Source organism: Triticum aestivum, chromosome 7A (genome assembly GCF_018294505.1).
Source record: "Triticum aestivum cultivar Chinese Spring chromosome 7A, IWGSC CS RefSeq v2.1, whole genome shotgun sequence".
Classification (NCBI taxonomy): domain Eukaryota; kingdom Viridiplantae; phylum Streptophyta; class Magnoliopsida; order Poales; family Poaceae; genus Triticum; species Triticum aestivum.
The window spans coordinates 546,320,642-546,464,820 of NC_057812.1; positions in this window are offsets into that span (position 1 = coordinate 546,320,642).

Consider the following 144,179-nt stretch of genomic DNA (forward strand, 5'->3'; position numbering starts at 1 on the left):
AAGTCTCCATCAACGTGGATGTAGGATAGCACCACCTATCCGAACCACGGGAAAAACATCCGTGTCTCCAATTGCGTTTGAATTCTCCAAACCCTTCCCTTTACATTCGTGCAAGTTGCATGCTTTACTTTCCGCTGCCTATATACTCTTTGCATGCTTGCTTGATATGTATTGTGTGTGTTGAAATTGTGCCTAAACTCCACTTAAACCTAAAAAGCTTAAAAATTGCAACTTTAGCATGAAGTGTCTAATCACCCCCCTCTAGACACATCTACTTCTAGATCCTACACACGTACGTACAACGGCCAGGGTGCAAGAAAGAAAATATGGCCACGTATGTGTACATACGGGCGGGGTCTCGAACGCCTACTCGCGCATACGTACGGCCAGGGCTCGTGTACATGGTTGGGTCGGAACGGAGCAACAACATCGTCGTCATGTTCATGGGGAGGCAACGAAATGCGTCATGTTCATGGGGAGGCAACAGAATGTGTCGTGTTCATCGGGAGGGCTTGGACGGAACATGCGATGGAAACGAGGCCTGGCGTACCGCAGAACGGAGGAAACGGCCTTGTGTTCGACCGGCCATGTTCGAAACGGGATCCTGTTCATCGGGAGGGGTCTGGTGTACCGCAAAATGGAGGAAACGGACCTCCTACGGTCGAAACGGGGGTCCTGTTGATCGGGAGGGGTGTGGCGTACCGCAAAACTGACAAAACGGACTTGTGTTGGAGTGCTACGGTCAAAAGGGGGGTCCTGTTCATCGGGAGGGGTGTGGTGTACCGCAAAACAGGACTCCACGAGATACTGTTCATCTCCACCGTCGATCCCCTCCAGCCTCCACGAGCTACTGTTCATCCACCATCGACCTCCTCCAGCCTCCACCTGCGATTGTTCATCCACCATCGACCTCCTCCAGCCTCCACCTGCGATTGTTCATCCACGGGCTCCTGTTCATCCAGCCTCCACCGCGCGCTACTCCACCGGCTACTCTTCAACCACCCCTCTCCACGGGCTCCTGTTCAACCACCCCTCCACGGGCTACTGTTCATCCTGCCCTCCACCGTCTACTGTTCATCCTACCCTCCACGGGGTGGTCATGTTCATCCAGCCCTCCACGGGGTCCTGTTCATCCAGCCCCAACCGACTCGATCGATCGGGGTCCTGTTCATCCAGAGGCAACACCACGGAGTCCTGTTCATCCACCCCCACCGGGAACTATTCATCCAAACCCCCCGCAATGCTCACCGTTCATCCAGAGGCAGCATCGATCGGCTTTAGTTAGCAGTAGTAGTGAAGGAATTGCTCGATCGGGTTCAGTTAACAGCCATTGATCAATCGCTCGGGTTCAGTAATGCGTAGCCTGCAGTGCAATCGCTCGGGTTCAGTTAGAGCCCAACGCTTCGCTCGGGTTCAATTAGAGCCAACACCTTGCACACACGCGCGTACGTGTATGAGAGAAACGCGCATTGCTCGGCCCCCGACCTCCCACCGTAACTGGGAACTCCCCAAAATTTTCCTCCCCCTCGCTTCTACCACGGTTTTTTCTGTCATGGACGGCCCAAAGAATGTCATGCGGCTGCGTCTCCGGCCCGCCCAGGATGAAAAGCCCATTTTCTGTCATGATTTTTGTCATAGAAGTGGGAGCCCACCACATCTATGATGATACCGGGTTTTGTCACAATTATCGTCATAGAAGTGTCATATGTATGACAGAAAAAAAATTCGTTCGGCCCAAAATGTCACGGATGTGTCTTTTTTTGTAGTGCAAGGTGTTGCGCCAGTGATGATGGTGATCATGACGGTGCTTCGGAGATGGAGATTACAAGCACAAGATGAAGATGTTTATCCTTTATGCATCTTATTCTGCTTTGTTTGACGGTAGCATTATAAGATGATCTCTCACTAAATTTCAAGGTAAAAGTGTTCTCCCTGAGTATGCACCGTTGCCAAAGCTTGTCGTGCTGAGACACCATGTGATGATCGGGTGTGATAAGCTCTACGTTCATCTACAACGGGTGCAAGCCAGTTTTGCACACGCAAAATACTCAGGTTAAACTTGACGAGCCTAGCATATGCAGATATGGCCTCGGAACACTGAGACCGAAAGGTCGACCATGAATCATATAGTAGATATGATCAACATAGTGATGTTCACCATTGAAAACTACTCCATCTCACCTGATGATCGGACATGGTTTAGTTGATTTGGATCACGTGATCACTTAGATGATCAGAGGGATGTCTATCTAAGTGGGAGTTCTTAAGTAATATGATTAATTGAACTTAAATTTATCATGAACTTAGTACCTGATAGTATTTTGCTTGTCTATGTTGATTGTAGATAGATGGCCCGTGCTATTGTTCCGTTGAATTTTAACGTGTTGAGGATTATCCTCATTGCTGCATAGAAGAATTACGTCCTGGAAGCACCAATGGGTGCCAGGCCTGCTGCAGATGCTGCTGATGACGTTAAGAACATCTGGCAGAGTAAAGTTGATGACTACTCGATAGTTCAGTGTACCATGCTTTACGGCTTAGAACCGGGACTTCAACGACGTTTTGAACGTCATGGAGCATATGAGATGTTCCAGGAGTTGAAGTTAATATTTCAAGCAAATGCCCGGATTGAGAGATATGAAGTCTCCAGTAAGTTCTATAGCTGCAAGATGGAGGAGAATAGTTCTGTCAGTGAACATATACTCAAAATGTCTGGGTATCATAATCACTTGACTCAACTGGGAGTTAATCTTCCTGTTGATAGTGTCATTGATAGAGTTCTTCAATCACTGCCACCAAGCTACAAAAGCTTCGTGATGAACTATAATATGCAAGGGATGAATAAGATAATTCCCGAGCTCTTCGCAATGCTTAAGGCAGTGGAGGTAGAAATTAAGAAGGAGCATCAAGTGTTGATGGTCAACAAGACCACCAGTTTCAAGAAAGTAAAGGGAAGAAGAAGGGGAACTTTAAGAAGAACAGCAAAAAAGTTGCTGCTCAGGAGAAGAAACCCAAGTCTGGACCTAAGCCTGAGACTGAGTGCTTCTACTGCAAACAGACTGGTCACTGGAAGCGGAACTGCCCCAAGTATTTGGCGGATAAGAAGGATGGCAAGGTGAACAAAGGTATATGTGATATACATGTTATTGATGTGTACCTTACCAGAGCTCGCAGTAGCACCTGGGTATTTGATAGTGGTTTTGTTGCTAATATTTGCAACTCGAAACAGGTACTATGGATTAAGCGAAGACTGGCTAAGGACGAGGTGACAATGCGCGTGGGAAATGGTTCCAAAGTTGATGTGATCGCCGTCAGCATGCTACCTCTACATCTACCTTTGGGATTAGTTTTAGACCTAAATAATTGTTATTTGGTGCCATCGTTAAGCATGAACATCATATCTGGATCTTGTTTGATGCGAGACGGTTATTCATTTAAATCTGAGAATAATGGTTGTTCTATTTATACGAGTAATATCTTTTATGGTCATGCACCCTTGAAGAGCGGTCTATTTTTGTTGAATCTCGATAGTAGTGATACACATATTCATAATGTTGAAGCCAAAAGATGCATAGTTGATAATGATAGTGCAACTTATTTGGGGCACTGCTGTTTGGGTCATATTGGTATAAAGCGCATGAAGAAACTCCATACTGATGGACTTTTGGAATCACTTGATTAGGAATCACTTGGTACTTGCGAACCATGCCTTATGGGCAAGATGACTAAAACACCGTTCTCCGGAACTATGGAGCAAGCAACAGATTTGTTGGAAATCATACATACTGATGTATGTGGTCCGATGAATATTGAGGCTCGCGGTGGGTATCATTATTTTCTCACCTTCACAGATGATTTGAGTAGATATGGGTATATCTACTTAATGAAACATAAGTCTGAAACATTTGAAAAGTTCAAAGAATTTCAGATTGAAGTGGAAAATCATCGTAACAAGAAAATAAAGTTTCTACGATCTGATCGTGGAGGCGAATATTTGAGTTACGAGTTTGGTCTACATTTGAAACAATGCGGAATAGTTTCGCAACTCACGCCACCCGGAACACCACATCGTAATGGTGTGTCTGAACGTCGTAATCGTACTTTACTAGATATGGTACGATCTATGATGTCTTTTACTGATTTACCGCTATCGTTTTGGGGTTATGCTTTAGAGACGGCTGCATTCACGTTAAATAGGGCACCATCAAAATCCGTTGAGACGATGCCTTATGAACTATGGTTTGGCAAGAAACCAAAGTTGTCGTTTCTTAAAGTTTGGGGCTGCGATGCTTATGTGAAAAAGCTTCAACCTGATAAGCTCGAACCCAAATCGGAGAAATGTTTCTTCATAGGATACCCAAAGGAAACTTTTGGGTACACCTTCTATCACAGATCAGAAGGCAAGACATTCGTTGCTAAGAATGGATCCTTTCTAGAGAAGGAGTTTCTCTCGAAAGAAGTGAGTGGGAGAAAAGTAGAACTTGATGAGGTAACTGTACCTGCTCCCTTATTGGAAAGTAGTTCATCACAGAAACCAGTTCCTGTGACACCTGCACCAATTAGTGAGGAAACCAATGATGATGATCATGAAACTTCAGATCAAGTTACTACCGAACCTCGTAGGTCAACCAGAGAAAGATCCGCACCAGAGTGGTACGGTAATCCTGTTCTGGAGGTCATGTTACTTGACCATGAGGAACCTACGAACTATGAGGAAGCGATGATGAGCCCAGATTCCGCAAAATGACTTGAGGCATGAAATCTGAGATGGGATCCATGTATGAGAACAAATCGTGTACTTTGGTTGACTTGCCCGATGATCGGCAAGCCATCAAAAATAAATGGATCTTCAAGAACAAGACAAACGCTGATGGTAATGTTACTGTCTACAAAGCTCGACTTATTGCGAAAGGTTTTTGACAAGTTCAAGGAGTTGACTACGATGAGACCTTCTCACCGGTAGCGATGCTTAAGCCCATCCGAATCATGTTAGCTATTGCCGCATTTTATGATTATGAAATTTGGCAATGGATGTAAAAACTGCATTCCTGAATGGATTTCTGGAAGAAGAGTTGTATATGATGCAAGCTGAAGGTTTTATCGATCCAAAAGGTGCTAATAAAGTGTGCAAGCTCCAGCGACCCATTTATGGACTGGTGCAAGCCTCTCGGAGTTGGAATAAACATTTTGATAGTGTGATCAAAGGATATGGTTTTATACAGACTTTTGGAGAAGCCTGTATTTACAAGAAAGTGAGTGGGAGCTCTGTAGCATTTCTAATATTATATGTGGATGACATATTGTTGATTGGAAATGACATAGAATTTCTAGATAGCATAAAAGGTTACTTGAATAAGAGTTTTTCGATGAAAGACCTCGGTGGAGCTGCTTACATATTGGGCATCAAGATCTATAGAGATAGATCAAGACGCTTAATTGGACTTTCACAAAGCACATACCTTGACAAAGTTTTGAAAAGTTTAAAATGGATCAGGTAAAGAAAGGGTTCTTGCCTGTGTTACAAGGTGTGAAGTTGAGTAAGACTCAATGCCCGACCACTGTAGAAGATAGAGAGAAAATGAAAGATGTTCCCTATACTTCAGCCATAGGAGGCTCTATCATGTATGCAATGCTGTGTACCAGACCTGATGTGTGCCTTGCTATTAGTTTAGCAGGGAGGTACCAAAGTAATCCAAGAGTGGATCACTGGACAATGGTCAAGAACATCCTGAAATACCTGAAAAGGACTAAGGATATGTTTCTCGTTTATGGAGGTGACAAAGAGCTCATCGTAAATGGTTACGTTGATGCAAGCTTTGACACTGATCTGGACGATTCTAAATCGCAAACCGGATACGTGTTTTTATTGAACGGTGGAGCTGTCAGTTGGAGCAGTTCTAAACAGAGCGTCATGGCGGGATCTACATGTGAAGCAGAGTACATTGCTGCTTCGAAAGAAGCAAATGAAGGAGTCTGGATGAAGGAGTTCATATCCGATCTAGGTGTCATACCTAGTGCATCGGGTCCAATGAAAATCTTTTGTGACAATACTGGTGCAATTGCCATGGCAAAGGAATCCAGATTTCACAAGAGAACCAAGCACATCAAGAGACGCTTCAACTCCATCCGGGATCAAGTCCAGGTGGGAGACATAAAGATTTGCAAGATACATACGGATCTGAATGTTGCAGACCCGTTGACTAAGCCTCTTCCATGAGCAAAACATGATCAGCACCAAGGCTCCATAGGTGTTAGAATCATTACTGTGTAATCTAGATTATTGACTCTAGTGCAAGTGGGAGACTGAAGGAAATATGCCCTAGAGGCAATAATAAAGTTATTATTTATTTCCTTATATCATGATAAATGTTTATTATTCATGCTAGAATTGTATTAACCGAAAACATGATACATGTGTGAATACATAGACAAACAGAGTATCACTAGTATGCCTCTACTTGACTAGCTCGTTTATCAAAGATGGTTATGTTTCCTAGCCATAGACATGAGTTGTCATTTGACTAACAGGATCATATCATTAGGAGAATGATGTGATTGACTTGACCCATTCCGTTAGCTTAGCACTTGATCGTTTAGTATGCTGCTATTGCTTTCTTCATGACTTATACATGTTCCTATGACTATGAGATTATGCAACTCCCGTTTACCGAAGGAACACTTTGTGTGCTACCAAACGTCACAACGTAACCGGGTGATTATAAAGGTGCTCTACAGGTGTCTCCATAGGTACTTGTTGAGTTGGCGTATTTCGAGATTATGATTTGTCACTCCGACTGTCGGAGAGGTATCTCTGGGCCCACTCGGTAATGCACATCACTATAAGCCTTGCAAGCATTGTAACTAATGAGTTAGTTGCGGGATGATGTATTACGAGACGAGTAAAGAGACTTGCCGATAACGAGATTGAACTAGGTATTGAGATACCGACGATCGAATCTCGGGCAAGTAACATACCGATGACAAAGGGAACAACGTATGTTGTTATGCGGTTTGACCGATAAAGATCTTCGTAGAATATGTGGGATCCAATATGAGCATCCAGGTTCCGCTATTGGTTATTGACCGGAGACGTGTCTCGGTCATGTCTACATAGTTCTTGAACCCGTAGGGTCCACACGCTTAAAGTTCGGTGATGATCGGTATTATGAGTTTTGTATTTTGATGTACCGAAGGTAGTTCGGAGTCCCGGATGTGATCATGGACATGACGAGGAATCTTGAAATGGTCGAGACATAAAGATCAATATATTGGACGACTATGTTCGGACACCGTAAAGGTTCCAGAAGGTTTCGGACATATATCGGAGTACCGTGGGTTACCGGAACCCCCTGGGGGCTTAATGGGCCTACATGGGCCTTAGTGGAAATAGAGGGTAGCAAGGGGAGTGTGGGGCGCGCCCCCAAGGCCCAAACCGAATTGGTTTAGGGCAAGGGGGCCGGCCCCCTCTTTCCTTCTCCTCCTCTCCCTTCCCCCCCTTTCCTACTCCTACTAGGAATAGGAGGAGTCCTACTCCTAGTGGGAGTAGGACTCCCCCTTGGCGCGCCTCTCCTTGGCCGGCCGCCTCCTCCCCCTTGCTCCTTTATATACGGGGGCAGGGGGCACCCCATAGACACAACAATTGATCATTGATCTCTTAGCCGTGTGCGGTGCCCCCCTCCACCATAATCCACCTCGATCATATCGTATCCGTGCTTAGGCGAAGCCCTGCGTCGGTAGCATCATCATCACCGTCACCACGCCGTCGTGCTGACGAAACTCTCTTGTGAAGCTTTGCTGGATCGGAGCTCGCGGGACGTCATTGAGTTGAATGTGTGCAGAACTCAGAGGTGCCGTGCGTTCGGTACTTGGATCGTTCGGATCGTGAAGACGTACGACTACATCAACCGCGTTGTGCTAACGCTTCCGCTTTCGGTCTACGAGGGTATGTGGACACACTCTCCCCTCTCATTGCTATACATCACCATGATCCTGTGTGTGATTAGGATTTTTTTGAAATTACTATGTTCCCCAACATATATCTCACGAGTTTAATTTTGCTAAATTTCATAGACAACCCCATGATAAAGAACTGCCTAGTAAAGATGAAATTATTGGTCTTGATTCTATTGCCATACCTCCTAATGATCCTTTAGAACAATATTTGCTAGACCATGAAAATGATATGTTTATGAATTAAAGAAGGGAAATAGATGAATTATTCTTTAAACAAGGACCTATTTTGAAACACAACTTGCCTGTTAAAATTCTAGGGGATCCTCCTCCACCCAAGGGTGATCCCGTGTTTGAGCTTAAACCTTTGGCTGATACTCTTAAATATGCATTTCTTGATGAGAAAGATATATCCTATTATTATTAGTGCTAACCTTTCAGAGCATGAAGAAAAGAAATTATTGAAAACTCTGAAGAAGCACCGTGCTGCCATTGGATATACTCTTGATGATCTTAAGGTCATTAGCCCCACTCTATGCCAACACAAAATAAAATTGGACAAAGACGCGAAACCGGTTGTTGATCACCAACGACGGTTAAATCCTAAGATGAAAGAAGTAGTAAGAAAAGAAATACTAAAGCTTCTGGAGGCAGGTACAATTTATCCCGTTGCTGATAGTCGGTGGGTAAGTCCTGTCCATTGTGTCCCTAAGAAGGGAGGTATTACTGTTGTTCCTAATGATAAAGATGAATTTATCCCACAAAGAATTGTTACAGGTTATAGAATGGTAATTGATTTCCGCTAATTAAATAAAGCTACTAAAAAGGATCATTACCCTTTACCTTTTATTGATCAAATGCTAGAAAGATTATCCAAACATACACATTTTTGCTTTCTAGATGGTTATTCTAGTTTCTCTCAAATACCTGTGTCAAAAGAGGATCAAGAAAAGACAACTTTTACTTGCCCTTTCGGTACCTTTGCTTATAGATGTATGCGTTTTGGTTTATGCAATGCACCTACTACCTTTCAAAGATGTATGACTGCTATATTCTCTGATTTTTGTGAAAAGATTGTTGAGGTATTCATGGATGATTTTTCTGTTTATGGAACTTCTTTTGATGATTGCTTAAGCAACCTTGATCGAGTTTTGTAGAGATGTGAAGAAACTATTCTTGTCTTGAATTGGGAGAAGTGCCACTTTATGGTTAGTGAAGGTATTGTCTTGGGGCATAAAATTTCTGAAAGAGGTATTGAATTTGATAAAGCTAAGGTTGATGCTATTGAAAAGATGCCGTGTCCTTAGGACATTAAAGGAATAAGAAGTTTCCTTGGTCATGCCGGTTTTTATAGGAGGTTCATTAAGGACTTCTCTAAAATTTCCAGGCCTCTGACTAATCTCTTACAAAAATATGTTCCTTTTGTATTTGATGATGATTGTGTAGAAGCATTTGAAATACTTAAGAAAGCTTTGATTTCTACACCCATTGTTTAGCCACCCGATTGGAATTTACCCTTTGAAATTATGTGTGATGCTAGTGATTATGATGTAGGGGCTGTTCTAGCACAAAGAGTTGATAAGAAATTAAATGTTATCCAATATGCTAGTAAAACTCTAGACAGTGCCCAAAGAAATTATGCTACTACTGAAAAAAATTAGCAGTTGTATTTGCTTGTGATAAGTTCAGACCTTATATTGTTGATTCTAAAGTAACTGTTCACACTGATCATGCTGCTATTAAATATCTTATGGAAAAGAAAGATGCTAAACCTAGACTTATTAGATGGGTTCTCTTGCTACAAGAATTTGATTTACATATTATTGATAGAAAGGGAGTTGAGAACCCCGTTGCAGACAACTTGTCTAGGTTAGAGAATGTTCTTGATGAACCACTACCTATTGATGATAGCTTTCTTGATGAACAATTCGCTTTCATAAATGCTTCTCGTACTGCTCCATGGTATGCTGATTATGCTAATTATATTGTTGCTAAGTTTATAGCACCTAGTTTCACATACTAGCAAAAGAAAATTTTCTTCTATGATTTAAGGCATTACTTCTGGGATGACCCACATTTTTATAAAGAAGGAGTAGATGGTGTTATTAGACATTGTGTACATGAGCATGAACAAGAATAGATCCTACGCAAGTGTCACTTCGAGGCTTATGGAGGACACCATGCTGGAGATAGAACTGCACATAAGGTATTGCAATCCGGTTTTTATTGGCCTACTCTCTTCAAGGATGCCCGTAAGTTTGTCTTGTCTTGTGATGAATGTCAAAGAATTGGTAATATTAGTAGGTGCCAAGAAATGCCTATGAATTATTCACTTGTTATTGAATCATTTGTGTCAGGTCCCCGATTACAAATCACATCGATCTAGCCGGTAACACCTCATATCACATTGCGGCCTCACGCACGGTATCCCACGGGTGTCGCCTTACCATGGCCCGGGACCGTTTGCACCTTTTGTCTCACGTATATGATAGTGTCGCTAGCATCCATATGATAGAGAACCCAGGCCGACATGGCTAGTCGTGAACCCAAAGCGGCACAGACCTATGGAGACAGGCATACATGAATCACATCGAGCATGTCGGTCATCAGTGATTGAATCCGGGCTGTAGCACTGGGCTAACAGGACTCCGGGGAACCCGGGCTGTAGCAGGCTAGGCAGAACTCCGGATGTCACCGCGTGACATTTCCCCGAAGGGATAGACATAGGAACGAAGTGAAACACATGCCGTCCAATCAACTGTCCTGAACAGTAGTGCTGGGCTAGCAGGACTCCGGTGAACCGGGCTGTAGCGGACTACTATGGCTCGAGGAGCACTAGACTACATTTCCCCATAAGAAAGACTGCCAAGGATAAACAACTAGATTGTCGGATCCCACTCATACCAAGCATTTCAATCATACACACAATATGCCCGATATGAGTACATACAACATGGCATCACAACAAAACTCTACAACTCAAGTACTTTATTTAAAGGCTCCAGAGAGCCATTCATAACAAGTTCATACAGATAGGGGTCACATGACCCGACACTCAAGTCATACAAGCATACAAGCACAAGCGGAAGTAAGTAGTCTGAGTACAGACACTAGAAAGCAAGAAGGCTTCCGAAGCCTATCTAACTACATAGGGCCCTCCATGGCCAGGATCACCACCTGGGTGGCTAGTCACTCGTCGACATCAAGGTCTATGTAGAACCCATCGGAGGGGGCGGTGTTGTCGTCTGAAAACAGTAATTAAGCAAACATGAGTACAAAGGTACTCAACAAATCTTACAACAGAACCTACTATACATGCTCATTCTCAAGAGGGTGGTGGGGTTATTGCAGCAAGCCAGCTTTGACTCTTGGCTAAGCTATCCTACAGAAATCAACTAGTAAAATAGTTTTCGCACAAGAGTCAACTACTCACCAACACAATACCCCATCGGGGATCCTCCCTCGTCATCCTACGAGAGGGCCATCCTCGGCACTCACATTTATCTTGAGTCTTTTAGTAGTAACCATTAACTTGTCTATGAACTATATAGGCAACCAAGTAGTCCTTTACCGTGGACGCGACTATTCGAATAGTTTAATACCCTGCAGGGGTGTACTTCATCACACATGTTTCCACCACTTAGCATCTGCACACGACATGTGCTTGGCAGACTTCAAGCAAAAACCGACGTGGGTGTAGACCACGACCTGACTAACCCCACAAGTCTCTAGTCCAGGTTTATCGCCTATTCAGGTTCCATCCGCAAGGAAATCCGGCCGGGGTGTCCTCAACGGTCCCAAACGATGTGTACAGGGTCCCGAGACGCCAAACGGGCGCCCGGCATACTCGGCCACAGTGTATCTACCGCATCATAGCCCACCCCTAGGGTCAGCGGTACGCACGGCCGCCAACACATAACCTACAAACACCAGAAACTAGTTGCAACTACTGGACAGAGGGCGAGAGAGGTCAGTAAGTCGAGCGGGGTCATATTTCAGGGCCCAATGTGTGGTAGTAGCTGAATCTTAAATCACGCATACAGATCTGAGTTCTTATGGACGGCCTCAATGAAACAACCCACCATGTACTCCTACATGGCCTCTCATCGATACCTTTACCAAAACATGTTCAACACATCCCTCATATTACCGACATAATCATTTCACTCTAGCCCATCACCCAGATGAACCAGACCTGACACAACTCTAAGCATAGCAGGCATAGCAAGGTAGGAATCACATACATGGCTCAATCAACTCCTACACATGCTAGTGGGTTTCATCTAGTTACTGTGGCAATGACAGGTCATGCAGAGGATAAGGGTTCAACTACCGTAGCACACAGTAGTTTGAATCACGTTATCTTAATGCAGTAAACAAGAGCAGAAGCGAGAACATGGGTTTGTATCGGAATGATCAATGGGTTGCTTGCCTGTTGTAGTGGTAGTAGGGTACTGCCCTTCAGACGGATACTCGGGGTTATCCTCGGAGGCAGAACCTACCACGAAAGACACACCGAACATAAACAACACATGACAATATGCAACAATATGATGCATGCTATGACATGGCAAAATGAATGTGTCTTGGCCTAATGCAAGCTAAAACAGGATGGAATGAACTCATTTGAATCAAAGATTCAAATGTTAGCTCATTTAACATGGCCTTATTAGTGCATTACCTTATTCTTCTTAAACAGCAAGGTTAACTTGTTTTGTCATGCATGAAACCATTACAGATGGATAGATTGAATTTTTCTGATCATTTTTAATATATAAATCTTTGCATTTGGAGCTATGGTTGATTTTCTATGATTTTTAGAAGTTTTGGCTATTTTCTGGAATTTCCTATTAAAGAATAAATCCAGTAATTGAATTAATGCGTCAGCATGACATAGGTGTGACGTCAACGGGTCAACTGGGTCGGCCAGGTCAAACCTGACTGGTGGGCCCTGTCTGTCAGTGACTCAACTAATTAACAGAGTTAAATTAACACTAATTAACTGTTAGTGGGGCCTGGGCCCACATGTCAGTGACTAAACTAATTGAAATTAGTTAAAACTAATCCTAAACTAATTAGCAGACCGACCCCACCTGTCATAGACTCAGGGGGGTCAACCTGGGCCCACACGGGGGTCAACAGGGTCAACTCGCCGGCGAGGCCAGACACGGCGGAGCAGTGCGGGATTTGCACTTTGGCGACCAAAAGGACGACAGAGACTATCTACGTGATGCGGGGAGGAAGCCGCGTCGACTGGTGGCAGTGCATGGAGCTGGGGTGGCCGGAAACGTCGCTGGCGGCCGGAGCTCGGGTGAGGTCGAGCTAGTCGCTAGGGGGCACGGGGAGGCACGTGGATTGGTGCGTTGAGCTCCTGGAGGTGCGGTAGGACTAGGGGACAGGGTGGCGCGGCCATTGCGTGGCCGGAGCCTCGTCGGCGACGAGCTCCGTGGCGGTGCGTGCGGGTGATCTACATGCAGTCACTACGGGGCTCGAGAGAGAGAACAGAGAGGGTGGGGAGGTGGCTGAGCTCATGGGGGTCTCGTCGAGGCAGTCGGAGAGGTCGGGGATGAGCTGATGCGGAGGGGGCGGTGAAAGGGATCTCCGGTGGCCGGAGTTGAGGGCGAGCTCGGTGCAGCGTCTCCGGGGCGAGCGAGCGCTCGGGGCTCGACCCACTCGATGTAATCGACGACGGCGGAGCTCGTGGACACGATGACGCGGCGCGAGGACGACGGAGGGCACGGATACAACGACGGTGCGGAGACAGGGGCGTCGGCCATGGTGGGGAATGGCGAAGGGAGAGAGACAGGGGGGGATGGCGTGTCCAGGGCTTCGGGGTGCGACGTGGAGGCGTCCAGGCGTCCAGGGCGCGGGCGGCAAGCAGGTGACGCCGTGGCGAGCTCGGGCACGCCGGCGTCACCTCCCTGCCTGCCTGGTGGGGAAGAAGCAGCTGGCTGGCGCGGGCCAGCACAGTGCTGGGCCGCCAGGTGGGCCAGCTGGTGAGTTAGCTGGGCTGCGCCAGGTAAGTTTCTCTCTCTCTTTTTTTCTTCTGTTTTCTGATTTATTCTATTATTTCTATAGCTTCAGGGCTTTATTAAAAATGCCAGGGCATTTCCATAAATCATAAAATTAATCATGGCTACTGCTTAGAATATATCCAACAGCAAACATTTTAGTTTATGATTATTTGAGCATTTAAAATATTTTATAGCATTTAAATGCCCAAATGCAAATACCATGAGGATTAATCCAATGACCTTAGATGTCCTAGAAAAATGTGCACCATTTTTGTCAAAGGTTTTAACCCAAAACAAAAAAGGTGGGCTTTTTAGATGGGCATTTCAGGTTCATTGCAAAAGTTTTTAGTAAACCCTAGTTGTTCCAGGGGGGGTGCTGGGGGTTCTGTCTTCCCCATTTCAAGTTTAAGAGGAATTTAAACATGATGCACACTCTAATGCTTGAACTAGCTAGGGTGTGACAACTCACCCCCACTCAAAAGAATCTCGTCCCAAGATTTAGGATCCTCTGGAAAGAAGGTGGGGTACTCGAGTCGAAGGCGATCCTCCCTTTCCCAAGTGGCTTCTTTCTCGGAATGGTGTGACCATTGAACCTTGAGAAACTTGATATTATGACATCGAGTGGTATGCTCGGCTTGATCAAGGATACGAACGGGATATTCCCGATATGAGAGGTTATCTTGTAGATCAAGCGTTTCGTGGTCCACTCCACGGATAGGATCCGTGAAGCAACGCCTGAGTTGAGAAATGTGGAAGACATCGTGAACTCTGGAAAGATGCGAAGGTAGTTCCAATTGGTAGGCAACTTCTCCTCATTTGGCAAGAATGCGAAAGGGTCCGATGTAGCGAGGAGCCAATTTGCCTTTGACACCGAAACGATGGGTTCCCTTTAACGGAGTAACCCGAAGGTAAGCCTTCTCGCCGACTTCAAAAGTCATGAGCTTATGTTTACGATCATATTGGCTCTTTTGACGAGATTGGGCTATTTTCAATTTCTCACGAATAATGCGAACCTGCTCTTCTGCTTCCTGAATCATATCCGGGCCAAAGAGTTGTCTTTCCCCGGTTTCTGACCAGTTAAGAGGCGTTCGACATTTTCGTCCATAGAGGACTTCGAAAGGAGCTTTGCCCAAGCTAGCTTGATAACTATTGTTATAAGCAAACTCCGCGAATGGAAGGCATTTCTCCCAACCCATTCCGAACGAGATGACAGAAGCTCGGAGCATATCTTCCAGAATTTGATTGACTCGCTCTACTTGACCACTTGATTGAGGATGGAAGGCGGTGCTAAAAGAGAGACGAGTTCCCATAGCATTTTGGAAACTTTCCCAAAATCGAGAGGTGAAGAGACTCCCACGGTCTGAGTTAATTTCCAATGGAACACCATGAAGAGACACTATTTAGGAGATGTATAAGTCAGCTAGCTGGCTAGCGGTGATACTCTCACGAACAGGTAGAAAGTGGGCTACTTTGGAAAGGCGGTCGATCACGATGAAGATGGCATTATTCCCTCTCTTGGTCTTGGGAAACCCAGTAATGAAATCCATACTGATTTTATCCCATTTCCACTCAGGAATAGCCAAAGGTTGAAGGGTGCCAGCAGGCCGTTGATGCTCTGCTTTAACACGACGACAAACGTCGCAGTTAGCAATGTATTGAGCGATTTCTCTCTTCATCCTAGTCCACCAAAACCTCTGACGTAGGTGTTGATACATTTTAGTACTACCGGGATGAATGGTGAGAGGGGATTCATGAGCTTCCTTAAGGATCAACTGGCGTAGATGTTGTTTCTTGGGAACCACCAAACGGTTCTCGAAGAAGACAACACCTCGCTCATCCATGGAAAAACATTTAGCAACTCCGCTAGCAATGTTTTCCTTAATCTGGAATATGCCCTTATCACGCTTCTGGGCAGCTATGATTTGAGCCATAAGGGTAGGTTTTGCCACCAGGGTGGATAGAAAACCTCGAGGAACAATGTGAAGGTTAAGCTTACGAAATTCCTCATGGAGAAGTGGTTGACTTTGTTGTAACATCAGGTTGTTACAATAGGACTTACGACTTAGTGCATCATCCATGACATTGGCTTTGCCCGGGGTGTAAGTTATTCCTAAGTCGTAATCCGAGATTAACTCGACCCAACGTCTTTGCCTGAGATTCAAATCCGGTTGGGTGAAGATATATTTCAAACTTTGGTGATCGGTGAAGATCTCACAACGATTACCGAGGAGGTAATGTCGCCAAGTTTTGAGTGCATGGACTACAGCTGCAAGCTCTAGATCATGTGTGGGATAGTTTTCCTCATGCGGGTGTAATTGCCGTGAAGCATAGGCAATTACCTGATGATCTTGCATGAGTATGTAACCTAGTCCTTGTCGCGAGGCGTCGCAATAGATAATAAAGTTCTTGGAGAAATCTGGTGGTACCAGTACGGGAGCAGATGTCAGGTGTCTTTTCAGTTCCTGAAAGCTGAACTTGCACTGTGGGGTCCACTCGAACTTTTTATCTTTCTTGAGGAGTTCAGTTAGAGGTTTAGCAACCTTGGAGAAATTCTCGACGAAGCGACGGCAGTAGCTCGCTAAGCCAAGGAAGCTCCGAACTTGCTTGTCCGTCTTAGGTGGAGTCCAATCAAGGACAGCTTGAACTCGCTCGGGATTGACAGCAATACCCTTACCAGAGATTACATGGCCTAGATAGGTCACTTCTGGCAACCAAAATTCACACTTGGAGAATTTGGCATAAAGGCGATGCTCTCGAAGTTTCATCAATACCAGTCTTAGATGTTCGACATGTTCCTCTTCATTCTTGGAGTAGATGAGTATGTCATCGAGATAAACTACGACGAATTTATCCAAATACTCCATGAAGACCGAGTTCATTAACCGGGAGAAGGTGGCTGGGGCATTGGTTAAACCAAAGGACATAACGGTGTACTCGTATTGGCCATAACGGGTAACAAAGGCCATTTTGGGAATGTCCCCGTTTCTGATTTTGATTTGATGGTAGCCCAAGCTCAAATCCATCTTGGAAAAGACCGAGGATCCAGCGAGCTGATCATACAGATCGTTGATCCTGGGAAGCGGATACTTGTTCTTGATGGTGACCAAGTTGACAGGTCGGTAATCTACAACCATTCGATCCGTTCCATCCTTCTTCTTGACGAAGAGGACGGGGCAAGCCCAAGGAGAGGAACTAGGACGGATGAAACCCTTTTTCAAGGACTCATCGAGTTGGTTCTTAAGCTCGGCTAGCTCTAAGGGTGCCATCTTATAGGGTCTCCTAGAAATTGGAACGGTTCCTGGAACAAGGTCTATCACAAACTCGACATCCCTGTCAGGTGGAACACCTGGCAGTTCTTCTGGAAAGACATCCGGAAAGTCTCGGACTACCGGAACATCTTCAAGGTCTGGAAGGGGGTTGGCATTTAGGGAGTAAAGCTGGCGCTTGGCCACTCGAGTTAAGACATTGACTGTCTTGCCCAATGGGTGAGTAAGTTGAACGGTTCTAGTGGCACAATTAATCTTAGCATAATGAGCTGACATCCAGTCCATACCCAAAATGATGTTTATGTCCGAGGACTTGAGAGCTATTAAGGATGCAAGGAAGACAAGTCTATCGACAAGAATTTCGTTCCCATGGCTTACTCTAGAAGTTTGCCATCCAGAGCCAGGGGTTTGAATTTCCATGGTAGAGGGCATGTCACAGAATGTCGTTTTATGCAATCGAGCATAGTTCTCGGATATGAATGAATGAGATGCTCCAGTATCGAAAAGAACAGATGCCGGATGGCAATTAACAAGGAGCGTACCAAGGACGACGTTAGGATCCTCATGAGCCTCCTCGGCTGAAACATAGTTGACATGGCCATGTGTAGTAGTGACTGGCTTGGCGTAGAATGTCTTTCCCGCTGGCTTACCACGGCCAATGGTCTTTCCAGACTGATTGGGGTTGTTCTGGGGACACTCTCGACTATAGTGACCCGGCTCCCCACACTTAAAGCATGTCACCACATTGGGGCGTGGAGCAGCATTAGCAGCGGGGCCACCATAGGGCTTGGGCGGTGCAAACTGCTGGTTGGGACGAGGCGCCTCAAAGGATGGCCTCGGAATGAACCTGGGTGGCAGTGCCGTGCTTGGGATCCACACCCGGTGCTTCTGAGCTCTAGAGCCGGATGAAGAGCCAAAATCACGTGAGTGTTTGCGTGAAGCATCTGTTGGGGAACGTAGTAATTTCAAAAAATTTCCTACGCACACGCAAGATCATGGTGATGATATAGCAACGAGGGGAGAGTGTCGTCTACGTACCCTCGTAGACCGAAGCGGAAGCGTTGATGCAACGTAGAGGAAGTAGTCGTACGTCATCCGGTTCAACCGATCCAAGTACCGTTACTCCGGCACCTCCGAGTTCTTGACACGCGTACAGCTCGATGACGCACCCTCGATCTCCGATCCAGCAGAGGCGCCGAGGGGGAGTTCCGTCAGCACGACGGTGTGGTGACGATCTTGATGTTCTCCTGTTGCAGGGCTTCGCCTAAGCACCGCTACAATATGACCGAGGTGTAATATCATGGAGGGGGGCACCGCACACGGCTAAGGAATGATCAATGATCAACTTGTGTGTTCTAGGGTGCCCCCTACCCCCGTATATAAAGGAGGAAGGGAGGAGGTGGCCGGCCCTAGGGGGGGCGCGCCATGAGGAGGGGGAAACCTACTCCAAGTAGGTTTCCCTCTCTTTTCCTTATCTTATTTGGAGGCGGAAGGAAAGAGTACTAGTATTAGGAAGTAGTACTAGTAGTAGTAATAGGAAGAGGGGGAAGGAGAAAGGAAAGGGGGGGCCGGCCCCCCTCCCCAATTCGGATTGGGCTTGGGGGGGCGCGCCCCCTTCCCTTGCTCCTTCTCTCTTCCTCCTACATGGGCCCAATAAGGCCCATATACCTCCCGGGGGGTTCCGGTAACCTCCCGGGGCTCCAAACTTCTCCGGAACCTTTCCGGTGTCCAAATATATCCGTCCAATATATCAATCTTTATGTCTCGACCATTTCGAGACTCCTCGTCATGTCCGTAATCATATCCGGGACTCCGAACAACCTTCGGTACATCAAAATACATAAACTCATAATATAACTGTCATCGAAACCTTAAGCGTGCGGACCCTACGGTTTGAGAACGATATAGACATGACTGAGACACATCTCTAGTCAATAACCAATAGCGGGACCTGGATGCCCATATTGGTTCCTACATATTCTACGAAGATCTTTATCGGTCAAACCGCATAACAACATATGTTGTTCCCTTTGTCATCGGTATGTTACTTGTCCGAGATTCAATCGTCGGTATCCAATACCTAGTTCAATCTCGTTATCGACAAGTCTCTTTACTCGTTTTGTAATACTTCATCTTATAACTAACTCATTAGTTACATGCTTGCAAGGCTTAGGTTATGAGCATTGCCGAGAGGGCCCAGAGATACCTCTCCGACAATCGGAGTGACAAAACCTAATCTCGAATTATGCTAACTCAACATGTACCTTCGGAGACACCTGTAGTACTCCTTTATAATCACCCAGTTACGTTGTGACGTTTGGTAGTACCCAAAGTGTTCCTCCGGTAAACGGGAGTTACACAATTCTCATAGTTACAGGAACATGTATAAGTCATGAAGGAAGCAATAGCAGAATACTAAACGATCAAGTGCTAAGCTAACGGGATGGGTCATGTCAATCACCTCATTCTCCTAATGATGTGATCCCATTAATCAAATGACAACACATGTCAATGGTTAGGAAACATAACCATCTTTGATTAATGAGCTAGTCAAGTAGAGGCATACTAGTGACTATATGTTTGTCTATGTATTCACACATGTATCATGTTTCCGGTTAATACAATTCTAGCATGAATAATAAACATTTATCATGATATGAGGAAATAAATAATAACTTTATTATTGCCTCTAGGGCATATTTCCTTTAGTCTCCCACTTGCACTAGATTCAATAATCCAGATTACATAGTAATGATTCTAACACCCATGGAGTCTTGGTGCTGATCATGTTTTGCTCGTGAGAGAGGCTTAGTCAACGGGTCTGCAACATTCAGATCCGTATGTATCTTGCAAATCTCTATGTCTCCCACTTGGACTTGGTCCCGAATGGAATTGAAGCGTCTCTTGATGTGCTTGGTCCTCTTGTGAAATCTGGATTCCATTGCCAAGGCAATTGCACCAGTATTGTCACAGAAGATCTTCATTGGTCCCGATGCACTAGGTATGACACCTAGATCGGAAATGAACTCCTTCATCGAGACTCCTTCATTTGCTGCTTCAGAAGCAGCTATGTACTCCGCTTCACATGTAGATCCCGCCACGACGCTTTGTTTAGAACTGCACCAACTTACAGCTCCACCGTTTAATAAAAACACGTATCCGGTCTGCGATTTAGAATCGTCCGGATCAGTGTCAAAGCTTGCATCGACGTAACCATTTACGACTAGCTCTTTGTCACCTCCATATACGAGAAACATATCCTTAGTCCTTTTCAGGTATTTCAGGATGTTCTTGACCGCTGTCCAGTGATCCACTCCTGGATTACTTTGGTACCTACCTGCCAAGCTTATTGCTAAGCATACGCCAGGTCTGGTACACAGCATTGCATACATGATAGAGCCTATGGCTGAAGCATAGGGAACATCTTTCATTTTCTCTCTATCTTCTGCTGTGGTCGGGCATTGAGTTTGACTCAACTTCACACCTTGTAGCACAGGTAAGAATCCTTTCTTTGCCTGATCCATTTTGAACTTTTTCAAAATTTTGTCAAGGTATGTACTTTGTGAAAGTCCTATTAAGCGTCTTGATCTATCTCTATAGATCTTGATGCCCAATATGTAAGCAGCTTCACCGAGGTCTTTCATAGAAAAACTTTTATTCAAGTATCCCTTTATGCTATCCAGAAATTCTATATCATTTCCAATTAATAATATGTCATCAACATATAAAACTAGAAATGCTACAGAGCTCCCACTCACTTTCTTGTAAATACAGGCTTCTCCAAAAGTCTGTATAAACCCATATGCTTTGATCACACTATCAAAACGTTTATTCCAACTCCGAGATGCTTGCACCAGTCCATAAATGGAACGTTGGAGCTTGCACACTTTGTCAGCACCTTTTGGATCAACAAAACCTTCAGGTTGCATCATATACAACTCTTCTTCTAGAAATCCATTCAAGAATGCAGTCTTGACATCCATTTGCCAAATTTCATAATCATGAAATGCAGCAATAGCCAACATGATTCGGACAGACTTAAGCATCGCTACGGGTGAGAAAGTCTCATCGTAGTCAACCCCTTGAACTTGTCGAAAACCTTTTGCAACAAGTCGAGCTTTGTAGACAGTAACATTACCATCAGCGTCAGTCTTCTTCTTAAAGATCCATTTATTCTCAATGGCTTGCCGATCATCGGGCAAGTCAACCAAAGTCCATACTTTGTTTTCATACATGGATCCTATCTCAGATTTCATGGCCTCTAGCCATTTTGCGGAATCTGGGCTCATCATCGCTTCCTCATAGTTCGTAGGTTCATCATGGTCTAGTAACATGACTTCCAGAATAGGATTTCCGTACCACTCTGGTGCAGATCTTACTCTGGTAGACCTACGAGGTTCAGTAGAAACTTGATCTGAAGTTTCATGATCAATATCATTAGCTTCCTCACTAATTGGTGTAGTTGTCACAAGAACCGGTTCTTGTGATGAACTACTTTCCAATAAGGGAGTAGATACAGTTATCTCATCAAGTTCTACTTTCCTCCCACTCACTTCTTTCGAGAGAAACTCCTTCTCTAGAAAGGATCCGATTTTAGCAACGAAAATCTTGCCTTCAGATCTATGATAGAAGGTGTACCCAATTGTCTCCTTTGGGTATCCTATGAAGACACATTTCTCCGATTTGGGTTCGAGCTTATCTGGTTGAAGTTTCTTCACATAAGCATCGCAGCCCCAAACTTTGAGAAACGACAACTTTGGTTTCTTGCCAAACCACAGTTCATAAGGTGTCGTCTCAACGGATTTTGATGGTGCCCTATTTAACGTGAATGCGGCCGTCTCTAAAGCATAACCCCAAAACGATAGCGGTAAATCGGTAAGAGACATCATAGATCGCACCATATCAAGTAAAGTACGATTACAACGTTCGGACACACCATTTCGCTGTGGTGTTCCAGGTGGCGTGAGTTGCGAAACTATTCCACATTGTTTCAAATGTAAACCAAACTCGTAACTCAAATATTCTCCTCCATGATCAGATCATAGAAACTTTATTTTCTTGTTACGATGATTTTCTACTTCACTCTGAAATTCTTTGAACTTTTCAAATGTTTCAGACTTGTGCTTCATCAAGTAGATATACCCATATCTGCTCAAATCATCTGTGAAGGTGAGGAAATAACGATATCCGCCACGAGCCTCAACATTCATCGGACCACATACATCTGTATGTATGATTTCCAACAAATCTGTTGCTCTCTCCATAGATCCGGAGAACGGTGTTTTGGTCATCTTGCCCATGAGGCACGGTTCGCAAGTACCAAGTGATTCATAATCAAGTGATTCCAGAAGTCCATCAGTATGGAGTTTCTTCATGCGTTTTACACCGATATGACCTAAACGGCAGTGCCACAAATATGTTGCACTATCATTATCAACTTTGCATCTTTTGGCTTCAACATTATGAATATGTGTATCACTACTATCGAGATTTAATAAAAATAGACCACTCTTCAAGGGTGCATGACCATAAAAGATATTACTCATATAAATAGAACAACCATTATTCTCTGATTTAAATGAATAACCGTCTCGCATTAAACAAGATCCAGATATAATGTTCATGCTCAACGCAGGCACCAAATAACAATTATTCAGGTCTAAAACTAATCCTGATGGTAGATGTAGAGGTAGCGTGCCGACCGCGATCACATCGACTTTGGAACCATTTCCCACGCGCATCGTCACCTCGTCCTTAGCTAATCTTCGCTTAATCCGTAGTCCCTGTTTCGAGTTGCAAATGTTAGCAACAGAACCAGTATCAAATACCCAGGTGCTACTGCGAGCATTAGTAAGGTACACATCAATAACATGTATATCACATATACCTTTGTTCACTTTGCCATCCTTCTTATCCGCCAAATACTTGGGGCAGTTCCGCTTCCAGTGTCCAGTCTGCTTGCAGTAGAAGCACTCAGTTTCAGGCTTAGGTCCAGACTTGGGTTTCTTCACTTGAGCAGCAACTTGTTTGCCGTTCCTTTTGAAGTTCCCCTTCTTCTTCCCTTTGCCCCTTTTCTTGAAACCAGTGGTCTTGTTGACCATCAACACTTGATGCTCCTTTTTGATTTCTACCTCCGCGGCTTTCAGCATCACGAAGAGCTCGGGAATAGTCTTGTTCATCCCTTGCATATTATAGTTCATCACAAAGCTCTTGTAGCTTGGTGGCAGTGATTGGAGAATTCTGTCAATGACGCTATCATCCGGAAGATTAACTCCCAGTTGAATCAAGTGATTATTATACCCAGACATTTTGAGTATATGCTCACTGACAGAACTGTTCTCCTCCATTTTGCAGCTGTAGAACTTATTGGAGACTTCATATCTCTCAATCCGGGCATTTGCTTGAAATATTAACTTCAACTCCTGGAACATCTCATATGCCCCATGACGTTCAAAACATCGTTGAAGACCCGGTTCTAAGCCGTAAAGCATGGCACACTGAACTATAGAGTAGTCATCAGCTTTGCTCTGCCAGACGTTCTTAACGTCGTCAGTTGCATCAGCAGCAGGCTTGGCACCCAGCGGTGCTTCCAGGACGTAACTCTTCTGTGCAGCAATGAGGATAATCCTCAGGTTACGGACCCAGTCCGTGTAATTGCTACCATCATCTTTCAACTTTGCTTTCTCAAGGAACGGATTAAAATTCAACGGAACAACAGCACGAGCCATCTATCTACAAACACACATAGACAAGCAAAATACTATCAGGTACTAAGTCCATGATAAATTTAAGTTCAATTAATCATATTACTAAAGAACTCCCACTTAGACAGACATCTCTCTAGTCATCTAAGTGATTACATGATCCAAATCAACTAAACCATGTCCGATCATCACGTGAGATGGAGTAGTTTCAATGGCGAACATCTCTATGTTGATCATATCTACTATATGATTCATGCTCGACCTTTCGGTCCCCGTGTTCCGAGGCCATATCTGTATATGCTAGGCTCATCAAGTATAACCTGAGTATTCCGCGTGTGCAACTGTTTTGCACCCGTTGTATTTGAACGTAGAGCCTATCACACCCGATCATCACGTGGTGTCTCAACACGAAGAACTTTCACAATGGTGCATACTCAGGGAGAACACTTCTTGATAATTAGTGAGAGATCATCTTAAAATGCTACCGTCAATCAAAGCAAGATAAGATGCATAAAGGATAAACATCACATGCAATCAATATAAGTGATATGATATGTCCATCATCATCTTGTGCTTGTGATCTCCATCTTCGAAGCACTGTCGTGATCACCATCGTCACCGGCGCGACACCTTGATCTCCATCGTAGCATCGTTGTCGTTACGCCATCTATTGCTTCTACGACTATCGCTACCGCTTAGTGATAAAGTAAAGTAATTACAGGGCGTTTGCATTTCATACAATAATGCGACAACCATATGGCTCCTGCCAGTTGCCGATAACTTCGGTTACAAAACATGATCATCTCATACAATAAAATATAGCATCATGTCTTGGCCATATCACATCACAACATGCCCTGCAAAAACAAGTTAGACGTCCTCTACTTTGTTGTTGCAAATTTTACGTGGCTGCTACGGGCTTAAGCAAGAACCAATCTCACCTACGCATCAAAACCACAACGATAGTTTGTCAAATAGACTCCATTTTAACCTTCACAAGGACCGAGCGTAGCCACACTCGGTTCAACTAAAATGAGAGAGACAGACACCCGCCAGCCACCTTTAAGCACGAGTGCTCGTAACGGTGAAACTAGTCTCGCGTAAGCGTACGCGTAATGTCGGTCCGGGCCGCTTCATCTCACAATACCGCTGAACCAAAGTATGACATGCTGGTAGGCAGTATGACTTATATCGTCCACAACTCACTTGTGTTCTACTCGTGCATATAACATCAACGCATAAAACCTAGGCTCGGATGCCACTGTTGGGGAACGTAGTAATTTCAAAAAATTTCCTACGCACACGCAAGATCATGGTGATGATATAGCAATGAGGGGAGAGTGTCGTCTACGTACCCTCGTAGACCGAAGCGGAAGCGTTGACGCAACGTAGAGGAAGTAGTCGTACGTCCTCCGGTTCAACCGATCCAAGTACCGTTACTCCGGCACCTCCGAGTTCTTGACACGCGTACAGCTCGATGACGCACCCTCGATCTCTGATCCAGCAGAGGCGCCGAGGGGGAGTTCCGTCAGCACGACGGCGTGGTGACGATCTTGATGTTCTCCTGTTGCAGGGCTTCGCCTAAGCACCGCTACAATATGACCGAGGTGTAATATCGTGGAGGGGGGCACCGCACACGGCTAAGGAACGATCAATGATCAACTTGTGTGTTCTAGGGTGCCCCCTACCCCCGTATATAAAGGAGGGAGGGAGGAGGTGGCCGGCCCTAGGGGGGGCGCGCCATGAGGAAGGGGAAACCTACTCCAAGTAGGTTTCCCTCTCTTTTCCTTATCTTATTTGGAGGGGGAAGGAAAGAGTACTAGTATTAGGAAGTAGTACTAATAGTAGTAATAGGAAGAGGGGGAAGGAGAAAGGAAAGGGGGGGCCGGCCCCCCTCCCCAATTCGGATTGGGCTTGGGGGGGCGCGCCCCCTTCCCTTTCTCCTTCTCTCTTCCTCCTACATGGGCCCAATAAGGCCCATATACCTCCCGGGGGGTTCCGGTAACCTCCCGGGGCTCCAAACTTCTCCGGAACCTTTCCGGTGTCCAAATATATCCGTCCAATATATCAATCTTTATGTCTCGACCATTTCGAGACTCCTCGTCATGTCCGTAATCATATCCGGGACTCCGAACAACCTTCGGTACATCAAAATACATAAACTCATAATATAACTGTCATCGAAACCTTAAGCGTGCGGACCCTACGGTTCGAGAACGATGTAGACATGACTGAGACACATCTCTGGTCAATAACCAATAGCGGGACCTGGATGCCCATATTGGTTCCTACATATTCTACGAAGATCTTTATCGGTCAAACCGCATAACAACATACGTTGTTCCCTTTGTCATCGGTATGTTACTTGTCCGAGATTCGATCGTCGGTATCCAATACCTAGTTCAATCTCGTTATCGACAAGTCTCTTTACTCGTTCTGTAATACTTCATCTTATAACTAACTCATTAGTTACATGCTTGCAAGGCTTAGGTGATGAGCATTGCCGAGAGCCCAGAGATACCTCTCCGACAATCGGAGTGACAAAACCTAATCTCGAATTATGCTAACTCAACATGTACCTTCGGAGACACCTGTAGTACTCCTTTATAATCACCCAGTTACGTTGTGACGTTTGGTAGTACCCAAAGTGTTCCTCCGGTAAACGGGAGTTACACAATTCTCATAGTTACAGGAACATGTATAAGTCATGAAGGAAGCAATAGCAGAATACTAAACGATCAAGTGCTAAGCTAACGGGATGGGTCATGTCAATCACCTCATTCTCCTAATGATGTGATCCCATTAATCAAATGACAACACATGTCAATGGTTAGGAAACATAACCATCTTTGATTAATGAGCTAGTCAAGTAGAGGCATACTAGTGACTATATGTTTGTCTATGTATTCACACATGTATCATGTTTCCGGTTAATACAATTCTAGCATGAATAATAAACATTTATCATGATATGAGGAAATAAATAATAACTTTATTATTGCCTCTAGGGCATATTTCCTTCAGCATCATAGTCAGATTGGCCTGACTCAGCACTGATGGCTTTATTGACCAACTTCTGAAAGGAGGTGCACTCGTGCAGATGAAGATCGCGGCGAAGCTCAGGGCTAAGTCCCTTGCGGAACCTTGCCTGCTTCTTAGCATCGGTAGATACTTCTTCAGGAGCATAACGTGCCAGATTCCCAAATTCACGACTATAAGCATCCACAATCAGTCTTCCTTGGGTGAAATTGCAGAACTCCTCCCTCTTGCGATCTATGAGACCTTCCAGAATGTGATGCTCACGGAAAGCCTCACTGAATTCAGCCCAAGTAGTGATTTGGCCGACTGGGCGCATAGCTTCAAAATTTTCCCACCAAAGGCTAGCAGGACCTTCGAGATGATAGGCAGCATAAGTAACCTTGTCGGCTTCGGCTATGTTGGCAGAACGTAGCTTGTGGGTGATGCTGCGAAGCCAGTCATCCGCGTCGAGGGGCTCGATGGAATGGTTAAACTTTGGTGGGTACATCTTGATAAAGTCATTGATTGACACCAAGTCATTTCGCGGATGGCGTGTAGTGTTCTTCTCAATCCGCTCCAGTAAGCGGTTAGTCTCACGCTTGTTTCTTTCCGCCTCCAGCATCACTTCAGCCAGAGAAGGCGGGTGAGGCAGATTTTCACCCCTAGCTGCACTGGCTTCCCCCTGCTCCGGGGCAGCAGGGTTGCTGCGGGTGTTGACCATCCTAGGAGAAAACAAGACAACAGTTTAGGTAAGGATGGCTCAAACTTAGCAAGGAAGTGCAGAATGTAATGGATAACACGGAATGCAGAGATGTTCATCCGTATGTCATGGTAATATAAAACTGCTATATATATACCAACTGTCATACACACCATACATAGTTTAGTACAAGCCCAGGCTACAGTACAACTATGATGAAAGACGTTACATCTCATCGGAGGCATTCCAAGCTCCTATACATTATTTGTCTACACCTTCGGAGTTGATTACACACAAAGTCATATTCCACAAGTCATGCAGGACAGTGGAGATACAACTATTACAATACTAGTGATACTACTACTAACTCAGACAGCTCCATAGTAGTCCTCATAGAAGTCACCTCCATAGCCTGGAAGTTCAACATGATCATCCGGGAACAGACGGTCCTGAGGAGCTTGTGGACCAAAGGGGCTAGGATGAGGTCTTGGGACCAACAAACGGTGGCCTGCGGGGACCACGGGGAGGGGTGATGCCTCCCACATCACGCCAATCCACCATGTCTGGCAGAGCAGATCTCACAGGATACAGATCCCTTGTATCCATACATCCTGCTTGCACCGCAGGTGCAAACCGAGTCAATGTGGCCCAATGATCAGCATGGGTGTTGAAAAGCTCCAGCCTCAAGGCCCGATTCTCTCGGTCCTTATCCTCGAGCATCTCGGCAGTGGTACGAGTTAATGAGTCCTCCTGAGTGGAGTCAGCATAGATAGCCTGAAGATACCCTTGCGCTCCCGAAAGTGAAGCTGGCATGTAACAAAAGTCGGTGTTCCGAAGCAGGCCAGTCCGGACTCGCATGATGGTCATCATGGAATAGGCAGCATCCTGCACAACCATCTCAACAGTAACCCCGAGTCCATAGGAACAGTGAAGGGGCTCGATAGATCCAGGATAAGAAGGAAATATCCTGACGATGCAGAAATATTGGCTTTGATTAAAGTCTCGGAATTGCTCTTCGACGGTGTATTCGGGATACCAACGGTAACCCGTCTCGATCATTACCCGGACTAACATAGCAGTATGACCGGGCATGTCGAGGCACCGGGTCAGGCGAACCACTTGGTTTTGAGCACGGTTGGCCATCTGAAAGCACAACCACAATGCAAAGACATTAGAATTTCTAGGGAAAATTGGACAGCATTACAGCCGTAAATGCTCAAAAAAAGATTTGAGACATCCACAACAATTTGCAATACCACTCAACAACATCATATCAAGGTTCTGATTCAACTGGCAACATACTAAAAGTAGTAGAAACCATACTGAGGCTTGTGACCACAATCCTATAAGCTACTACGGATTAGTAACACGTGAACCTGATAGAAGAAGAGAGCCTAGTCCTTAACCCATGTTGAATGAGAAGAGAATGACTCAGATAAGAGGGCATAAGGTAAAGGAGTAAAAGATCCTTACGTTCCCTCCCACAATCAATTCCCCTACATATAACTAAAGCATTTCTAGACTCGACATCAACCAGTTTGGCTCAACGAACCTACAGGCAGTCCGGCTCTGATACCAACGCTGTCAGGTCCCCGATTCCAAATCACATCGATCTAGCCGGTAACACCTCATATCACATTGCGGCCTCACGCACGGTATCCCACGGGTGTCGCCTTACCATGGCCCGGGACCGTTTGCGCCTTTTGGCTCACGTATATGATAGTGTCTCTAGCATCCATATGACAGAGAACTCGGGCCGACATGGCTAGTCGTGAACCCAAAGCGGCACAGACCTATGGAGATAGGCATACATGAATCACATCGAGCATGTCGGTCATCAGCGAGTGAATCCGGGCTGTAGCACTGGGCTAACAGGACTCCGGGGAACCCGGGCAGTAGCAGGCCAGGCAGGACTCCGGATGTCACCGCGTGACATTTCCCCGAAGGGACAGACATAGGAACAACATGAAACACATGCCGGCCAGTCAAGTGTCCTGAATAGTAGTGCTGGGCTAGCAGGACTTTGGTGAACCGGGCTGTAGCGGACTACTATGGCTCGAGGAACACTAGACTACATTTCCCCATAAGAAAGATTGCCAAGGATAAACAACTAGATTGTCGGATCCCACTCATACCAAGCATTTCAAGCATACACACAATATGCCCGATATGAGTACATACAACATGGCATCACAACAAAACTCTACAACTCAAGTACTTTATTTAAAGGCTCCAGAGAGCCATTCATAACAAGTTCATACAGATAGGGGTCACGTGACTCGACACTCAAGTCATACAAGCATACAAGCACAAGCGGAAGTAAATAGTCTGAGTACAGACACTAGAAAGCAATAAGGCTTCCGAAGCCTGTCTAACTACATAGGGCCCTCCATGGCCAGGATCACCACCTGGGTGGCTAGTCACTCATCGACATCAAGGTCTACGTAGAACCCATCGGAGGGGGCGGTGTTGTCATCTGAAAACAGTAATTAAGCAAACATGAGTACAAAGGTACTCAACAAGTCTTACAACAGAACCTACTATACATGCTCATTCTCAAGAAGGTGGTGGGGTTATTGCAGCAAGCCAGCTTTGACTCTTGGCTAAGCTATCTTACGGAACTCCACTAGTAAAATAGTTTTCGCACACGAGTCCACTACTCACCAACATAATACCCCACCGGGGATCCTCCCTCGTCATCCTACGAGAGGGCCATCCTCGGTACTCACATTTATCTTGAGTCTTTTAGTAGTAACCATTAACTTGTCTATGAACTGTATAGGCAACCAAGTAGTCCTTTACCGAGGATGCGGCTATTCGAATAGTTTAATACCCTACAGGGGTGTACTTCGTCACACATGTTTCCATCACTTAGCGTCTGCACACGACATGTGCTCGGTAGAGTTCAAGCGAAAACCGACGTGGGTGTAGACCACGACCTGACTAACCCCACAAGTCTCTAGTCCAGGTTTATCGCCTATTCAGGTTCCATCCGCAAGGAAATCCGGCCGGGGTGTCCTCAACGGCCCCAAACGATGTGTACAGGGTCCCGAGACGCCAAACGGGCGCCCGACATACCCGACCACAGTGTATCTACCGCATCATAGCCCACCCCTAGGGTCAGCGCTACGCACGGCCGCCAACACATAACCTACAAACACCAGAAACTAGTTGCAACTCCTGGACAGAGGGCGAGAGAGGTCAGTAAGTCGAGTGGGGTCATATTTCAGGGCCCAATGTGTGGTAGTAGCTGAATCTTAAATCACGCATACAGATCTGAGTTCTTATGGACGGCCTCAATGAAACAACCCACCATGTACTCCTACATGGCCTCTCATCGATACCTTTACCAAAACATGTTCAACACATCCCTCATATTACCGACATAATCATTTCACTCTAGCCCATCACCCAGATGAACCAGACCTGACACAACTCTAAGCATAGCAGGCATAGCAAGGTAGGAATCACATACATGGCTCAATCAACTCCTACACATGCTAGTGGGTTTCATCTAGTTACTGTGGCAATGACAGGTCATGCAGAGGATAAGGGTTCAACTACCGTAGCACACATCAGTTTGAATCGCGTTGTCTTAATGCAGTAAACAAGAGCAGAAGCGAGAACATGGGTTTTTATCGGAATGATCAATGGGTTGCTTGCCTGTTGTAGTGGTAGTAGGGTACTGCCCTTCAGACGGATACTCGGGATCCTCGGAGGCAGAACCTACCACGAAAGACACATCGAACATAAACAACACATGACAATATGCAACAATATGATGCATGCTATGACATGGCAAAATGAATGTGTCTTGGCCTAATGCAAGCTAAAACAGGATGGAATGAACTCATTTGAATCAAAGATTCAAATGTTAGCTCATTTAACATGGCCTTATTAGTGCATTACCTTATTCTTCTTAAACAGCAAGGTTAACTTGTTTTGTCATGCATGAAACCATTACAGATGGATAGATTGATTTTTTCTGATCATTTTTCATATATAAATCTTTGCATTTGGAGCTATGGTTGATTTTCTATGATTTTTAGAAGTTTTGGCTGTTTTCTGGAATTTCCTATTAAAGAATAAATCCAGTAATTATATTAATGCGTCAGCATGATGTAGGTGTGATGTCAACGGGTCAACTGGGTCGGCCAGGTCAAACCTGACTGGTGGGCCCTGTCTGTCAGTGACTCAGCTAATTAATAGAGTTAAATTAACACTAATTAACTGTCAGTGGGGCCTGGGCCCACATGTCAGTGACTAAACTAATTGAAATTAGTAAAACTAATCCTAATCTCTAATTAGCAGACCGGCCCCACCTGTCATAGACTCAGGGGGGTCAACCTGGGCCCACATGGGGGTCAAACAGGGTCAACTCGTCGGCGTCTAGCCGCCGGCGAGGCCAGACGCGGCGGAGCAGTGCGGGATTTGCACTCCGGCGACCAAAAGGACGGCGGAGACTATCTATGTGATGCGGGGAGGAAGCCGCGTCGAGTGGTGGCAGTGCGTGGAGCTGGGGTGGCCGGAAACATCGCCGGCGACGAGTTTGGCGGCGGCCGGAGCTCGGGTGAGGTCGAGCTAGTCGCTAGGGGGCACAGGGAGGCGCGTGGATTGGTGCGTTGAGCTCCTGGAGGTGCGGTAGGACTAGGGGACAGGGTGGCGCGACCATTGGGTGGTCAGAGCCTCGTCCGTGACGAGCTCCGTGGTGGTGCGTGCGGGTGATCTACATGTAGTCGCTACGGGGCTCGAGAGAGAGAACAGAGAGGGTGGGGAGGTGGCTGAGCTCACGGGGGTCTCGTCGAGGCAGTCGGAGAGGTCGGGGATGAGCTGATGCGGAGGGGGCGGCGAAAGGGATCTCCGGTGGCCGGAGTTGAGGGCGAGCTCGGTGCAGCGTCTCCGGGGCGAGCGAGCGCTCGGGGCTCGACCCACTCGATGTAATCGACGATGGCGGAGCTCGTGGACATGATGACGCGGCGCAAGGACGACGGAGGGCACGGCTACGATGACGGTGCAGTGACAGGGGCATTGGCCATGGTGGGGAACGGCGAAGGGAGAGAGACAGGGGGGAATGGCGTGTCTAGGGCTTCGGGGTGCGACGTGGAGGCATCCAGGGCGCAGGCGGCAAGCAGGTGACGCCGTGGCGAGCTCGGGCACGCCGACGTACCTCCCTGCCTACCTGGCGGGGAAGAAGCAGCTGGCTGGCGCGGGCCAGCACAGTGCTGGGCCGCCAGGTGGGCCGGCTGGTGAGTTAGCTGGGCTGCGCCAGGTAAGTTTCTCTCTCTCTCTCTCTCTCTCTCTCTCTTCTGTTTTCTGATTTATTCTATTATTTTTGTAGCTTCAGGGCTTTATTAAAAATGCCAGGGCATTTCCATAAATCATAAAATTAATCATGGCTACTGCTTAGAATATATCCAACAGCAAACATTTTAGTTTATGATTATTTGAGCATTTAAAATATTTTATAGCATTTAAATACCCAAATGCAAATACCATAAGGATTAATCCAATGACCTTAGATGTCCTAGAAAAATGTGCACCATTTTTGTCAAAGGTTTTAACCCAAAACAAAAAAGGTGGGCTTATTAGAAGGGCATTTCAGGTTCATTGAAAAAGGTTTTTAGTAAACCCTAGTTGTTCCAGGGGGGGGGGGTGCTGGGGGTTCTGTCTTCCCCATTTCAAATTTAAGAGGAATTTAAACATGATGCACACTCTAATGCTTGAACTAGCTAGGGTGTGAGAATTTGACGTTTGGGGCTTTCATTATATGGGACCGTTTCCTTCCTCTAATGGGTATACACATATTTTAGTTGCTGTTGATTATGTTACTAAGTGGGTACTATTCCGACTAGTAGTGTTGATCATAACACCTCTATTAAGATGCTTAAAGAAGTTATTTTTCCGAGGTTTGGAGTCCCTAGATACTTAATGACTGATGGTGGTTCACATTTTATTCATGGCGCCTTTCGTAAAATGCTTGCTAAGTATGATGTTAATCATAGAATTGCATCTCCATATCATCCACAGTCTAGTGGTCAAGTAGAATTGAGTAATAGAGAGCTTAAATTAATTTTGCAAAAGACTGTCAATAGATCTAGAAAGAATTCATCCAAGAAACTTGATGATGCATTATGGGCTTACAGAACTGCATATAAAAATCCTACGGGTATATCTCCGTATAAAATGGTTTATGGAAAAGCTTGTCACTTCCCTCTCAGACTAGAACACAAGGCATATTGGGCCATTAAAGAGCTCAATTATGATTTCAAACTTGTCGGTGAGAAGAGGCTTTTTGACATTAGCTCACTTGATGAATGGAGAACCCATGCCTATGAGAATGCCAAACTGTTTAAAGAAAAAGTTCAAAGATGGTGAGGGAGTCCTGGATTAGGGGGTCTCCGGACAGCCGGACTATATCCTTTGGCCGGACTGTTGGACTATGAAGATACAAGATTGAAGACTTCGTCTCGTGTCTGGATGGGACTCTACTTGGCGTGGAAGGCAAGCTAGGCAGTACAGATATGGATATCTCCTCCTTTGTAACCGACCTTGTGTAACCCTAACCCTCTCCGGTGTCTATATAAACCGGAGGGTTTTAGTCCGTAGGACATAACAAAAAATATACAATCATACCATAGGCTAGCTTCTAGGGTTTAGCCTCTCTGATCTCGTGGTAGATCTACTCTTGTACTACCCATATCATCAATATTAATCAAGTAGGACGTAGGGTTTTACCTCCATCAAGAGGGCCCGAACCTGGGTAAAACTTCGTGTCCCCTACCTCCTGTTACCATCCGCCTAGACGCACAGTTTGGGACCCCCTACCCGAGATCCGCCGGTTTTGACACCGACATTGGTGCTTTCATTGAGAGTTCCTCTGTGTCGTTGCCGTTAGGCTTGATGGCTCCTTCTATCATCGTTAGCGATGCAGTCCAGGTTGAGACTTTTCTCCCCGGATAGATTTTTGTATTCGGCGGCTTTGCACTGCGGGCCAATTCGCTTGGCCATCTGGAGCAGATTGAAAGCTACGCCCCTGGCCATCAGGTCAGGTTTGGAAGCTTAAGCTACACGGCCGATATCCGCGGAGACTTGATCTTCGATGGATTCGAGCCTCTGCCTTGTGCGTCACGCGGTCATGATGAGTACGATTTAGCTCTACCATCCGACATTGTTCAGGAGATCGCACCGGCAGCCGCTCCGACCCTCAATTCAGAGCCAGTTGCGCCGTCCATGGACGGGTGGATGGACCCCGCCACGGAGGTCTTACCCTCATCGGCGATCGAGCCGAACATCGACCTTACTCTGCACGAGAGCCGTGTTGACAAACTGCCGGATCTCTCTCCGGCCACGGAATCCGAACCGCCTGCGCCCGTTCCTAGCGAATCCAATTGGGCGCCGATCATGGAGTTTACCTCCGCGGATATTTTTCAGCACTCGCCCTTTGACGACATACTGAACTCGTTAAGGTCTCTCTCCTTATCAGGAGGATCCTGGCCGAACTATGTCCGGCAGGATTGGGATGCGGACGACGAAGAAATTCGCGACCCGCCCACCACCCACTTAGTAGCCACTGTCGATGACTTAACCAACATGCTCGACTTTGACTCCGAAGGCATCGGCGGTATGGACGACGATGCGGGTGACGAAGATTGTAGGCATTCTGGGAACGGGGGTCCCCAGACTTGCCTGCCTGCGGCCTGCGGCGTGGCTCGAGGAGGGGCCCAGCATGGCCCATCTTCATCAACACAGACCCAAGACCCTTGCGAGGGGTCAAGCCTCGTGAGGCGGATGACACGGAGCTTCCTCAGGCATGGCCTCATCAGGCTAGCTCGCGAGAAGGTGGAGAGATCAAGGCGGGGTACCTCACGAGGTGCCCGTGACGCAAGCCATGAAGACCAAGGGTGCCAGGTGGGTGCCAGCCCGCGCAGTGTCCTCCTTTCCTCTTTGGTGCAAAGGGAGCAAGCGCAGGCGAGAGCATCAAGCAAAGGCACCCGTTTCGGCACAATGAGACCAAGACCGGCCCAACGGCAGGAAGGAAGTCATCGTGGAGCCCAAGCCAGCGTCACCGCCAGAGCCTTTGGCAGGCGAGGACCAACTTTAGTCAGGATAAGTGTACCAGATGTTCCCCTTCAAAATGGCCAATTGTTGGCGCCCTTCCCGCTCAATATTTGGGAAGAGGCCCAGGGCCTTTGCCTATAAATAGGACTAGCCACCCACAGGGTAGAGGGGAGATCGGATTGAAATCAGAGAGAGAATCGAGAAGAGAGAGAGAGAAGGGTGACTGAACTCCTCCTAGCAGTTCATCCCCCCAGCCAAGAACAGACCCTCGCGAGGCTGTTCTTCCTTGTATTGCTCATCATCATCAACCCAAGAGGCAATCCACCACACCACACACTGGAGTAGGGTATTACACCACAACGGTGGCCCGAACCAGTATAAACCCTGTGTCTCTTGTGCTATTCTTTCCATAGCTTAGATCTTAGCGAGGCGGAGGGGTGCATGTAGGTAGAAGGCGAAATCTCTGCGTGCACCCCAATGTTCGAACCTCAAGGGTCTGCCGGAACCCGAAATCCGACATTTGGCATGCCAGGTAGGGGTGCGCCGGAATTCGTCTTCCACCACCCCGTTCTCCTCCGACCATTGCGTCCATGTCTGACGCTCGTCGGGCCCGCGCCGAGCGCTGGGCCGCTCTCGCCTCCCGCTTCGCCCAGACGGCTCCTGTCAGCGGGCGTCCTCGTCGTTCCCCGTCACCTGCCATCAATGCCGCCACCAGCCTGGTGCGGGACGAACAGCAAGCGTCGTCTCAGCATCCGTCCGTGCGGCAAGACGGCCGCACCGCTACTCCCTCGCTCACCCAGCTGGTTCTTCGTCCCGCGCGCTCCGCGCACCCATGGAGGCTCGAGCTGTGGTCATCGCGGCAAACGAGCTCCTGCGCTACCGTCCCGTCAACGACGTCTACAAAGAATGGCTCAACCGCGTCGCCGAGCTCGTCCGCGCTGCAGGGGGCTCTCGTGCGCCGTCCGTTCCGCTGTACCGCACCCCGCCCCGCGCGGGCGACGAAGCGCCGGCGGCGCCCCAGCCGCCTCCTCCTCAAGAAGGCGCCATGGCTCCAAGGCGCGTGGCCCCTGGGCGGGACCTGCTCCGTCAGGTGCCAGCGCGGCAAGAGCAGAGGTGCCAAGAAGTCCCTCGCCCGCAAGAAGCTGCCCGGGCGCTCCCTGCTCCAGCACGCCGCAACCATGCTCCTGCTCCCGCACGTCAAGACCCCACGCTGCTCCCAGCTGCATCGCGTAGGGACATGCAAGACCATGCTCTCCGTCACCCAAGGCCTCCCGTGGCCACATCAGGCTGCCGTGCCTTCACCACCGAGCTACGCAGTGTCGCGTGGCCCGACAAGTTCAAGCCAGACCTGCCTCCTCGTTACGATGGCATGGCCGACCCTACGGAGTTCCTCCAGCTCTATGAGCTGGGCATTGAAGCTGCCAACGGAGACGAGAAGGTCATGGCGAACTGGTTTCCCATGGAGCTCAAGGACGGGGCCTGCACCTGGCTCCTGAACCTGGCTCCAGGCACGATCTCCTCCTGGGACGAGATGCGCACCCGCTTCATCGCCAACTTCCAAGGTACTCGCGACCGGCCACCCGCCGTGAGCGACATGCGCCGCATCAAGCAACAACCCAGAGAGACCCTGCAGAAGTACATCCAGCGCTTCAACAACGCACGCCTCAAGATTCCCAAGGTGACCGAGGAGGCCATCATCTCAGCCTTCTCCGATGGCGTGCGCGATGTCAAGATGAAGGAGGAGCTGGCGATGCATGAAGACCTATGCACTTCCTTGGAGTTGTTCAACTTGGCAACCAAGTGCGCCAGGGCTGAAGAAGGGCGTCTCTCCCTCCTCGAGCTGCCTGCCGCAGACCCAGAAGAGAAGAAGCCCTAGGCCAAGGATGTGAAGCGCAAGGGGGCTGCCGTGCTCGCGGCAGAACCAGACACCAAGCGGGGCAGAGATCAGCCCGAATCTTCCAAGGACAGTCGGTACTGTGTGTACCACGACCTCCACACCCACAACACCAACAAATGTCAAGAGCTCCGAGCCGTGCGAGAAGGAAGGATCGGCCGTCGCCCCGACCGCGGTGACCGGGGCTACGGTCGAGGAGGAGGAAGGAATGCAGGACGCTGGGAAGACCGCTGCCCGCGCCAAGGGTGGCGCGATCGACCTCGCGAGGATCGCTGGCAAGACCCGCCTCGCGAGGGAGACTGGAGGGATCAGCCTCGCGAGGATCGCCCGCAAGGCAACGCAGGCCTCCCTCCGCTGCCGCCGCAGCCAAGGAGAAATGAGGACCGCCATCAGGACGAGGGGGCTGGGGGCTTCCAAGAGCCGCGCGCGATCGCCTGCATCCTGGGCGGGGCTCAAGCCCCAACCTCTCAACGCATCTTCAAGCAGTTCGCCCGCGAAGTGAATGCAGTCCTCCCCAAGCTCGAAGCCACGCGCCCTCTCAGGTGGTCGGCGTGCGCCATCACGTTCAGCTCAGCAGATCAGCTCAAGTATGCGGCCACAGCCGGAGTCCTCCCGATGCTTTGTTCCCCAATCATCAGCAATGTGGTGGTCACCAGGACCCTCATCGATGGCAGGGCAGGGCTCAACGTCCTGTCCGTGGAAACATTCAACAATCTCCAAGTGCCCTACAACCAGCTTCAGCCAACCAAGCCTTTCTTCGGAGTCACCGACGGCTCCACGGTCCCGATTGGGCAGGTCCGCCTCCCCGTCACCTTCGGGGCACGTGACAACTACCGCACCGAGCTCATCGACTTCGACGTCGCTCACATTCGCGTGCCGTACAACGCCATCCTTGGGTACCCAGCGCTGGCCAAGTCCATGATCGTAACTCACCACGGCTACAACGTCCTCAAGATGCCAGGAAGTGGCGGAGTCATCACGGTGCCCTGTGAAGAGAAGGATGCGGTGTGTTCCCTGGAACGAGCCTTTCAGGCCGCATCGCTGGAAGACCCGGATCGCGGAAGCAGGAGGCTTCCCGAGACCGCCCCCAAGAAGAAGAAGACATCGTCCAGCCCGGCCCCTCAGGAGGCAGGCCCCTCAGGGCCCGCGCCTGCCCAGGGGGAACCTCCTTCCATCGCATAGGAAAGCGCGCTCGGCGCCCTCCTCAGGCAGGGCTCAGGGGCTCTCCCCCGGAGGGCCACCGACCTGGCTAAGGTCACGAGGGAGACGCTTGGGCACCACATGGAGGCGTGTTTCGAAGCATGTTTCCCTTAAGAAGGAGTAAGGCAAGGAGGGCCAGACCCTCAGGAGTTCGTCAGCAAGGCCATTCAGGAGCTACAAGAGTCAAGAGTCATGAGAGGCGGCCGCCGCCTACCAGCTGTGGCTCCCCATCCAGGCGAGGATGGTGGGCTGCGCGTCTGCACCGACATACCAGGGCTCAATCGAGTCGCCTCTCTGGAGCGCCTCTGGCCCTCGCGAGTGGGGAGCTGCGAAGGTCCACCCCACAGCTACGTTCGCATGCCTTACGGCTTGCCGAACGCGGCTGCCACGTACCAGCGCCTCATGAGGGGCATCATGGAGGCTCAAGAGGCCAGGCGTTCCATAGCCCTGACGGAGATGGAGATGGTTTGCGAGGAGCCACCAGCGCCTCCGGAGCCTCCCGAGGCCCCTGGGCCTGGGGGCTCGTGAGGATCGGCTTCCGCAGCCCACCGAGTCTGCTATGCCAACACTCCTTCATCCTCAACATCATCAGGTGACATCTTTCAAGTTTCATTTCCAGCTGGGAGCGCCCCCCAGGGCTGCATTATTCCCAGGCCGCGTGGGTCCGTCCCTGCGGCATATATCCCTTTTATTTTATGTTGTTAGCTTACCTTGTTGGGGGCGCCCCTCGGGCTGCATCATCCCCAAGTCGCTCGGGCCTGACCCAGTGATGTCCGCCTTCCCAGCATCTATTTGAATGAATCCACTCCTTCACGGCTAATGTGTTTGACCTAGTTGCCCGCTCAACTGACACCAAATGACGGAGCTGCTCCCAAACGGCACGATGCTTGCGCATGGGTCTGTCCCTGCAACGCCGACAAACCTGAATGGCTGAGCTCTGGCCGTGGCAGCCCCGCATGGCGCCACCTCGTCAAGCCTTCAGTGCCTCATCACCCCCGAAGCAACGGCCAGGCCGAGCGAGCCAACGTAGAGGTCCTGAGGGGCCTCAAGACCAGGACATTCAAGAACAAGCTGGAGGCCTACAGCAGAGGTTGGTACGACGAGCTTCAGTCCGTGTTGTGGTCCATCCGCACAACCGCGACCAAGCCGACTGGAGAGACCCCGTTCTTCCTGGTCTACGGAGCCGAAGCGGTCCTCCCTCACGAGGTCAGATGTCGCTCCGCGCGGGTCCTGGCGTTCGACGAGGCGCAGCAGGACGCCATGCGGGGGATGGACCTCGTGCTGGGGGAGGAACATCGCCGAGAAGCCGCGCTGCGAGCGGCGGGTACCAACAAGCGATGCAACGATATCACTGCCGCAACATCCGCCCCAAAACTCTCGAGGTAGGAGACCTCGTGCTCAGGCGGGTTCTCTCTAGGGAGGGACTGCACAAGCTCTCTCCCATGTGGGAGGGCCCGTTCAAGGTTGTTCATGTTTCCAGGCCCGGCTTTGCGTGCTTGGAGACTCAGGAGGGGGTGCCGGTCCAAAACGCATGGAACATCCAGCACCTCCGGAGGTTCTACCCCTAAAAAGGCCCAGAGCCTGTGAAGAAGGTGAATGCCTGTGAAGCTGTCGCGTTTTGGAAAAGGCCCAGAGCCTGTGAAGAAGGCGAATGCCTGTGAAGCTATCGCGTTTTGGAAAAGGCCCAGAGCCTGTGAAGAAGGCGAATGCCTGTGAAGCTGTCGCGTTTTGGAAAAGGCCCAAAGCCTGTGAAGCTGTCGCGTTTTGGAAAAGGCCCAGAGCTTGTGAAGAAGGCGAATGCCTGTGAAGCTGTCGCGTTTTGGAAAAGGCCCAGAGCCTGTGAAGAAGGCGAATGCCTGTGAAGCTGTCGCGTTTTGGAAAAGGCCCGGAGCCTGTGAAGAGGGCAAATGCTCGTGAAGCCTGCTTCCCCCAATAAAGGCCTGGAGCCTGTGAAGAAGGCCAACGCCTGTGAAGCTTGCCGCCCGTGACACTCTCACGTAATAATGAGTTGGGGCTGTACACGCCCTGGAGTCTTAGGAGCGCCGGCCTCAGGCCCTGGGGCTCCCTCCCACGCCGAGTGGCAGCACTTAGCTCCGCGCCGGTGGGAAGACGTCGAAGACTAGATTAGGTGCCGGACACGGCTTTTTCATTTGCTTTCCGCAGTTGGCTTGTTCATTCTCATTCGAAGTTTTATTGAAGCTGTTGCCGTCTTTGGCTTGTGGTTCTTCGACTTTTCACTCTCCTGCCTCGATTTCTCTTATGCAAGGCCTCATGAGGGATGCAGCCGAGTGCCCTCGCGAGTGTTCCTGTCCTAGTCGTTCAAAGGTTTCGCGACCTGGGTCCATTACAGGAGCACCCCTCCAGTCCGTGCCCCACAGGCACCGCGGCACAAACACAGGGCCTGGGTCGGTCGTTCCCCCACGGCTGGGGCCGGGAACTATCCACGCGCGGGCACATAGCCGGAAGGCACGATAACAGAAGCAAAGCGATGATTAACAGTAATAACCCAAACACGCCCCCGCGGGGCTCCACGCTACTGTCTTTTTACGTAGGAAAATGGAAAAGAAAGAGCAAATCAGGTGCAGCTCGCCTCACACTGGCCTGCAGGGAAGACTCAAGCTGCCTCCGGGGCTCAGGCAGACTCCCTCTCGCGTTTCACCAAGGCGCGACGGCGGGCAGACACGCTACCACCTCCCAAGCAGGTATGACGACGTGGAGGCTGACCGCGGCCACCGCTAAAAGAGTCGTCGCCTGAAGAAGAACCGGTGAAGCTTGGGGAACCCTGAGCGCCGCCAATCACGCGAGCGCTGTCCTCTCCATCATCGCCGGGGCTGGGTTCCCGGCCGCGGTCTTCGTCCTCAGGGCAGCACCCTGCGCGGCGACCATCTTCCCCAAACACCCTCACGTAGAGGGTGGCATCTCCATCAAACTTGAAGAGCAGGGTGCACCGACGGCTCAGGCCACGCGCGCAGGCAAACGTCTGCCAACCGCGGGTCAAGGCCAGGCGCCCGGCTGTGGACACCTCCAGTGAAGCCCATGAGGCCCGGCTGTAGCAGTCGTCTGCCTGAAGCCAGAGGCCGCCCGGGGCGCCGGCCGGGAGCTCGCCGAGGAGGAAGCGAGGAAGTTGAAGCCGGGTGCTAGTCGGCTCCGCCGACCACACAACGAACTCCGGCAGCACCTCTGCAGCGCGAAAGCGCGGCCTAGGGGAACGCGCGACCAAAGCGCGCCCCTCGGCCGCAGCAGTCCGCCCGTCACCGTGCTGGAAATTGTCTCCACGGCCGCGGGGAGCTGCCGTGGTGGCCACAGGATGTTTGCAAGGGCGTCCTCGGCCGTGCTTGGGTGGGGGAGAGGCAGGCTCAACCTGGTGATCCTTCCCCTTCTCTGCGGCCGAGAACCTCCTCGACGGGGCCATGAAGAAGAAGGAGAAGCGAGGGGGGATGAACTGGAAGGGTGCGCGCCGATCCGTACTTATAGCCGGCGAGGGCCAACCGTCGGCCCCCACGATCGCAGGTAATCATGACCCGCTTTGCATGCAGGGACTTGTCCAATCCGCGCAGTTGCCGAGGCGCCGTGGGGAAGTGGAGACGCCCACGTCCAATCAACTGCCACGCGGTGCCCAAGGCCGCAGGCTGTTAGGGCCCGCGGCGCTTCGCTCTTGCCCTTTCGCCTCCCTGCACGGCCAAGTCCGGGCGCGCCTTGGGCCCGGGGGCTACTATCGGCGTTCTGGGAACAGGGTCCCCAGACTTGCCTGCCTGCGGCCTACGGCGTGGCTCGAGGAGGGGCCCAGCACGGCCCATCTTCATCAACACAGACCCAAGACCCTCGCGAGGGGTCAAGCCTCGCGGGGCGGACGACACGGAGCTTCCTCAGGCACGACCTCATCAAGCTGGCTCGCGAGAAGGCGGAGAGATCAAGGCGGGGTACCTCACGAGGTGCCCGTGATGCAAGCCATGACGACCAAGGGTGCCAGGTGGGCGCTAGCCCGCACAATGTCCTCCTTTCCTCTATGGTGCAAAGGGAGCAAGCACAGGCGAGAGCATGAAGCAAAGGCACCCGTTTCGATGCAACGAGACCAAGACCGGCCCAACAGCAGGAAGGAAGTCATCGTGGAGCCCAAGCCAGCGTCACCGCCAGAGCCTTTGGCAGGCGAGGACCAACTTTAGTCAGGATAAGTGTACCAAATGTTCCCCTTCAAAATGGCCAATTGTTGGCGCCCTTCCCGCTCAATATTTGGGAAGAGGCCCAGGGCCTTTGCCTATAAATAGGACTAGCCACCCACAGGGTAGAGGGGAGATCGGATCGAAATCAGAGAGAGAATCGAGAAGAGAGAGAGAAGGGTGACTGAACTCCTCCTAGCAGTTCATCCCCCCAGCCAATAACAGACCCTCGCGAGGCTGTTCTTCCTTGTATTGCTCATCATCATCAGCCCAAGAGGCAATCCACCACACCACACACTGGAGTAGGGTATTACACCACAACGGTGGCCCGAACCAGTATAAACCCTGTGTCTCTTGTGTTGTTCTTTCCATAGCTTAGATCTTAGCGAGGCGGAGGGGTGCAGGTAGGTAGAAGGCGAAATCTCCGCGTGCACCCCAGTGTTCGAACCTCAAGGGTCTACCGGAACCCGAAATCCGACAAAGATGAACCACTGCCCACAGGGCACTGGACAGCCACCTCATCATACGATATATACATGGTGGACACACCCAAAGAAGGCAATGGCGACGAGACAGCGGCGGATGATCCCTCCAAGAAGCAACCCAAGCGCCGACGTCAGCGGCGCCGCTCTAAGTCCCGCCAAAGCAAAAGTGGTGATACCGGCACAGGAGATAATAACACTCTGGATAGTGCCGAAGATAACAACAATCCCCTCCAGCAAGATTTAGAGCAGGAGGATGGAGGAGCCAGCCCTCCTGAGAGAGCGGCAGATGGAGAAGCGGAGGATGATAATTACATGCCCCCCTCCAAAGACGAGGCAAGCCTCAGCGATGACGAATTCACCGTGCCAGAGGATCCCGTCGAACAAGAGCGCTTCAAGCGCCGGCTTATAGCCATGGCGAATAGCCTTAAGAAAAAGCAGCAGCAGCTTCAAGCTGATCAAGATCTGCTAGCTGACAGATGGACTGAAGTCCTCGCGGCCGAGGAATATAAACCCGAGCGCCCCTCCAAGAGTTACCCAAAATGCAGGTTGCTACGCCGATTGGAGGAAGAAGCGTATGACGCGGTTGATCGGCCGCCTCGTGGCCGCGATAGAGAGGCATTCCAGCCAAAAACTCAGCCTGCACCCCGACGCCATTCAAATAAAAAGGCATGGGGAAATACGCCAGACCTGCGAGACGTATTGGAGGACAAAGCAAAACATGCAAGATCGATCTACAGATCACGAGGGCGCGCCACTATGCGAGACGATAAACGTCACGCCGGATATAGTAAAAGTCAATCCGGCCGGGCCGAACACAGCGGGCAAGACCCATTTGAGCTGCATCGCGATATAGCCCAATATAGAGGCGCCGCACACCCCCTATGCTTCACAGACGAAGTAATGGATCATCAAATCCCAGAGGGTTTCAAACCCGTAAATATTGAATCATACGACAGCACAACAGATCCCGCGGTATAGATCGAGGATTTCCTCCTCCACATCCACATGGCCCGTGGTGATGACTTACACGCCATCAAATACCTCCCACTAAAGCTCAAAGGACCAGCACGGCATTGGCTTAACAACCTGCCAGCAGAGTCCATTAGTTGTTGGGAAGATCTGGAAGCCGCATTCCTCGACAAATTTCAGGGCACTTATGTGCGACCACCAGATGCCGATGACTTGAGCCACATAATTCAGTAGCCAGAAGAATCGGCCAGGAAATTCTGGACACGGTTCCTAACAAAGAAAAATCAAATCATCGACTGTCCGGATGCAGAGGCCCTAGTAGCCTTCAAGCATAACATCCGCGACGAGTGGCTTGCCCGGCACCTTGGACAGGAAAAGCCGAAATCTATGGCAGCCCTCATGACACTCATGACTCCCTTTTGTGCGGGAGAAGACAGCTGGCTGGCTCGCAGTAACAACATATCAAAAACCATGGTACTTCGGATACCAAGGACGGCAACAGCAGGTCACGTCGCAACAAACATAAGCGCCACATTAACAATGATAATACTGAGGACACGACAGTCAATGCCGGATTCAAAGGCTCTAAACCCGGTCAGCGAAAAAAGCCATTTAAAAGAAGCACTCCAGGCCCGTCCAGTTTGGACCGCATACTCGATCGCTCATGTCAAATACATGGTACCCCTAACAAGCCAGCCAACCACACCAACAGGGAATGCTGGGTGTTCAAGCAGGCCGGCAAGTTAATTGCCGAAGATAAAGATAAGGGGTCACACAACGATGACGAAGAGGAGCCCCGGCAGCCGAACACCGGAGGACAGAAGAGGTTCCCCCCACAAGTGCGGACGGTGAACATGATATACGCAATCCAGATCCCCAAGAGGGAGCGGAAGCGTGCGCTCAGGGACATATATGCATTGGAGCTAGTCGCCCCAAAGTTCAACCCATGGTCCTCCTGCCCGATCACCTTCGATCGCAGGGACCACCCCACTAATATATCGCCGCACTGGTCTTCGACCCAATCATTGACGGATTTCACCTCACTCGAGTCCTTATGGATGGCGGCAGCAGCCTGAACCTGCTTTACCAGGACAGAGTGCGCAAAATGGGTATATACCCCTCAAGGATCAAATCCACAAAAATGACCCTTAAAGGCGTCATTCCAGGTGTAGAGGCCCATTGCACAGGCTCAATTACACTGGAAGTGGTCTTTGGATCCCCGGATAACTTCCGAAGCGAAGAATTAATCTTCGATATAGTCCCGTTCCGCAGTGGCTATCATGCACTGCTTGGGCGAACCGCATTTGCGAGATTCAGTGCGGTGCCGCATTATGCATACCTCAAGCTCAAGATGCCAGGACCCCGGAGGGTCATCACAGTTAACGGAAACATAGAGCGCTCTCTCCGCACGGAGGAGCACACTACGGCCCTCGCATCAGAAGCGTAAAGCAACCTCTCAAGGCAATCCACCAGTTCGGCGTTTCAAGACCCGGACACCTTCAAACGCGCTTGGAGTAATCGGCAACTAGACCGCCCGGCACGGTCTGAGCTCGCGTAGCAATGCGGCCCCCACCCTGGCCCAAGCCAAATGGCGAAATTCATGCTACGCGTACATAATTACGCATTAAAAATACCATGGGCACAGGTGGGGAGGGGGGCACAACTACGGCACGCTCCAAGACGCGGCCTAAACCGCACTAGGGGCTTCCTGCTTTGTTAATTTTCTCTTTCAGGACTTTAATCTCTGGAAACCCTGTCCAGCAGCATGATTGCCGAACACATGATGCAGCAACCAAGGAGGCAGAAAGCTACGTCACACCACGGAACTCCCATGTGGATTACGACAACGAGTGAAATATTTGCTTTAATACTATTCCTCAGCTTGCCCTTGGAAGGGACATAGTCCTACTTTTTGCTTATCGCACTATATGTATCATTCTGCTTTAAGTGCACCTTTTTGAATAAACAATGCATAGCATTAAGACTATTATTGCATTCTCTTTTTTTATATATGTGTGTTCATTAATGACGCCTTGCAACCGTACACTTTGGTACGGCCAATACACCAGGGGCTTAAGTACCCCACAATATGGTGTGAGAAGTCCGAACACTTTCACAAGTGCGGCACCCTGAACTTATAGCATTATACGCATTAGCTCCGAATCATGTCTTTGGTCAAATGTTGGGTTTGCCCGGCTCCTATGTTTTGGTACCTTACGTTCCGCTCTATCGGCTAAGGTAGCACTAGGAGAACTACTGCGATTGTGCCCCGGTTCTGCTGGGCTAAGCACCTCAGTAGAGAAAGCTAAAACTGACTGTCATGATAAGGCGAGAGACTGGTCGCTGTTCGGCGAGGTTTCGAGTCCCTAAAGACTTATGCCGCTTAGAGCATGGAGCTGGTCCTGTCCGGATTAAAGGCGTGTATCGCGCCCCGAATTCGGCCTTCCGAATACCAGGGGCTTCGCCGAAATTTAAAATTATAGAATTCTATAGCTAAGTGAGAGTGATAAAGCATTATTAGTCCGGTTGGCTTGTTCGCCGTGCTGAGCACCTCCCTCGAAGGACCCAAAAATGGGAACAAGAGTGGTCAGGTTTATCCCGAACACCCCAGCACTCGCGGCATGGGGGCATAAGCCGAGGACTAGCCATCTCTCAGATTGGATAAACAGCCAAAGAGAACGTAATATTTTAAATTCAAACAAGCATTGCATAGCGCATATGACACAAGTTTTCATCATACAGAATCACACGAGCAAGTTTACTCAAATATTACATCCTGTGAACATTCGTCCGCTACAAGACGGGCACCCTTCAGGACACCCTCATAATAAATTTCGGGGGTGCGATGCTCCTTGCCCTGCGGTGGTCCCTCCTTGATCAGCTTCACGACGTCTAGCTTGGCCCACTGCACCTTCACACGGGCGAAAGCCCGGCGTGCACCTTCGATGCAAACGGACCGCTTGACGACTTCCAGCCATGGGCAGGCATCTACAAGCCGCCTCACCAGGCCGAAGTAGCTATTCGGAAGGGCGTCGCCAGGCCACAGCCAGACTATAAAGCCCTTCATGGCCTGTTCGGCCGCCTTGTGTAGCTCGACCAGCTGTTTCAGCTGGTCGCTCATACGCACCGGGTGTTCGGTCCCAGTATACTGAGACCAGAACAGCTTCTCCGTTGAGCTTCCCTCCTCGGCCTGGTAAAACTGTGCGGCATCCGACACGCTGCGGGGCAAATCTGCGAATGCTCCTGGAGAGCTCTGGATTCGGGTAAGTAATAGGTAATTTACTTTCACATGCTTGCTTTGCATATAGAATGCCTTACCCGCCGCTATTTTCTTCATCGCATCAATCTCCTGAAGGGCCTTTTGGGCTTCGGCCTTGGCACTCTTTGCGCTCTCGAGGGCCGTGGCAAGCTCAGACTCTCGCGTCTTCGAGTCAAGCTCCAATGCCTCGTGCTTCGTCATAAGAGCCTGGAGCTCTTGCTGCACTTCGCCCACCCGAGCCTCTTGCCTTTCCCGCTCGGTGCGCTCCTTGGCCGCTTTATCTTCGGCCTTGGACAGAGCTTGCTTTAGGGTCGCCACTTCGGTCGTGGCCCCTGGGAAATATACGATGATCCTGTCATTTTGCAATCGCGTCTTCTTTTATATATACATATCTATAGACAGGGTACTACTTACCCTTGTTCTCCTCGAGCTGCCTCTTGGCAAGGCCGATGTCGGTGTCAAAACCGGCGGATCTCGGGTAGGGGGTCCCGAACTGTGCCTCTAGGCCGGATGGTAACAGGAGGCAAGGGACACAAAGTTTTATCCAGGTTCGGGCCCTCTTGATGGAGGTAAAACCCTATGTCCTGCTTGATTAATATTGATGATATGGGTAGTACAAGAGTAGATCTACCACGAGATCGGAGAGGCTAAACCCTAGAAGCTAGCCTATGGTATGATTGTTGTTCTGTATGTTGTCCTATGGACTAAAACCCTCCGGTTTATATAGACACCGGAGAGGGTTAGGGTTACACAAAGTCGGTTACAATGGTAGGAGATCTACATATCCGTATCGCCAAGCTTGCCTTCCACGCCAAGGAAAGTCCCTTCCGGACACGGGACGAAGTCTTCAATCTTGTATCTTCATAGTCCAGGAGTCCGGCTGAAGGTATAGTCCGACCATCCGGACACCCCCTAATCCAGGACTCTCTCAGTAGCCCCTGAACCAGGCTTCAATGACGACGAGTCCGGCGCGTAGATTGTCTTCGACATTGCAAGGCGGGTTCCTCCTCCAAGTACTTCATAGAAGATTTTGAACACAAAGATAGTGTCCGGCTCTACAAAATAAGTTTCCACTTATTGCCATAGAGAGAATAATATTTACACAAATCTAATCTGCTGACGTATTCAGTAGTGTGACATCGCACCACGGCCAAGCCTTTATTCGAATCGTTTTATTGTCCCACCTCAGCGTGTCATGCGAGGCGGTTTCCTTAGCACGTCTCGTCGAAGCAGAGATCGTGTCCCCTTATTCCGGGATTCTCATCAATATGGGCGTGGGTAACCCAACCGCGCCATTGATTACGGCGCTTGGAGATAAGCGAGTTTTACCAGGCTGGTGGGGACACGTAGTTGTGTCCACCCATATAAGGGGATAAGGATCCACCTTTTCACCTACGCCTTCTTCCTCCTTTGCCTATCCATTTTCGTGCACTCGAGCTCCAGCGCCCAAGTCCGCACTCCCCACCTCAACCTTCTCCAGCCATGTCCGAAGCGGGAGGCAAGTGGATGGTCTCCTCCGTCACGGAGGGACACATCAAAAAACTGAGGAAGGCCGGATACTTGTCTAACGACATCGCGTACCGGCTTCCTGAAGAGGGGCAGCTCCTCCCCACCCCAAGGCCCCATGAGAGGGTAGTGTTCCTTCCCCACTTCCTCCACGGACTGGGCTTTCCTATCCACCCATTCTTCCGGGGACTCATGTTCTACTACGGCCTGGATTTCCATGATCTGGCCCCGAACTTCATACTCAACATCTCGACATTTATCATCGTGTGCAAGGCTTTCCTCCGCATCCGCCCCCATTTCGGCCTATGGCTCAAGACTTTTAATGTCAAGCCGAAGGTGGTGCGCGGCAACCAGGCAGAGTGCGGAGGCGCCATGGTGGGCAAGATGCCCAACGTCTTATGGCTCGAGGGATCCTTTGTGGAGACCCTGAAGGGGTGGCAATCGGGGTGGTTTTACATCACCGAGCCGCGCGACCCTGAGTGGGTCGCAGCCCCCGAGTTCCGGTTCGGACCCCCAACGCGGCTCACGTCCTGGAAAGAGACGGGCCTGTCGTGGGGCAGCAAAAGAGAGGTGACTGGACTGCAAACATGCATCCAAATCCTGGTGGACAAGCAGCTCACGCTCGTCAACATAGTCTAGGTTATGCTCATCCGCCGGATCCTCCCGTGTCAACAACGGGCCTTCAATCTGTGGGAGTTCAACCCGGCGCAACACCAAACTCTGAGCAGGCTCTTCGACACGACGTACGAAGATGCCTGGAAGGTGCTTTTCAAGGGCGCCGAGGCTCCCGCATCCGCTACCGAGGATCGTGGATTCAGCGCGCAGCGTCACGCTAGCGCGGTAAGTTTTTTGTACCTTTTACAGGGTATTAGTTTTTCATAGTTTAACTCTATGCGGGATCTAAGCTCCCTTACCTTTGACAGGATTGGCAGGCGAAGTCCAGACAGATCGACTGTCCGGCTCCTTTGCCCGAAGACCCAGCTGATGCCCGCTTGGCGAAGCTGCTGGTTCCGGCACCCTATGTGGTGCCGGAGAAGAAGGCCACAGGGACTCGAAAAAGTGCCCGGCGCCAGGAGGTGTTGGGTTCATCATCCGACGGCTCCAAGGTGCATTCCTCCCGTGAAGACGAGGAGGAGGAAGAAGGGACCTCTCCCCCTCTAGCGGGGGGAGAGAGAAAAAGGAAGGCCGCCCTCACTGGGGAGGCCGAAGGGTCCAAGAAGGGGAAAGCCCTTCCTCCGGACTACTCCCCCAACGCCGACGATGGCGGGGAGGAGTGGCCGCTCAGGGCCAAGCCCCTGGCGAAATCGTAAGTATCCAGATACCAGAGTAATTCATAGTATTCCTTTATTGCACATCTTTCCCTTATGTCGAATATGATTATGCAGCCCACCCAAAGACCGGCTCGACGCGTTGTCGAGCGGTTCACTGGACTCGTCGGATGTAAATTCGCTTCCAACGGCTACCTCCCCCCGCCCTACGGACGACGCCGAAGTGTTGTCCCAACAGGTTCCAAGCCAGGAGGAGGTGGTCCTGGAGGCGCCGCAAGGCGACCTCCCGGACTCCAGGAGTAAAGGGGATAAAACCCCCTAGGGCTCCAAGTCCGGCTCTAGGCCGGACACTACTTCGGAACCTTCAAAGGTTCCAGAGTCTGGTGGGCGACCCCCTTCCAAGAGGAGCAAGCCCCCCGTGCCGGTGACCCCCTCCAACCGGAGGCGCCGGACAATAAGTTGGAGGTGCTCAAAGGCGCCTCCATCGATGAGGAGCACCGCACCATTATGAGTGCGGTGGTCCAGAAGGTTCAGTCCGCCAAGAGCGGACTGACTGAAGCTTGTGCTAGCCTTTTAACAGGCTTTGAGGTAAGTAAAGAATGTGTAAATAATATTACCGCATAGACAGTAGCCCCTGATGCTCTGTTTGGTGTTCGGGAAGAAAAGCCGAATAGAGGATCAAATAAAATTCGCAGGAGTCTAACAAAAAAGAGTCAATATGCGTATGCAGGCTTCTCTGGTGGCGTCCGCCGCACTGACTGCGGAAGTGGACACACTAAAGCAGAACCTCGAGCAGTCCGAGCAAGAGCTTGGGCGTGCCAAGAAGTAGCTCAAGGACAAGGAAGGTAAGAAATACCTTGTTTAAATATATATAAAAAAAGTACAATTGCAAAAAATGATAGGATTATCGTGGCTATTGTAGGGGCCACGTCTGAGGTGGCGATGTAAGTGCATCTAATGCCACCCCTAGTTGGTTTTGGAGCATTGACGACAAACCTAGTTGAGGGACTAATGTGTTTGTGAGAATTGCAGGATAACACAGGTAGAAGTCCCTCATTGATTCGGTTTTCCTACCAGAGATGACCCCTAAAAATGTATGAAGACATTGAAGTCAAAAGTGGTATGTGAAGATATTCACATTGAAGACTATGACAAGAGAAGACATCGCATGAAGACTATGGAGCTTGAAGACTTAGATCTTTCGTAGTTCTTTTTCTTCTTTGTTGAGTCATAGGAACCACCGTACTGTTAAGTGGGGTCCAAGAGAACCAGTTGGAATGACTGAAGTGATGCTTAACCAAAATCCTATGTCTTCGAGTGAAGACTATGAGAGCGAATCTTGTCCAGAGTTGGACAAGTCAGCTTTGCTTGTAGCCCAAGTAAAGTTGCCGTGTGTGTTTGAAATCTGACCGTTGGAACACGTGTCAGTTCCTCAGTGACCCAGGGTCATTTCGGACAAATCAGGTCAGGTTGCCTAGTGGCTATAAATAGCCCACCCCCTACAACCATAAATGGTTGGCTGCTCAGAGTTAAAGTACGGCTGTTGTCGTTTGAGAGCAACCCACCTCGAAGCCTTTGAGAGAGAATTCCTTGCGAGGATAAAGTCCTAACCACCCAGAGCCAAAGAGTGTTAGGCATCACTTAAGTCTTCTTGTCTGTGTGATCTGAAGACTTATTACACTTGAGGACTATGAATCCTCCAGACGGTTAGGCGTCGCATTCTGAGCATCCAAGAGTCATTGTGGATCGCCGGTGAACGAAGTCTGTGAAGGTTTGGGAGTCTACCTTGAAGACTTACCAGAGTGATTGGGCGAGGTCTGCGTGACCTTAGCTCAAGGGGAATACGGTGAGGACTAAGGGTTCTGAGCTGCGTGTTCAGGACTGGGTGTCCGGGACTGTGTGTCCTCAGGTTTAAATACCTAGCCGCCCTAACCAGACGTACAGTTGTCACAGCAACTGGAACTGGTCCAACAAATCATTGTCTTCAACGAGTCACTGGTTTCATTCTTCCCTTCCTTTACTTACTGTTGGTCCTTGTGAAGTCATTGCATGATTGAATTATCTTTTGTCTTCATTGAGTGACTGCTTGTTCTGATTGGCTTCACAATATCTTCCTACCTGATCCTTACTGCCTAGCTACTATAAGTCATTGTGCTTTCACTTTGTTGATTACCTGACTAAGGTTTGCCTAGTGTAGTCTACCTTCTGCTACGTGGTAATAGGTTTACTTCTATCGTTTGTCTTCAAAACTTCCCTATTTAGAAGACTTTCATAAAAATCGCCTATTCACCCCCCCTCTAGTCGATCACTAGCACTTTCAATTGGTATGAGAGCAAGGTACTCCCTTGTTCTGTGTGATTCGGTTTAACCACCTGGAGTTTTAGCTATGTCAACTACAGGGATAATTAAAGTCTCCGCTGCGTGCCCCGTCTTCGATGGAACTAAATATCCCTACTGGAAGAATAAGATGCGCATGCATCTTGAAGCCATTGATGTCGACCTATGGTATGTCGTCAAGAACGGCGTTCCCAAGGCTGGAGAAGGTGTCACTGCTACTGATGTCAAGAAGTTCGTTCAACTAGACTCTACTGCCAAGAATATCATCTGTGGTCATCTGACCAAAGGACAGTATGGCCGTGTGAGTGTGTTGGAGACTTCCAAGACAGTCTGGGACTAGCTCTCCAAGGTCAACGAAGGCGTATCCACCCAGAGAGATCAGAGAATCAGTGTCCTTCGCAACCTCTTCAACCGCTTCAAGAGAAATGACAATGAGAATGTCCAGCTCACGTTTGATCGACTCACTAACATCACAAATGAGCTTCAAGCCCTCGGCGCCACTGAGATCACCAAGCATGAAGTCGTCAAGACACTCCTGAGATCACTTGACAGTTCGTTTGACACCCTAGCCCTGATGATTCAAGAATGCTCTGATTTCAAGACACTCGATCCGTCTGACATACTTGAGAGGCTCAACACACACGAGTTTAAGCTTTCTGAGAAAAGAGACATCTACGGTCCCAGCTATGGGCGAACTCGTGCCTTGAAGGCAAAAGCTGTCTCCTCATCCGAAGAAGATTCTGACAGCAGTTCTGATGATCCTGAAGACATTGGAAAGGAGCTTGCTATGCTTGTGAAGAAGTTCCAAAAATTCACCAAGAAGAAAGGGTTCAGAAAGTCTTCACGATCAAGCTGAAGGAATGATGAAGCTTCTGCTCATGACTACAATAAGAGAACATGTCACAAGTGCAAGAAGCCTGGCCACTACATCTCTGAGTGTCCACAGTGGGATAATGAGAACAAGAAGAAGAAGAAGAAGAGCAAGGAGTATGACTCTGACGACAAGAAGAAGAAGAAATACTCAAAGTCTTCTTCCAAGTCTTCCTCAAAGTCTTCATCACACAAGAAGAGCTCATCTGGCAAGGCACGTGTGTTTGTTGGCAAGGAAATGGATTCTGAGGAGGAGTCTGCTTCTGAGGAGGCGGAGGTGGAGTCTGAGGAGGAGTCCGATTCTGGCATTGCGAGTCTGGCTACAGCATACGTTGCCAAGTCCATCTTCAACACTGAAGACAATGACTTCATCATCGACACCGATGCAAATGACAAGGACTGCTCCGCTCCTTCCTACTGCTTCATGGCACGTGGTGCCAAGGTAAACACATGCACTACTCACTATCAAACATCCAGTGACGATGAATCTAATTGTGATTCCAAACCTAGCTACAAAACACTTGCTAAAATTGCAACTGAACAACAGAAAGCTATGGAACACATTCAAAAACTGTTAGACAAAAGCGACGATCTGTTAGACACTGAAATGACTCGATCTCAGTCCTTAATTGAAGACATAGAAAATCTTCATGTTAAGTATGAGGAACTTGAAAGTTTTCATGAAACGCTCTCAACAACTCATGAAAAGCTGTCCTACGATTATCTTCAAAGGAAGCAAGACCTTGAGAAATTGAGAGCAGCTCATGAAGATCTTCAAAAGGAAAACGAGTCACTTCGCACCAAACAGATCAGTTCAGCTCAGGAAGGATTTGAACCACCATGTCTTAAATGCATTGAGCGTGATAACGCTACTTCTGTTGCTAAATGTTCTACTGCTGCTACTGTTGCAATATCTTCACCTATTGATGTGGTAACTAACCCCTCTGCTGAGGATACCACTGCCATTGCTGATGAGAATGCTAGGTTGAAGACACTGCTTGAAACAGGGATGTACAAAAGTCTCAAAGGGCATCAAACACTATGTGATGTCCTCAAAAGGCAGATCCTGAACCGAAACCCTAGGAAAGAGGGTGTTGGGTTCGAAAGGAAAATGAATGCCGATGGCTCTTACTGGAAACTTGAGCAGTACCCCAAAACCACATGGGTTGTTGCAAAGGAACCTTCAGTGGATCCATCCACTCTATCTGGCTTCACTTGTGCTAATCCCATTGTTATTGATGAATCCTTTGATGCAAACTACAAACTGTTTAAGAATCAGAATGGTGAAGTGTTTGCCAGGTATATTGGTACTAACTGCAGGAATGGACTGCCTATGAAAAAGATCTGGGTGCTGAAAAGGTGTTTGGAGAGTCTTCCTGTGAATGTCATCATGACACCACAGGTGAAGAAGACAAACCCCAGACCACAGGCTTCATATGGTCCAAAGGCTTCATACAGACAGAGGACTCACCGGAGTCGCACTAAGGCAAATGTTTTGCAGGGAAGCCATACTCAGGCCTATGAATATGAGCGCGGTTCATCAAACCGCCATGTTCATAAGACCAAGAACTATTCTGCTTATTCTTATGAGTACTATTGTCCACCTGCAAGACTTTTTGCTAGGGCTCCAAAGCCAAAATTCTCAGATGCTGCACTTAGACTCATTGCTTCAAAGCCACCCTTGAAGATGTGGGTGGCTAAGAAAGCTTAACTCTCTTTTGCAGGGAAAGGTCTCCAGCAGAAAACCAAAATTGTCTGACGCTATTGCTGGAGACCTTAAACATCTTGTAGGGCGCAAGATCAAATGCCCAAATGGTCTTATTATGTACTTTGTTCCTGAATCGCTTGCTACTCGCCCTATCAGTCCAAATCTCGATCTAAGCTTTCATAACCCACTGGTTCGTCAAATGTTTTTGCTTCACAATTCTCTTCGTGAAGCCTATCCCCCTAACTGCACTGTAGGGTACGACACCAGCGGCTTCAGAATGGATTATTGATAGTGGGTGTACCAATCACATGACTGGCAAGAGAAGCCTTCTTATGGACTCAACCTTACGTCCATCCGACAAAAGTCACATCACATTTGCTGACACTGGTAAAAGTAAGGTATTGGGTCTAGGTAGAGTTGCAATCTCAAAGGATCAACACATGGATAAAGTCATGCTTGTTGAATCCCTTGGCTTCAACTTAATGTCTGTCTCAATGCTTTGCGATTTAAACATGATTGTGATGTTTGGAAAATATCGTTGCCTTGTTCCAATGGAATCTGACAAGTCTCTAGTGTTTGAAGGGTATCGGAAAGATGATTTGTACGTGGTAGATTTCTCAGCAGGACCACAGCTTGCCGTATGTCTTCTAGCAAAAGCTTCAGAATGCTGGCTCTGGCATCAGAGGCTAGGGCATGCTGGCATGAGGAACCTGCACACTCTTGCAAAGAAGAAGCATGTCTTAGGCATCGAGGGCGTCAAGTTCAAGAAAGATTACTTATGCGGTGCCTGTGAAGCAGGAAAGATGACGAGGGCCAAGCATCCCTCGAAGACAATCATGACAACGACTCGACCCTTCGAACTGCTCCACATGGATCTTTTCGGTCCCACTCATTACTCAACTCTTACTACTACTGCTTGTCTCTATGGCTTTGTCATTGTTGATGATTATTCTAGATATACTTGGGTGCATATAATCCTCTACAAGACTGAAGTGTAGGATGTCTTCAGACGCTTCGCCAATCGAGCAATGAACTATGGCGCCAAGATAAAGCACATCAAAAGTGACAATGGCACTGAATTCAAGAACACTAGCCTTTATACATATCTTGATACTTTGGGCATCACACATGAATTCTCACCTCCGTACACGCCACAGCATAATGGGGTCGTCGAACGCAAGAACAGAACACTCATTGAGATGGCCCGAATGATGCTTGATGAATACAAGACTCCAAGAAAATTCTGGCCTGAAGCCATTGATACTGCATGCCATACAATCAACCGTGTTTATCTTCACAAGCTTCTGAACAAGACATCTTATGAGCTCCTTACTGGCAAAAAGCCAAATGTCAGTTACTTCAGAGTATTTGGCGCCAGGTGCTGGATCAAGGATCCACATCACACTTCAAAATTTGCACCAAAAGGACATGAGGGTTTTATGCTTGGATATGGAAAGGATTCGCACTCCTACAGTGTCTTCAATCTCTTTCATTATAAAGTGGTTGAAACAGTGGATGTGCGGTTCGATGAGACTAACGGCTCACAAAGAGAGCACTTGCCAAATGTGCTAGATGAAGTTCCATCCAGTGAATCAATCAAACTTATGGGAACTGGAGAAATCATACCTTCTGAAGCTCAACCTGAAGAGGAACTTATCATCTCCGCATCTGATCAACCTAAAGACAATGCTCAGCCTGAAGACAATCCCTCTAACAATGACAATGATCAGCAAGAGCAAAATCTTCGCCCTGTACATCCTCGTGTTGCCAATGAAGTGCAGATTGAGAGAATATTTGATAGCATCAATGCACCCGGTCCACTCACTCGTTCAAGGGCAACACAGCTAGCAAATTTTTGTGAGCACTTCGCATTCGTCTCAATAATAGAACCCAAGAAAGTTGAAGAAGCCTTCATGGAACCTGAATGGATTCAAGCTATGCAAGAAGAGCTTCAACAGTTTGAGCTGAATAATGTATGGGAACTGGTTAAGCGTCCTGATCCTCGGAAGCACAATATAATAGGCACCAAATGGATATATCGCAACAAGCAAGATGAGCATGGTCAAGTTGTCAGAAACAAAGCTCGTCTCGTTGCTCAAGGGTATACTCAAGTTGAAGGGATTGACTTCGATGAAACATTTGCTCCCGTGGCTCGACTTGAAGCCATACGCATACTGCTGGCCTATGCAAATCATCATAACATACTTCTATATCAAATGGATGTGAAGAGCGCTTTTCTCAATGGCAAGATTGAAGAAGAAGTGTATGTTGCACAACCGCTTGGCTTTGAAGATCCAAAACGTCCTGACATGGTATACAAGCTCAACAAGGCACTGTATGGCCTCAAACAAGCCCCTCGGGCTTGGTATAACACACTCAAATACTTCCTGAAGAGCAAAGGCTTCACACCTGGTTCCCTCGACCCCACTCTCTTCACGAAGACATATGATGGTGAACTGTTTGTGTGCCAAATATATATGGATGACATTATCTTCGGCTGCACCAATCAGAAATACAGTGAAGAGTTTGGATATATGATGCAAGAGCAATATCAGATGTCCATGATGGGAGAGCTGAAGTTCTTCCTTGGTCTTCAAATACGACAGCAACGCAACGACATCTTTATATCTCAAGAGAAGTATCTCAAAGATTGCCTGAAGAAGTTTGGTATGCAAGACTGCAAAGGCTTCACTACGCCAATGCCAGCCAAACATCATCTGGGTCCCGACGGCAATGGTAAAGAGTTCGATCAAAAGGTATACCGCTCCATGATTGGTTCTTTACTTTATCTATGTGCATCTAGGCCAGATATTATGCTTAGTGTTTGCATGTGTGCTCGATTCCAAGCGGCACCAAAGGAATCGCATCACTTAGCTGTGAAGCGAATTCTTCGATATTTGGCTTACACCTCAACTCTAGGATTATGGTATCCAAAGGGCTCAGAGTTTGATCTGGTTGGATTCTCGGATGCTGATTATGTTGGTGACAAGGTGGATCGCAAGTCTACATCAGGCACATGTCATTTTCTGGGATGATCACTTGTATGTTGGTCTTCAAAGAAGCAGAACTATGTATCTCTCTCCACTGCTGAATCTGAATACATTGCTGCTGGATCTTGCTGCGCTCAGCTTCTGTGGATGAAGCAAACACTCATAGACTATGGCATTCATCTAAAGCAAGTACCACTCTACTGCGACAACGAAAGCGCCATCAAGATTGCCAACAACCCAGTTCAGCACTCGAAGACAAAGCACATTGAGATCCGTCATCACTTTCTCAGAGATCATGTTGTGAAGGAAGATATTGATATCATACACGTCAACACTGAAGAGCAATTGGCAGATATCTTCACCAAGCCCATGGATGAGAAGAGATTTTGCAAGTTACGGTGTGAGCTAAATATCTTGGAATCCTCAAATGTCCTGTGACCAGGCACACATCCTAACACTTATGCATATTGATGACTTAGATGTGCAACACACGAAGTAAAGTATATCTTCAATCAATGAAGACATACATTCTAAGTGTGAATACATTAATGAGGAATTTGACTTCGGAGCGCCACGACAATTGTGCACCGTGTCCGGGTCTAATACTTCCTATACGGTGGGTAATGCCACCACCAAATGTTCTGTTTGAAGTATTTTACTCATGGTTTACATTTGCTATGTCTTCACACTTGGTTTGACTTCAATCTCAACATGTCTTCATGATTATCTTCATTATATTGATCATAAATATATATATATATATATATATATATATATATATATATATATATATATATATATATATATATACTAGTGTTCTGTCCTCTACAACATTCAATTATAGCTATGTCTTCTTGTTGAATATTTTGAACTAAGTGAATGTGATCGGACCCTAACCTCTCTATGCTTTCTATCTCAAACTCTATCTCTCCAAATCATATGCATTCTATTGAAACTGTCGAATGTCTTCTCTCCGTCCTTGTCAGCGGAAAATACAGAGACAAACATTAAGTCCGTTTTCAATGCTAATTCCTTCACCTGAAACCCAGAGAAGTGGGAACGACCACCCGACAATCCAGGCGTGCGTGGGAACATGGAACAACCTCTGATATGCTGCATGATGGCCACGTGTTCCTCATATGTGAATCGCCAGGGGCACCTGTGTAATAACACTGAGCCATCCCTGTCCCTATAAATACACGCCTCACCTCAGTCATTATCCTTTCTTCCACTCTCGCACGAACCCTAGCGCCACCGCTAGCCCTCGACAACGCCGGCGACGAAGTGCTTAGCTGCCGCAACCTCTCCGACGCCGTCTTCACGCCGACCGCGGACTTCGTCTTCTCCGCCGTCGCCGTAGGTGTCCTCCGTCGCCAAGTTAGGGCACGGATGATCGAACTGCTCGGCCTCCTCTTCCACTCCGTCTAGCAGTTTCTTGTGTGGTAAATAAAACTCCCTTTTACAGCCTCTTTGATCCTATAGATTCGTCACTTTCTACCACAAGCAGTTTCTGTTCACACAAGTTGGATCCACTTCATACTGCATCTCATATTATGCCTAGTATGTTCACTTATGCTTCACAAAGTAGTTAGATTCCTCACTTGTACTGATCTATGGATTCGTACAAATCTGGAACCAACTCCTTATCTATGAGTGAATGTCTTCGCACGATGTGGTCAATGTCTTCTAAACTAATTTATCTTCAAAATCTTCTGAGAATGCATATGACCTCTTCCCCTTCCCTCGCACCTTAATGCTATCACAGGTACATGTCCGTGGGAGAATCCCTTGGTTCTCATAGTCTGCATTCATTTGCAGAATTCTTACAGCATCACATAAATTCTCCCGAAGCCAGTTCCTGTTTGTCCAGCAAGTGAAAGCCCTTGAAGCCTTTGAACGTATTGAAGCCATTCAGTTTAAAGTTCATGGCTGCAGAGAAATCAACAAGGAAGGGTGGCAGAAAGCGTCGAGGTGAGACATCAAGAGATCTGCCCAATGACCTCTCAGAACTGTACAAGACAGATCCAGAAGAGGATTACAATCAGCGCAAGACACGAATCCAATGGATTCGACGATATTGGGCAGAACAATGGTTCAAGTACAGATTTATGACAAAGGAATATGCTGAAAAGAATGCCATCAAGCGACCATGGGGAGACATCCTATACAAAAATCTTCAACCCAGGTCCAGAGATGAAGCCATTGAACAAGGCTTCTATCCCTGCATGGTCCATGGACCACAGCCTGCGAATGCTGACCCATCGTCACTGCTCTGGTGTCGTGACGACAATCTGTTCAAGCGCAACTTCCAGTTTGCCCAGAATTCGTCGAAGCAAAACAAGAAGTCATTGGGACTAGACTTCAACCCTGGTCCCTCTGCTCCCCATGTAGATGGCACCCGCGATGCCGAACCCAATGTCGTTGGTCCATTCTACAACCTGGATGGCCTCATCACTCACATCGCTGTTCAAGGTGCCAAAGTGGATCATTCTGATGATGACGCTGACACTGATGAAGCCCCAGCTCCTACTCCAAAGCCGTAGAAGTCAAAGCTGCCTAAAGCTTCAAAGCCTGCCTCAACACCAAAAATCTCATGGGCGAAGCCACTGGCTACTGCACCTCCTGAAGACAGTGTGCAGTCTAAAGATCTATCACACATCTCCAAGCCCCAGAAAGTCAAGATGCCTCTGCCACACACCAGCCAAGGACTGACTGCTGCTGCTATTCTACGCAACAATGTCATTGATCTATCCAGTGATGAAGATCTTGCAGATGACGCTCTTGAGCAACTGATCAAGAGCAAAGAAGAAGCAGAAATCTTCAACAATTGCCTCTCTTTGACGTGGCAATCATCCACGACTTCATCGATGAGTGGTTTGACACGCCCAATCTCAGCTTTGAAGATCTGCAACTTCCCATTGGCCTCAGTGTTGCCTTCCATGGCGCCATTGCTTCAGAGTTAGCTATAGCCTAGCGCATCGTTGAACTGAAGCAGAAGATTGACTTTGAGAAAGCTCAGTTCAAGAAGCATATGGCCAAGCTCAGCGTGCAAGAGGTCAAGAACTTCAAGATCATGCTGCATGAGCTCAAAGAAGCCTTTCTCAAGAAGCATGAAGAAGCTCAAGGTTCTCGTGAGCGCATGAAGAGCCTGGCTGACAAGTGTGTGCAAGCCTACAATGAGGCTGAGAAGCGCAAGGCCCTTGGGCGTCCTGGCATCGACCCCAGGATGGCTGCAAAGCAGAAGAAGAAGCCCGCTATGGGCGAACCCGACGCACCAAGGCAGGAAGCACATCCCATTGTCTTCCCAACCAGCATGACTGGCTCGAAGCCAAAAGCCAGGTCTACTGCTTCAGAACTGAAGAAGACAAGGACTGCTGAGGCTGAAGCCAGAAAGAGGAAACATCCTGAAGCCTCTGCTGCTGCTCCCTCCAAGAAGAAGCGGAAGACCAAGAAGGAACGGGCTGCTCCCACAGAGCCCTTAATTGTTGAACCCATCTCCATGGTTCGCCCTGCCACTGAACATCAAGAGCACCAACTGACTGTCCATGAGCCTGCTTTCACAAAGGCTCATGAAGCTGAAGACTTTCCAGCAGCTGATCCCACTGCTGCTGAAGACATTGGTCACCATGACCATGTTGAAGATGATGTAGTTCTTCCTCAGATCGAGCACCAACAGGTATCATCGCTTGTGCTTACGCACAGCGAACTCATCAGCATTGGTCGTCCTCTGACGCCAATTGCTCAAGATGCATCATGGGCTGATCACCCACAACAACAAGTCACACCACCCCGGCAAGAAGAACAAGATGACTTTGAGGCCCAGCCAACTCCATCTCCAAAGGCGTCGCCAGCGTTACACAGGCTTCGCAAAGGACCAAGGCCTCCAGTCTCCAAATCTGAAGTTAAAGCTGCTGAAGACATTCCGGCTGCATCAGCCGATGACACCCAAGAAGAAGAATGTGTCCCCACTCCCCCAACTACTGACGAAGCTGTTCTCAAGGAGAACGTGTCTGTGCCCGACCCTCCAGCTCATCAAGTGGAGGTAGAAAATCTTGAGGCTGCCACCACCAACACCAATGATGCCACTGACGCTATCATGGCTAAAGCAAATGTGGAGCCTACACCAACCCAAGAACCAGAAGTCAGCGAAGCCAATGATGCTACTGCTTCTGTTCCTGCACCTACTGCTGGTCCTCAGTTTGACTATCATATTGAGCATAGGCCTCAGGTACAGAAGCCAATGCCAAGGTTGCCCAGGTTTCCAGGTCCTGCATCAGCACCTGGATCCTTCAATGTCAACAGCTTCAAAGCAGACAACACCTTCTTCAATAGCTCCAAGAACCCCTACTCAAGGGAACGAATATCTTCTGATCGGTTCTGGAGCTATACGCAGCGAAGCTATTACTCCTGCATTCTGTACAATCAAGGTCGCATCTTCCCACATATGCGTCTTGACACCGAAGCAATAGCTGGTCTGCCCTGCTTGGAAGAAGCTCTGGACTGCTTCAATGAAGTTGGATTGTTGCCTTTCGTCACCAACCAAGAGCACTGGAATGAAGAGTTGCTGCTCCAATTTTATGCCACACTTCACATACGTGGTTACAACAGAGATCCGAAGACTTGGGTCCTTGAGTGGATGACAGGAAATGTTCATCATGAAGCCAAAGCCTTTGATATCATTGAGCTCACTGGTCTGCCCACTCCTGGAGATCTCTATGAACCTGGATGTCAACTTCACAGTGAAGCTATGGAGAGCATCTTTCAAAAGCCTGAACCGAACATGAGTCAGATGCTCAGTATGATGAAGCCTTTGCCACAAGACGCTGCATATCCTAAAGAGTTCCTTGTTGAAGACCTGGAGTATCTGCCAAGGACCATCTATCACATTTTAAGGCGAACTCTCTGGCCCATCAAAGGACATTCCCCATATGCAAAGCTGGAAGGTGCAATGAAGACTTTGGTCTTCTATATTCTTCATGGCAAATGCTTCAACGCACAAGACTTCTTCATCCGCCAACTTGCTGCTTCAGGATCTGACCTTTTTGGCTTGAAGTTCTATGCTCCATGGATAATGCGGCTGATCAAACTCCACTCAGCTATCTCGTATCAGCCCTCTGCTCGCAATCATCGGATCTTTATGCCTGACATGGATATGTCTGTTGAAGCCCTCTATCCAGAGCCTGCCAAGGAGCCTCTTAGTCTTCAGAATGCGGAGCATCAAAGTTTCTCTCAGAACATTGAAGGAGTTGAAGCAGTCACTCGTGTTTATCCTCTGGCTGGCACTACACGCGCACCTCATCGTGCCCTCACTGAAGCCACTGAAAGCACTATTGCCTAACGGCCCAAGAAGCGATCTCATGTTCTCAATGACCGAGAGCTTCTGGTTGCTCTTCATTAGAAACAGGATAGGCATCATGACTGGCTGAAGCGCCAAATGCACAGCCTCTTGATGGATGTCAACCGCATTCGCAACCTTGCCACCAAGAATGTTTTTGTTGCCCATGAAACTTGTCGGCGTACATGGAAAGGGCTGACGCTTATGTGCTCTGAGGATGATCTTCAAGAGGATGGCTTCTCTGAACGTTTTAAGTTTGACTCCACACCTCCCCGAAGGGCTGTGCTGCGACGAATTCCCTCACTTGAAGACTCTGAGTTCTCTTCCTCTGCGGCAACTGTGAATGCCAGAGTGATCGAGGACGAAGACGATGCTACTTCACTGCCCCCTCCTTCAGCATGCGTCGACACTGCCCCGAGCTCCTCTGCACCACCTAACAACACCGACGACCTTGCTACTTCACCTACTCCTCATGGGAACGAGTAGATGCTCTATGTCTTCAAACCTTTTTGGTCCTTACTGACAAAAGGGGGAGAAGCATATGAGTTTGATAGTCTTCAAGCGGGTCCATATGGGCGGTTACTTTATGTTTTGCCTAGTGTTTACAACTCTCGTTTTGATACATTTGGTTCTTTGAGTTGTAACACTTAAACTCGATGGTCGTCTGCTACTCATTTGCTACTTTGTGATGCGATGATAAATTCTGCATGTGCGACGATAAATTCCGCACTTAGATCATTTTGCAGACGTCCATTTTCCATTATGCATGTCATTATCTTCACATACTTTTCATGCATGATGAGTTGTCATCATAAGTTGAAGAGGATCTCCACAAGTACAACTTGCCATGTGAATTTGCATTCCAAAAGCAAATTACTTATATGCACATCTTCAGGGGGAGCCCTTACAACTTATGAAGACAATTCCTTATCCTTTACAATTTCACATATTATATTCCCCGTTGAAAACTTCAACTAGTTTGTCATCAATCACCAAAAAGGGGGAGATTGTAAGTGCATCTAGTGCCACCCCTAGTTGGTTTTGGAGCATTAACGACAAACCTAGTTGAGGGACTAATGTGTTTGTGAGAATTGCAGGATAACACAGGTAGAAGTCCCTCATTGATTCGGTTTTCCTACCAGAGATGACCCCTAAAAATGTATGAAGACATTGAAGTCAAAAGTGGTATGTGAAGATATTCACATTGAAGACTATGACAAGAGAAGACATCGCATGGAGACTATGGAGCTCGAAGACTTAGATCTTTCGTAGTTCTTTTTCTTCTTTGTTGAGTCATAGGAACCACTATACTGTTAAGTGGGGTCCAAGAGAACCAGTCAGAATGACTGAAGTGATGCTTAACCAAAATCCTATGTCTTCGTGTGAAGACTATGAGAGCGAATCTTGTCCAGAGTTGGACAAGTTAGCTTTGCTTGTAGCCCAAGTAAAGTTGCCGTGTGTGTTTGAAATCTGACCATTGGAACACGTGTCAGTTCCTTAGTGACCCAGGGTCATTTTGGACAAATCAGGTCGGGTTGCTTAGTGGCTATAAATAGCCCAACCCCTACAACCATAAACGGTTGGCTGCTCAGAGTTAAAGTACGACTGCTGTCGTTTGAGAGCAACCCACCTCGAAGCCTTTGAGAGAGAATTCCTTGCGAGGATAAAGTCCTAACCACCCAGAGCCAAAGAGTGTTAGGCATCACTTAAGTCTTCTTGTCTGTGTGATCTAAAGACTTATTACACTTGAGGACTGTGAATCCTCCAGCCGGTTAGGCATCGCGTTCTGAGCATCCAAGAGTCATTGTGGATCGCCGGTGAACGAAGTCTGTGAAGGTTTGGGAGTCTACCTTGAAGACTTACCAGAGTGATTGGGCGAGGTCTGCGTGACCTTAGCTCAAGGGGAATACGGTGAGGACTAAGGGTTCCGAGCTGCGTGTTCAGGACTGGGTGTACGGGACTATGTGTCCCCAGGTTTAAATACCTAGCCGCCCTAACCAGACGTACAGTTGTCACAGCAACTGGAACTGGTCCGACAAATCATTGTCTTCAATGAGTCACTGGTTTCATTCTTCCCTTCCTTTACTTACTGTTGGTCCTTGTGAAGTCATTGCATGATTGAATTATCTTTTGTCTTCACTGAGTGACTGCTTGTTCTGATTGGCTTCACAATATCTTCCTACCTGATCCTTACTGCCTAGCTACTATAAGTCATTGTGCTTTCACTTTGTTGATTACCTGACTAAGGTTTGCCTAGTGTAGTCTACCTTCCGCTGCGTGGTAATAGGTTTACTTCTATCATTTGTCTTCAAATCTTCCCTGTTTAGAAGACTTTCATAAAAATCGCCTATTCACCCCCCTCTAGTCGATCACTAGCACTTTCAGGCGACCCTTAAGCAAGCGCTAGTCAAGGCCGAGAAGAGGCCGGCCATGGAGCACACCGAGCGGGAGAAGTATGAGGCCCAGGTTGGCAAGGTGTGGCAAGAGCTCCAGGCTCTCATGAATAAACATGAGAGTTTGGAGCTTGACTCAAAGACGCGAGCGTCCGAGCTTGTGATGGCTATTGAAAATGCCAAGTCTGCCAAGGCCGAATCCTAGAAGATCCTCCAGGAGTTGGATGCGGTGAAAAAGATAGCGGTGGGTAAGGCATTCTTTATGCAAAGCAAACACATAAACGTGAGTTACTTGTTACTTACCCGAATCCGGAGCTCTCCAGGAGCGTTCGCAGATCTTCCCCATAGCATGTCCGATGCCACCACATTCTATCGAGCCGAGGAGGGCAGCTCGACAGAGAAGGTGTTCTGGTCTCAGTATGCTGAGGCCGGACACCCCGTGCCCCTGAGCGACCAGCTGAAGCAACTGGTCGAGCTCCACAAGGTGGCCGAACAGGCCATGAAGGGCCTCATAGTTCAGCTGTGGCCTGGAGAGGCTCTGTCTGGGAGCTATTTCGGGCTGGTGCGGTGGCTGGTGGGGGCCTGTCCAAGGCTCGAAGTCATCAAGCGCTCCGTCTGCATTGAAGGTGCCCGTAGGGCCCTTGCCCGTGCTAAGGTGCACTGGGGCAAGCTGGATGCTGAGAAGCTTGTGAAGGACGGGCCACCGCCGGGGAAAGAGCATCGCAAGCCCAAGAATTATTATAAGGATGTTCTAAAGGGTGCCTGCCTTATGGCGGATGAATGTTCCAGGGATGTAATTTTTGAGTAAAACTTGCTCGTTTTGTCATGTGCGCTGAAAACTTGTTCATATGCGCTAAGCAATGCTGTTGGAATTTAAAATATTACCTTCTGTGCAGCTGCTTATCAATTTTGAGAGATGGCGAGTCGTCGGCTTCTGCCCCCGTGCCGCTAGTGCTGGGGTGTTCGGGGATAAACCTGAGCGCTCTTTTTCCCATGTTTGGGTCCTTCGAGGGAGGCGCTCAGCACAATGAACAAGGCAATCGGACTATAATGCTTGAACACTCTCACTTAGCCATATAATTCTATAATTTTAAATTTCGGCGAAGCCCCTAGTATTCGGAAGACCGAGTTCGGGGCGCTATCCACGCCTTGGCCGGACAAAGCCGACTCCTCGCTCTAAGAGGCATAAGTCTTTAGGGACTCGAAAGACCTCTTGAACAGCGACCAGCTCTCGCTTCATCATGACAGTCAGCTTTAGCTTTCTCTACTGAGGTGCTCGACCCAGCTCAACTGGGGCACAATCGCAGTAGTTCTCCTAGTGCTACCTTAGCCGACACAGCGGAATGTAAGGCACCAAAACATAGGAGCTGGGCAAACCCAACTATTGACCCAAGACATGATTCGGAGCCGATGCATATAATGCTATAAGTTCGGGGTGCCGCACTTGTTAAAGTGTTCGTACTTTTCACACCATATTAAGGGGTACTAAAGCCCCTGGCGTATTTTGGCCGTACCAAAGTGTACGGGTGCAACATGTCGTTAGGGAACATATATTTGTAAAAAAAGAGTAATGCAAAAATAGACAAAAGCTATGCATTGTTTATTAAAAAGGGCTGCGATCAAAGCAGAATGATACAAATAATGCGATAAGCAAAAGGTTGGACTATTTAACATGTCCGTTCCAGGGGCAGGCTGCGGAATGGTATGCGAAACAGGTATACTGCTCATGATAGAGACCACCTGGGAGTTCCGTAATGCGGCATGGCTTGTCTGCTTCCCTGGTTCTTGCATCGTTTGTGCGGCAATTGAACTGCCGAACAGGCCTTCCGAAGAATGGAGTCCTGAAAGTAAGAGAAAATTAAAAAATCGATAGCCCCTGGTACGGTTTAAGCCGTGTTTCGGGCATGCCATGATGGTGCCCCTCCCCCTGTACCCATGGTATTTCTAGAGCGTAGTTATGTACGCAAAGTACTGGCATCGCATTTTTGCGAGGGCTGGGGTTGGGGCCGCATTGCTACGCCTGCTCGGAACGTGCCAGGCGGTCTTGTTGTAGGTTACTCCGGGCGCGCTTGACGGTGTCCGGACGTTTAATGGCCGGACTGGAGAACTGCTTGGCGAGGCTGCTTTGTACTTCCGCTGCAAGGGCCGCCGTGTGCTCCTCCGTTCGGAGGGAGCGTTCGGTGTTTCCATTGACCGTAATTACTCCTCGAGGGACTGGCATCTTGAGCTTAAGGTATGCGTAGTGCGGTACCGCATTGAACTTGGCAAATGCGGTTCGCCCGAGCAGTGCGTGATAGCCACTGCGGAATGGGACTATGTCGAAGATTAACTCCTCGCTCCGGAAAATATCCAGAGATCCGAAGACCACTTCAAGTGTGACTGAGCCTGTACAGTTGGCCTCTACACCTGGTATTACGCCTTTAAAGGTCGTTTTGGTGGGCTGAATCCTCGAGGGATCTATGCCCATTTTCCGCACTGTATCCTGGTAAAGGAGGTTCAGGCTGCTGCCGCCGTCCATAAGGACTCTAGTGAGATGAAATCCGTCGATAATTGGGTGTAGAACCAATGCGGCGAATCCACCATGACGAGTGCTAGTGGGATGGTCCCTTCAATCAAAGGTGATCGGGCATGAGGACCATGGGTTGAACTTTGGGGCGACCGGCTCTACCGCGTATATGTCCCTTAACGCGCGCTTCCGCTCCCTCTTGGGATGTGGATTGCGTATATCATGTTCACCGTCCACACTTGTGGGGGAAAACCCTTCTGTCCACTATTTTTCGGCGGCCGGGGCTCTTCGTCGTCATCGCTATGTAGCCCCTTGTCGGTATTTTTGGCATTTAACTTGCCTGCCTGCTTGAACACCCAACAATCCATGTTGGTGTGATTGGCCGGCTTTTCGGGGGTGCCATGTATCAGGCACAAGCGGTCGAGTATTCGGTCCAAACTGGATGGGCCCCTAGGATTTCTTTTGAATGGCTTTTTCTGCTGACCAGATTTATAGCCTCTGAATCCGGCATTAAGTGTCGTATCCTCAGCATTGTCGCCGTTAATGTGGCGCTTCTGCTTGTTGCGACGCGACCTGCCACTACTGTCCCTGGTATCTGAATTACCAGGGTTCTTGGTCATATTGTTGCTACGAGAAAGCTAGATGTCTTCTCCCGCGCAAAAGCGGGTCATGAGTGTCGTGAGTGCTGCCATAGATTTTGGCTTTTCCTGTCCAAGGTGCTCGGCAAGCCACTCGTCACGGATATTGTGCTTGAAGGCTGCTAGGGCCTCTGCGTCCGGACAGTTGACTATTTGATTTTTCTTTGTTAGGAACCGTGTCCAGAATTGCCTGGCCGATTCATCTGGCTGCTGAATTACGTGGCTTAGGTCATCGGCGTTTGGTGGTCGCACATAAGTGCCCTGGAAATTGTCGAGGAATGCGGCTTCCAGGTCCTCCCAACAACTGATTGATCCTGCTGGCAAGCTGTTAAGCAAATGCCGAGCTGGTCCTTTAAGCTTGAGTGGGAGGTATTTGATGGCGTGGAGATCATCGCCACAGGCCATGTGGATATGAAGGAGATAATCCTCGATCCATACCGCAGGATCTGCTGTGCCATCATATGATTCGATGTTTAAGGGTTTGAAACCCTCGGGGATTTGATGATCCATTACTTCATCTGTGAAGCATAGTGGGTGTGCGGCACCTCTGTACTAGGCTATATCACGACGTAGCTCCAATGAGCTTTGTCTACTGTGTTCGGCCCTACCGGATTTGTGTCCGGCATGACGGTTACCGTCTCAAGTCGTGGGGCGCCCACGCGATCCGTAGATCGATCTTGTTTGCCTTGCCTTGTCCTCCAACATATCTCGCAGGTCTGGCGCATTTTCCCGTGCCTTGGTACTGGGTGCGGCTTGAGTGGAGGGCCGAGAGGCCTCTCTCTCGCGGCCACGAGGTGGCCGGTCGGCCGTATCAAGTGCTGGTGATGTAGGTTTAAGTGCTTCCTCCTCTAATCGGGGTAGCAACCTGCGCTTTGGGTAGCTCTTGGAGGGGCATTCGAGTTTATGCTCTTCGGCCGCAAGGACTTCAGTCCATCTGTTGACTAGCAAATCTTGATCAGCTCTAAGCTGTTGCTGTTTTTTCTTGAGGCTTCTTGCCGTGGCCATAAGCCTGCGTTGAAAACGCTCTTGCTCGACGGGATCCTCTGGCACGACGAATTCGTCATCGTCGAGGCTTGCCTCGTCTTCGGAGGGAGGCATATAATTATCGTCCTCGACCTCTCTGTCTGCCACTCTCTCATGAGGGCTGGCTTCTCCATCCTCCTATGCTGAATCTTGCTGGAGGGGGTTTTCTTCGGCACTCTACGGAGTATTATTATCTCCCGTGCTGGAATCACCGTATTTGCTTTGGCGGGATTTTGAGCAGCGCCGCTGATGCCGGCGCTTAGGCTGTTTCTTGGAGGGGTCATCCTCCGCTGTTCCATCGCCATCTCCTTCTTTTGGGGTGTCCACCATGTATATGTCATACGACGAGGTGGCTTTCCAGGGCCCAATAGGCGCTGGTTCTTCATCGTCTCCTGCATCGGTGTCCATACTGTCGATGTCTTCGGAGTCGAAGTCGAGCATGTCGGTTAATCGTCGACAGTGGCTACAAAGTGGGTGGTGGGTGGGCTTTGAATTTCTTCATCGTCCGTATCCCAACCTTGCTGACCGTAGTCCGGCCAGGGCTCTCCTGATAAAGAGAGAGACTTTAGTGTCTTCAGAATATCGCCGAAAGGCGAGTGCTGAAAGATGTCCGCGGCAGTAAACTCCATGATCAGCACCCAATCGGATTCGATTGGTAGGGGCGCGGAGGGTTCAGAGTCCGGAGAGGAGTCCGACTCCTTGGAGTCATGAGTCTCACGGAGTGCGGGGCTGGTGTTCGGCTCGATCACCGTTGGGATCGCAACCCCCAAGGCGGCGTCCAACCACCCATCCTCGATCGGCGCAGTTGGCTCCGAATTAAGGGTCGAAGCCGATGCGGGTGCGGCCTCCAGGGCACTGTTCAGCGGCAGAGCTAGATCATGCTCGTCGTGACAGTGCGGCGCGCTCGACAGTGCTCGAATCCGTCGAGGATCAAGTCTTCGCAGATGTCAGCAGTGTAGTTTAAACTTCCAAATCTGACCTAACGGCCAGGGGCATAGCTTTCGATCTGCTCCAGATGGCCAAGTGAATTGGCCCGTAGTGCGAAGCCGCCGAAGACGAAGGTCTGTCCGGGAAGGAAGGTCTCACCCTGGACTGCATTGCTATTGATGATCGTAGGAGCCATCAAGCCTAACGGCGACGACACAGAGGAACTCTCAATGAAAGCACCAATGTCGGTGTCAAAACCGGCGGATCTCGGGTAGGGGGTCCGAACTGTGCGTCTAGGCCGGATGGTAACAGGAGGCAAGGGACACGAAGTTTTACCCTAGTTCGGGCCCTCTTGATGGAGGTAAAACCCTACGTCCTGCTTGATTAATATTGATGATATGGGTAGTACAAGAGTAGATCTACCACGAGATCGGAGAGGCTAAACCCTAGAAGCTAGCCTATGGTATGATTGTTGTTCTGTATGTTGTCCTATGGACTAAAACCCTCCGGTTTATATAGACATCAGAGAGGGTTAGGGTTACACAAAGTTGGTTACAATGGTAGGAGATCTACACATCCGTATCGCCAAGCTTGCCTTCCACGCCAAGGAAAGTCCCTTCCGGACACGGGACGAAGTCTTCAATCTTGTATCTTCATAGTCCAGGAGTTTGGCTGAAGGTATAGTCCGGCCATCCGGACACCCCCTAATCCAGGACTCCCTCAGCCGAGCTCTTTCTTGGACCCCTCGAGGTCCTGCTTCAATGTGGCGACCTCCGCAGTCAGTGCGGCTGAGGCCAGCAGCGAAGCCTGCATATGCATATTGACATACTTATATTAGACTCCTGCGATGTTATTTGACCCTCTGTTCGGCTTTTCTTTGTGAACACTGAACAGAGCATCAGGGGCTACTGTCTATGCGGTAATATTTTCCTATATTTTAAACACTTACCTCAAAGCCTGTTAGAAGGCTGGCACAGGCTTCAGTCAGTCCGCGCTCTTGGCGGACTGAACCTTCTGGACCACCGCACTCATAATAGTATGGTGCTCCTCGTCGATGGAAGCGCTGCGAAGCGCTTCCAGCAGATTGTCCGGCGCCTCTGGATGGACAAAGGTCACCGGCACAGGCGTCTTGCCCCTCTTGGAAGTAGGCCGTCTGCCTGAGTCCGGAACCACTGGAGGATCCGGCACGGTGTTCGGCTGAGGGCCGAACTCGGAGCCTTCAGGGGCCTTGTCCCCTCTGCTCCCGGAGTCCAGAAGTTCGCCCTGAGGTGCCTCCAGGACTGTCTCCCCTCGACCCGGTGCCTCTTGAGACAATACCTTAGCGTCGTCCGCAGGGCAAGGGGAGGTGGCGGTCGGAACTGGATCGCTATCCATATCCAACGAGCCCAGGGAGCCGTCCGATGATACATCGATACGGGCTCGTGGCGGCCTGCATAATCATATTCGGCATTAGGGGAAGCAGTGCTCAAAAGGATACTATGAGTTACTATGGTATCTGAATACTTACGACCTCCCCAGGGGCTTGGCCCTGGGTAACCACTCTCGTCTTCGCCTTCGGCGGCGGTGGTGGAACTGTCCGGAAGGAGAGTCCTTCCCTTCTTGGACCCTCCGGCCTCCCCAGTTGGGGCGGCCTTCCTTTTCTTGTCTCCCCCAACTGAAGGGGGAGCATCTTCTTCTTCCTCCTCGTCTTTGGGGGAGGAATGTGCCGCAGATTCATCAGACGGTGAGTCCGATGATGCCTGGCATCGGGAACTCTTTCGGGTTCCCTTGGCCTTCTTGGTCTTCTCCGGCACCGTGTAAGGAGCCGGAGTCAGCATCTTCGCCAGAAGAGCGTCTGCTGGGCCTTCGGGCAAAGGATCCGGACAGTCGATCTGTCCGGCCGTCTCCTGCCAGTCCTATCAAAGGTATGGTAGCTTAGATCCCGCATAGAGTCAAACTATGAAAAACAATTATCCCGTGAGAGGTAAAACAGCTTACCGCGCTGGCTTGGCGCTTCGCGTAGAATACACGGTCCTCAGTAGTGGGAGGGGGAACCTCGACACTCTTGAATAACACCTTCCAGGCATCTTCATGAGTTGTGTCGAAGAGCTTGTTTAGAGTTCGGTGCTGGGCCGGGTCAGACTCCCACAAGTTGAAAGCCCGTTGTTGGCATGGGAGGATCCGGCGGATGAGCATGACCTGGACTACGTTGAGGAGTTTGAGCTTCTTGTTCACCATGTTTTGAATACATGTTTGGGGTCCGGTCAACTCTCCCGAACTACCCCAGGATAGGCCCTTCTCTTGCCAGGAGGTGAGCCACGTGGGGAAGCCAGATCGGAACTCGGGGGCCGCTGCCCATTTAGGGTCACGCGGCTCAGTGATGTAGAACCACCCCGATTGCCACCCCTTTATGGTTTCCATGAAGGAGCCCTCGAGCCATGTGCTGTTGGGCGTTTTGCCCACCATGGCGCCTCCGCACTCCGTCTGGCGGCCGATCACTACCTTCGGCTTGACATTGAAGGTCTTCAGCCATAAGCCGAAGTGGGGCTTGATGCGGAGGAAGGCCTCGCACACGACGATAAACACCGAGATGTTGAGGATGAAGTTCGGGGCCAGATCGTGGAAATGCAGGCCGTAGTAGAACATGAGCCCCCGGACGAATGGGTGGATAGGGAATCCCAGTCCACGGAGGAAATGGGTAAGGAACACTACCCTCTCATGGGGCCTGGGGGTGGGGATGAGCTGCCCCTCATCTGGGAGCCGGTGCGCGATGTCGTCGCGCAGGTATCCGGCTCTCCTCAGCTTCTTGATGTGTCCCTCCATGATGGAGGAGACCATCCACCTGCCTCCCGCTCCAGACATGGTTGGAGAAGGTCGAGGTGGGAAATGCGGACTTGGGCACTGGAGCTCGAGTGTGCGAAAATGGATGAGCAAAGGAGGAAGAAGGTGTGGATGAAAAGGTGAATCCTTATCCCTTTATATGGGCAGACGAAACTATGCGCCCCCATTAGCCTGGTAAAACTCGCTTGTCCCCCAAGCGCCGTAATCGATGGCGCGGTTGGGTTACCCACGCCCGTATTGATGAGAATCCCGTAATAAGGGGGGCACAATCTCTGCTTTGACAAGACGTGTCAAAAACTGCCTCGCGTTATGTGCGGGGCTAGTTAAAGGAAACGGTTCGAATAATCACCGGGCCATGGCCTAACGTCATATTGCCAAGGCAAGTCAGTAGATTAGATTTGTGGAAATATTATACTCTCTACGGTGGAATGTGGAACTTCTTTTGCAGGGTCGGACACTATCCTTGTGTTCAAATTCTTCCGTGGTGTATTCGGAGGAGGAACCCGCCTTGCAATGCCGAAGACAATACTGTGCGCCGGACTCATCGTCATTGAAGCCTGGTTTAGGGGCTACTGAGGGAGTCTTGGATTAGGGGGTCTCCGGACAGACGGACTATATCCTTTGGCTGGACTGTTGGACTATGAAGATACAAGATTGAAGACTTCGTCTCGTGTCCGGATGGGACTCTACTTGGCATGGAAGGCAAGCTAGGTAGTACGGATATGGATATCTCCTCCTTTGTAACCGACATTGTGTAACCCTAACCCTCTCCGGTGTCTATATAAACCGGAGGGTTTTAGTTCGTAGGACATAACAAAAAATATACAATCATACCATAGGCTAGCTTCTAGGGTTTAGCCTTTCTAATCTCGTGGTAGATCTACTCTTGTACTACCCATATCATCAATATTAATCAAGCAGGACGTAGGGTTTTACCTCCATCAAGAGGGCCCGAACCTGGGTAAAACTTCGTGTCCCCTGCCTTCTGTTACCATCCGCCTAGACGCACAGTTCAGGACCCCTACCCAAGATCCGTCGGTTTTGACACCGACAGATGGCATGACAAAAGGATACAAAAACGTGAGTTTAATGTAGGTGATTATGTATTGTTATACAATTCTCGTTTAAGATTTTTTGCAGGCAAACTCCTTTCTGAATGGGAAGGCCCTTACGTCATTGAGGAGGTCTATCGTTCCGGTGCCATAAAAATCAACAACTTTGAAGTCACAAATCCGAGGGTGGTGAACGGTCAAAGAATCAAACATTATATCTCAGGTAATCCTATAAATGTTGAAACTAATGTTATTGAAACCGTAACCTCGGAGGAATAGATAAGGGACACTTTCCAGAACGTTTCATGCTCCTAAAAGGAAGAGGTATGTGGTACAGTAAGTAAACCGACTCCAAAACAGTTCTAATAGCATTTTTTCTCTGTTTTGGAATATTTAAGAAAATAGGAAAATAAGAAGTAGTCTAGGAAGGACACTAGACGCCCACGAGGGTGGAGGGCGTGCCCTACCCCCTGGGCGCCCCCCTGCCTCGTGGGCACCTCGTGTGCCCTCCGGACTCCGATTTCTTGCATGGTACTTATTTTGGTCAGTAAAAATTCATTATATAATCTCCCGAAGGTTTTGACCACCGTATCACGCAAATATCTTCTGTCTTTGTTTCGAGCTGTTTTTCTGACAGATCTAGATCGCCATGGCATCTTCAAGTGCACCCAAGGACAAGTTCTTCGAGAAAGTCATCAACCCCTACCTCGCGGAGGTGCTGCAACACCCTCAAACCATTGAGATGCGTGAGGGGTTGCTGCACATCAGCGATGTTGAGGGACCAAGGAGGACCGGAAGCATGGAGACAAGACTTGAAGCTATGGAGCAACAAGTTTTCAAGTGCAAGGAGATGGTGGAACATGGACTCGACACCATCCATATAATGATCACGGAGTTCACCAACACCACCAAGCTAGATGCTAGGAACATCGGGGAGACCATCTTCAAGCTTCACGAGAAAATCGAGCATCTCCAAGCCCAGATCTATGACCTGCAAAACCAAAACTGTGAGTATGAATGTAGATTCAAGAGGATGAGTTTGGCTACAGATTCGAGGATCCCGGAGACTCGATCATCCTTCTATGATGGTGAGCCTATGCCTTGGAAGATGGAAGACAAGCCTACATCATCAACAACTCTGTCATCACCACCTCCAAGGAAGGAGACATAAACACATGGGTATGGGCACTCCCCTTGGCATCTGCCAAGCTTGGGGGAGTGCCCCGGTATCGTATCACCATCACAATTTTATCTTTACCATTTTTCTTAGTTCGATCCTTTTGGTAATATCTTGATCTAGTAGAATAATGTTTTAGTATGATCTAGTTTTGAGTTTTGCTTTATGATCCTTCTATGTAATCGAGTCCGTGAGCTATATATAATAAAGATTAGTTATGAGTCAAGGGTCTGATTATTTTGCCATGATCTGGAGGGAATAAAAATAAAAGAGAAGAGAAAGAATAAATAAAAGGGAAATAAAGAGATCATATGGATCTTATGGAGAGTAATGACTTCACATATAAAGATTATGATGAATAAAAATTGTTGGGAGTTGGCAAGCCTAGTTTTGGTCATCGTTGCAATTAAAAGGAAGTAATAAAAAAAGAGAGGTTTTCGCATATAAATATACTATCTTGGACATCATTTATGATTGTGAGCACTCATTAAAATATGACATGCTAAAGAGTTGATGTTGGACAAGGAAGACAATGTAATGGGTTATGATTTCTTACATCTGAAATAAATTATATTGTCATGGATCATCCAACATGTTGAGCTTGCCTTTCCCTCTCATGCTAGCCAAATTCTTTGCACCAAGTAGAGATACTACTTGTGCTTCCAAATATCCTTAAACCCAGTTTTGCCATGAGAGTCCACCATATCTACCTATGGATTGAGTAAGATCCATCAAGTAAGTTGTCATTGTTGCAAGCAATAAAAATTGCTCTCTAAATATGTATGATTTATTAGTGTGGAGAAATAAGCTTTGTACGATCTTGTGATGTGGAAGAAATAAAAGCGACAGATTGCATAATAAAGGTCCATATCACAAGTGGCAATATAAAGTGACGTTCTTTTGCATTAAGATTTTGTGCATCCAACCATAAAAGCACATGACAACCTATGCTTCCCTCTACGAAGGGCCTATCTTTTATTCTTGTCTTATACTTCATAAAAGAGTCATGGTGATTCTCACCTTTCCTTTTTACATTTTATCCTTTGGCAAGCACTGTCTATTGGAAAGTTCCTGATATATATAGCTAATTGGATGTGAGTTTTCATGAACTATTATTGTTGACATTACCCTTGAGGTAAAAGGTTGGGAGGCAAAATTATAAGCCCCTATCTTTCTCTGTGTCCGATTAAAACTTCATACCCAAAAATATTGCGTGAGTGTTAGCAACTGTGAAAGACTAAATGATAGTTGAGTATGTGGACTTGCTGAAAAGCTCTTATATTGACTCTTTCCGACATTATGATAAATTTCAATTGCTTCAATGACTGAGATTATAGTTTGTTAGCTTTTAATGAAGTTTCTTATTCATACTTGAAATTGTGAATGAATTGTTACTTTAGCATAAGAAATCATATGACAATATATATATATATATATATATATATATATATGTTGCTATTCTAAGAATGATCATGATGCCATATTGTCCGTATTTTATTTTATTGACACCTCTATCTCTAAACATGTGGACATATTTTTCGATATCGGCTTCCGCTTGAGGACAAGCGAGGTCTAAGCTTGGGAGTTGATACGTCCATTTTGCATCACGCTTTTATATCGATATTTATTGCATTATGGGCTGGTATTACTCATTATGTCACAATACTTATGCCTATTCTCTCTTATTTTACAAGGTTTACATGAAGAGGGAGAATGCCGGCAGCTGGAATTCTGGGCTGGAAAAGAAGCGAATATTAGAGACCTATTCTGCACATCTCCAAAAGTCTTGAAATTTCACGGGAGCACGTTTCAGAATATATAAAAAATATTGGGCGAAGGAAGTACCAGAGCGGAGCCACCCACCATCCATGAGGGTGGGGAGCACGCCCTACACCCTGGGCGCGCCCCTGCCTCATGGGCCCCCTGGCAGCCCTCTGGTGCCCATCTTCTGCTATATGAGGTCTTTCGTCCAGAAAAAATCATAAGCAAGCTCACGGGACGAAACTCCGCCGCCACGAGGCGAAACCTTGGCAGAACCAATCTAGGGCTCCGGTGGAGCTGTTGTGCCGGGGAAACTTCCCTCCAGGAGGGGTGTCGGTGTCAAAACCGGCGGATCTCGGGTAGGGGTCCCGAACTATGTGTCTAAGGCTGATGGTAACAGGAGGCGGGGGACACAATGTTTACCCAGGTTCGAGTCCTCTCGATGGAGGTAATACCCTACTTCCTGCTTGATTGATCTTGATGATATGAGTATTACAAGAGTTGATCTTCCACGAGATCGAAGAGGCTAAACCCTAGAAGCTAGCCTATGGTATGAGTGTTGTTGTCCTACGGACTAAAACCCTCTGGTTTATATAGACACCGGAGGGGGCTAGGGTTACACAGAGTCGGTTACAAGGGAGGAGATCTACATATCCGAATTGCCAAGCTTGCCTTCCACGCAAAGGAGAGTCCCACCCGAACACGGGACGAAGTCTTCAATCTTGTATCTTCATAGTCCAATAGTCCAGCCAAGGGATATAGTCCGCCTGTCTGAGGACCCCATAATCCAGGACTCCCTCACTAGCCCCTGAACCAGGCTTCAATGACGATGAGTCCGGCGCGCAGATTATCTTCGGCATTGCAAGGCGGGTTCCTCCTCCGAATACTCCATAGATGATTTTGAACACAAGGATAGTGTCCGGTTGTGCAAAACAAATTCCACATACCACCATAGAGAGTATAATATTTCCATAAATCTAATCTGCCGACAACTTTTCATAACGTGACATCACGCCATGGCCCGGTCATGAACCGTTTTTATCAACCAGCTTCTGCACATATCGAGAGACGGTTTTCTTGGTATGTCTTGTCGAAGCAGAGATCACGTCCCCTTATCACGGGATTCTCATCATATACGGGTGTGGGCAACCCAACCATGCCATTAATCACGGCGCTTGGGGAATAAGCGAATTCACTAGGTAGGTGGGGAGGCGCATAGTTTCTCCCGCCCTTATAAAGGGATAAGGGTTCCACCTTTTTACCCACGCCTTCTTCTCTCCTGCCCATCCATCCTCACGTACTCGAGCTCCAGTGCCCAAGTTTGCATTTTCTCCGAAGAACCACTACAAATATGTTCGGAGCGGGAGGCAAGTGGATGGCCTCTACTGTCCGGAAGAAGGACATCAAGAAACTTCGGGAGGCCGGGTATCTAGCCCAGAAAATCGGCCACCATCTCCCGACGGCGGGACAGATCGTCCCTACCCTGGAACCCCATGAAAGGGTCGCAATCCTCCCCCATTTTATCCGTGGGCTAGGGTTTCCCCTCCACCCATTTGTTCGCGGCATCATGTATTATTACGGGATCGATTTTCATGATATATCCCCCAATTCCTTCCTCAACATCTCGACATTCATTGTTGTGTGTGAGGCCTTTCTCCACATCCCGCCACACTTCGGCTTATGGTTGAAGATCTTTAATGTGAAGCCCAAGGTCGTGGGCGGTGAGCACGTTGAGTGCGGGGGCACTATGGTGAGCAAGATGCCCAACGTCACATGGCCAACAGGAGCCTTCAATGATTCCGTCAGGGAGTGGCAACAGAGTGGTTTTACATCACTAAGCCGTGCGGCGCGTAGTGGGCCGTTGCTCCCAAGTTCCGATCTGGAGCCCCTCTGTGGCTTGCGTCCTGGCTCAAGAAGGGCCTGGACTGGTCTTCGTCCAACGAACTGTTGGAGCTCCAGACGCGTGTCAAGGATATGGAAGACAAGAATATTGAACTTGTCAATGTAGTCCAGGTGATGTTAGTCCGTCGGATCCTACCTTGTCAACACCGGACTTGCAATCTATGGCAATTCGATCTAGCCAAGCACCAGACCCTGCGAGAGCTCTTTGGCTCCACGCACGAAGACATCTGGAAGGTGCTCTTTAAGCCCGACAAATCATGGCCGGACTCGGCCGAGGACCGCGGGTACCAACTATCCCGCCCTGCAAGCTCGGTAAGTTATCATACGTTTTATTCGCATAACTCAAGGGAAATGCTTAATGTGTTTTACACAACTCTCCTAGGGCTGGACGAAGAAGGCAGGGAGGATCCAATGTCCGGCCCCGCTGCCCGAAGAACCGACCGGCCCATTTCTGACGAAGATGCTGGACCCGGCGCCTTACAAGGTGCCAGAGAAGAAGACCGAAAAGGAGGCCAAAAAGACCTGGGGCGGCCTTCGTCACCGTGCCTATCCCGCCTCCTAAGAGGATGACGAGGAGGAAGACGAATCCCCAGGGGGGGAGAAAGAAGAGGACGTCCTACGTATACTTGGAGGCCGACTCGCCTAAAAGGGAAAAAACTCTTCTTCCAAAAGAGTCCACTACCGTCGCCGATAGCAGCCCGGCGTGGGATCCTAGGGCCCAACCCCTAGTGAACTTGTAAGTATATAAAATCCGAACACGTTCATGTCTCCGGACCCATCATGTCATAGTATTTTAACCCGAGCCATATTTTTTGTAGTCCGACGGGGTCCCGTTCTGAACAATCCTCGTCAGAGGACTTGCTGAGCTCGGATGCTATGGAGAGCGGGACACCTCTGAAGGCCCCTCCCCCAACTATGTGATCAACACTGAGGCTTCGCCCCAGAGGGACTCCGTCCAAGGAGGGGTGGAGAAAATCGTGAAGGCGGCGCCTGGAGGTCAAACTTCAGGGGCCGGAGACACGGGGGAGAAGATCCCCACATGAGTCGACGGCGGGGGTCATCTTGAATTCGACCCCCAGCCGGACACAGTTTCAGAGACCAATACGGCTCTGGAATCAAGCAGGCAGCCTTCCTCGGCTTGTGAGGGCGTCCCTGTTCCACCGGCGACCTCTATCCAACCAGAGGCGCCAGGTGCTTTATTGGTGGCACTGAAGAGCGCCTCCATCGTCAACGAACACCGTGCCCTTATGGGTGCGGTGATTGAGATGATTCAGTCCGCTGAAAATGGACTGAATGAAGCCTGTATCGACCTTATAAGAGGTTTTGAGGTATGTTTTATATGATTTCGAAGAGTGTCATACTATGGATAGTAGCCCCTAATACACTGTCTGGTGAACGAAAGAACCAGATAGAGGATCAAATATATTTTTTGCAGGAAGACTCATTTGATGACATCTATCTCTCTTCTTTTGTAAGCAGGCGTCTGTAGCGGCTACTGCCACTCATGCCGCGAAGGTTTCTGGACTGAATCAAAGTCTGGAGCGGGCCAAAGCAGAGCTTGGCCTGTTGAAAAGGCAGTTGGTAGGTCAATAAGGTATGCACAAATCTTGTTTGCGTTTAGTGCGAACGAATTTTCAGTATGATAGAGTATGTGTCATGATTTGCATCAGGGGTGATGACCGAAGTCGGGGCTCTGAAGAAGGCTGTTGCCGAGGCCGAAGAAAAGGTAGCCGCAGAGCAGGCTCTTCGTGAGAAGCACGAGGCCAAGGTTGTGGAAGCTAAGCGAGAGCTCCAAGAGGCCATGAAAAAATGTGAGACCCTGGAGCAGAGTTTAACAGAGAAAGAATCCGAACTCACCAGGGTTCATCAGACCGTGTGCGATGCCCGTGGGGAAACCCAAGGTGCCCTGCATGAGATCCAAGTGGCGAGGGGGATCACGGCGGGTAAGGCCTTCTTCCATTTAAAGCAAGTATTTGAGGAGAAAATTATTCTTTATAATTTTAAGTTCGGACTTCTCCAAGGGTATTTGCAAAACTTCCTCGCAGCATATCAGATGCCGCCCAATTCTATCGAGCCGAAGAGGGAATACTGTGGATAAGCTCTTCTGGTCGCAGTATCTGGTACCGAATTATCCGGTGCCTTTTACCGATTAACTGAAACAGCTGATCGAACTGCATAAGGCGGCCGAACTAGCCATGAAGGATTTTATTATCCGGCTATGGCCCGCTGAGCCGATTCCAGGTAGCTACTTCAGACTCGTGGTGCCTTCCCTTGACTTGATGTCATCAAGTGGTCGGTCTGTATAGAGGGTGCACAAATGGACTTTGCCTGTGCAAAGGTGCACTGGGGGAAGATGGATGCTGAAAAGCTGATGATCGAGGGACTGCCAGAGGGAAAGGAGCACCGCAAGCCCGAATTGTATTATGAAAGTGTCCTGAAAGGATCCTGCCTTGCGGCTGAGCAATGGACCAAGGACATTATATTTCCATGAATATAGTCATGTTGTCCTTTGTAATGTGTGAACAAGGTCATTTCTATTATTTATTTCCTGTTATAAAAGTTTACCCTCCTGCGCGGCCGTTTTATACATTAAACCTAAGAGTTGGCCAGTCGTCGGCTTCTGCCCCCTCGTAAGAGATACGGGGGTGTTCGGGATAAACATGATCACTCTTTACCCCAGTTTTGGGTCCTTCGAAGGAGGTGTTCAGCACAGCGAACCAGGCAATCAGACTATAGGGCTTTGTCATTCTCACTTAGCCATAGGAGCATTAGGAAGGTAGGCGCAGCCCCTGGTGTTCGGAAGACCGCACGAGGGGCTCTATAGGCACCTGATCGGAAGAAGAACCGATCCATTGCATGCTGCATTATGTGGGAGAAATCCTTAAAGATTTTACAACCTCTCGAACAGCTGACCAGCTCTCGCCGTATCATGACTGTCAGTTTTCGGCTTTCTCTACTGAGGTGCTCGTCCAGAAGAACCGGGACACAATCGCAGTAGTTCTCCCTGTGCCGCCTTAGCCGATATAGCGGAACGTAAGGCAGCAAAACATGGGAGTCGGGCAAACCCAACATTTGACCCAATACATGATTTAGAGCTGATGCATATAATGCTATAAGTTTGGGGTGCCGAACTTCCGTGAAGGTGTTCGGACTTTATTGCCATATTATGGGTAAAACAAAGCCCCTGGCAAAGGCATATCGCGGTGTACGAATGCCACTTAACAAAAGAGTTTCAATAAGAAATAGCAGCAAATAAGCGTCATATAAATCCACATGTTGTATTTGAATAATACGTCGATGCGTATGAGTACAGATACTGTGATAAAAAAGGGGAATATGACTATGTAACCTGCTGGGACCAGGGAGGAAGAAGCTGTGTGCAGATCCGGAGTGTAGTTGGATGGATGTCGCGAGAAATATCTAAAGATTCCCTTGTGCGTTCAAGCTGTTACCATGTCACAAGTCCCGGTCTGCGCAAAGGTGAGCCTGCAAAGGAAATGTAAGAAATATTTGTGTGCTGGAGGGCGGTTGAGCCGTGATATGTGGCATATTCTGGACTTCGCCGGAAAGTTTAATTGAGCCCTGGACGAGCCGGGCTATCCTGCCGTGAAGTAGTTCGGACTACTTTGAATGTGTCCGGGGGTTTGGCCGTCGATTCAAGATTTGACTGAAAGGTGCCCTCCATTGCTTCTGCTGTTAAAGCGGCGACGTACTCTATGGTACCGAGGGAGAGTTTGGCCTCGCCATTAACCATGATGACGCCGCGCGGACCGGGCATCTTGAGTTTACGGTAGGCATAATGTGGCACCGCGTTGAATCAAGCGAACGCAGTTGGCCCGAGCAGTGCCTGATAATTACTGCAAAAGGGGACGATGTCGAAGATTAACTCTTCGGCACGGTAATTTTCTGGTGATCCAAAGACTACCTTGAGGGCGATGGAGCCGGTACAGCTGCCCCCATGCCTGGTATAATACCTCTAAAGGTGGCTTTAGTGGGTTTGATCATCGAATGATCGATGCCGATCTTGCACACTGTGTCCTGGTAAAGCAGATTTAGACTGCTATCTCCGTCCATAAGGGCTCGTGTGAGGTGGAACCCGTCAATTATTGGGTCAAGGACTAGTGCGGCTGGATTGCCGTGACTGGTGCTGACCGGGCGATCCATTTGGTTGAAAGTGATCGGCCCTAGTTTGTATTGCGGGCTGACTGGTTTCGTTAGGTCGACATCCCTAAGGGTGTGCATCCGGTCCGGGTTGGGAGTGTGGGTGGCGTTTACCATATTCACCGTTTGGATTTGCTGGAGAGTTTTCTTTTGCCCTCCTCTATTCGGTGATCTGGGATCCTCATCGCTGTCATCGCTTTGAGACCCCTTGTCTTTGTTTTTGGCGCCTAACCTGCCAGCTTGTTTGAAGACCCAACATTCTCTGTTGGTACGATTGGCTGGTGTTCCTGGCTTGCCATGAATTTGGCATGGACGGTCGAGTATGCGGTCCAAACTGGACGGACCCGAATTGTCATTTTTGAGTGGACCTTTCCGCTGACCGGACTTAGAGCTATTAAATCCGGCATTGCCTACCGTGCCTTCGGTGCTTTCACCATGTTTGCGGCGTTTGTGTTTGTTGTGTTGGGATTTGCCATTGCTATCTCTGGCTTCTGATTTGCCAGCTTGCTGTGTTGTTTCTATGAGCCAACCAGCTATCCTCGCCCGCGCAGAAGTGGGTCATGAGTGTCGTGAGGGCTGCTGAGGGAGTCCTGGATTAGGGGGTGTCCGGATGGCCAGACTATACCTTCAGCCGGACTCCTGGACTATGAAGATACAAGATTGAAGACTTCGTCCCGTGTCCGGAAGGGACTTTCCTTGGCGTGGAAGGCAAGCTTGGCGATACGGATGTGTAGATCTCCTACCATTGTAACCGACTCTATGTAACCCTAACCCTATCCGGCGTCTATATAAACTGGAGGGTTTTAGTCCGTAGGACAACACAATCATACCATAGGCTAGCTTCTAGGGTTTAGCCTCTCTGATCTCGTGGTAGTTCTACTCTTGTACTACCCATATTATCAATATTAATCAAGCAGGATGTAGGGTTTTACCTCCATCGAGAGGGCCCGAACCTGGGTAAAACTTCGTGTCCCTTGCCTCTTGTTACCATCCGGCCTAGACGCACAGTTCAGGACCCCCTACTCGAGATCCGCCGGTTTTGACACCGACAGCTGCCATGGACTTTGGCTTCTCTTGGCCGAGATGTCAGGCGAGCCATTCGTCACGGATGTTATGTTTAAAGGCCGCTAGGGCTTCGGCATCCGGACAGTCCTGGGCTGTTGTGTTATGTGACTTAAATCATCAGCGTTCGGTGGTCGCACATAAGTGCCCTGGAAGTTGTCCAAGAATGCGTTTGCCAGGTTCTCCCAACTTCCGATGGAGTTTGCTGGCAAGCTATTTAGCCAATGCCAAGCTGGTCCTTTGAGTTTTAACGGGAGGTACTTGATGGTGTGTAGATCATCCCCGCGGGCCATGTGAATGTGGAGGAAGAAATCCTCTATCCATACCACGAGGTCAGTAGTACCATCGTATGATTCAATATTCATGGGTTTAAACCCTTCTGGGAATTCATGATCCATTACTTCATTAGTGAAGCATAGGGGGTGTGCGGCACCTCTATGCCGGGCTATGTCACGACGCAGTTCGTACGAGTATTGTCTGCTGTGTTCAGCCTGGCCGGATTTGCTTTTGGTATATCCGGCATGACGGTCGTCTTCATCTGTTGGGGCGCGCCCTCGTGATCTGAAGATCGATCTTTTGTGTCCTGCTTTGTTTTCCAGTATGTCTCGCAGGTCCTGCATGTTACCTTGGGCCTTGCTGTATTTGTTTGACTGGTGACGGGGTGCAGGCTGGACTTTGGGCTTATATGCCACTTTGTCCCGGCCATGAGGTGGCCGGTCTGCCGCATCATACACTGGAAGCACGGGCTTTAATGCTTCCTCTTCAAGTTGGGGTAGCAACCTGCGCTTTGGGAAACTTTTGATTGGGTGCTCGAGTTCGTGTTCCTTGGCTGCCAGGACCTCAGTCCATCTATCCGCTAGCAGATCTTGCTCAGCTTGAAGTTGTTGTTGCTTTTTCTTCAGGCTTTTTGCCGTGGCAATAAGCCGACGCTTGAAGCGCTCCTGTTCGACAGGATCCTCAGGCAAGATAAATTCTTCATTGCCGAGGCTCACTTCGTCTTTGGAGAGAGGCATGTAATTGTCATTCTCTGATTCTCCGTCTGCTGCCTGTTCCTTAGGCCTGGCTTACCCATCCTCCTGCTCAAAGCATGGCTGGAGGGGATTGTCTTCGTCTTCGGCACTATTTGCAGCGTTATTGTCTCCTGTGCCGGTATAGCTGTTTTTGCTATGGCAGAGCTTAGAGCGGCACCGATGACACCGGCTCTTGGATTGCTTCTCGGGGGGATTATCCTCCGTTACCTTATTGCCATTGCTTTCATTGGGGGTGTCCACCATGTATATATCATACAATGAGGTGGCAGTCTAGCACCCTGTGGGCGGTGATTCCTGTTCATCTCCCGCATCATCGTCCATACTGTGATGTCTTCGGAGTCGAAGTCGAGCATGTCGGTTAGGTCGTCGACAGTGGCTACTAAGTGGGTCATGGGTGGGGAACGAATTTCTTCGCCGTCCACTTCCCACTCGAGCCGGACATAGTTCGGCCAAGGGTCTCCTGACAAGGAGAGAGAACGTAATGAGTTTAGCACGTCGCCTAAGGGCGAGTGCTGAAAGATATACACAGAGGTGAACTCCATGATCGGTGCCGAATCATATTGGATGGGCACGGACATGAGCGGTTCAGAGTCTGTGGCCGGGGACGAATCCGAGTGTCCAGCAACAAAGGTCTCATAGGAGGTGAAGTCAGCATTCGGCTCTATTGCTGCTGAGTGTGCGGCCTCCATGGTGGGGTCCATCCACCCGTCCTTGGACAGCGCGATCTGTTCCGGATTGAGGGCCGGAGTAGTTACAGGTGTGATCTCTCGAACACTGTCTGTTGGCAGAGCTAAATCGTGCCCATCGTGACTGTGCGGCGCACCTGACATGGGTTCGAATCCGTCAAAGATCAAGTCTCCGCGGATGTCAGCGGTATAGTTCAAGCTTACAAACCTGACCTAATGGCCAGGGGCGTAGCTCTCGATCTGCTCCAGATGGCCAAGTGAGTTGGCCCGTAGTACAAAGTCGACGAATACGAAGATCTGCCCGGGGAGGAAAACCTCACCCTGGATCGCATCGTTGCCGATGATCGAAGGAGACATCAAGCCTTGATTGTGACGGCATAGTGGAACTCTCAATGAAAGCACCAATGTCGGTGTCAAAACCGGCGGATCTCGGGTAGGGGGTCCCGAACTGTGTGTCTAAGGCGGATGGTAACAGGAGGTGGGGGACACAATGTTTACCCAGGTTCGGGCCCTCTCGATGGAGGTAATACCCTACTTCCTGCTTGATTGATCTTGATGATATGAGTATTACAAGAGTTGATCTACCATGAGATCGGAGAGTCTAAACCCTAGAAGCTAGCCTATGGTATGAGTGTTTTTGTCCTACGGACTAAAACCCTCCGGTTTATATAGACACCGGAGGGGGCTAGGGTTACACAGAGTCGGTTACAAGGGAGGAGGTCTACATATCTGAATTGCCAAGCTTGCCTTCCATGCAAAGGAGAGTCCCACCCGGACACGGGACGAAGTCTTCAATCTTGTATCTTCATAGTCCAACAGTCCGGCCAAGGGATATAGTCCGGCTGTCCAAGGACCCCCTAATCCAGGACTCCCTCAAGGGGGAAATCATCACCATCGTCAACATCATCAATCCTCTCATCGGGAGGGGGTCAATCTCCATCAACATCTTCACCAGCACCATCTCATCTCAAACCCTAGTTCATCTCTTGTATCCAATATTTGTCTCAAAACCTTAGATTGGTACCTGTGGGTTGCTAGTAGTGTTGATTACTCCTTGTAGTTGATGCTAGTTGGTTCATTCGGTGGAAGATCATATGTTCAGATCCTTTATGCATATTAATACCCCTCTGATTATGAACATGAATATGAGTTGTGAGTAGTTATGTTTGTTCCTGAGGACATGGGAGGAGTCTTGCTATAAGTAGTCATGTGAATTTGGTATTCGTTCGATATTTTGATGAGATGTATGTTGCCTTCCCTTTAGTGGTGTCATGTGAACGTTGACTACATGACACTCCACCATTGTTTGGGCCTAGTGGAAGGCATTGGGAATTAATAAGTAGATGATGGGTTGCTAGAGTGATAGAAGCTTAAACCCTACTTTATGAGTTGCTTCGTAAGGGGCTGATTTGGATCCATATGTTTCATGCTATGGTTAGGTTTACCTTAATACTTCTTTTGTATTTGCGGATGCTTGTGAAAGTGCTAGTGATCGACTAGAGGGGGGGGGGTGAATAGGCGATTTTTATAAAAATCTTCAAAACATGGAAGTTTCAAAGACAAACGATAGAAATAAACCTATTACCATGCAGCGGAAGGTAGACTACACTAGGCAAACCATAGTCAAATATTCAATGAAGTGAAAGCATAATGACTAATAGCAGCTAGGCAGTAAGATCAGGTAGGAAGATATTGTGAAGCCAAACAGAACAGGCAGTCACTTAGTGAAGACAAAAGATAATGCAATCATACAATGACTTCACAAGGACCAACAGTAAGAAGAGGGAAGGGAAGGATGAAACCAGTGACTCGTTGAAGACAATGATTTGTTGGACCAGTTCCAGTTGCTGTGACAACTGTACGTCTGGTTGGGGAGGCTGAGATTCAACTCAGAAGACCTCATCTTCACCTTATCCCCCTTGAGCTAAGGACACTCAGTCCTCACCCAATCACTCTGGTAAGTCTTCAAGGTAGACTTCCAAACCTTCACAGACTTCGTTCACCGGCGATCCACAATGACTCTTGGATGCTCAGAATGCGACGCCTAACCGGCTTGAGGATTCACAGTCCTCAAGTGTAATAAGTCTTCAGATCACACAGACAGGAAGACTTAAGTGATGCCTAACACTCTTTGTCTATGGGTGTTTAGGGCTTTATCCTCGCAAGGAATTCTCTCTCAAATGCTTCAAGGTGGGTTGCTCTCAAACGACAAAAGCCGTACTCTAACTCTGAGCAGCCGACCATTTATGGTTGTAGGGGGTGGGCTATTTATAGCCACTAGGCAACCCGACCTGATTTGTCCGAAATGACCCTGGGTCACTAAGGAACTGACACGTGTTCCAACAGTCAGATTTCAAACACACACGGCAACTTTACTTGGGCTACAGGCAAAGCTGACTTATCCAACTCTGGACAAGATTTGCTCTCATAGTCTTCACTCGAAGACATAGGATTTTGGTTAAGCATCACTTTAGTCATTCTGACTGGTTCTCTTGGACCCTACTTAACAGTACGGTGGTTCCGATGACTCAACAAAGAAAGACATAGAACAACAAAACTGCTAAGTCTTCGCGCTCCATAGTCTTCACGCGATGTCTTCTCTCGTCATAATCTTCAAAGTGAATGTCTTCACATACCACCTTTGACTTCAATGTCTTCATACATTTTTAGGGGTCATCTCTAGTAGGAAAACCGAATCAGTGAGGGACTTCTACCTATGTTATCCTGCAATTCTCACAAACACATTAGTCCCTCAACTAGGTTTGTCGTCAATACTCCAAAACCAACTAGGGGTGGAACTAGATGCACTTACAATCTCCCCCCTTTTTGGTGATTGATGACAAACTAGTTGAAGTTTTCAATGGGGAATAAAATATGTGAAATTGTAAAGGATAGGTTATTGTCTTCATATGTGGCAAAGGCTCCCCCTGAAGATGTGCATATAAGTTATTTGCTTTTGGTATGCAAATGCACATGGCAGGTTGTACTTGTGGAGATCCTCTTCAACTTATGATGACAATTCTGTTGGGTTTCATAGTAATTTCAAAAAATTTCCTACGCACACGCAAGATCATGGTGATGCACAGCAACAATAGGGGAGAGTGTTGTCTACGTACCCACGCAGACCGACTGCGGAAGCATTGACGCAACGTAGAGGAAGTAGTCGTACGTCTTCTCGATCCGACCGATCCAAGCACCGTTACTACGGCACCTCCGAGTTCTTAGCACACGTACAGCTCAATGACGATCCCCGGGCTCCGATCCAGCAAAGCGTCGGGGAGGAGTTCCGTCAGCACGACGGCGTGGTGACGAACTTGATGTACTACTGCAGCAGGGCTTCGCCTAAACTCCGCTACAATATGATCGAGGTGGAATATGGTGGCAGGGGGCACCGCACACGGCTAAGGAACGATCTCAATGATCAACTTGTGTGTCTAGAGGTGCCCCCTGCCTCCGTATATAAAGGAGCCAAGGGGGAGGGGGCCGCCGGCCAGGAGGAGGGCGCAGGAGGAGTCCTACTCCTCCCGGGAGTAGGACTCCCCCCCCCCCCAATCCTAGTTGGACTAGGATTCCCCGAGGGGGAAAGAGAGAGAGGGGGGCCGGCCACCTCTCCTAGTCCTAATAGGACTAGGGGAGGGGGGAGGCGTGCGGCCACCTTGGGCGGCCCCTTTCTCCTTTCCACTAAAGCCCATTAAGGCCCATATGGTTCCCGGGGGGTTCCGGTAACCTCCCGGTACTCCGGTAAAATCCCGATTTCACCCGGAACACTTCCGATGTCCAAATATAGGCTTCCAATATATCAATCTTTATGTCTCGACCATTTCGAGACTCCTCGTCATGTCCGTGATCACATCCGGGACTCCGAACTAACTTCGGTACATCAAAATGCATAAACTCATAATAACTGTCATCGTAACGTTAAGCGTGCGGACCCTACGATTCGAGAACAATGTAGACATGACCGAGACACGTCTCCGGTCAATAACCAATAGCGGGACCTAGATGCCCATATTGGCTCCTACATATTCTGCGAAGATCTTTATCGGTCAGACCGCATAACAACATACGTTGTTCCTTTTGTCATCGGTATGTTACTTGCCCGAGATTCGATCGTCGGTATCTAATACCTAGTTCAATCTCGTTATCGGCAAGTCTCTTTACTCGTTCCGTAATACATCATCTCACAACTAACTCATTAGTTGCAATGCTTGCAAGGCTTATGTGATGTGCATTACCGAGAGGGCCCAAAGATACCTCTCCGACAATCTGAGTGACAAATCCTAATCTCGAAATACGCCAACCCAACATCTACCTTTGGAGACACCTATAATGCTCCTTTATAATCACCCAGTTACGTTGTGACGTTTGGTAGCACCCAAAGTGTTCCTCCGGCAAACGGGAGTTGCATAATCTCATAGTCATAGGAACATGTATAAGTCATGAAGAAAGCAATAGCAACATACTAAACGATCGGGTGCTAAGCTAATGGAATGGGTCATGTCAATCAGATCATTCACCTAATGATGTGATCCCGTTAATCAAATAACAACTCTTTGTCCATGGTTAGGAAACATAACCATCTTTGATTAACGAGCTAGTCAAGTAGAGGCATACTAGTGACACTCTGTTTGTCTATGTATTCACACATGTATTATGTGTCCGGTTAATACAATTCTAGCATGAATAATAAACATTTATCATGATATAAGGAAATAAATAATAACTTTATTATTGCCTCTAGGGCATATTTCCTTCAGTCTCCCACTTGCACTAGAGTCAATAATCTAGATCACATCACCATGTGATTAACATCGATAGTTCACATCATCATGTGATTAACACCCATAGTTCACATCGCCATGTGACCAACACCCAAAGGGTTTACTAGATTCAGTAATCTAGTTCACATCGCTAAGTGATTAACACCCAAGGAGTACTAAGGTGTGATCATGTTTTTCTTGTCAGAGAATCTTAGTCAACGGGTCTGCCACATTCAGATCCGCATGTATTTTGCAAATTTCTATGTCAACAATGCTCTGCATGGAGCTACTCTAGCTAATTGCTCCCACTTTCAATATGTATCTAGACCGAGACTTAGAGTCATCTAGATTAGTGTCAAAACTTGCATCGGCGTAACCCTTTACGACGAACCCTTTTTTTTCACTTCCATAATCGAGAAACATATCCTTATTCCACTAAGGATAATTTTGACCGCTGTCCAGTGATCTACTCCTAGATCACTATCGTACTCCCTTGCCAAACTCAGTGGTAGGGCATACAATAGATCTGGTATACAGCATGGCATACTTTATAGAACCTATGACCGAGGCATAGGGAATGACTTTCATTCTCTTTCTATCTTCTGCCGTGGTCGGGCTTTGAGTCTTACTCAACCTCACACCTTGTAACACACGCAAGAAACCTTTTCTTTGATTGTTCCATTTTGAACTACTTCAAAATCTTGTCAAGGTATGTACTCATTGAAAAAACTTATCAAGTGTCTTGATCTATCTCTATAGATCTTGATACTCAATATGTAAGCAGCTTCACCGAGGTCTTTCTTTGAAAAACTCCTTTCAAACACTCCTTTATGCTTTGTAGAATAATTCTACATTATTTCCGATCAACAATATGTCATTCACATATACTTATCAGAAATGTTGTAGTGCTCCCACTCACTTTCTTGTAAATACAGGCTTCACCGCAAGTCTGTATAAAACTATATGCTTTGACCAACTTATCAAAGCGTATATTCCATCTCCGAGATTCTTGCACCAGTCCATAGATGGATCGCTGGAGCTTGCATATTTAGTTAACACCTTTAGGATCGACAAAACCTTCTAGTTGCATCGTATACAACTCTTCTTTAGTAAATCCATTAAGGAATGCAGTTTTGTTTATCCATTTGCCAGATTTCATAAAATGCGGCAATTGCTAACATGATTCGGACAGACTTAAGCATAGATACGAGTGAGAAAATCTCATCGTAATCAACACCTTGAACTTGTCGAAAACCTTTTGCAACAATTCTAGCTTTGTAGATAGTAACACTACTATCAGAGTCCGTCTTCCTCTTGAAGATCCATTTATTTTCTATGGCTTGCGGATCATCGGGCAAGTCAACCAAAGTCCATACTTTATTCTCATACATGGATCATATCTCAGATTTCATGGCTTCAAGCCACTTTGCGGAATCTGGGCTCACCATCGCTTCTTCATAGTTCGTAGGTTCATCATGATCTAGTAGCATGACTTCCAGAACAGGATTACCGTACCACTCTGGCGCGGATCTTACTCTGGTTGATCTACGAGGTTCAGCAGTATCTTGTTCTGAAGTTTCATGATCATCATCATTAGCTTCCTCACTAACTGGTGTAGGTGTCACAGAAACAGTTTTCTGTGATGTACTACTTTCCAATAAGGGAGCAGGTACAGTTACCTCATCAAGTTCTACTTTCCTCCCACTCACTTCTTTCGAGAGAAACTCCTTCTCCAGAAAGTTTCCGAATTTAGCAACAAAAGTCTTGCCTTCGGATCTGTGATAGAAGGTGTATCCAATAGTTTCCTTTGGATATCCTATGAAGATGCACTTCTCCGATTTGAGTTTGAGCTTATCAGGATGAAACCTTTTCATATAAGCATCGCAACCCCAAACTTTAAGAAATGACAGCTTTGGTTTCTTGCCAAACCATAGTTCACACGGTGTCGTCTCAACGGATTTAGATGGTGCCCTATTTAACGTGAATGCAGCTGTCTCTAATGCATAATCCCAAAACGATAGTGGTAGATCGGTAAGAGACATCATAGATTGCACTATATCCAATAAAGTACGGTTATGACGTTCGGACACACCATTATGCTGTGGTGTTCCATGTGGCATGAGTTTGTGAAACTATTCCACATTGTTTTAATTGAAGACCAAACTCGTAACTCAAATATTTGTCTCCGCGATCAGATCGTAGAAATTTTATTTTCTTGTCACGATGATTTTCCACTTCACTCTGAAATTCTTTGAACTTTTCAAATGTTTCAGACTTATGTTTCATCAAGTAGATATAATCATATCTGCTCAAATCATCTGTAAAGTTCAGAAAATAATGATACTTGCCGTGAGCCTTAACACTCATCGGACGCATACATCAGTATGTATTATTTCCAATAAGTTAGTTGCTCGCTCCGGAGAACGGAGTCTTAGTCATCTTGCCCATGAGGCATGGTTCGCAAGCATCAAGTGATTCATAATCAAGTGATTCCAAAATCCCATCAGCATGGAGTTTCTTCATGCGCTTTACACCAATATGACCTAAACGGCAGTGCTACAAATAAGTTGCACTATCATTATTAACTTTGCATCTTTTGGTTTCAATATTATGATTATGTGTATCACTATGATCGAGATCCAACGAACTATTTTCATTGGCTGTGTAACCATATAAGGTTTTATTCATGTAAACAGAACAACAATTTATTCTCTTACTTAAATGAATAACCGTATTACAATAAACATGATCAAATCATATTCATGCTTAACGCAAACACCAAATAACACTTATTCAGGTTCAACACTAATCCTGAAAGTATAAGGAGTGTGTGATGATGATCATATCAATCTTGGAACCACTTCCAACATACATCGTCACTTCACCCTTAACTAGTCTCTTTTTATTCTGCAACTCCCGTTTCGAGTTACTAATCTTAGCAACTGAACTAGTATCAAATACTGAGGGGTTGCTATAAACACTAGTAAAGTACACATCAATAAGATGTATATCAAATATACTTATGTTCACTTTGTCATCCTTCTTATCTGCCAATCACTTGGGGTAGTTCCGCTTCCAGTGACCAGTCTCTTTGCAGTAGAAACACTTAGTCTCAGGCTTTGGACCAGACTTGGGCTTCTTCACTTGAGCAGCAACTTGCTTGCTGTTCTTCTTGAAGTTCCCCTTCTTCCCTCTGCCCTTTTCTTGAAACTAGTGGTCTTGTCTACCATCAACACTTGATGTTTTTCTCAATTTCTACCTTCGTCAATTTTAGCATTACGAAGAGCTTGGGAATCGTTTCCGTTATCCCTTGCATATCATAGTTCATCACAAAGTTCTACTAACTTGGTGATGGTGACTAGAGAATTCTGTCAATCACTATCTTATCTGGAAGATTGACTCCCACTTGATTCAAGCGATTGTTGTACTCAGACAATCTGGGCACATGCTCACTAGTTGAGCGATTCTCCTCCATCTTTTAGCTATAGAACTTGTTGGAGACTTTCATATCTCTCAACTCGGGTATTTGCTTGAAATATTAACTTCAACTCCTGGAACATCTCATATGCTCCATGACGTTCAAAACGTCTTTGAAGTCCCGATTCTAAGCTGTTAAGCATGGTGCACTAAACTATCAAGTAGTCATCATATTGAGCTAGCCAAACGTTCATAACGTCTGCATCTGCTCCTGCAATAGGCCCGTCACCTAGCGGTGCATCAAGGACATAATTCTTCTGTGCAGCAATGAGGATAAACCTCATATCACGGATCCAATTCGTATCTTTGCTACTAACATTTTTCAACAGAATTTTCTCTAGGAACATATCAAAATAAACATATGAAAGCAACAACGCGAGCTATTGATCCACAACATAGATATGCTAATACTACCAGGACTAAGTTCATGATAAATTAAAGTTCAATTAATCATATTACTTAAGAACTCCACTTAGATAGACATCCCTCTAATCTTCTAAGTGATTACGTGATCCATAGCAACTAAACCATAATCGATCATCACGTGAGATGGAGTAGTTTTCAATGGTGAACATCCTATGTTGATCATATCTACTATACGATTCACGCTCAACCTTTCGGTCTCCGTGTTTCGAGGCCATATCTGCATATGCTAGCCTCGTCAAGTTTAACCTGAGTATTCCGCGTGTGCAAAACTGGCTTGCACCCATTGTAGATGAACGTAGAGCTTATCACACCCGATCATCACGTGGTGTCTGGGCACGACGAACTTTGGCAACGGTGCATACTCAGGGAGAACACTTCTTGATAATTAGTGAGAGATCATCTTAAAATGCTACCGCCAAACTAAGCAAATTAAGATGGATAAAAGATAAACATCATATGCAATCAAAATATGTGACATGATATGGCCATCATCATCTTGCGCTTTTGATCTCCATCTCCAAAGTACTGTCATGATCTCTATCGTCACCGGCATGACACCATGATCTCCATCATCTTGATCTATATCAAATGTGTCGTCACACGGTCGTCTCGCCAACTATTGCTCTTGCAACTATTGCTATCACATAGCGATAAAGTAAAGCAATTATTTGGTGCTTGCATCTTATGCAATAAAGAGACAACCATAAGGCTTTTGCCAGTTGCCGATAACTTTAACAAAACATGATCATCTCATACAACAACTTATATCTCATCATGTTTTGACCATATCACATCACAACATGCCCTGCAAAAACAAGTTAGACGTCCTCTACTTTGTTGTTGCAAGTTTTACGTGGCTGCTACGGGCTTAAGCAAGAACCAATCTCACCTACGCATCAAAGCCACACCGATAGTTTGTCAAATAGACTCCGTTTTAACCTTCGCAAGGACCGGGCGTAGCCACACTCGGTTCAACTAAAGTTGGAGAAACTGTCACCCGCAAGCCACCTATGTGCAAAGCACGTCGGGAGAACCGGTCTCGCGTAAGCGTACGCGTAATGTCGGTCCGGGCCGCTTCATCCAACAATACCGCCGAACCAAAGTATGACATGCTGGTAGGCAGTATGACTTATATCGCCCACAACTCACTTGTGTTCTACTCGTGCATATAACATCAACATAAATAACCTAGGCTCGGATGCCACTGTTGGGTTTCGTAGTAATTTCAAAAAAATTCCTACGCACATGCAAGATCATGGTGATGCACAACAATGAGAGGGGAGAGTGTTGTCTACGTACCCACATAGACCGACTGCGGAAGCGTTGACGCAACGTAGAGGAAGTAGTCGTACGTCTTCTCGATCCGACCGATCCAAGCACCGTTACTCCGGCACCTCCGAGTTCTTAGCACACGTACAGCTCGATGACGATCCCCAGGCTCAGATCCAGCAAAGCGTCGGGGAGGAGTTCCGTCAGCACGACGGCGTGGTGACGAACTTGATGTACTACTGCAGCAGGGCTTCGCCTAAACTCTGCTACAATATGATCGAGGTGGAATATGGTGGCAGGGGGCACCGCACACGGCTAAGGAACGATCTCAATGATCAACTTGTGTGTCTAGAGGTGCCCCCTGCCTCCGTATATAAAGGAGCCAAGGGGGAGGGGCCCGCCGGCCAGGAGGAGGGCGCAGGAGGAGTCCTACTCCTCCCGGGAGTAGGACTCCCCCCCCCAATCCTAGTTGGACTAGGATTCCCCGAGGGGGAAAGAGAGAGAGGGGGGCCGGCCACCTCTCCTAGTACTAATAGGACTAGGGGAGGGGGGAGGCGTGCGGCCACCTTGGGCTGCCCCTTTCTCCTTTCCACTAAAGCCCATTAAGGCCCATATGGTTCCCGGGGGGTTCCGGTAACCTCCCGGTACTCCGGTAAAATCCCGATTTCACCCGGAACACTTCCGATGTCCAAATATAGGCTTCCAATATATCAATCTTTATGTCTCGACCATTTCGAGACTCCTCGTCATGTCCGTGATCACATCCGGGACTCCGAACTAACTTCGGTACATCAAAATGCATAAACTCATAATAACTGTCATCGTAACGTTAAGCGTGCGGACCCTACGATTCGAGAACAATGTAGACATGACCGAGACACGTCTCCGGTCAATAACAAATAGAGGGACCTAGATGCCCATATTGGCTCCTACATATTTTGCGAAGATCTTTATCGGTCAGACCGCATAACAACATACGTTGTTCCTTTTGTCATCGGTATGTTACTTGCCCGAGATTCGATCGTCGGTATCTAATACCTAGTTCAATCTCGTTACCGACAAGTCTCTTTACTCGTTCCGTAATACATCATCTCGCAACTAACTCATTAGTTGCAAAGCTTGCAAGGCTTATGTGATGTGCATTACCGAGAGGGCCCAGAGATACCTCTCCGACAATCGGAGTGACAAATCCTAATCTCGAAATACGCCAACCCAACATCTACCTTTGGAGACACCTGTAATGCTTCTTTATAATCACCCAGCAACGTTGTGACGTTTGGTAGCACCCAAAGTGTTCCTCCGGCAAACGGGAGTTGCATAATCTCATAGTCATAGGAACATGTATAAGTCATGAAGAAAGCAATAGCAACATACTAAACGATCGGGTGCTAAGCTAATGGAATGGGTCATGTCAATCAGATCATTCACCTAATGATGTGATCCCGTTAATCAAATAACAACTCTTTGTCCATGGTTAGGAAACATAACCATCTTTGATTAACGAGCTAGTCAAGTAGAGGCATACTAGTGACACTCTGTTTGTCTATGTATTCACACATGTATTATGTTTCCGGTTAATACAATTCTAGCATGAATAATAAACATTTATCATGAAATAAGGAAATAAATAATAACTTTATTATTGCCTCTAGGGCATATTTCCTTCAAATTCATCATGCAAAAAATATGTGAAGATATTGACATGCATAATGAAAAATGGACGTCTGCAAAATGATCTAAGTACAGAATTTATCGTCGCACATGCAGAATTTATCATCACATCGTAGAATAGCAAATAAGTAGCAGACGACCATCGAGTTTTAAGTGTTACAACTCAAAGAACCAAATGTATCAAAACGAGAGTTGTAAACACTAGGCAAAATATAAAAGCAACCGCCCATATGGACCCGCTTAAAGACTATCAAACTCATATGCTTCTCCCCCTTTTGTCAGCAAGGACCAAAAAGGTTTGAAGACATAGAGCGTCTACTTGTTCCCATGAGGAGTAGGTGAAGCGGCAAGGTCGTCGGTGTGGAGTCAAACTTGAAGCATTCAGGGAAGCCATCCTCTTGAAGATCATCTTCAGAACACATAAGCGTCAGCCCTTTCCATGTACACCGACAGGTTTGATGGGCAACAAAGGCATTCTTGGTGGCAAGATTGTGAATGCAGTTGACATCCACCAAGAGGCTTTGCATCTGACGCTTAAGCCAGTCATGATGCTTATCCTGTTTCTGATGTAGCACGACGAGAAGCTCTCGGTCATTGAGGATACGAGATCGTCTTTGAGGCCTTTGCGCAATAGTGCTACCAGTGGCGTCAGTTTGAGCACGCGGGGCACGTGTGTTTCCAGCAAGGGGATAAACACGAGACACTGCTGGAATTCCTTCAATGGGCTGGGTGAAGCTTTGGTGATCAGCATTATGAAGATAAATGGGATCCTTAGCAGGCTCTAGGTAAATGGCTTCAACTGACAGATCAACCTCGGGCAAGAATATAAGATGATTGCGCGCAGACGGTTGATAGTTGAAGGCTTAGTGTCACTTGATCAAACGCATGACCCATGGAGCATAGAATTTCAACCCAAAGATGTCGGAGCCAGACGCAGCCAGCTGCGTGATGAAGAAGTCTTGAGCATTGAAGCTGATGCCATTGAAGATATAGAAAACCAAAGTCTTCATTGCTCCTTCAAGCTTTGCTGCAGATGAGTGTCCTTTGACAGGCCATAGAGTCTTCCTGATGATGTGGTAGATGGTGTGAGGCAGGTACTCTAGGTCTTCAACAAAGAATTCCATATGATATTCAACATCTGGAGGCAAAGGCTTCATCATGCTCAGCATTTGACTCATGTTGGGTTCTGGCTTGTGAAAGATGCTTTCCAAGGCATCTTGATGTTGTTGACAACCTGGTTCATAGTATTCACCAGGAGTGTGCAGGCCTGTGAGCTCAATGATATCAAAAGCTTTAGCTTCATGATGGACATTGCCTGTCATCCACTCAAGGACCCAAGTCTTCGGATCCCTGTTGTAGCCTCAAATATGAAGAGTGGCATAGAATTGAAGCAACAATTCTTCATTCCAGTGCTCCTTGTCGGTGATGAACTGCAGCAGACCAGCATCTCTGAAATAGTCCAATGCTTCTTCGAGGCAGGGCAGACCAGCTATAGCTTCAAAGTCGAGGCGCATATGTGGAAATATGCGCCCTTGATTGTATAGGACACATGAATAGTAGCTGCGCTGCTGATAGCTCCAGAACCGATCTGAAGAAATGCGTGGTTTGGTATAAGGGTTCTTGGAGCTGTTGAAGAAGGTATTATGTGCCACGAAGCCATTCGCATTGAAGACCCCAGGTGAAGTGGCAGTGCCTGGGAAACGTGGAAGTCTTGGCTTGGGTTTTTGGACTTGAGGCCTGTGCTCAACGTGGTACTCAAATTGTGGACCAGTAGCAGGCGGAGGAGTCAGAATGGGCCATCGAACCGTAACTTGCTGACCACGATCAAATGCCAGCTCCATTGTGTGAGATCTTGGAGGGGGAACAGGGGCATTGGCATTGTCTTCATGGGCTTCAGGGGCCACATTGACTTCAGGTGCAGGCTCCACATTTGCTTCAGCCATGACTACGTCATTGGCTTCATTGGTGTTGGTGGTGGCAGCCTCAGGAATCTCAACCTCTACTGCAGAAGCTGAAGGGTCGGTCATGTTCTCCTTGAGAACAACATCTTGGTGAGACGGGGGTGTAGCAACTCTTGGGGCTTCTTCTTCATCGGCTGATGCAGCCGGAACATCTTCAGCCAGTTTGGCTTCAGATTCAGTCACAATAGGAGTGGCATCTGGAAACACTTGACGTGCAACAGATTGGTGGTGCACTTCTCCTTCTGGAACGCTCGATAGAGGGACTTGAGACCTTGGCCCTTTACGAAGCCTGCGCAACGCTAGCGACGCCTTTGGAGATGGAGTTTGCTGGGCCTCAAATTCACCTTCTTCTTCTTGCCGGGGTGGTGTGACTTGTTGTTGTTGAGTACTCGGAATGTCTTGTTGTTGTGGGTGATCAGCCCACAATGCATCTTGAGCAATTGGCGTCAGAGGACGACCAATGCTGATGAGTTCGCTGTTCGTGAGAACAGGCGATGATACCAAGTTGTGCTCGATCTGAGGAAGAACTACATCATCTTCAACATTGTCATGGTGACCAATGTCTTCAGCAGCGGTGGGATCAACTGCTGGAATGTCTTCAGCTTCATGAGCCTCTGTGGAAGCAGGCTCATGGACAATCAGTTGGCGCTCTTGGTGTGTAGATGCAGGACGAACCATTGAGATAGGTTCAACAACTAAGGGCTCTGTGGGAGCAGCCCGATCCTTCTTGGTTTTGCGCTTCTTCTTGGAGGGAGATGCATCAGAGGCTTCTGGATGTTTCCTCTTTCTGGCTTCAGCCTCAGCAGTCCTCGTCTTCTTCAGTTTTGAAGCGGTTGACCTGACCTTTGGCTTCGAGCCAGTCATGCTGGCTGGGAAGACAATGGGATATGCTTCCTGCCTTGGTGCTTCGGGTTCGGCCACACCTGGCTTCTTCTTCTTCTTTGCAACCATCCTGGGATCGATGCCAGGACGACCAAGAGCCTTGCGCTTCTCAGCCTCATTGTAGGCTTGCATACACGTGTCTGCCAGGCTCTTCATGCGCTCACGAGAGCCTTTAGCTTCTTCACGCTTCTTGAGAAAGGCTTCCTTGAGCTCGTGCAGCATGATCTGGAAGTTTTTGACATCTTGCACGCTGAGCTTGGCCATGTGCTTCTTGAACTGAGCTTTCTCATAATCGATCTTTTGATTCAGTTCAACGAATGCGCTGAGCTAGAGCTAGCTCAGAAGCAATGGCGCCAGTGAAGGCGACACTGAGGCCAATTGGAAGTTGCAGATCTTCAAAGCTGAGGTTGGGCGTGTCAAACCACTCATCGATGAAGTTATGGATGATTGCCACATCAAAGAGAGGCAAATCATTGAAGATTTCTGCTTCTTCTTTTCTCTTGATCAGTTGCTCAAGAGCATCATCTACAAGATCTTCATCGCTGGAAAGATAAATAGTGTTGTTGCGCAGAATAGCAGCAGCAGTCAGTTCTTGGCTGGTGTGTTGCAAAGGCATCTTTACTTTCGAGGGCTTGGAGATGCATGACAAATCTTCAGACTGCACACTGTCTTCAGGAGGTGCAGTAGCCAGTGGCTTCGCTCGTGAGATTTTTGGTGCTGAGGCGGGCTTTGAAGCTTTAGGATTCTTCAGTTTCTTTGGCTTCAGCGATGCAGGCGCTTCATCAGATTCAGCATCATCTGCAGGCTCATCCACGACTGTCCCTTTAACCATGATATGAGTGACGAGACCTTCTAGGTTGTAGAAGGGTCCAACAAGATTGGGTTCAGCTTCACGGGTGCCATCGGCACAGGGAGCAGAGGGACCAGGGTTGAAGTCTAGTCCCAATGACTTCTTGTTCTGCTTCGCCGAATTCTGGGCAAACTGGAAGTTGCACTTGAACAGATTGTCGTCACGACACCATAGCAATGACGATGGGTCTGCATCCGCAGGCTGTGGTCCACGGACCATGCAGGGATAGAAGCCTTGTTCAATGGCTTCATCTCTGGACCTGGGTTGAAGATTTCTGTATAGGATGTCTCCCCATGGTCGCTTGATGGCATTCTTCTCAGCATATTCCTTGGTCACAAACCTGTACTTGAACCACTGTTCTGCCCAATATCGTCGAATCCATTGGATTCGTGTCTTGCGCTGATTGTAATACTCTTCTGGATCTGTCTTGTACAACTCTAAGAGGTCATCGGGCAGATCTCTTGATGTTTCACCCCGACGCTTTCTGCCACCCTTCCTTGCTGATTTCTCTGTAGCCATGATCTTCAAACTGAATGGCTTCAACACGTTCAAAGGTTTCAAAGGCTTTCGCTTGCTGGTCAAGCACGAACTGGCTTCGGGAGAATTTATATGATGCTGTAGGAATTCTGCAAATGAATGCAGACTATGAGAACCAAGGGATTCTCCCACGGACATGTACCTGTGACAGCATTAAGGTGCGAGGGAAGGGGAAGAGCTCATATGCATTCTCAGAAGATTTTGAAGATAAGTCAGTTTAGAAGACATTGACCTCATAGTGCGAAGACATTCACTCATAGATAGAGAGTTGGTTCCAGATTTGTACGAATCCACGAATAAGTACAAGCAGGGCCGGTCCTGGGATTTTAGGGGCCCGGGGCAAGAGTAGAGCTCGGGGCCCCTTAGAGCGTGCCCTCGGGACTGATTTTGTAGTCGTCTTTCCCGCTTCCTATTCAATCCCAAGGGTCAATCTTGCGTCTAACTCCTGACGAATTGGCTTAGGAGGCTGAATTGGAAGTACTATCATATCCAGTGCACTTTTAGAGAAAAGTAAATTAACCATAATCAAGGACTAGTTTCTTTTCCCTGACTAGTGCTAGCATCTGTGTGTTCATAGAACATTGCAAAGACCAGACTTGACCCAATTAATTTTTTTGATGGGAGAATTCAATCAGTTAAATGAGAAAGCATCTGTACGTTGCAATTAGCACCAGACGTGGTGACTCCTAGAAAGATGCCACGCAATTCAATCAGTTAAGTAACCACGGCCAATCAATCAATTATCTATGAAGATCGAATATTAATTACTACCTCCGTTTCGGTTTACAAGTCCTACGCGTATACCTAGGTCGTTAATTTTATCATCTTAATATAAACTATATAACACAAAAATTATACGGTTTGAAAATAGAACATCTGAAGTTTATATCGATATATTTTTTGTAATATATGACTTGTATTAGGTTGGTCAAATTAACGACCTAGGGGCACGAGCACGCCCTGTAAACTGAGAGAGAGGTAGTATCATTTGTAACTTTTTATTAATTATCATAGGAAAAGCAAAATGGTTAGGGCACAATACCTTGTCTAGAATCAGTTTTTCATCTCCTTGATGGCTGATGGGAAACGCCTTCTAGAGTAGTAGCGCAGCATGGGGCACGCTCGGTGGAGGTCCCTCGTCCGCCATTGTCAACTGATTCCGATGGTGGCGAGGCGAAAATCCATCATGCGGCAGCCGCCGACCGTGCCTTGCATGTGAGATGTCGTAAAGTGACTCACCTCTCCAAGATCGCTGACTCAGATCCATGAACCACGGTTGTACGTAATTAGTGGCCAACAATCGTAGTAAGTTGGGCCAATTTAGCAGCACATTTCTTTCGCCCATGCAGGATTTCAACTTAGCAGCAGGCCTACATACGTCCCTGGTGGGGGCCCCTCCACTCCGGGGGCCCGGGGCGGCCGCCCCCCTGCCCCCCGTCAGGACCGGGCCTGAGTACAAGTGAGGAATCTAACTACTTTGTGAAGCATAAGTGAACATACTAGGCATATTATGAGACGCAGTATGAAATAGATCCAACTTGTGTGAACAGAAACTGCTTGTGGTAGAAAGTGATGAATCTATAGGATCAAAGGGGCCGTAAAAAGGAAGTTTTATTTACCACACAAAGAACTGCTAGACGGAGTGGGAGAGGAGGCCGAGCAGATCGATCGTCCGTGCCCTAACTTGGCAACGGAGGATACCTACGGCGATGGTGGAGAAGACGATGTCTGTGGCCGGCGTGAAGATGGCGTCGGTGAGGTCGAGGCAGCTATGCGCTTCGTCGCTGTCATTGTTGAGGGCTAGCGGTGGCGCTAGGGTTTGTGCGAGAGTGGAAGAAAGGATAATGACTATGGTGAGGCGTGTATTTATAGGGATAGGGACGGCACGGTGTTATTACACAGGTGCCCCAGGCGATTCACATCTGAAGGACACGTGGCTATCATGCAACATATCGGAGGTTGTTCCACGTTCCCACGCACGCCTGGATTGTTGGGTGGTCGTTCCCACTTCTCCGGGTTTCAGGTGAAGGAATTAGCATTGGAAACAGACTTAATTTTTGTCTCTGTATCTTCTGCTGACAAGGACGCAAAGAAGATATTCAACAGTTTCAATAGAATGCATATGATTTGGAGAGATAGAGTTTGAGATATAAAGCATAGAGAGGTTAGGGTCCAATCACATTCACTTAGTTCAAAAAATTCAACAAGAAGACATAGCTATAAGTGAATGTTGTAGAGGACAGAACACTAGTATATATAGATTAGACTGACAATCAAATCAACATAGTGAAGATAATCATGAAGGCAAGTTGAGATTGAAGCCAAACCAAATGTGAAGATATACCAAACGTAACGCCATGGGTGAAACACTTCAGACAGAAAAATTTGGTGGTGGCTTTACCCACCGTATAGGAAGTATTAGACCCAGACACGGCGCACAATTATCGTGGCGCTCTGAAGTCAGATTCCACATTAATGTATTCACACTTAGAATGTAAGTCTTCATTGATTGAAGATATACTTTACTTCGTGTGTTGCACATCTAAGTCATCAGTATGCATAAGTGTTAGGATGTGTGCCTGATCACAGGACATTTGAGGATTCCAAGATATTTAGCTCACACCGTAACTTGCAAAACCTCTTCTCATCCAAGGGCTTGGTGAAGATATCTGCCAATTGCTCTTCAGTGTTGACGTGTATGATATCAATATCTTCCTTCACAACATGATCTCTGAGAAAGTGATGACGAATTTCAATGTGCTTTGTCTTCGAGTGCTGAACTGGGTTGTTGGCAATCTTGATGGCGCTTTCGTTGTCGCAGTAGAGTGGCACTTGCTTTAGATGAATGCCATAGTCTTTGAGTGTTTGCTTCATCCATAGAAGCTGAGCGCAGCAATGTATTCAGATTCAGCAGTGGAGAGAGATACACAGTTTTGCTTCTTTGAAGACCAACATACAAGTGATCGTCCCAGAAAATGACATGTGCCTGATGTAGACTTGCGATCCACCTTGTCACCAGCATAATCAGCATCCGAGAATCCAACCAGATCAAACTCTGAGCCCTTTGGATACCATAATCCTAGTGTTGGGGTGTGAGCCAAATATCGAAGAATTCGCTTCACAGCTAAGTGATGCGATTCCTTTGGTGCCGCTTGGAATCGAGCACACATGCAAACACTAAGCATAATATCTGGCCTAGATGCACATAGATAAAGTAAAGAACCAATCATGGAGTGGTATACCTTTTGATCGAACTCTTTACCATTGTCGTCGGGACCCAAATGATGTTTGGCTGGCATTGGAGTTGTGAAGCCTTTGCAGTCTTGCATCCCAAATTTCTTCAGGCAATCTTTGAGGTACTTCTCTTGAGATATGAAGATGCCGTTGCGTTGCTGACGTATTTGATGACCAAGGAAGAACTTCAGCTCACCCATCATGGACATCTGATATTGCTCTTGCATCATATATCCAAACTCGTCAGTGTATTTTTGATTGGTGCAGCCGAAGATAATGTCATCCACATATATTTGGCACACAAATAGTTCACCATCATATGTCTTCGTGAAGAGAGTGGGGTCGAGGGAACCAGGTTTGAAGCCTTTGCTCTTTAGGAAGTATTTGAGTGTGTCATACCAAGCCCGAGGGGCTTGTTTGAGGCCATACAATGCCTTGTTGAGCTTGTACACCATGTCAGGATGTTTTGGATCTTCAAAGTCAGGCGGTTGTGCAACATACACTTCTTCTTTAATCTTTCCATTGAGAAAAGCGCTCTTCACATCCATTTGATATAGAAGAATGTTATGATGATTTGCATAGGCCAGCAGTATGCGTATGGCTTCAAGTCTAGCCACAGGAGCAAATGTTTCATCGAAGTCAATCCCTTCAACTTGAGTGTAACCTTGAGCAACGAGACGGGCTTTGTTTTTGACAACTTGACCATGCTCATCTTGCTTGTTGCGATATATCCATTTGGTGCCTATTATATTGTGCTTGCGAGGATCAGGACGCTTAACCAGTTCCCATACATTATTCAGCTCAAACTGTTGAAGCTCTTCTTGCATAGCTTGAATCCATTCAGGTTCCATGAAGGCTTCTTCAACTTTCTTGGGTTCAGATATTGAAACGAATGTGAAGTGCCCACAGAAATTTGCTAGCTGTGTTGCCCTTGAACGAGTGAGTGGACCTGGTGTATTGATGCTATCAATTATTCTCTCAATCTGTACTTCATTTGCGACACGAGGATGTACCTGACGAAGATTTTGCTCTTGCTGATCATTGTCATCGTTAGAAGGATTGTCTTCAGACTGAGCATTGTCTTCAGGTTGATCATGTGCGGAGATGATAAGTTCCTCTTCAGGCTGAGCTTCAGAAGGTATGATTTCTCCAGTTCCCATAAGTTTGACTGATTCACTAGATGGAACTTCATCTAGCACATTTGGCAGGTGCTCTCTTTGTGAGCTGTTAGTCTCATCAAACCGCACATCCATTGTTTCAACCACTTTATAATGAAAGAGGTTGAAGACTCTGTAGGAGTGCGAATCCTTTCCATATCCAAGCATAAAACCTTCATGTGCTTTTGGTGCAAATTTTGAAGTGTGATGTGGATCCTTGATCCAGCACCTGGCACCAAATACTCTGAAGTAACTGACATTTGACTTCTTGCCAGTAAGGAGCTCATAGGATGTCTTGTTGAGAAGCTTGTGAAGATAAACACAGTTGATGATATGGCATGCAGTATTAATGGCCTCAGGCACGAACTTTCTTGGTGTCTTGTATTCATCAAGCATCGTCCGGGCCATCTCAATAAGTGTTCTGTTCTTGCGTTCCACGACGCCATTCTGCTGTGGTGTGTACGGAGCTGAGAATTCATGTGTAATGCCCAAAGTATCAAGATAAGTGTCTAGACCAGTGTTCTTGGATTCAATGCCATTGTCACTTCTGATGTGCTTGATCTTGACGCCATAGTTGTTCATGGCTCGATTGGCAAAGCGTCTGAAGACATCCTGCACCCAAGTATATCTTGAATAATCATCAACAACGACAAAGCCATAGAGACAAGCAGTAGTAGTAAGAGTTGAGTAATGAGTGGGACTGAAAAGATCCATGTGGAGCAGTTCGAAGGGTTGAGTCATTGTCATGATTGTCTTCGAGGGATGCTTGGCCCTCGTCATATTCCCTGCTTCACAGGCACCGCATAAGTGATCCTTCTTGAACTTGGCGCCCTCGATGCCTATGACATGCTTCTTCCTTGCATGGGTGTGGAGGTTCCTCATGCCAGCATGTCCTAGCCTCCGATGCCAGAGCCAGCATTCAGAAGCTTTTGCTAGAAGACATACGGCAAGTTGTGGTCCTGCTGAGAAATCTACCATGTACAAATCATCTTTCCGATACCCTTCAAACACTAGAGACTTGTCAGATTCCATTAGTACAAGGCAACGATATTTTCCAAACATCACAATAATGTTTAAATCACAAAGCATTGAAACATACATTAAGTTGAAACCAAGGGATTCAACAAGCATGACTTTATCCATGTGTTGATCCTTTGAGATTGCAACTCTACCTAGACCCAATACCTTGCTTTTACTAGTGTAAGCAAATGTGATGTGACTTTTGTCAAATGGACGTAGTGTTGAGTCCATAAGAAGGCTTCGCTTGCCAGTCATGTGATTGGTACACCCACTATCAATAATCCATTCTGAAGCAGCTGGTGTCGTACCCTACAGTGCAGTTAGGGGGATAGGCTTCACGAAGAGAATTGTGAAGCAAAAACATTTGACGAACCAGTGGATTATGAAAGCTTAGATCGAGATTTGGACTGATAGGGCGAGTAGCAAGCGATTCAGGAACAAAGTACATAATAAGACCATTTGGGCATTTGATCTTGCGCCCTACAAGATGTTTAAGGTCCCCAGCAATAGCGTCAGACGATTTTGGTTTTTGGCTGGAGACCTTTCCCTGCAAAAGAGAGTTAAGCTTTCTTAGCCACCCACATCTTCAAGGGTGGCTTCGAAGCAATGAGTCTAAGTGCAGCATCTAAGAACTTTGGCTTTGGAGCCCTAGCAAAAAGTCTTGCAGGTGGACAATAGTACTCATAAGAATAAGCAGAATAGTTCTTGGTCTTATGAACATGGCGGTTTGATGAAACGCGCTCATATTCACAGGCCTGAGTATGGTTTCCCTGCAAAACATTTGCGTTAATGCGACTCAGGTGAGTCCTCTGTCTATATGAAGCCTTTGGACCGTATGAAGCCTGTGGTATGGGGTTTGTCTTCTTCACCTGTGGTGTCATGATGACATTCACAGGAAGATTCTCCAAACACCTTTTTGGCACCCAGATCTTCTTCATAGGCGGACCATTCCTGCAGTTAGTACCAATATACCTGGCAAACACTTCACCATCCTGATTCTTAAACAGTTTATAGTTTGCATCAAAGGATTCATCAATAACAATGGGATTAGCACAAGTGAAGCCAGATAGGGTGGATGGATCTGCTGAAGGTTCCTTTGCAGCAACCCATGTGGTTTTGGGGTACTGTTCAGGTTTCCAGTAAGAGCCATCAGCATTCATTTTCCTCTCAAACCCAACACCCTCTTTCCTAGGGTTTCGGTTCAGGATCTGCCTTTTGAGGACATCACATAGTGTCTGATGCCCTTTGAGACTTTTGTACATCCCTGTTTCAAGCAATGTCTTCAACCTAGCATTCTCATTAGCAATAGCAGTGGTATCCTCAGCAGAGGGGTTAGTTACCACATCAATAATTGAAGATATTGCAACAGTAGCAGCAGTAGAACACTCAGCAACAGAAGTAGCGTTGTCACGCTCAATGCATTTAAGACATGGTGGTTCAAATCCTTCCTGGGCGGAACTGATCTGTTCGGCGTGAAGTGACTCGTTTTCCTTTTGAAGATCTTCATGAGCCGCTCTCAATTTCTCAAGATCTTGCTTCCTTTGAAGATAATCATAGGAAAGCTTTTCATGAGTTGTTGAGAGCGTTTCATGATGACTTTCAAGTTCCTCATACTTAATGTGAAGATTTTTTATGTCTTCAATTAAGGACTAAGATCGAGTCATTTCAGCGCCTAATAGATCATCGCTTTTGTCTAACAGTTTTTGAATATGTTCCATAGCTTTCTGTTGTTTAGTTGCAATTTTAGCAAGTGTTTTGTAGCTGGGTTTGGAACCACAATCAGAGTCATCTTCACTAGAAGTTTGATAGTGAGCAGTGTGTGTGTTTACCTTGGCACTGCGTGCCATGAAGCAGTAGGTAGGAGCGGAGTAGTCCTTGTCATTTGCATCGGTGTCGGTGATGAAGTCATTGTCTTTAGTGTTGAAGATGGACTTGGCAACGTATGCTGTAGCCAGACTCGCAATGCCAGAATCGGACTCCTCCTCAGACTCCACCTCCGCCTCCTCAGAAGCGGACTCCTCCTCTGAATCCATTTCCTTGCCAACAAACGCACGTGCCTTGCCAGATGAGCTCTTCTTGTGTGATGAAGACTTTGCGGAAGACTTGGAAGAAGACTTTGAGTATTTCTTCTTCTTCTTGTCATCAGAGTCATATTCCTTGCTCTTCTTCTTCTTCTTCTTCTTCTTCTTGTTCTCATTGTCCCACTACAGACACTCAGAGATGTAGTGGCCAGGTTTCTTGCACTTGTGGCATGTTCTCTTCTTGTAGTCATGAGCAGAAGCTTCATCATTTCTTGAGCTTGATCGTGAAGACTTTCTGAAGCCTTTCTTCTTGGTGAATTTTTGGAACTTCTTCACAAGCATAGCAAGCTCCTTTCCAAGGTCTTCAGGATCATCAGAACAGCTGTCAGATTCTTCTTCAAATGAGGAGACAACTTTTTTGCCTTCAAGGCACGAGTTCTCCCATAGTTGGGACCGTAGATGTCTCTTTTCTCAGAAAGCTAAAACTCATGTGTGTTGAGCCTCTCAAGTATGTCAGACGGATCGCGTGTCTTGAAATCAGGATGTTCTTGAATCATCAGGGCTAGGGTGTCAAACGAGCTCTCGAGTGATCTCAGGAGTGTCTTGACGACTTCATGCTTGGTGATCTCAGTGGCGTCGAGAGCTTGAAGCTCATTAGTGATGTCAGTGAGTCGATCAAATGTGAGCTGGACGTTCTCATTGTCATTTCTCTTGAAGTGGTTGAAGAGGTTGCGAAGGACACTGATTCTCTGATCTCTCTGGGTAGAGACGCCTTCATTGACCTTGGAGAGCCAGTCCCAGACTAGCTTAGATGTTTCCAAAGCACTCACGCGGCCATACTGTCCTTTGGTCAGATGACCACAGATGATGTTCTTGGCAGTGGAGTCCAGTTGAACGAACTTCTTGACATCAGCAGCGGTGACACCTCACCAGCCTTGGGAACGCCATTCTTGACGACATACCATAGGTAAACATCAATGGCTTCAAGATGCATGCGCATCTTATTCTTCTAGTAGGGATATTCAGTTCCATCGAAGACAGGGCAAGCAGCAGAGACCTTAATTATCCCTGCAGTCGACATAGCTAAAACTCCAGGTGGTTAAACCGAATCACATAGAACAAGGGAGTACCTTGCTCTGATACCAATTGAAAGTGCTAGTGATCGACTAGAGGGGGGGGGTGAATAGGCGATTTTTATGAAAGTCTTCAAAACATGGAAGTTTCAAAGACAAACGATAGAAATAAACCTATTACCATGCAACGGAAGGTAGACTACACTAGGCAAACCATAGTCAAGTATTCAATGAAGTGAAAGCATAATGACTAATAGCAGCTAGGCAGTAAGATCAGGTAGGAAGATATTTTGAAGCCAAACAGAACAGGTAGTCACTCAGTGAAGACAAAAGATAATGCAATCATACAATGACTTCACAAGGACCAACAGTAAGCAGAGGGAAGGGAAGGATGAAACCAGTGACTCGTTGAAGACAATGATTTGTTGGACTAGTTCCGGTTGCTGTGACAACTGTACGTCTGGTTGGGGAGGCTGAGATTCAACTCAGAAGACCTCGTCTTCACCTTATTCCCCTTGAGCTAAGGACACCCAGTCCTCACCCAATCACTCTGGTAAGTCTTCAAGGTAGACTTCCAAACCTTCATAGACTTCGTTCACCGGCGATCCACAATGACTCTTGGATGCTCAAAACGCGACGCCTAACCGGCTGGAGGATTCACAGTCCTCAAGTGTAATAAGTCTTCAGATCACACAGACAGGAAGACTTAAGTGATGCCTAACACTCTTTGGCTCTGGGTGTTTAGGGCTTTATCCTCGCAAGGAATTCTCTCTCAAATGCTTCGAGGTGGGTTGCTCTCAAACGACAAAAGCCGTACTCTAACTCTGAGCAGCCGACCATTTATGGTTGTAGGGGGTGGGCTATTTATAGCCACTAGGCAACCCGACCTGATTTGTCCGAAATGACCCTGGGTCACTAAGGAACTGACACATGTTCCAACGGTCAGATTTCAAACACACACGGCAACTTTACTTGGGCTACAAGCAAAGCTGACTTATCCAACTCTGGACAAGATTTGCTCTCATAGTCTTCACTCGAAAACATAGGATTTTGGTTAAGCATCACTTTAGCCATTCTGACTGGTTCTCTTGGACCCCACTTAATAGTACGGTGGTTCCTATGACTCAACAAAGGAAGACACAGAACAACGAAACTGCTAAGTCTTTGCGCTCCATAGTCTTCACGCGATGTCTTCTCTCGTCATAGTCTTCAAAGTGAATATCTTCACATACCACCTTTGACTTCAATGTCTTCATACATTTTTAGGGGTCATCTCAGGTAGGAAAACCGAATCAGTGAGGGACTTCTACCTATGTTATCCTGCAATTCTCACAAACACATTAGTCCCTCAACTAGGTTTGTCGTCAATACTCCAAAACCAACTAAGGGTGGCACTAGATGCACTTACAGCTTGCAAGAGGAGTTAATCATAAATGGGATGCTTGTCCAGGGAAGGGAAGCACCCAAGCACCGGTCCACCCACATATCAAGTTATTAAAGTACCAAACGTGAATCATATGAACTTGATGAAAACTAGCTTGACGATAATTCCCATGTGTCCTCAGGAGCACTTTCCTTTATATAAGAGTTTGTCCAGGCTTGTCCTGTTGGGGATCGTAGCAGAAATTTAAAATTTTCTATGCATCACCAAGATCAATCTAGGGAGTAATCTAGCAACGAGGGGAAGGGGAGTGCATCTACATACCCTTGTAGATCGCTAAGCGGAAGCGTTACTATAACGCGGATGAGGTAGTCATACTTGTAGCAATTCATATTGCGGTCGATTCCGATCTAAGTGTCGAACAACGGCGCCTCCGTGTTCAACACACGTGCAGCCTGGTGACATCTCCCATGCCTTGATCCAGCAAGGAGAGAGGGAGAGGTTGGGGAAGACTCCGTCCAGCAGCAGCACGACGGCGTGGTGGTGGTGGAGGAGAGCGCTACTCCAGCAGGGCTTCGCCAAGCACTACAAGAGACGAGGAGGGAGAGAGGTAGGGCTGCGCCTTGGGAGAGAGAGACTCATGTGTTGTGTAGCCCCAAAACCTCCACTATATATAGGGGCAAGGGTAAGGGGATGCGCCCTAGGGTTTCCCCTAGGGGGCGGTGGTCAGGGCAGATGGGATCTCCCCCTTGGGTGACTTGGCCCCCAAGCCAGGAGGTGGGAACCCTAGATGGGGCGCCCCAAACCCCCTGGTCATGTGGGAATAGGTGAGAGGGGCGCACAGCCCCTTAGTGGGCTGGTTTGCCCCCTTCCCTTGGCCCATGAAGCCCCCAAACACTTGCCGGGGCTCCCAAAACACCTTTCGGTCATGCTGGTCATCACCCGGTACCTCCGGAACACTTCCGGACTCCAAAACCCTTCGTCCAATATATCAATCTTCACCTCCGGACCATTTCGGAACTCCTCATGACGTTCGGGGTCTCATCCGGGACTCCGAACAACATTCGGTAACCGCGAACATACTTTCCCTATAACCCTAGCGTCATCGAACCTTAAGTGTGTAGACCCTACGGGCTCGGGAATAATGCAGACATGACCGAGACATCTCTCTGGTCAATAACGAACAACGGGATCTGGATACCCATGTTGGATCCCACATGTTCCACGATGATCTCATCGGATGAACCACGATGTCAAGGATTCAGTTAATCCCGTATACAATTCCCTTTGTCTATCGGTATAGTACTTGCCCGAGATTCGATCGTCGGTATCCCGATACCTTGTTCAATCTCGTTACCGGCAAGTCTCTTTACTCGTTCCATAACACATCATCCCGTGATCAACTCCTTGGTCTCATTGTGCACATTATGATGATGTCCTACCAAGTGGGCCCAGAGATACCTCTCCGTTTACATCGAGTGACAAATCCCAGTCTCAATTCGTGCCAACCCAACAGACACTTTCAGAGATACCCGTAGTGCACCTTTATAGCCACCCAGTTACGTTGTGGCGTTTGGTACACCCAAAGCATTCCTACGGTATCCGGGAGTTGCACAATCTCATGGTCTAAGGAAATGATACTTGACATTAGAAAAGCTTTAGCAAACGAACTATACCATCTTGTGCTAGGCTTAGGATTGGGTCTTGTCCATCACATCATTCTCCTAATGATGTGATCCCGTTATCAATGACATCCAATGTCCATGGTCAGGAAACCATGACCATCTATTGATCAACGAGCTAGTCAACTAGAGGCTTACTAGGGACATGTTGTGGTCTATGTATTCACACATGTATTGCGGTTTCCGGTTAATACAATTATAGCATGAACAATAGAAAATTATCATGAACAAGGAAATACATTAATAACCATTTTATTATTGCCTCTAGGGCATATTTCCAATAGTCTCCCACTTGCACTAGAGTTAATAATCTAGTTCACATCACTATCTGATTGCAATGAATCCAACACCCATGGGGTTTGTTCATATCTTGCTTGTTGAGAGAGGTTTATTAGTCAATGAGTCTGAACCTTTCAGATCCATGTGTGCTTTACAAATCTCTATGTCATCTTGTAGATGCAACTACCACGTGCTACTTGGAGCTATTCCAAATAACTATTCTACTATATGAATCCGGTTTACTACTCAGAGTCATCCGGATTAGTGTCAAAGTTTGCATCGACGTAACCCTTTACGACGAACTCTTTTACCACCTCCATAATCGAGAAAATACCTTAGTCCACTAGTTACTAAGGATAAGTTCAACCGCGGTCGTGTGATCCATTGCTGGATCACTCTTGTACCCCTTGACTGACTCATGGCAAGGCACACTTCAGGTGCGGTACAGAGCATAGCATACTGTAGAGCCTACGTCTAAAGCATAGGGGACGACCTTTGTCCTTCCTCTCTCTTCTGTCGTGGGCAGGTCTTGATTCTTACTCAATACTCACACCTTGTAACACAACCAAGAACTGCTTCTTTGCTGATCTATTTTGAACTCCTTCAAAATCTTGTCACTTTATGCATTCATTTGAAAGTACTATTAAGCGTTTTTGATCTATCCTTATAGATCTTGATGCTCAATGTTCAAGTAGCTTAATCCAGATTTTCCATTGAAAAGCACTTTTCAAATAACCCTGTATGCTTTCTAGTAATTCTACATCATTTCTGATCAACAATATCTTAACACCATATACTCATCAAAAATTCTATAGTGCTCCCACTCACTTCTTTGGAAATACAAGTTTCTCATAAACTTTGTATAAACCCAAAATCTTTGATCATCTCATCAAAGCATACATTCCAACTCTGAGATGCTTACTCCAGTCCTTAGAAGGATTGCTAGAGCTTTGCATACTTGTTAGCATCTTTCAGGATTGACAAAACCTTCTAGTTGTATCACATACAACCTTTCCTCACGAAAAACGTCGAGGAAACAATGTTTTGACATCCTGTCTGCAAGATTTCACAAATAATGTAGTAACTGCTAACATAATTCCAACAGACTCTTAGCATAGCTATGAGTGAGAAAGAGTCATTGTAGTCAACTCCTTGAACTTATCGGGAAACATCTTAATGACAAGTCGAGGTTTCTTAATGGTGACACTTACCATCATTGTCTGTCTTCCTTTTAAAATCCATCTGCACCCAACAGCCTTACGACCATCAAGTGGTTCTTTCAAAGTCTATGGATCCTCTCTCGGATTTTATGGCCTCGAGCCATTCTTCGGAATCTGGACCCACCATCACTTCTCCATAGATAGTAGGTTATTGTTGTCTAGCAACATGACTTCCAAGACAGGATTACGTACCACTCTGAAGTAGTATGCATCCTTGTCAACCTATGAGGTTTGGTAGTGACTTGATCCGAAGTTTCATGATCACTATCATAAGCTTCCACTTCAATTGGTGTAGGTGCCACAGGAACAACTTCCTGTGCCCTACTACACACTAGTTGAAGTGACGGTTCAATAACCTCATCAAGTCTCCACCATCCTCCCACTCAATTCTTTCGAGAGAAACTTTTCCTCGAGAAAGGACCCATTTCTAGAAACAATCACTTTTGCTTCCGGATCTGAAATAGGAGGTATACCCAACTATTTTTGGGTATTCTATGAAGATGCATTTATCCGCTTTGGGTTCGAGCTTATCAGCCTAAAACTTTTTCACATAAGCATCGCAGCCCCAAACTTTTAAGAAATGACAGCTTAGGTTTCTCTAAACCATTTTTCATACGGTGTCGTCTCAACGGAATTGTGTGGTGCCCTATTTAAAGTGAGTGCGGTTGTCTCTAATGCCTAATCCATAAACGATAGTGGTAATTCGATAAGAGACATCATGGTATGCACCTTATCCAATAGGGTGCAGTTGTGATGTTCGGACACACCATCACACTATGGTGGTCCAGGCGGTATTAGTTGTGAAACAATTTCCACAATGTCTTAATTGTGTGCCAAACTCATAACTCAGATATTCATCTCTATGATCATATCATAGACATTTTATCATCTTGTCATGAAGATCTTCAACTTCACTCTGAAATTACTTAAACCTTTCAATAATTCAGACTTGTGTTTCATCAAGTAAATATACTCAGCATCTACTCAAATCATCTGTAAAGTAAGAACATAATGATATCGATTGCGTGCCTCAGCACTCATTGAACTCCACACATCAAAATGTATTACTTCCAACAAGTTGCTTTCTTGTTCCATCTCATTGAGAACGAGGCCTTTCAGTCATCTTGGCCATGTGGTATGATTTGCATGTCTCAAGTGATTCAAAATCAAGTGAGTCCAAACGATCCATCTACATGGAGTTTCCTCATGCATATCTACCAATAGACATGGTTCGCATGTCTCAATCTTTTCAAAAATGAGTGAGTCCAAAGATCCATCAACATGGAGCTTCTTCATGCGTTTTATACCAACATGACTCAAATGGCAGTGCCACAAGTACGTGATACTATCATTACTATCTTATATCTTTTGGCATGAACATGTGTATCACTACAATCAAGATTCAGTAAACCATTCATTTTCGGTGCCATTGAAGGTATTATTCAAATAAACAGAGTAACCATTATTCTCCTTAAATGAATAACCGTGTGGCGATAAACATAATCCAATCATGTCTATGCTCAACGCAAACACCAAATAACAATTATTTCAGTTTAACACCAATCCTGATGGTAGAGGGAGCGTGCGATGTTTGATCACATCAACCTTGGAAACACTACCAACACATATCGTCATCTCACCTTTAGCTAGTCTCCGCAGCCTTTATTTCGAGTTACTAACACTTAGCAACCGAACCGGTATTTATTACCCTGGTGCTACTAGGAGTACTAGTAAAGTACACAATAATATGATGTATATCCAAAATACTTCTGTCAACCTTGCCAGCCTTCTCATCTACCAAGTATCTAGGGTAGTTCTGCTTCAGTGACGGTTCCCCTCATTATAGAAGCACTTAGTCTCGGGTTTGGTTCAACCTTGGGTTTCTTCACTAGAGCAGCAACTGATTTTCCGTCTCATGAAGTATCCCTTCTTTCCCTTGCCCTTCTTGAAACTAGTGGTTTAGCCATCGACAATTGATGCTCCTACTTGATTTCTACTTTCACGGTGTCAAACATCGCGAGTTGCTCAAGGATCATCATGTCTATCCCTGATATGTTATAGTTCATCACGAAGCTCCAATAGCTTGGTGGCAGTGACTATGGAGAACCATCACTATCTCATCTGGAAGATTAACTCCCACTCGATTCAAGCGATTGCAGTACTCAGACAATCTGAGCACATGCTCAACGATTGAGTTTTTCTCCCTTAGTTTGCAGGCTTAAGAAACATGTCAGAGGTCTCATATGTCTTGACGTGGGCACTAGTCTGAAATTCCAATTTCAGTCTTTGGAACATCTCATATGTTCTGTGACGTTTCAAAAACATCTTTGGTGCCACAATTCTAAACCGTTAGTATTACGTACTGAACTATCACGTAGTCATCAAACGTGTATGTCAGATGTTTCCCAACATCTACAGACGATGCTCGAGGTTCAACACACTAAGCGGTGCATTAAGGATAACCCTTCTGTGCAGCAATGAGGACAATCCTCAGTTCACGGACCCAGTCCGCATAATTGCTACTGTCAACTCTCAACTAAATTTTCTCTAGGAACATATCTAATACAGTAGAACCAAAGCGTGAGCTACGACATAATTTGCAAAGACCTTTTGACTATGTTCATGATAATTAAGTTCATCTAATCAAATTATTCAATGAACTCCCACTTAGATAGACATCCCTCTAGTCATCTAACTGATACATGATCCGAGTCAACTAGGCCGTGTCCGATCATCACGTGAGACGGACTAGTCATCATCGGTGAACATCTTCATGTTGATCGTATCCACTATACGACTCATGTTCGACCTTTCGGTCTTCCGTGTTCCGAGGCCATGTCTGTACATGCTAGGCTCGTCAAGTTAACCTAAGTGTATTGCGTGTGTAAATCTGGCTTACACCCGTTGTATGCAAACGTTAGAACCTATCACACCCGATCATCACGTGGTGCTTCGGAACAACAGACCTTAGCAACGGTGCACAGTTAGGGGGAACACTTTCTTGAAATTATTGCGAGGGATCATCTTATTTATGCTACCATCGTTCTAAGCAAATAAGATGTAAACATGACAAACATCACATGCAAATCATAAAGTGACATGATATGGCCAATATCATCTTGCGCCTTTGATCTCCATCTTCGAGGCGCGGCATGAACACCATCATCACCGGCATGACACCATGATCTCCATCATCGTGTCTTCATGAAGTTGCCTCGCCAACTATTACTTCTACTACTATGGCTAACGGTTAGCAATAAAGTAAAGTAATTACATGGCGTTTTCATTGACACGTAGGTCATAAATAAATTAAGACAACTCATATGGCTCCTGCCGGTTGTCATACTCATCAGCATGCAAGTCGTGATTCCTATTACAAGAACATGATCAATCTCATACATCACATATATCATTCATCACATCCTTTTGGCCATATCACATCACATAGCATACCCTGCAAAAACAAGTTAGACGTCCTCTAATTGTTGTTGCATGTTTTACGTGGCTGCTATGGGTTTCTAGCAAGAATGTTTCTTACCTACGCAAAACCACAACGGTGATATGCCAATTGCTATTTACCCTTCATAAGGACCCTTTTCCTCGAATCCGATCCGACTAAAGTGGGAGAGACAGACACCCGCCAGCCACCTTATGCATCAAGTGCATGTCAGTCGGTGGAACCTGTCTCACGTAAGTGTACGTGTAAGGTCGGTCCGGGCCGCTTCATCCCATAATGCCGCCGAATCAAGATAAGACTAGTAACGACAAGCAAATTGAACAAATCATCGCCCACAACTACTTTGTGTTCTACTCGTGCATAGAATCTACACATAAACCTGGCTCTGATACCACTGTTGGGGATCGTAGTAGAAATTTAAAATTTTCTACGCATCACCAAGATCAATCTATGGAGTAATCTAGCGACGAGGGGAAGGGGAGTGCATCCACATACCCTTGTAGATCGCTAAGCGGAAGCGTTACTAGAACGCGGATGAGGTAGTCGTACTCGTAGCGATTCAGATCGCGGTCGATTCCGATCTAAGCGCCGAACAACGGCGCCTCCGCGTTCAACACACGTGCAGCCCCGTGACGTCTCCCATGCCTTGATCCAGCAAGGAGAGAGGGAGAGGTTGGGGAAGACTCTGTCCAGCAGCAGCACGACGGCGTGGTGGTGGTGGAGGAGCGCGGTACTCCAGCAGGGCTTCGCCAAGCACTACGAGAGACGAGGAGGGAGAGAGGTAGGGCTGCGCCTTGGGAGAGAGAGACTCGTGTGTTGTGCAGCCCAAAAACCTCCACTATATATAGGGGCAAGGGCAAGGGAAGGCGCCCTAGGGTTTCTCCTAGGGCGGCGGTGGCCAGGGCAGATGGGATCTCCCCCTTGGGTGACTTGGCCCGCAAGCCAGGAGGTGGGAACCCTAGATGGGGCGCCCCAAACCCCCTGGCCACGTGGGAATAGGTGAGAGGGGCGCACAACCCCTTAGTGGGATGGTTTGCCCCCTTCCCTTGGCCCATGAAGCTCCCCAACACTTGTCGGGGCTCCCGAAACACCTTCGGGTCATGCTGGTCATCACCCGGTACCTCCGGAACACTTCCGGACTCCAAAACCCTTCGTCCAATATATCAATCTTCACCTCCGGACCATTACAGAACTCCTCATTACGTCCGGGATCTCATCCGGGACTCTGAACAACATTCGGTAACCGCGTACATACTTTCCCTATAACCCTAGCGTCATCGAACCTTAAGTGTGTAGACCCTACGGGCTCGGGAATAATGCAGACATGACCGAGACATCTCTCTGGTCAATAACCAACAGCGGGATCTGGATACCCATGTTGGATCCCACATGTTCCATGATGATCTCATCGGATGAACCACGATGTCAAGGATTCAGTCAATCCCGTATACAATTCCCTTTGTCTACCGGTATAGTACTTGCCCGAGATTCGATCGTCGGTATCCCGATACCATGTTCAATCTCGTTACCGGCAAGTCTCTTTACTCGTTCCGTAACACATCATCCTATGATCAACTCCTTGGTCACATTGTGCACATTATGATGATGTCCTACTGAGTGGGCCCAGAGATACCTCTCCGTTTACACGGAGTGACAAATCCCAGTCTCGATTCATACCAACCCAATAGACACTTTCGGAGATACCCGTAGTGCACCTTTATAGCCACCCAGTTACGTTGTGGCGTTTGGTACACCCGAAGCATTCCTACGGTATCTGGGAGTTGCACAATCTCATGGTCTAAGGAAATGATACTTGACATTAGAAAAGCTTTAGTAGACGAACTATACGATCTTGTGCTAGGCTTAGGATTGGGTCTTGTCCATCACATCATTCTCCTAATGATGTGATCCCGTTATCAATGACATCCAATGTCCATGGTCAGGAAACCATGACCATCTATTGATCAACGAGCTAGTCAACTAGAGGCTTACTAGGGACATGTTGTGGTCTATGTATTCACACATGTATTACGGTTTCCGGTTAATACAATTATAGCATGAACAATAGACAATTATCATGACCAAGGAAATACAATAATAACCATTTTATTATTGCCTCTAGGGCATATTTCCAACATGTCCTTTGCTACAAAAAGGATTGGGCCATCTTTCTGCACCTTATTTACTTTTATTACTTGTTACCCGTTACAAATTACCTTATCACAAAACTATCTGTTACCAATAATTCCAGTGCTTGCAGAGAATACCTTACTGGAAACTGCTTATCATTTCCTTCTGCTCCTCATTGGGTTCGACACTCTTACTTATCGAAAGGACTACGATAGATCCCCTATACTTGTGGGTCATCAACCTTGAGCTTGTTCCTCTTGGGTGCTTGGGCGCCCTAGATGGTTGGTGGTGTTCAGAGCTCAATCATTGTGGTGTAAAGCTCCGGGCAAGCGTCGGGGTCTCCAATTAGGTTGTGGAGATCGCCTCGAGCAATTTGACGGGTACCGGTGACCGCCCCCAAGGGTTGCCAAAGTGTATGGGTTCAATGACCGCTCCCAAGGGTTGCCATTTGTACGGGTTCGGTGACCTCCCTCAAGGGTCCCTTAGTGGAATCACAACATCTTGCATTGTGCAAGGGCGTGAGGAGATTACGATGGCCCTAGTGGATTCTTGGGGAGCATTGTGCCTCCACACCACTCCAAACGGAGATTAGCATCCGCAAGGGTGTGAACTTCGGGATACATCATCGTCTCCGCGTGCCTCGGTTATCTCTTCCCCGAGCCATTTACTTATGCACTTTACTTTGTGATAGCTATATTGTTTCTTGTCATATATCTTGCTATCACCTAGTTGTTTATCTTGCTTAGCATAAGTTGTTGGTGCACATAGGCGAGCCTAGTCATTTTAGGTTGTCGGATTTCGGGTTCTGGCAGACCCTTGAGGTTCGAACACTGGGGTGCGCGCGGAGGTTTCGCCTCCTACCTACCTGCACCCCTCCGCCTCGCTAAGATCTAAGCTAAGGAAAGAACAACACAAGAGACACAAGGTTTATACTGTTCGGGCCACCGTTGTGGTGTAATACCCTACTCCAGTGTGTGGTGTGGTGGATTGCCTCTTGGGCTGATGATGATGAACAATACAAGGAAGAACAGCCTCGCGAGGGTCTGTTCTTTGCTGGGGGGACGAACTGCTAGGAGGAGTTCAGTCACCCTTCTCTCTCTATGATTTCAATCCAATCCTTGATCCTCGATCTCTGTCTCTAACCTTCCTTTTACCTCGAACCCGAACCCCCGATCCTTGTGGGTGGCTGGTCCTATTTATAGGCAATGGCCCTGGGGCTCTTCCCAAATATTGAGCGGGAAGGGCACCAACAATTGGCCACTTTGAAGGGGAACATCTAGTACACTTATCCTGACTAAAGTTGCTCCTCGCCTGCACAAAGCTCCGGTGGTGATGCCGTCTTGGGCTCCATGATGACCTCCGTCTTGCGGTCCTCCTGGTCTTGGTCTTGTTGCACCGAAATGGCAACCTTTTGCCTGATGCCTCGGTACTCCGCGGCTGCGCTTGCCCCCTTTGCACCAAAGGGGAAAGGAGGACACTGCGCAGGCTAGCACCCTTGGTCGTCATGGCTTGCATCACGGGCACCTCGTGAGGTACCCCGCCTTGATCTCTTCGCCTCCTCGCGAGCCAGCCTGGTGAGGCCGTGCCTGAGGAACCTCTGTGTCGTCCGCCCCGCGAGGCTTGGCCCCTCGCAAGGGTCTTGGGTCTGTGTTGATGAAGATGGGCCGTGCTGGGCCCCCCTTTGAGCCACGCCGCAGGCAGGCAAGTCTAGGGACCCCCGTACCCAGAACGCCGACAGTAGCCCCCGGGCCCAAGGCGCGCTCGGACTTGGCTGTGCAGGGAGGCGGAAGGGCAAGAGTGAAGCGCCGCGGGCCCTAACAGTCTGCGGCCTTGGGCGCCGCGTGGCGGTCGATTGGACGTGGGTGGCACTGTTCCCCCACGCCCCCTTATTTTGCGCCATGCTAGGCGGACTCGCAGTCGTACATAGCCGCTCCCCTTTCTGTTGCTCGAACGCCCTCTGCCCTTCCTCCGCCCGAACTCCAGCTTCTGTTTTCGACCCAATCTCGAACCTCCCCCCCTTCCCATCACCATGGCTCTGACGAAGAAGGGGAGAGGGAAGAAACCCGTGCCTCCGCCTTGCCCGCCGTCGTTGGCGGCCCCCGCCGAGGGCTTGGGCAAGGTCAGCTCGGCTCTGGCCACTATCTTCAATGAATGTGGGAGGACGACGGCCTGGCCCGCGTCCCACTTCTCCATTGACAGGATAGTCACCGAGGTCCCGTATTTTGCTGACGCCCTGTGGGCGGGTCTGGTTCCTCCCTTCGGTTGCATTGCTGCGCCACTTCTTCTCGCTGCGCCTTGTCGACCCTACCCAATGCTGGGCGTGCGTGAGCTTCGTTGCCGCGTCTGAGACAACGGCCTCTGGGATTGAATTCAAGCTCCCTCTGCCCGCGGCTGGGTTCCGCGAGCGGTGGCTGTATGTGGATGCAGGGGTGCCCAGCCCCCTGCTATCGGAGCCAACTTCGCCTGCTGTCCCCAATTCGGGCTGGGGCCAGGAGACGCTTGAGAGCCCCCGGCTCGTCTTCGTCTGGCACCGCTACGTGTTCTTGAGGTCGCTTGGCGTGACAGCGTCCAAGGTGGTGAAGGAGTTCCTGCTACGCCACGTTGCTCCTCTCCAACGCCACTCCCGCCAGATGTGGGCCTTCTGCGGGCGCGATGATCGTATGAGGCTCTAGGAAGAGGACCTGACGCCTGAAGTGCTGAGGACAGCGCTCTTGACCCTGACTGGGGACCCCAACCCTGGCAGCATCCAGCAGGGATGGGCCTTGCTGTACCTCTGCCAGAGCAGGGGTGATTTCGTGAACCAGATGCCTATCTTTGATGAGTGGGGGCCGCGCCTCGCCGGCCTCCAGGGGCCTCGCGATAACCCAGTGATGGTGACTGCCCTTCCAGTCGGCCAAGGCGACTCTTCCTCAAATGGCGGAGCAGGGAGGCATGAGGCGCCAGAGGCCGAGGGGGCTCCCGGCGGGGTGACAGCGCCGGGCGATGCTCATGAGGGAGCAGCTCTTGGGGCCCGTGCCGCTGAGGCTGAGGGTGACAAGCAGCTGCCCTCGGTGCCTGCGACCGAGGCCCCTGAGGCTCCAGGTGCTTCTCCCGGCGAGGCGATTGGCAGCGCGCATCAGGCAGGCGCCCCTGATGCAGATCGCCTTGACGCTCCGTCTTCGTCGCAGGTTGATCCCTGCGCTCAACTCTTGGGCCGCTTCCGCGTGGACTTTGAGGCCCTCCGGAAGAGAAGGGAGGCCTTGGGCGACAATTACCCTTGTCGCCTGCTGAAGCGTAGTAAGTACTTCGCCACTGATGAGTAAGCCTTCTCCTTTCCCGGCTCCCGATCCTTCTGTTGCTTTTACTGATTCTTTCTCCGCAGGCCCCTTCCAGCCGAGCTCGCGGAGACGGCTGAGGTGCCGTCCCCATTGGCTTCGCCCCCTCCACCGTCCTCAAGAGCTCCGAGTAGTAGAGCCCTTGTGGTGAGGGTGATCGGAGAGGCGAACTGTCCCGAGGCGCATCGTGGCCCTGCGCACCTCGCGACCCTCCTTCGCGGGCCTTCTCGTGGCATAGCCAGCCTGCCGTGGGCTTCTCGCCTGGCCGTGGACTGCGATTGGCTGATGCACTCCCTGTGCTCTTCATCTGGGGACGGGCCGGCTCCAGGCCGGGCTTTTGGCGTGACATGCCCGGCCGTCGCAAGGGTGCCAGCCCCCAGCCCCCTGCCCGGAGGGGGAGTGCTGATTCGTGGCCCCCGGCGCTTGCTCGGGGCAGATGATGGTGTGGAAGACGTGCTCGAGCGCGCCCGGGAGCGTCGCGCTCTTTGCCAAGGATTCCTTCGAAGGGTGGCTGACGCGGTGAGCCTGCTTGGTGAGGAGCTTGCTGATGAAGACGCGCGCCTTGAGGCCGAGGGCCTGCGCCTGGCTGCAGAGAGGCGCGAGCTAGAGGGCGCCATTGCCCTTGCGTGCCGTCAGCGCGATCTTGACGACGCAGAGGCCAAGGCGCCGCTGGTGGCCTCTCGGGAGGCCCGATCTCGGGCCGCCGAGGAGGCCTGGGAAGCCGACCGGTGGCGAGAGGCGGCGGAGGAGCGGGCTCGGGAGCTCCTGGCCTGGTGCCACTCACTGGAGGAGCAAGTGGAGCTGCGCGAGGCAGCCCTCGCATCGATGAAGATGGCCTCTAGCGACCCGGCAGAGCTCCAGAAGCGCGAGGAGGCGCTGACGCTGGAAGCCGCCGAACGTACCCGCGAGTACAAGCATCTGGAGACGAGGGAGCGCTTGGTTACGCAGGCGGAGGATGATGTCGCTGCACAGGAAGCAAGTGTCCTAGAGGAGGTCGGACGTCGGGTGGCGATGCCGTGTCTGAACCTCGAGCACGAGTTCGAGGAGAAGCTGGGGTTGATCCGGGCCGAGGCTGAAGGCAGGACTGCCGCCTTGAGGGCCAAGCTGGAGTAGGCGACGCGGCGGGCCGATGCTTTTCGGGCCGCCCTTGAGGTGGCGCAAGGTGAGCTAACCACCTCCCAGGCCGAGGTGCTCCTTCTTCGCCAGCGGGTGGAGGAGGCTGAGGCCGTCGCGCGCCAGAATGCGGACGAGATACGTCAGCGGCGGATCCTGGAGCATGAGCACGGCCCCATGCTCACCACACTCCGGGAGAGAGCCAACACAGCCTTGGGAAACATCTGCGAGGCGGCTGTTGGCGAGCCGCACACAATCAACTACGCCGGCAATCTTCAGTTCTTCACCGACGTGGTGATGCAGCTGGAGGCGCGGTCGGTCAGGGCTGACAGGTTGGTGGAGGAGAGGAGCCGCGCCCCGCTCGGGCGCGCCTTTTCTCGTGTCTTCAGCCATCTCCGGAACATGGATCCCCACTTCGATTTCGATGCCGCCATCGCCCCAGTCCCTCAGGCCGTCTGAGACGACCTGGCGCACTGGGTGGAAGACAATGTGGATGCTCTTATCAGGGCCTTCGCTTTAGACAATGACGACGTGATCGTGGCTGCCGACGAGGGCGGCGTGGCGAATGGCCCCGACGCCGCTGGCGGCGACGCGGACAGCGATGGCGAGTTCAGCGACGCCAGCAACGGCTCGGGTGGTGCTCCTGAGGACGCATTGGGGGATTTATCCGACTGATTGCGCATCGTTCCTGCTTCCTTACCCTGCGTGAATAGAACTCATGTTTTGGACTGATGGCTGTGAGAGCATTTTGGAGGGGGAGCCCCTCGTGTAAAACTTGTGTTCATCGTATTAGTAGACGCTACATTGCCCATGCGCCCGCGCCAAGTGGTTGGCTTAAGCGACGCGCTGGTCGGCCAGTTTACCTTTGTCCCGTGCTAGCCCTGAGGTAGCCTGTGGGAGGCTGTGGTGTCCTGAGTGTCCCCTGATTGAATCCGTAGGACCTGCAGTAAAGCACCCTCCTGAGAGGACGCGGCGGTGGCAGTCTGGGCTGCGCGCAAGCTGGGCCTGACCCGGCTCGCGAGGGGCTCACGAGGGGAGGCAGCTGAGGCGAAGTGGTAACCAAAACGCGAGGAATTGCTCGAACGAGACTAAGCACCCCTTCCCCAAACACACGCAAATCTCAAATTCGGATCCAACTTGAATCCAGCGGGGGAAAGCGACAACCAAAGGGAAAAGCAACGAAAGCAGACAAAAGGCCGCGTTCGGCACCTAATCTAGTCTTGGACGTCTTCTCACCAGCGCGGAGCTAAGTGCTGCCACTGGGCGTGGGAGGGAGCCCCAGGGCCTGAGGCCGACACCCCTGAGACTCCGGGGCGTGTACAGCCCCACTCATTATTACGTGAGAGTGTCACGGGGCGGCGAGCTTCACAGGCACTGGGCCTTCTTCATAGGAACCGGCCTTGCTTCATATCGCCAGACGAGGGCCCCGCCTTCTGCCACACTCTAGTGCCATCAACGACGACCGGAAACCAGGACGCCGCCGATGGGGTAGAGCGGTCGCCAGCGGTTCCCCCGATGACCACGGGTCCTCCGCCAGGGGCAGGCCCTGAGGCACCTCCCCAGCAGAGGGCCTACCTCCTATGAACACCTTGCTCCGAACGCCGCGATGGTGATGTCGGATCTCGGCCCCTCTCCTACAGCCCCCTGCGCCCTCCTCCCGAGGGGTAGGAGACTGTGAGAGCGAGGCTGCTGCTCGCTGTGGCGACCTGCACCTCATGCGATCCATGATTAGCGTATGCTTGCTCTTGAGGAATTAGCGGTACCCGATAATCGTTGCCTCCAGCGTGGCCAGTGGGACCGTCCCGGGGCTCCTGGAAGGGCTCAGCTTCTGGCGCCTCGTCCCCCCAGCTCGGGCTGAGGAGCGAGCCTTGTTCGCCTTGGTAAGGGTGTCCATGGTCCATCATGAGGGGCACATATTCTTCCGGCGCCGTCATCCCGAAGGCCATGCCGTAGTGCTCCGCGTGCCACGTAGCTCTGCTTGACGCGCCCACCATGGGGTGGTAGCGCGGCTGTCTACTGGGGCCGCGGGTCGCGTCGAGTTCTTCTTCTTCGCAGACCGGAAGCGGGGGTAGCGCCGCCACCGGTCCGGTGTCGGCAGCTTCGCTGGCGTTGGAGTAGCCTTGTAGCCCGCGGAGCCCCCGCGCGGGCCGCCCTGGGCTTGAGATGGGAGCTGGGTGCAGAAGGGGTGAGCCCTCGAGGCGGCGAAGCCCAGGAGCTCTGCCACCCGCTCCAGTAGCACGTCGTAACCGCCCTCCAGCAGCCTGCACTACAACAGCTCTCGGGCCACCGTGAGCGCGGCCCTCGAGTTCGCCTGTTCCCGGCGGGTGTACGGTGTCGTGGTCGCGGCGTGATTGGAGGCCCTTAATGCCGACCGCGCTTGCCGCAGTGTGAGAGCTGTCGAAGCCTGTCCGCGTTGCCCGCGGCCCACAGCGCCCTGCGGACCGCGAGCTGCCTGGGGCGCGGGGTCGCCCGAGGCGAGCGGCTCTGCATGGGCGGGCCATGCCGCCCATGGATCTGGGTTGCCCGCCTGGTCGCCGGACATGGTGATGACGATGCGACGGGGCACGAAGTGGTAGAAGGTGGATTCCGGCGCACCCCTACCTGGCGCGCCAAATGCCAGATTTTGGGCTCCGGCAAACCCTTGAGGTTCGAGCACTGGGGTGCGCGCGGAGGTTTCGCCTCCTACCTACCTACACCCCTCCACCTCGCTAAGATCTAAGCTAAGGAAAGAACAACACAAGAGACACAAGGTTTATACTGGTTCGGGCCATCGTTGTGGTGTAATACCCTACTCCAGTGTGTGGTGTGGTGGATTGCCTCTTGGGCTGATGATGATGAACAATACAAGGAAGAACAGCCTCGCAAGGGTCTGTTCTTTGCTGGGGGACGAACTGCTAGGAGGAGTTCAGTCACCCTTCTCTCTCTCTGATTTCGATCCGATCCTTGATCCTCGATCACTGTCTCTAACCTTCCTTTTACCTCGAACCCGAACCCCCGATCCTTGTGGGTGGCTGGTCCTATTTATAGGCAATGGCCCTGGGCCTCTTCCCAAATATTGAGCGGGAAGGGCGCCAACAATTGGCCACTTTGAAGGGGAACATCTAGTACACTTATCTTGACTAAAGTTCGTCCTCGCCTGCACAAAGCTCTGGTGGTGACGCCATCTTGGGCTCCGCGATGACCTCCGTCTTGCAGTCCTCCTGGTCTTGGTCTTGTTGCACCGAAATGGCAACCTTTGCCTGATGCCTCGGTACTCCGCGGCTGCGCTTGCCCCTTTGCACCAAAGGGGAAAGGAGGACACTGCGCGGGCTGGCGCCCGCCTGGCACCCTTGGTCGTCATGGCTTGCGTCATGGGCACCTCGTGAGGTACCCCGCCTTGATCTCTCCGCCTCCTCACGAGCCAGCCTGGTGAGGCCATGCCGGAGGAAGCTCCGTGTCGTCCGCCCCGCGAGGCTTGGCCCCTCACGAGGGTCTTGGTTCTGTGTTGATGAAGATGGGCCGTGCTGGGCCCCCCTTTGAGCCACGCCGCAGGCCGCAGGCAGGCAAGTCTGGGGACCCCCGTTCCCAGAACGCCGACATAGGTTTTGTGCTTGACAAATTAACCGCTAGTTTTATTCCGCATTTGTTCAAGCCTAAACCATAATTATATTAATTTAAAGCGCCTATTCACCCCCTCTAGGCGACATCCATGATCTTTAAATTGGTACCAGATCCCCGTCTCTCATTGTCAGGCTTAACCGCCTAGAGAGTAAAGATGTCGACTAGGGGATTAGGATCATTTGACACTCTTAGTTTCGATGGCACAAATTTTGATGTTTGGGTAATTCGCATGCTTAATCTCGTTTGGGTCATGGACCCAAATTTAGAGAGAATTGTAGATACGGGGTTTTCTCCTCCAAAGGAACCCCAAAGATTATCTTTGGAGGATGTGAAAAACTCTTATCTCAATGCTCAAGCTTCTAATGTGCTTTTCGATGCTTTGAGCAATGTAGTTATATTTCAACTGATGTCGTTCCGGGATGCTCATGAGTTGTGGACAAAGCTTCAAGATAAATATGGCGTGTCCAAGTTTTGTGGGAATGATTATTCTCCCTCCACCTCCGGCCGTGTTGTGTTCTCAACTTCGTCTACTTCACCTACATGTGGTTTTCCACAAGGTAATGACATAGTGAGTATTGGTGTTCATTGCAATAGCGATAGTGGGCTTATTGTTGATAATCCTTCATCACTTTCTTATAGCAATGCTTCATCTTTGGACTTTAGCACTTCGAGCACTCCAAACGTTTCACATGCTTGTGTTGGTAGTCCTTGCATATCATGTAGATTTTGCTTGCTCAAATCTCATGATGATATGCTTGCTATGTCTTGTTGCCATGATAAAAATGTATCTATTTCCTCGAGTTGTTGTGCTAACAATGTAGAGGGAACTCAACACTCCATGGAACAAGATGTGGTCTTAAATGGTGCTTCAAGTGATCCTACATCATCATCTATTGCTTTTTGCCTTATGGCTAAGGCTTCAAAGGTATCTCCTACTTTGAAACCCAATATGTCTCTTGATGATGATGTTGATGCTAATGATGATGAGGATAATGATGAAGAGAATGATAATGTTTCCTCCTTAAAAATTAAGAGGGAAATGGTTTTTAAAGCTCTTCATAAAAATAAAATTGCTCGTTCCAACTTCATGGAAATCATGTCCATTGCCATTGAGGGCAAGAAGTACATTCAGGAGTTGGAATCTCATCTCGAGGAGCATGAGGTCACCATTGATAAAATGTGAAGGGAATATGCCCTAGAGGCAATAATAAAGTTATTATTTATTTCCTTATTTCATGATAAATGTTTATTATTCATGCTAGAATTGTATTAACCGGAAACATAATACATGTGTGAATACATAGACAAACATAGTGTGTCACATCCCTAGTTCTGGTATGACCTAGGCTAGCCCTTCATTTGTGCATCATGTTTAAATTCCATTTAAATTTGAAATGGGGATTTGTGAAACCCTCAGAATACATTTTTGGAAATGACCCAGATAAAAATTGCTCCAAAAAGGTCCAAGGAAATGTTCATGTTGCTCTCTGAAAATATTGGTCAGAAGTAAAATTCAAACAAATATTTTCAGGAGCTCATAAATATTTATTTTGGCCTTCTGGAATTAATCCAGTAATTATTTGCTTGGATATATATATATATAATATGTCCAAAAATTATGCCAGTAGTTGAGGAGCTCTGGAATAATACCACTAGCCCCTGAAAAATTGGCATAAGAAAATAAAATGGTTTAGTATTTTTATTAAACCAAACAAATGTCAGAAAAATAGAAAAGAAAAACAAAAATGGAAAAAACCCTTACCTGCGGCCAGCTTCCGTGCTGGCCCAGCACTGTGCGGCCTGGCCGGCCCAGTTGGCCAGCCCAGCCCATCAGCCCCCCTCCCCTGTCATCTTCCTCCCGCCAGGAGGACGCGCGCGTGGCCGCCGCGCGCGAGCACACACCGGCCACCTCCTGCTTCCCTGCTCGCCGCTGGAGGCATCCGAGGGCGACACGTACCCCCTGAAAACCCCTCGACCCTCTCCTCCTCTCCCTCGCTCTCCCTCCTCTCCTGTCTCGCTCTCTTCCCCACGCCCAAGCGCCGCCGTCGCCACCGCTCACCATAGCCGTGTCCACCGTGCTCCCCTAGCCTCGCTGCTATGTCCAAAAGCTCCGCCACCTCGTCGCAACCTCTCCGCCAAGCGTGCATCGTCGGATGCCCCGTGGAGCCATCGCTGTCGCCTTCTTCACCTCCGGCCGCCGTGGATCTCCGTCGCCGCTCGCCGCGTCAGCGCGTCCCCGAGCCCGCTTACCATCCCTGCAGCTCCGTGGTGAGCCATTGAACTGATCCCCCTTGCCTCGTCGCCCCGCACGTCCTCAAACGCTAGGGCCACCGTGCCGAAGCTCACCGCCGCAGCCATGTCGCTGCCGTCGTTTCAGGCGATGTAGCTTTGGCGAGCACGTCAACGCGCTCAGCGTCCCTCACGAACCCGTAGCCACCAACAGCTTCCTCTCCCGAGCCCCGTAGCACTGAACCGCGCGTGTCCGAACTCCGACCGCCGCGGATGACCTCGCGCGGTCGTCTCCGGCCAGCCCATGGCCTCCGCGTGTCCACTGGATACGCGCGAGCCTGGGCATCGGTAGGTGGTCTTTGCCACGCGTTCGGTCGCCGGAAGGCAAATTCTGACGCCCTCCGCCGCGTCTGGCCTCGCTGGCGTCGAGTCACCGGCGGGTTCGAACCTGCTGACCGGGGTTTGACCTTCCCCTTGTGTCACTGACACGTGGGCCACCCCCTGACTTTTTAGTTAGTATTAGTTTAACGCTAATTAAACTAAGTTAGTTAGTTAATTAGTCGCTGACCAGTGGGCCCGGCACCCACTAATCCTAATTACACTAAATAAACCCCCTGTTAACTAACTGAGTCACTAACGTGTGGACCCTACACGTCAGGTTTGACTTGGTCAGCGCTGTTGACTTGCTGACGCAAGCATGACGCTGTGCTGACGCAATATATCATTTTCTGGTATTAAAATAAATCAGGAAATTCCAGAAAATGATATAAACTTCAAACATTCATAGAAATTCAACCGTAGCTCAGATTTAAATAATTTATATATGAAAATTGATCAGAAAAATTCAATCTATCCATATGTACCATTTTCATGCATGACAAACCAACCTATACATGCTGTACATATGAAAACACATGAATCGCATTTATAAGAGCTTATTTTGGAGTTGCATTTGAAACTTTGGTTCAAATGGACTTCATGCAAATGAATGCTAGATGCATTAACTCAAACAAACATCACATACTCATGCCATGATCATGCATCATATTGTTGCATATGCTTGTGTTTGATTGTCGACACCGTTCCTTCTCGATAGGTCCTGCTCCGGAGACCGATCCAGAGTACCTGTCAGAGGAGCAGTGCCCCCCTGTTGATCTACCAGGCAAGCAAACCCCCTTGTTCATTCCGATACAATCCTACTCTCTCGCTCCTGCTCTCATTTATTGCATTAGGACAACAACGATTCAACTGCTACTTTATGCTGCGGTAGTTGAACCCATTCCTCTGCATGACCTGTCATTGCCACAGTAAATAGTTAAAACCCACTAGCATGTGTAGGAGTTGATTGAGCCATGTTGTGTTCTTGCCATGCCATGCCTGCTATTGCTTAGAGTTGTGTCAGGTCTGATTCATCGGGAATGAATTGGAGTGGTACGATATGTTCTGGTGCTGAGAGTTAAGCGTGTGAACACGATTTGGTAAAGGTAGCGGTGAGAGGCCATGTAGGAGTACATGGTGGGTTGTCTCACTGGAACCGTCCTTAAGAACTGAGTTCTGTGTAAGTTGTCCAATGACTAGTTACTACCACACATTGGGCTCCGGGCGCTCCAAGCTCTCTCGACTTATTAGCCAACTTGATCTCTGTCCAGGAGTTGCAAATAGTTTCTGGTGTTTGTAGGTAGTGTTAGTAGTCTACCAGGTGGCACCCGGCCAGGTGGGCTTGGGACAGACAAGGCACAGTGGCACGGTGTACCAAGTGGCACCCGGATGGTGGGCTTGGGAACCCTGCTCACATCGTTTGGGGCCGTGAGCGACACCCCGGCCGGATCTCCTTGCGGATGGAACCCGAATAGGCGATAAACCTGGATGAGAGACTTGTGCGGTTAGTCAGGTTGTGGCCGACACCCTCGCCAGGCTTCCACTTGAAGGTTTCCGAGGTACATGACGTGTACATGGTGATAAGTGGTGAGAGCGTGTGTGAAGAAGTACACCCCTGCAGGGTTATCATGATCTATTCGAATAGCCGTGTCCTCGGTTATGGACTTCTTGGATGCTTACGTGGTACATAGACAACTTGAAGTGGATACTCTAAAATGCTCAAGACAAGTGTGAGTGCTATGGATGGCCTTCTCGTAGAAGACGAGGATGAATCCATAGTAGTGTATTGATGTGGTGATTAGTGGACTCGTGTGCGCTGCCTCACCTCAAAGAAGTTTCTCGTTGTCGTAGAACAGGATAGCCACTGAGTCAAAGCTGGCTTGCTGCAACTAAACCCCACATTACCTTCTTGATACAAATGCATGTATGATAGGATCTGATGTAAGTCTTGCTGAGTACCTTTGTACTCACGTTTGCTTTATTTATGTTTTGCAGGTGAGACATCTGTCTCACTAGTAGTACCGCTTGGACTTCGACGAGTAGCTTGTTACCTCAGCTACGATCTTGTACCCTTGGGAGGGACTTGTAGATAGTCAGGCCTCTTAGCCTTTTTCTTTTGTAGTTGTCTGTACTCAGACATGTAATGCTTCTGCCTGTTGCTTGTATGCTCTGAATGATGGGTCATGAGACCCCTGTTTGTATTAATGTTATGTGGCTCTTCTGGGCCTTTATCTATATGAGTTTGCGTTATGTTGTGATGCCATGTTGTACAGCACATACTTGCATGTTATGCGTACGTGTGACGTGTATTGCTATGTGTGGGATCCGACAATCTAGTTGTTTATCCTTGGCAGCCTCTCTTATGGGGAAATGTAGTCTAGTGCTTCCTTGAGCCATAGTAGTCCGCTACAGCCCGGTTCACCGGAGTCCTGCTAGCCCAGCACTACTGCTCAGGACACTTGACTGGCCGGCATGTGTTTCATTTTGTTCCTGTGTCTGTCCCTTCGGGGAAATGTCACGCGTGACATCCGGAGTTCTACCTAGCCTGCTATAGCCTGGGTTCCCCGGAGTCCTGTTAGCCCAGTGCTACAGCCCGGATTCACACGCTGCTGACCGACATGCTCGATGTGAATCATGTATGCCTGTCCCCATAGGTTAGTGCCGCTTTGGGTTCACGACTAGCCATGTCGGCCCGGGTTCTCTGTCATATGGATGCTAGCGACACAATCATATACGTGAGCCAAAAGGCACAAACGGTCCCGGGCCAGGGTAAGGCGACACCCGTGGGAATACCGTGCGTGAGGCCGCAAAGTGATATGAGGTGTTACCGGCTAGATCGATGTGACTTGGAATCGGGGTCCCGACAGTTTTGGTATCAGAGCCTGACTGCCTGTAGGATTACCAAGCCAACCTGGTCGAAGTTGAGTCTAGAAATTCTTTAGCTATATAGGGGAATTGATTGTGGAAGGGAACGTAAGGCTCTTTTTACTCCTTATACCTCATGCCCTTCTGATCTGAGTCATCCTATCTTCCTACGGGGTTAATGAACTAGGCTTCCTCTTCTGTCTATCAGGATCACGTGTTACTACTCCATAGTCTCTTAGGATTGGTTGATCTGAGTCATATCCCAGTTCGAGTACCTCCGGTGTAGCATGTTTAGTAATATCTCAGAACCTTGAGTAATGATGTTGAGTATGGCGCTACCCCTTCTTTTGCAGAATGTCTCATTTTGAGCATTTTAATGCCGTTATGCTGCCGGAATTGTCCTATGGGTTCGAGAGATACTAATTTCTTGTGCCACCTTATGCATCCTATAGTTGATGTTGACTCCATCCTTTCTGGTTTCGTTCTTCAGGATGTCGTCAGCTAACTGAAGTTCTGTTGCTCATAGTCGAAACCACGGAGATGGTAGGGATGAGGATCCTCCCGACCAGTCTTCGTTGGCAGAGCTCATGTTAGAGATGGAGAGGAACAAGCGTGAGTCTAACCGCTTGTTAGCACGTATCGAGGAGAACACCGCACCCAGTGCAAAGAGTCAGCGACCATCTATGATTTCATTGGTTTGAAACCACCTACCTTCCATCATTCCATTGAACCACTCGACGCAGATGACTGGCTCCGTAGTATCACTATCAAGCTGCGTTCTGCGAACGTAGCTGAAGGTGATAAGGTCACCTATGCTGCTTATCACCTGGAAGGTCCTACTAGTCTTTGGTGGCAGAACTATGAGGCTATGCTTCCAGCTAGCCAGATAACCACCTGGAGAGATTTCACTGAGGCTTTTCGCGAGCATCACATTCCTCAGGCTCTCATTGACCGCAAGAGAGAAGAGTTCTGTAGTTTCACCCAGAGTAAGATGGCTGTTGATGCTTACAGTAGGGAATTTGAGAACCTTGCCCGCTATGCTACAGAAGAGGTGTCCACAGATGCCAAGAAGCAGGCTAGGTTCCGAAAGGGTCTCAACCCCAAGTTGCGTCGTGATCTCCACCTGCATCACTGTGATACATTCCAGGCTCTTGTGAACAAGGCCATTAATGCAGAGACAGCTCAACTCACTTACGAGGAGTCTCGTAAGCACACCCGTGATTTGGGTTCTTCTTCCGGTTCTACTTCGCAGAAGCGCCGGATTTGGGTTCCGAACTCCGCTCTTCCACCCGGTTATTCACCGAGGCCCTCTTATGTGGCGCCTCACCCAGTTCAGTTACATGCTCCATCCAGGCCTACTGGTAGACCGCTTGTCAATGCGGGTCCATGTCCTACTTCAGGGACTTGCTTCACATGCGGAGAGCCAGGACACTATGCACGTGACTGCTCTCAAACCAACTATGCTCCACCCCAGCCTGAGAAGTCTGTTCTTCGTGGTAAGCCATCACGCAAGATGATCAGTGTCAAGTCAGCTCCCACTGAACATGGATGTGTGCATCACGTCTCAGCTAAAGACGCTCATGATGATCCGGATGTCGTTCTTGGTACACTCCTTGTTAATTGTCATCCAGCATCGGTTCTGTTCGACACTGGAGCATCTCACTCCTTCATTTCTGAAAGCTATGCTAACTTGCACAACATTTCATTTTGTGATATGCCCTCTCCACTAGTCATTCAAACTCCTGGATCCAAATGGCAAACTTCTAGTGTAAGCCATGGTAATGAAATCCTTGTTGACAGACTTGTATTCCTTGCATCACTTATAGCCCTCAAGTCTACAGATATTAACATCATCTTGGGTATGGACTGGATGAAAGCTCATTATGCCAAGATTGATTGTTACACAAGGTCTGTTCAGCTTACACACCCATCTGGCAAGATAGTCACTGTCTCCACTAGAGTTGCAAAGCGTCAACTCTATTCTCTTAATGCCAGCCCTCTTCCTAGACCTTGAAGATATCCCGGTAGTCCGTGACTTTCCGGATGTCTTTCTAGAGGAACTGCCAGGTATTCCACCTGACAGAGATGTAGAGTTTGTCATAGATCTTATCCCAGGAACCTCTTCAATCTCTAGGAGACCTTACAAGATGGCACCCTTAGAGCTAGCTGAGCTTAAGAAACAACTCGATGAATCCTTGCAAAAGGGTTTCATCCATCCTAGTTCTTCTCCCTGGGCTTGCCCCGTCCTATTTGTCAAGAAGAAGGATGGTACGGATCGGATGGTTGTAGATTATTGCCCCGTTAATTTGGTCACGATAAAGAACAAGTATCCGCTCCCTAGGATCAACGATCTGTATGATCAGCTTGCTGGATCCTCAGTCTTTTCCAAGATGGATTTGAGGTTAGGCTATCACCAAATCAAGATCAGAAATGGGGACATTCCTAAGACGGCTTTTGTCACTCGTTATGGCCAGTACGAGTACACCGTCATGTCCTTCGGTCTAACCAATGCTCCAGCTACATTCTCCCGCTTGATGAACTCGATCTTCATGGAGTACTTAGATAAGTTCGTCGTGGTTTACCTCGATGATATCCTTATTTACTCGAAGAACGAGGAAGAGCATGCCGAACATCTTAGAATTGTGTTAGAAAAACTCAGAGAACACCGCCTTTATGCCAAGTTCTCCAAGTGCGAATTTTGGTCGCCAGAAGTGACCTATCTCGGCCACGTAATCTCTGGTAAGGGAATTACTGTCAATCCCGAGAGAGTTCAGGCCATTCTTGATTGGACTCTGCCTAAAACAGTTAAGCAAGTTAGGAGTTTCCTTGGTCTAGCCAGTTATTGTCGCCGCTTCGTTGAGAACTTCTCCAAAGTGGCCAAACCTCTCAAGGAACTTCTCAAGAAAGATAAAAAGTTTGAGTGGTCCCCACAGTGCGAGCACAGTTTTCAGGAACTGAAAAGACGCCTGACTTCTGCTCCCATACTTGTGCCACCGGATTTCACTAAAGACTTTGTTATCTACTGCGACGCCTCACGACAGGGACTAGGTTGCATTCTTATGCAAGATCGCCATGTGATTGCCTATGCATCTCGACAGTTGCATCCACATGAGGAGAATTATCCTACACATGATCTAGAGCTTGCAGCCGTAGTCTATGCACTTAAGACTGGCGACATTACCTTCTTGGTAAACGTTGCGAGATTTACACCGACCACCAGAGTCTCAAGTATATCTTCACCCAACCAGATTTGAACCTTAGGCAAAGACGTTGGTTGGAGTTGATCTCAGATTACGACTTAGGGATTACCTACACCCCAGGCAAGGGGAATGTCATGGCTGATGCGCTAAGTCGTAAGTCCTATTGCAACAATCTTATGTTGCAGCAGGGCCAACCACTTCTCCATGAGGAATTCTGTAAGCTTAATCTTCACATTGCTCCTCATGGATTCCTTTCTACCTTGGTGGCGAAACCTACTCTTGTGGATCAAATCATCTCTGCTCAGAAGCAGGATACGGGAATTTCCCGGATCAAGAGAAACATTAACAAGGGAGTTGGTGGATGTTTCTCTATAGATGATCGAGGTGTTGTTTTCTTTGAGAATCGCTTGGTGGTTCCCAAGAATCAACATCTGCGACAACTGATTCTTAAGGAGGCTCATGAATCTCCTCTCACGATTCATCCCGGTAGCACTAAGATGTATCAGGACCTACGCCAGAGGTTCTGGTGGACTAGGATGAAGAGAGAAATCGCTCAGTTTATTGCTAACTGTGACGTTTGTCGTCGCGTGAAGGCAGAGCATCAGAGACCTGCTGGCACCCTTCAGCCTTTAGCTATTCCTGAATGGAAATGGGATAAAGTTGGTATGGACTTCATCACCGGCTTTCCCAGGACCAAGAAAGGGAATAATGCTATCTTCGTAGTCATTGATCGTCTTTCCAAAGTGGCTCACTTCCTACCTGTTCGAGAGAGTATCACTGCTAGTCAGCTCGCTGACTTATATGTTTCTCGAATAGTGTCACTTCATGGTGTTCCACTAGAGATCAATTCAGACCGTGGTAGTCTTTTCACTTCTCATTTCTGGGAGAGTTTCCAAACTGCCATGGGCACCCATCTTTCCTTCAGTACCGCTTTCCACCCTCAATCAAGTGGTCAGGTGGAAAGGGTCAACCAGATTCTCGAAGACATGCTTAGAGCTTGTGTTATCTCATTCAGCATGGATTGGGAGAAGTGTCTTCCCTTCGCCGAGTTTGCTTATAACAATAGCTACCAATCCAGCCTCAAGAAAGCTCCTTTTGAGGTTCTGTATGGACGAAGATGTCGAACACCTTTGAACTGGTCAGAAACCGGTGAAAGACAATTCTTTGGACCGGACATGATTGAGGAGGCAGAAGAGCAAGTTCGCATCATTCGTGAGAATTTGAAAACAGCCCAATCTCGTCAAAAGAGCCAGTATGACCGTCGTCATAAGGAAGTGGCTTATGAAGTTGGCGACAAGGCTTACCTTCGGGTTACCCCTTTGAAGGGTACCCATCGTTTCGGTATCAAGGGCAAGTTGGCTCCTCGTTACATTGGGCCTTTTCGCATTCTCGCTAAACGAGGAGAGGTTGCCTACCAGTTGGAACTACCCCCACATCTTTCTCGAGTTCATGATGTCTTCCACGTCTCTCAACTCAGGCGTTGCTTCTCGGATCCCATCCGCGGAGTGGACCACAAAATGCTTGATCTCCAAGATAACCTCACTTATCGAGAGTACCCTGTTTGCATCCTTGATCAAGCAGAGCGTGTCACCCGACGTCATAACGTCAAGTTTCTCAAGGTTCAGTGGTCTCATCATTCCGAGAGAGAAGCTACTTGGGAGCGTGATGATCGTCTTCGGCTTGAGTACCCCATTTTCTTTCCGCCGACTCCTGAATCTCGGGACGAGATTCTTCCGAGTGGGGGCGAGTTGTCACATCCCTAGTTCTGGTATGACCTAGGCTAGCCCTTCATTTGTGCATCATGTTTAAATTCCATTTAAATTTGAAATGGGGATTTGTGAAACCCTCATAATTCATTTTTGGAAATGACCCGGATAAAAATTGCTCCAAAAAGATCCAAGGAAATGTTCATGTTGCTCTCTGAAAATATTGGTCAGAAGTAAAATTCAAACAAATATTTTCAGGAGCTCATAAATATTTATTTTGACCTTCTGGAATTAATCCAGTAATTATTTGCTTGGATATATATATGATATATATATATATATATATATATATATATAATATGTCCAAAAATTATGCCAGTAGTTGAGGAGCTCTGGAATAATACCACTAGCCCCTGCAAAAATTGGCATAAGAAAATAAAATGGTTTAGTATTTTTATTAAACCAAACAAATGTTAGAAAAATAGAAAATAAAAACAAAAATGAAAAAAAAACCTTACCTGCGGCCAGCTCCCGTGCTGGCCCAGCACTGTGCGGCCTGGCCGGCCCAGTTGGCCAGCCCAGCCCATCTGCCCCCCTCCCCTGTCGTCTTCCTCCCGCCAGGAGGACGCGCGCGTGGCCGCCGCGCGCGAGCACACGCCGGCCACCTCATGCTTCCCTGCTCGCCGCTGGAGGCATCCGAGGGCGTCACGCACCCCCTGAAAACCCCTCGACCCTCTCCTCCTCTCCCTCGCTCTCCCTCCTCCCCTGTCTCGCTCTCTTCCCCACACCCGAGCGCCGCCGTCGCCACCGCTCACCATAGCCGTGTCCACCGTGCTCCCCTTGCCTCACTGCTGTGTCCAAAAGCTCCGCCACCTCGTCTGCAACCTCTCCGCCAAGCCGTGCATCGTCGGACGCCCCGTGGAGCCGTCGCTGTCGCCTTCTTCACCTCCGGCTGCCGTGGATCTCCGTCGCCGCTCGCCGCCGTCAGTGCGTCCCCGAGCCCGCTCACCATCCCTGCAGCTCCGTGGTGAGCCATTGAACTGATCCCCCCTTGCCTCGTCGCCCCGCCCGTCCTCAAACGCTAGCGCCGCCGTGCCCGAAGCTCGCCGCCACATAGCCATGTGACCGCTGTTGTTTCAGGTGCTGTAGCTCGCGGGCAAGCATGTCAACGCGCTCAGCGTCCCTCCGACGCCCTCCGCCGCGTCTGGCCTCGCCGGCGTTGAGTTACCGGCGGGTTTGAACCGCTGACCGGGGTTTGACCTTCCCCTTGTGTCACTGACGCATGGGCCACCCCCTGACTTTTTAGTTAGTATTAGTTTAACGCTAATTAAACTAAGTTAGTTAGCTAATTAGTCGCTGACCAGTGGGCCCGGCGCCCACTAATCCTAATTAGACTAAATAAACCCCTGTTAACTACTGAGTCACTGACGTGTGGACCCCACACGTCAGGTTTGACTTGGTCAGTGTTGTTGACTTGCTGACGCTGTGCTGACGCAATATATCATTTTCTGGTATTAAAATAAATCAGGAAATTCCAGAAAATGATATAAACTTCAAAAATTCATACAAATTCAACCGTAGCTCAGATTTAAATAATTTATATATGAAAAATGATCAGAAAAATTCAATCTATCCATCCGTACCATTTTCATGCATGAAAAACCAACCTATACATGATGTACATATGAAAACACATGAATGGCATTTATAAGAGCTTATTTTGGAGTTGCATTTGAAACTTTGGTTCAAATGGACTTCATGCAAATGAATGCTAGTTGCATTAACTCAAACAAATATCACATACTCATGCCATGATCATGCATCATATTGTTGCATATGCTTGCGTTTGATTGTCGACACCGTTCCTTCTTGATAGGTCCTGCTCCGGAGACCGATCCAGAGTACCTGTCAGAGGAGCAGTGCCCCCCTGTTGATCTACCAGGCAAGCAAACCCCCTTGTTCATCCCAATACCATCCTACTCTCTCGCGCCTGCTCTCATTTATTGCATTAGGACAACAACGATTCAACTGCTACTTTATGCTGCGGTAGTTGAACCCATTCCTCTGCATGACCTGTCATTGCCACAGTAAATAGTTAAAACCCACTAGCATGTGTAGGAGTTGATTGAGCCAAGTTGTGTTCTTGCCATGCCATGCCTGCTATTGCTTAGAGTTGTGTCAGGTCTGATTCATCGGGAATGAATTAGAGTGGTACGATATGTTATGGTGCTGCGAGTTAAGCGTGTGAACACGATTTGGTAAAGGTAGCAGTGAGAGGCCATGTAGGAGTACATGCTGGGTTGTCTCACTGGAACCGTCCTTAAGAACTAAGTTCTGTGTAAGTTGTCCAATGACTAGTTACTACCACACATTGGGCTCCGGGCGCTCGAAGCTCTCTCGATTTATTAGCCAACTTGATCTCTGTCCAGGAGTTACAAATAGTTTCTGGTGTTTGTAGGTAGTGTTAGTAGTCTACCAAGTGGCACCCGGCCAGGTGGGCTTGGGACAGACTAGGCACAGTGGCACGGTGTACCAAGTGGCACCCGGATGGTGGGCTTGGGAACCCTGCTCACATCGTTTGGGGCCGTGAGCGACACCCCGGCCGGATCTCCTTGCGGATGGAACCCGAATAGGCGATAAACCTGGATGAGAGACTTGTGTGGTTAGTTAGGTCATGGCCGACACCCTCGCCAGGCCTCCGCTTGAAGGTTGCCGAGGTACATGACGTGTACATGGTGATAAGTGGTGAGAGCGTGTGTGAAGAAGTACACCCCTGCAGGGTTATCATGATCTATTCGAATAGCCGTGTCCTCGGTTATGGACTTCTTGGATGCTTACGTGGTACATAGACAACTTGAATTGGATACTCTAAAATGCTCAAGACAAGTGTGAGTGCTATGGATGGCCTTTTCGTAAGAAGACGAGGATGAATCCATAGTAGTGTATTGATGTGGTGATTAGTGGACTCGTGTGCGCTGCCTCACCTCAAAGAAGTTTCTCGTTGTCGTAGAACAGGATAGCCACTGAGTCAAAGCTGGCTTGCTGCAACTAAACCCCGCATTACCTTCTTGATACAAATGCATGTATGATAGGATCTGATGTAAGTCTTGCTGAGTACCTTTGTACTCACGTTTGCTTTATTTATGTTTTGCAGGTGAGACATCTGTCTCACTAGTAGTACCGCTCGGACTTCGACGAGTAGCTTGTTACCTCAGCTACGATCTTGTACCCTTGGGAGGGACTTGTTGATAGTTAGGCCTCTTAGGCTTTATCTTTTGTAGTTGTCTATACTCAGACATGTAATGCTTCTGCCTGTTGCTTGTATGCTCTGAATGATGGGTCATGAGACCCCTGTTTGTATTAATGTTATGTGGCTCTTCTGGGCTTTTAGCTATATGAGTTTGCGTTATGTTGTGATGCCATGTTGTACAGCACATACTTGCATGTTATGCGTACGTGTGATGTGTATTGCTATGTGTGGGATCCGACAACCTAGTTGTTTATCCTTGGCAACCTCTCTTATGGGGAAATGTAGTCTAGTGCTTCCTTGAGCCATAGTAGTCCGCTACAACCCGGTTCACCGGAGTCCTGCTAGCCCAGCACTACTTCTCAGGACACTTGACTGGCCGGCATGTGTTTCACTTCGTTCCTGTGTCTGTCCCTTTGGGGAAATGTCACGCGGTGACATCCGGAGTCCTGCCTAGCCTGCTACAGCCCGGGTTCCCCGGAGTCCTGTTAGCCCAATGCTACAGCCCGGATTCACACGCTGCTGACCGACATGCTCGATGTGAATCATGTATGCCTGTCCCCATAGGTTAGTGCCGCTTTGGGTTCACGACTAGCCATGTCGGCCCGGGTTCTCTGTCATATGGATGCTAGCGACACAATCATATACGTGAGCCAAAAGGCGCAACCGATCCCGGGCCAGTGTAAGGCGACACCCGTGGAAATACCGTGCGTGAGGCCGCAAAGTAATATGAGGTGTTACCGGCTAGATCGATGTGACTTGGAATCGGGGTCCCGACATAGTGTCACTAGTATGCCTCTACTTGACTAGCTCGTTGATCAAAGATGGTTATGTTTCCTAACCATATACATGAGTTGTCATTTGATAAACGGGATCACATCATTAGAAGAATGATGTGATTGATTTGACCCGTTCCGTTAGCTTAGCACTTAATCGTTTTAGTTTAGTGCTATTGCTTTCTTCATGACTTATACATGTTCCGATGACTATGAGATTAAGCAACTCCCGATTACTGGAGGAACACTTTGTGTGCTACCAAACGTCACAACGTAACTGGGTGATTATAAAGGTGTTCTACAGGTGTCTCCTATGGTACTTGTTGAGTTGGCATAGATCAAGATTAGGATTTGTCACTCCGATTGTCGGAGAGGTATCTCTGGGCCCTCTGAGTAATGCACATCACTATAAGCCTTGCAAGCAATGCAACTAATGA